The sequence below is a fragment of the Camelus dromedarius genome, chromosome 33 (genome assembly GCF_036321535.1).
Source record: "Camelus dromedarius isolate mCamDro1 chromosome 33, mCamDro1.pat, whole genome shotgun sequence".
Lineage (NCBI taxonomy): Eukaryota > Metazoa > Chordata > Mammalia > Artiodactyla > Camelidae > Camelus > Camelus dromedarius.
Genome location: NC_087468.1, coordinates 11,721,519 through 11,826,423, shown reverse-complemented (window position 1 = coordinate 11,826,423; position 104,905 = coordinate 11,721,519). Strand labels below are relative to the sequence as shown.

Here is a 104,905-nt window from a genome sequence, read left to right as displayed (position 1 = left end):
TGGTGGATACTATTTAGATGAGGAATCGGAGGCACAGAGAGGTTAAATGATTTACCCAAGGTCATACAGCAAGTAGGTGTGACTTGAGTTCCAAGGGTCTGGCTCCACAGGCCTCAATGTTACCTGTCATGTGCCACATCTCATAGGACCGGGGGGGAATAGCCCTGCCAGGTAAGTCCTTCAGACCCACAACACCGACAGATGATACTGAAGGTTCCAAATGTCACACAGGGAGTGTCAGGGAAACCCAGGCAGAAGCCTAACGCACCAGGGAGGGGTGTCTGAAATGAGAGAGCCTGGAGACTCGGAGGCTTCCCTGGGCAGAGCCAAGGCAGTGATCCAGCAGGTGGGGTCGAGGAGGGGATGTCTCAGGAGCTTAGGAGGGCACCAGGGTGGCCCTAAAAGGTGAGGTTACAGCCTGGCTTTCAGCCCCGCTGGGAGTACCTGTTGAACAGTGGCAGCTGTCCAGGTGAGAGATGCTGTGGGTCTAGGCAATGGCAGCTGGACGAAGGGGGTGGGGCATAGACAGGCTGGACTGGGGAGGTGGGATAGACTTGTCCAGGTTTGGGAGAACAGAAAACCCATAGAAGGAAGTGGCAGAGGGCATGGACCCTGAGTCAGCACACATGAGTGGCCTCTCTCAGCCTCAGGGCCCTTGCCTGCAAAGTGGGAATATTCATCCTGCCTCATAGGTTGTTGGGAGGACTCAAGGACTTGGTTCAGGTAAGCCCTGGGACTGAGGAAGGCTGAAGAAGTGCCAGCTGGGGTCAACATCAGGGGAATGAAGGAGGGAAAGGTCTAGAATGATCCTGAAGTCTCTAGCCTGGGCAGATGATGGTTGTTGGCATTGTGTCTATTAATTAACCATGTTCCTGATATTGTCATTAACTTGGATTGATACTTTTGCTCTTCCCCCCAGAACTGAACATTTAATCAGTAATGACACACTTTAAAATAGCCGCACCAAGTTGATGACAAGACTGAAATCATAACGGTGTAACTACAGTTCAGGCTCACAAAACAGAGTCGGGCAGCCATTGAGGATCTGGCCTCAGACACGTCGCTGCACCACTGAGAATTTCAGCTTTCTCTTAACTTGATCAAACCGCAAAACACCAGCCCTTTTTAAAACAATGCTATCTAGAACTCTGTAGTCTCAAGGTTGTCCCCCCCCCCACAGCTGTACAGTCATTACAGACCCAACAATCCTTACTTCTTGCCAGGCTCCAATTATAATTCCTGACCAACAGCTCATGTTACTAACGGTGGCCTTGCAGGTCTTGCCTGTATAAGTTCTCTCCACTTTGCAGTCAGCAGAACACAACTCAAGTGCTTTCTGAATTTGTGTGTACCAGGCTGCAGTTCTAACAGACCCCAAATAAATGCCTCTTTATTTCCATCAGGTCTCCATTTCTGAAATTTTGGTTAACACAGTAAACCAAACTTCAGTCCCTTGGGAAGGAAACTATTTCTGCAAAAACCTTTCAAGCACTAAGGGCCCTGGGAGGGCCCGAGAGGGTCATGGTCATCTGACCAGGCCCTTCAATGCCCTCACTCACCCAGGAATGAGAAGCCAGACCTATGCAACCTCACCTCTCCTGGCCTCTGTCAAGGACAGCAGTGCTGGGGAGGGGCTGGAGACACTACAGATGAGGAACAGGCGGCAGAAGGGGTAGACACTCGCCCAGAGCACCCAGTAGGCTAGTGCTGGAGCTGCCACTCAGCCTCGGGCCCCCGGGTACCCTGTTCTGCCAGCTGCCCCTTGTCTTCCTGCCCCTGCTGCCCTCATTACCATGCTGTACAATAATACATGCCCAGGACATACTCATCTTACAACTGGGAGTTTGCACCTTTGACCACCTTCGCCCAATTCTCCTACTCCCAACCCCCAGCCTCTGGCAACCACAAATCTGATCTTTGTTTCTACAAGATTTTTTTTTTTTTAGATTCCATATAAGTGAGATCCTACAGTATTTGTCTTTCTCTGCGTGACTTACTTCACTTAGCATAAGGCAATCACTATCCCAGAGAGACATCTGCACCCTCATGTTCACCACAGCATTATGTACAGTAGCCAAGACACAGACACAATCTAAGTGTCCACTGGCAGGAACTTGAGAGCATCATGCCTTCCTCTTCTGAGATGCCCCACTGCTTTCTGCCACTGCACTGAGGCAGAACAGAGAGAGGGGTTAAATTAGCAATCTGCACTGAAGACGTGGAAAAGGCTCAAAAACAACCATCCCTGTGAGTGTGGGGGTACAATCCCCTGGCTCTGTGGCCCACCAGCAGACCTGCGGCCTTCAGTTTCTGGGGTAAGAACTGATGACAATCTGGTGAATCACACAGGACAGCGTCCACCAGCAGCTAGTGAGGGGCAGAGCCGTCCCCGAGATCATGCACAAATCACCCAGCAAACTTCATACACTGCTGTATGGATGTCAGAGATAATGGCGACAACAATGATGGTGGTGGTGATGGTGACACTGTTAACATCCACCCGCCCAAACCCTGCCCAGCTGGATGCCACAGCTTCCTGGGAGCTGTCCCCATACCCAGCAGGCTCCTGCTCCCGAGTGCCCTGCTCTCTGCACCCCCAGCCTCTGCTCCCTAAGCCTGCAAGCACCTCCCCCAGCCCCAACTCCCAGGCAGATGCCCTGACCAGTTGCTTCTCTGCAGATGCTCAGCCACACCCACCCCGCACCAGGATCTAGTGAGGCCAGAGGACCAGGGGCTCTAAGCAGCTCCCAAGGCAGAAAGTGGCAGAGGGAGGAGGAAGTGAACTGGCTCCGAGGGCCCTTCCTATGACTTATTCCTGTCACCAGGACAGGAAGAGATGGCCAGCAGGGGAAGTGCAGGTAGACAGACAGCGTATTTCCACTGAACCGTCACTTCCGAAAGCAGGGCAGGGGCCTCCCATCTTGGCCTGTTCCCTGCCTTGAGCAAACAACGACAGGAATGCACCCTGAGACAGCACACCTGGGGAGCTGTCCTTGTAAGCCAGATGCTCAGGCAAGGCTGCCTACCCTTCACCCCACTCACGTGAGTCAGTTCGGGCCCTAGATGCTAACAGGTGAAGAATCTTTTGGGGGGGGGGTCTCCCCACAGGGTTCCCTCTGTGTCCTGGCACAGCCTCAGGCTGCTGTAATGGAAGAGGCAAAGGTTTCTGGCCTCACCAGGCAGGAAGGTGAGGGAGAGGTAACAAGGGGCAGAGAACCCTGCCCAGCGGTCAGTGTCAGGCCCCATCCTGCCCCTCACCACCTGCTCAGCTCTGTTAAACACGAGGTTCCCCAGTGGCCGGCATGCATTCTCAGTAGGACTGTAGATAAGAGCTTCCCATGCTTTCTGTGCTGTCGCCTCACAACGATCCTACCAGGCAGATGTTATTACCATTTCCACTGTGCAGATCCTGAATCACACCCAGCTGAAGCTGCTGCTAAGAGGCTGAGCCAGGCACTGAACCAGGCAGGCTGATCCGGAGCCCAGGCAGGGAAGGAGCCATCCCTGCAGAGGCGTCCCGTAGACCAATGCATCCCCCACATTCCCCTGTGCCCTCGAGCACATGTCTTCTTCACTCCCCCAGCCCCAGGTCTGGCTCCACACAGGTTCTCAGCCGCCCTTGTTCATCTCTGGGGCGTAAAAGGTCTACTTCCCCGCAAGATGCTTGCAATGTAGCAGGAGACCCTGACAATCTGCGAGAGAGGCTCTAATGGTGTTTGGGCACCAGGATCCCACTTTCTGGTCTTGAAACTTTTCTTGCAATGAGAATGTTCCTCCCACTGGGGTGGGGAAACAGATCCACAGGGAATGGACTCCCTCACATCCCAACCCTGAGAAGCAGGAAGAAGCCCCAGATGGATTCAGTGAGCTCTACTACCCACTCTCCCAGAAGTTCCTTCCCAGATAGCTGTGAGAAAGAAGAGACGTGGCTGCAGCAGCCATCAGGGTCTTTGAGATGTAAGGAGGCAGGAAGAGGGGCAGGGGACAAGGACAGCTAAAAGACCTCCTCCTTTCTTGGGCAGATCACACAAGCTGATGTGGGTTTGGCTCACTGGGTGGCCTCACATCTGCACTGGGACCAAGGCCATGTGTAAGATTCTCCCAGGCCACCCGCCAAGACGGTGTACTCCAGGGACCCTTCCCTCTCCCTGGTCAGGAAGAGATGGCTCTCTCTCACTCTGCCCTCCTAACTGGGGTGCTGAGAACACTCCACGGCTCGCAGACTGGTGATGCCACCACCGCCCTCCCTGCCTCCAACCTCAGCAGGGCCTCAGCCAGCAATGGAGGCCCATCCATGACCTGAAAGAAATTTGAAACTCATGCCTCTCCTCAAGACCGTACTGGTCACCCCCTTTAGCACAGCAAGTGACTTCACCTCCTACTTCTAAAAACAAATTTTTTTAAAGAACTAAAAATGTTAAAAAGTAGTAGAAGGAGAAGGAAGAGGAAGTAGCAGTTCAGAGGAACTTTCCCCCGGCCTTGACCTTGCTGGGCGCCTTCCCGCTGCCCTGTCCCTCACAGGCTACAAACCCACCTCTGTCCTCCTGGTCCCTCGGGGCCCTTCCCCCTCCCGGGGCCGGTGCTCAGCGGCCGCCCCTCCGGACAGGACCGACGCCCCCGCTAGCCGCGACAGACCCACACAGAAACAAGCCAGACCAAAACACAGGAATCCAGCAAAAACCCAAATCAACCCAAATCAAGCCAAAGCAACGGCAAAGTCTTCCCTCCACCCCGCTCGGCGCCCCTTCGCAGCCGGACTTCTGAACGAGTCCGCTCCGGGCCCGTTCAGGCCTGACCCGCTTAGCGCACGAAGCTGTCACCGCCCACCCACGGGCCCCCAGGAAAATACGACGGAATCCAGCCAACATGGTAAGGTCTGACCTCTTCTCTTGAGCGCAGTCTAGTTCACTGGCCTCCATGGGGCCGGGCACAGAGGCCTCGCACCTAACGTATCGCCAACACCCGGACTTCGCGCCTTGAGGTGAAGCTGCGACTCATACTCAATCCAAGGTGGCAGCGGAGGGCTGTGTGCAGAGATGCCGCCCCACCCTTCAGTGCGTCGTGCGGTCAGCAACGCGCATGCGCCAGACTCACAGGCCCCGCCCAACTGCCCCGCCCCCCGCAGACCAGAGCCTGTGAAGCGGACCCGCTTTTACTAAAAATTATTTCTCACTTCAGTCATCAAAGAAATAGCAACTCTGGAGTCTTGGATGCAGCAGAGCAATGCTCAAAACACACACACACACACACACACACACACACAACTGGGTGTGTATCAGATATATATTTGAATCTCGTTATCTGCAGTAGTTCAGTTCTATGAAGCCACCACAAACACTGACTTAGTAAATACTGAACCACTGCTCTAGGGTAGTTACAGGACTGTATTTTATAAGTCTATGGTCACATTTCACCAGCTGGCAAATACATAACCTTATTTTATGTGTGTTTCTGTTGAAAGACACCTTCTTACCATCAAAGACCTAGAATTGCCAAAGCGTTACTGAAGAGAAAGAAAGAGGCTGGAGGAATAACTCTCCCAGACTTCAGACAATACTATAGAGCTACAGTCATCAAGACAGCATGGTATTGGTACCAAAACAGACATATAGACCAATGGAACAGAATAGAGAGCCCAGAAATGAACCCACAAACTTTTGGTCAACTCATCTTTGACAAAGGAGGCAAGAATATACATTGGAATAAAGACAGTCTCTTCAGCAAATGGTGTTGGGAAAACTGGACAGCAGCATGTAAAACAATGAAGCTAGAACACTCCCTTACACCATATACAAAAATCAACTCAAAATGGATTAAAGACTTAAACATAAGACAAGATACAATAAACCTCCTAGAGGAAAACATAGGCAAAACATTATCTGACATACATTTCAAAAATTTTCTCGTAGAAGAAATAAAAGCAAGAATAAACAAGTGGGACCTAATGAAACTTACAAGCTTCTGCACAGCAAAGGAAACCAGAAATAAAACAAGAAGAAAACCTATGGAATGGGAGAAAATTTTTGCAAGTGAAACCAACAAAGGCTTGATCTCCAGAATATATAAGCAGCTCATAAGACTCAATAAGAAAAAAGTAAACAACCCAATCCAAAAATGGGCAGAAGACCTAAACAAGCAATTCTCCAAGGAAGACATACAAATGATCAAAAAACACATGAAAAAATGCTCAATATCACTAATTATCAGAGAAATGCAAATCAAAACTACAATGAGGTATCACCTCACACCAGTCAGAATGGCCGTCATTCAAAAATCCACAAATGACAAATGCTGGAGAGGCTGTGGAGAAAGGGGAACCCTCCTACACTGCTGGTGGGAATGCAGTTTGGTGCAGCCACTATGGAAAACAGTGTGGAGATTCCTCAAAAGACTAGGAATAGACTTACCATATGACCCAGGAATCCCACTCCTGGGCTTGTATCCAGAAGGAAATCTACTTCAGGATGACACCTGCACCCCAATGTTCATAGCAGCACTATTTACAATAGCCAAAACATGGAAACAGCCTAAATGTCCATCAACAGGTGACTGGATAAAGAAGAAGTGGTATATTTATACAATGGAATACTACTCAGCCATAAAAACCGACAACATAATGCCATTTGCAGCAACATGGATGCTCCTGGAGAATGTCATTCTAAGTGAAGTAAGCCAGAAAGAGAAAGAAAAATACCATATGAGATCGCTCATATGTGGAATCTAAAAAACAAAAACAAAAACAAACAAACAAACAAAAACAAAGCGTAAATAAAGGACAGAAATAGACTCACAGAGAATACAGACTTGTGGTTACCAGGGGGGAGGAGGGTGGGAAGGGATAGACTGGGATTTCAAAATTGTAGAATAGACTACACTGTATAGCACAGGGAAATATACACAAAATGTTATGATAACTCACAGAGAAAAAAATGTGACAATGAGTGTGTATATGTCCATGAATAACTGAAAAATTGTGCTGAACACTGGAATTTGACACAACATTGTAAAATGATTATAAATCAATAAAAAATGTTTAAAAAAAAAAAAAAAAAGACCAGAAAGAACTGCCTAACAAACTCAGCCAAGATCTGTTGACCAATCTTGCCTCGCTGACTGGTAGAATCCAGAGCAATAATAAATGGTTATTGTTTTAAGCCACAAAAAAAAAAAAAAAAGAAAGACACCTTCTTTAATGCGTTTTGTTGATTAATTAACATTGAGCACATGGCCAACAGCACTATAATTCATTCTTGAATGAAGCTTATCTGACACAGATATTTTCTCTGTAAGACACACTAGCCAGCACTATGCTTAGCACCATTTGAAAAAGAAAAGTTACCAACAAAAAGCACAGAAAACATGGCACTAAACAGACCATGAAAAGGATTCTCGGTTACAGTACAAGGGCTGAAACATGAAGGCAGAGCATCACCTTGTTCAGCCTCGGCCAGAATGTGCACATCAGACAACTCAAGTTCTAAGTATTCTGCACATGTCCACAAATGACCACAGAAGTACCATGAGGACTTCAGGGTTACAAATAAATATTAGCAAGCCAGCAAATTCGCAATACAGAATTACAGTTAAGGAGAAGCAACTGTACAGATTGTCAGAAGAATACATGATCTAAGTTGGATACAAGACCTTTGTCAGGCATATGTACTGTGAATATTTGCTCCCAGTCTGTGGCTTGTCTTTTTGTTTTCTTAATGCTATCTTTTGAAAAGCAGAAGATTTTATATTTATGAGGACTGGTTTACCAATGTTTCTTTTTTATGATTTGTGCTTTTTGTGTTTTTAAGACACATCAGTTTTTGCCTACCCCAAGGCCTTGAAGATTTTTTCCTACATTTTCTTCTTGAAATTTTATTGCTCTAACTTTTATATTTAGGTCTATGATCCATTTTGAATTAACGTTTGTGTGTAGCCTAAAGTAAGGACAAGATTTTTTTCTACCTGAATATCCAAGTTTTCCACCACTACATGCTAAAAAGACTGTCCTTTTCCTCATTGAATTAACTTGGACCCTTGGTCAAAAATCAGTTGACCATATTTGTCAAAAATTGTTTCACCATATATGTGCAGGTCTATTTCTAGATTCTCTTTGGTGTACCATTGATCCATGTGTCTATCCTTTTGTCAGTACCACACTGTTTTGATTATTGTACTTTTATTATAGGTCTTGAAATCAGCTATTATAAGCCTTCTTTTGTCTTCTTTTTCAACATGGTTTTGACTCTTCTAGGTCCTTTGCATCTCCATATAAATTTTCTATCAATTTCAGCAAAAAAAAAAAAAAAAAAAAAAAAAAAGCTTGACAAGTCTATGTTAGGGATTGCATTGAATCTACAGATAAATTTGGTGAAAACTGACATCTTAACAATATTGAGTATTCTAATCTTTATATATGCTATATCTCTCCATTTATTTAATCTTCTTTAACTTCTCACCAATGTTTTTTTCCCTAGATACAGAACTTACACACATTGTTATTCTTCCTTTTTTATGTTATTGCAAATGACATAGTTTTTCATTTTTAAATGTTTGGTGTTACATCTAGAAATATAATAGATTTCTTTACTGAGCCTATATGACTTTGCTAAACTCATTTATGATTTCTGGTAGGTTTTCATAGATTCCTTAGATATTTATACAGATACAATCATACCTGCTGTGAATAAACACATTTTACTTTTTCTTTTTCCATCTTACGCCTTTTATTTCTTTTCTTTGCCTTATGAGCCTGACTGGGGCCTCCAGTACAGAGCTAAATAGTTGTTGTGAGAATAAGTATTCTTGCTTTGTTTCTAATCTTAGAAAGAAAGCATTCGAGCTTTCACTATTAGATATGATGCATCTTGCAGGGTTTTCACACATGGTTTTTACCAGGTTGAGGAAGTTTCCTTCCCTTTCAAATTTTCTAAGAGAGTTAATCCTGAACAGTTGTTGAATTTTGTCGAATTTTATCAAATGCTTTTTCTGCATCTGTTAAGATGATCATATGGGTTTTCTTTATTCTATTAATGTGGTGAATTACATCACTTTATTATTAAACGTTCCCAACTTTGTATTCCTAGGACGAACTCCACTTGGTCATGGTGCATTTTTAATGTTTCCATATAAAAATACATTTTGCTGGATTCAACTTTCTAACATTTGCCAAAGATTTTTGTGTCTTGGCTTATAAGTTTTGCTGGTCTGTAGTATCCTTGTCTTGTAATGTGTTCATCCAGTTCAGGTATGAGAGATATACTGGCCCCATGGAATGAGTTGGGATGTTTTACCTCCTTTTCCATTTTCTGAGTTGTGTAGGAATGAGATTATTTTATTTTTTAAGTGTTTGGTTAAGTTAATCTGGATCTGAAGTGTTGTTTGGGTAATGGCTCATATTTATAATGGGGTGCAAAAGCTGCTCAGAAGTTCTGAGTGCAAGTAGTTAATATCCTAGAGCATCACTGTATGTGGTGATGGGAGGGCTGTGTAGTGAAGGAATTTCCAGTATCACCATCTATTCCAAGAAAACTCTGTCAGCCCTCACCTTCCTGACCTCTCACCTGCATTTGATACCAGTGGGCCTCCCCACTCTGACACTGCTTCCTCCCTGCACTTCAGTGGCCTCACAATGTCCTGGTCTCCCACCTCTTTCTCTGTTTCAGTACCTTCAGTGCTCCATCTGAGGGGTAGGGCATCATGGCGGCCATCCAGGTGGACTCCTTCCCCTGCCTGTTTCAGGCTGACTCAAAGTCTTAGGGGATATCTCAGCATGCCCACTTTGAGTGGAAGGGTTATGTGTTAATGGCCTCAAATGAACGCACCATAAACAAGCCCTCACTACCTAGCTGACCTCATGGCTCTTCCCTAGGTGTGAGCAGGCTATGGATTTGGGGTGACCTGGTGAGTGTCTGATTTACAGGCTCAAATCAGATGTCCTGGCCACTGAAGGTCTCATATAGCTTCCTGCTGAGGGGAGGGCAGACTTTGTCTTGGCCAGGAAGCTAAGGACAGATAAGGCCTGCAGAGACCTCCCCATCGGGAGACTGGGGCTCCATGCTGCCCGAGTTGGGCAGCAACCCAGCCAGCTGGCACCTTGGTCAGGCTGGGGTGAGTAGGGTGGTGTGGGTCCTGGGGCCGTGAGTCTGGCCCAGCCCACTCTCGCCTTTGTCACTGCCTGCTACTACTATACTCCCCCTTCCTCCCCACCCTCCTCAAGTGTCCCTGAAGCTGGGTGTTCACGATGGTTGTCTGCCCCCTAACAGAGCCTCCAGCTAAGGCTCTAAACCAACCAAGTTCCCAAGGCCCCGGCGGGTGTGCACCTAACCACCCCCGCCCCTACTTGGAAGGCCCCACATCACATACACCCAGACAGCTCCTTCTCATTCCTTAAGACCCCAGGCAGCCCCCCCTTACCCTCTCTGAGATCCTGGGGCTTTCTTCCCAGAGGCCATAGAAACCTGATTGGTGACCTCCCCTGATGTTCTAAACTGGGTTTCTTCCTTCCACCACGAATGGATCCTGGATCAAGGAACTTCTACAGCCTTATGAGGGCAGTCTGGCCTTAGGGGCTGGACAAGCACTGGAGTCAGCCTGCCTGCGTGACAACCCCAGCCTCACCTCCTACTAAATTGTCATCTTAAGCAAGTTATTTAATCTAGGGATCTCAGTGCTCAAGGGTTATTAATTTAAATATGTAATGGATTACACTCTGTCTAGTATGTGTTAACTGCTCAATAGATGTCAGCCATTACCATGCTCATTCTAAAAAAATTTTTTTTAAGTCACAGGACATAAATACGAACTTGGTGAAACAAGAAACTTGGTAAGATTGAGAGTCTAAACATGGAAGTAATGAGCAAACTCTCAGGGTGTGTGATCCCCCACTTAGTGCTGAGAAAAAGGCAGGAGTGCACCTACCTGACGCAGGTTACAGCATAGAAACAGCTCATCACGACCACATTTGCTCAGAGCGAGGCACCTTCTGCCCTGTGTCCAGGTCTCACTTGCTGGCAAGTATTGCCTTTTCTGAAAGGATGAGCATCTTAGAAGCAGCGACACTGGGCTGCAGAGAGAAGCTGGCTTCCCCTGACAAGCCACAGGTCCAAGAATGCCCAACTCAGAAGGCTGCAATCCCAGGACCGCCATTTGTCCCCTGCAGCCCACCAGCAACTGCCCTCTCCTCTGTGAACCTGGCTCACATGCTTCCCTCCCTCCTCCAGCAGCACATATGGGGCCTGGGCTGCACTGGTGGGTAGGGCGGCTTTCATATGCAACACTAATGCCCTGGGAACTCATTTCTTCTTTTTGGAAAGCTGAGGCTGGGGGCTGGGGGTACATAGAGTGGTTAAGCAAGTTGACGTCACAGCAAGTCAAAGGACTTTCAAACTGTCCTCCCCAGATCCCGCCTGCTTCCTGCAGCTGCCCCACAACCCTGACTTATTCTTTGGGCTTGTGATAAACCTCACTGTAAATGCAGTGAGATGCGGCTGAAAGAAGTTTGAAAAGCCTGCATGAGAGGAAGAGAGGCAATCAGAATTCTTTCAAGACAGATCTTTGTAGCATAGATCTGGAATTTAACTTGAATCGTGATGCTAGCAGGTGATTATACTCCTGGGAATCCACACCTAGCACTTCAAATTAGAATGGTTTACCTATATAGCAGACAAGCATTTCCAACTGCAAAATACTTCTTTGCGAAGACAGATGGGTTTCTACTAGAATCATCCATGTCTACAGTGTAGCAGGTACCACCTCTTTCAATAAACAGAACAGGGACTATTTCGGGAGCTCTGCCTGCCCCCTAGTGGTTGTAACTATAACTTCTTAACAGTTTTAACCTGGTTTAACAGAGGGCACATGTTTAAAGTGCACACTTTGGAAATTTTTGACATTGTATCCACTGTGAAACCATCACCACAATCAAGATAATAAACATATCTATTACTCTCAAAAGTTCCTTATGCTCCTCTGTCACCCTCCCTCCCACCCCTCTCCACCCTCTCTTACCCCCAGGAAACCACTGATCTGCATCCCATTACTATAGATTAGTTTGCCCTCTCTAGATTTTTATATAAATGGAATCATACAATATGTACTCACTTTTGGCTAGTTTCTTTCACCCAACATAGTTATTTTGAGATTCAGCCATGTTGGGTGTGTATCAACAGTTCGTTCCTTCTTATTGCTGAGCAGTAATACTTACATGGATATACTCCACTTTGTGTGTGCATTCACCTGGTGAGATACATACGCATGACTTCCAGTTTCTGCCTGTTAGAAATATAGCTACTATGAACGTTTATACGTGAGTCTTGGTAAGGGCAGATGCTTTTGTTGCTCTGGAATATATATCAAGAATGGAATGGCCAGGTTACGCAGTAAATGTATCTTTAACATTTACAAAACTGTTAAGTTATTTCCAAAGTGGGTGTGCCATTTTATATTACCACTAGCAATGTGTGAGAGTTTCAGTTGTCCCATATCTGCACCAACATTGATACAAGAATTTTTAATTTTGGATATTCTAATTGGGGCATAGCATTCTCTCTTAGTAGTTTTAATTTGTATTTCCCTAAAGATTGATAAATATCTTTTTATGATTACTTGCGGTTGTAATATCTTCTTTGGTGAGGTGTCTGTTCAGGTATTTTGCCCATTTTTGAGGGAATTTTTCAACAGTAGACTTGCCCTGCAAGGAATATTAAAAGAAGCTGTTCAGAAAGAAGGAAAATGACAGAGGCCAGAATCTCAGATCTACATAAAGAAGGAAGAGCATTCAGGAAGGAATAAGTGAAGAAAAAAAATTAAAACATTTCTTCTTAGTTATCTAATATATAAGAGTTTATTCAAATTAAAAACAGTCACAATGTATTGGATGATTATAGGTTATGTAAAAGTGAAAAGAATGTTAGCAAGGGAGGAGAGGGAGGAATTGGAAATACTTTATTATTATAAGGTACTTGCACCATGTAGGTACTTGTACTATGTACTTGTAAGGTACTTGTACCATGTACTTGTACCGTGAAATGGTACAATGTTATCTGAAAGTGGACTTGGATTAAATAAATGTATATTGGAAACTCTAGGGCAACCAGTAAAAAAATGTGTAAAGAAGTATAACTGATATCCTGGGAAAGAAGAGAAAATAATATAAAATCATATAAAATGTTCAATAAAACAACAACAACAACAACAACAAAAAACAGAACGAAGCTGAAGACAAAAATAGGAACGAAAAAACAAGGGCAATGAGAAAGGATCTGGGAAGATGCCCCTGTAGGAAGCACCAGGAATCTGTCTGCCACACAGACAATTGCACTCACAGAACCTGTCTGATGTAACTGTCTTGAAATTATGGAGTCTGCTGAAGGTTTCCAACTTCCGGGGAGGGATGGATGGTAAAATGTGGTTAATTTTGGTCAATTTCAGCACTTAGTAGAGTAGCGGCTACACACCGCTGCACTCAGCCACCTGGCAGGTAGCCCTGCAAGTGTTCCTGGAGCAGTCTGCACTCGGGTTGCTGAAGGCAGGGCAAGCAAAAAGAACCCTGTCCTCTATATATCAAGGATCTCTGCTCTGATCACTGACTACTGCCTCTGATCCAAGAGGTGCAGACAAAAAGGCAGGTGGCTATTGTTGTTGCACCTCTTCAATTGTTGCAAGCCCTTCCACCTCCAGCTAAGTGACATTAAAAGGACTTAAAGGGATAATGCTCTTTTCCTCTTAATTTTTCTATTTTCCCTTTTTGAGAGCCAGACATTAAAAAGCAGGAGATCTATAAGCACCTGAATACACAAGGAACATTATAAAATGACCGTGCATGACCAGGGAAAGGCAGACTGAGAAAAGACCTGAGAAGACCTTAAGTTTATGTCTCAGCAGATTCTTGACATAAAAATAGACAAACAAAAAATTAATTAATTAATTAAAAAATTTTAAAACATCAAACCCCAGGGAAGGAGAAGTTGTAATATTATTAGATTAAGATATCCAGTTTTAAATTTGTCCCTGAGAAAGACCTGATGGAAGATCTCCTAGACAAAGACTTTAAAACAACTGTCTTAAAGCAGCTCAAAGGTCTAAAAGAAGATGTGAACAAAGTGGAAAAAAAAATGTAGGAACAAAATAGAAATATCAATAAAGATACAGAAACACTTAAAATTAAACAAAATTTTTTTGGCTAGATTACAATAATTAAAATGGTAAATTTTTACTAGAGGGATTAAAAGATAGATTCAAGCAGATAGAAGAGAAAAAATTAGTGAACTTGAAGATATGACAATAGAAATTTTTGAGTCTGAAGAACAGAAAGAAGAGACTGAAGCTAATAAATCTAAGGGACCTGTGGGATGTCATCAAGCAGATCAATATACACATTGTGGGAGTCCCAGAAAAAGAGAAAGAGAAAGGGGAAAAAGACTTGAAGAAATAATGGCTGAAAACTTGAAAATTTGATAAAAGGTATGAATATACATCTAAAAGATAAACCCCAAAATGCAATGAACTCAAAGGGATCCACACCAAGACACATTATTGTCAAATTTTCAAAACATGCAAAAAAAAGAGACAATCTTGAAAGAAGCAAGAAGTGAATCATCACATGCAAAGGATCCTCACTATGACTATCAACAGACCTCATCTGAAAATTTGACTAGACCCTATGTTAGGCCACAAATTGCCTCCCAGATTTTACAAGGTAGCTGCTATAAAAAGTATCTTCTGCAACCACAACAAGAGGATGTTAGAAACAAAAGGGAAACTGGAAAATTCACAAATTTGTGAAAACTAAACAACACACTTTTAAACAATCAATAAATCAAAAAATAATCACAAAGGGAATTTAAAAATACAGAGAAATGAACATTAGAACACACTATAAAAAATGATGGGTGCAGTGAAAGCTGTCCGAAGGGAGAAATTTATAGCTATAATACTTACAGTACAAATTCAGAAAGATCTTGAATTAACAGCCTTACTTTACAACTTAAGAAATTAGAAAAAAATAACAAACTAAACTTCAAGTTAGCAGAGGGAAAGGAAAAATAAAGACTAGAGCAGAAATAAATGAAAAGAGAACAGAAAACAATGGAGGAAAATCAATGAAACTAGAAGTTGGTTCTTGGAAAAGATCAACAAAATTGACAAATCTATAGCTAGATGGACTAAAAAGAAAAAGAGAGAGAGACAGAAAAAAGACCCAAATTCCTAAAATCAGAAATAGGGACATTACTTCAACTGTACATGTATAAATAGGATTATGAGAAAGTACTATGAACAATTGTACATCAGCAAATTGGATAATCTACATGAAATGGACAAATTCCTAGACACACAAAACCCACCAAGACTAAGTAGCAAAGAACTAGAACATCTCAATAATCTGTTACTAGTAAGGAGATTAAATCAGTATCAAAAATATCTCTGCAAAGAAAACCTGATGGCTTCACTGGTGAATTACAGGAAATATTTAAGGAAGAACTAATGCCAATTCCTCTCAAAATTTCCAGAAAAAAAAAAATTAAAGAGGAGGGAACACTGCCAATCCCATTCTATGGAGCCAGCAGTACCTTGATATCAAAGCTAGACAAAGCCACTACAAGAAAACCATAGACTCATATCCCCTATGAACACTGATGCAAGAATCTTCAACAGAACACTAGCAAACAGAATTCAGTAGCATATTAAAAGGATTATACACCATGAACAAGTGGGGTTTCTCCCTGGAATGCAAGAATGTTTCAACATATGAAAATCGATCAATGTAATATGCCACATCAACAGAATGAAGGAGCAGAAAGACCATACAATCATCTTAATTGATGCAGAAAAGCATTTGACAAAATTCAATAGCTTTTCATAATAAAAGCACTCAACAGTCTAGAAGTAGAAGGAAACTAACTCAATATAATAAAAGCCATGTGTGACGAACCCAAAGTGAATGTCATACTCAAGGGTGAAATCCTCCAAGATCAGGAACAAGGCAAGATGCCCACGTTAACCACTTCTATTCAACACAGTACTGGACGTTCTAGCCAGAGCATTTAGGTAAGAAATAGAAGTAAAAAGCATTCAAATTGGAAAGGAAGACGTAAAATAATCTCTATTTGTAGGCAATGTGATCTTACAGGCAGAAAAACTGTTAGAGCTCCTACATGAATTCAGCAAAGAAGTAGGATAAAAGTCAACAAGCAAAGCTCATTTGCATTTCTATACATGAACAATGAACAATCTGAAAAGGAAATCATAGAAACAATTCCATTTACAATAACACCAAAAAGAATAAAATACTTAGAAATTAACTTAAACAAGGAAGTGAAAACAGTATATAACGAAAACTATAAACATTGCTGAAAGAAATTAAATAAGACATAAATAAATGTATAAACATATTCTATGTTCATGGATCGAGACTTGATAATATAAAAAGATTAACATTACTCAAAGTGATTTAGAAATTCCATGCAATTCTTATCAAAATCCCAAACATATTTTTCACGGATATAGAAAACCTATCCTTGACACAACATTGTGAAATGACTATAACTCAATAAAAAAAATGTTAAAAAGAAAGAAAGAAAACCTATCCTAAGGTTAATATAGATTATCAAGGGACCCCAAATAGTCAACACAATCTTGAAAAAAAAAAGAATAAAAATGAAGTACTCACACTTTCTGATTTCAAAACTTACTACAAACCTACAATAATCAAAGCAATGTGATACTTTACAAAAACAAAAACATACAGACCAATGGGATAGCATACAGAGCCCAGAATTTGAAAACATGGGGCTCACTGACCCTGTGCACGCCAGCTGGGCTGGCTTCTGGTTAACGATGGGGGCAGTGCTCTCTCATGCCCGTCCTAGGCCATCCAAGGAGACCATGTTGGCCTGGGCCCTCCCCACTCCAGCCCTGCCTCCAGTAGTCAGAGCACTTCCTGAACTTGGGGCTTTAGGGGTCAAGTTTATTTAATGTAAATAACATAGTGTGGCTAATTTGTTTTGCCAAGTAAAAACCAAAAGTAACTGCTGGTCACTACTATTTTATAAAAGAAAGGATATTTTTACAGCAAAAATACTAGGAAGGATATAATCTCATTTGCTGTTCTAATGATAAAACTGGATGGCATAAGTTCTTTCTTGGGATGACGAGTTTCTAACTTAAATGTGCCTCAGTTTTCCCATCTCACAAATGGATCACCGCCACACTCAGAGCGATGCTGTGAGGATTAACTGAATTCGTATTTGCAAAGGGCCCCTGGTGCCCCAGCACAGCCTCTTTGTCTGGCCCTTCCTGGGCACAGGCTCCCCTGGTCTGACGCTCACCTCTTCTCTCCCTCCCTCTGCAGGTGTTTGGGGGTCTCGTGTGGATCCTGATCTCTTCCTCTCTGGTGCCCATCCCCCTGGTCCAGGGCTGGGTGATGTTCGTGTCTGTGTTCTGCTTCGTAACCACCACTCTCCTGCTCTTTCTCTATGTGATCGGTGCACACGGCAGTGGGACTTTCTGGATCACCCTGGTGAGTCCCAGCCCTGGGGGTCTGAGAGGGGGTGGGTAGTATTGGGCCCTCTCCCCTGGGAGACTGGCTTTTCCTGCGCTGGGTGGGGTGCCCTGTGGATGTCTCCTACCCATCCTCCAAGGCCTTGAGCTCTGAGCTGTCCACAGCAGCCCAGGGCTCCCCGCAGCAGGCGGTCAGTGGAGGTAAAGGCAGAGGTTGACTGTCGCTGCCTAATTCTCTGACAGCTGGTCTCCCTTCTCTTGTGTGACTGCCTCTTTCCTAGACCAGCAGCCCAACAAGCCTCCCTGTACCTCCTGCACCTGCCAGGCGCCCACTGGCATCTCCCACCACCCAGGAGAGTTCGTTTCCATCTCAGGAGAAGGAGGGCAGGGTCCTGGGGACTGGCCCTGGCTGCCGAGTGTGAGACCATGCTCACTGCCCAGCTCCCAGTCACGGCCTTCTAGAGCAGGGTCACCAGAGAGGGACTTGGCCAGGGGAGAGGGATGGCCTGTGATCTCTCTTCTGCATGAATTCTGCCTTGAGACCCATGAAGGAGGTAAACTTACACGGGGACCACCTGCCTTTACCTCCCGTGAAAGGAGAGGGGCCTTTGGCCAGGCCTCTTACTCTCAAAAGGCCTCCAATCTAGACTTGGAAACCACGTCCAAATCACTACTCAGAGATCCATTCTCATCCTTTTTGCTTTTAAACATGCCTGGAGCCCCAGTCCCCTGCTCATCCAACCTCTCAACATGAACAAGAACTAAATAAAACAAAACAACACAACAATGGAAACGGCCCAGTCCTCTCACTCTGCACTGGCCACCAAGGCCATATCTGACCTGGGGACTATGACTACAGATGACACTTCTCATGGCCACCAAGGCCACATCCGACCTGGGGAACGTGACCACAGATGACACTTCTCAGGTCCAGATCAATTTCTACCAATCCCAAGAGGCCCCTCCCTGACCCCTTTCTTGATCCCACCTCAAGGGAAAGCAGGGTCCCTCCTCCATCAAAGTCCTTACTCTGGCTCCCAAACCAGTGAGAGAAAACTCAGCTGCATGGCCCTGGGTAATCAGTCTCTGTGAGGACAGGGTGGGGTTTGGGGAAGGGGAGCTGTCAAGGGAAGCAGCAGAAATGACTGAGGGACCTGGCTGATGCCAGGTGGGGACAGGTGGGCTGGACAGACCCTCCTGGGACCACAGCTGCCCACATCTTCACATCTGGGCGCCCCATCGCTCTGATGGCCCTTCTGACCCTGCAGGACGCAGCTTACCACTGTGTGGCCTCCCTGTTTTACTTCGGTGCCTCCGTCCTGGAAGCTTTTGCCACCATCCAGATGCAAGACGGCTTCAGGTACAAACAGTACCATGAAAACATCTCTGCCGTGGTGAGTCCACAGTCAACCTGCCATGTTCACGGCTCCCACCACCCATTGACAGACAGGCTGAGCCAAAGGCTGCCCAGGCCCTCCCTGTTTTTTAATACTTCACTGATGTTTGAATAAAGTACACCTTCCCCCTCATTTCTGAAGGAAAAAAGCCCCAGAGAAGGGAAACGATGTGCCGCAGGTTCCCTGAGCCATCGGTCAGTGCTGCACTGCCCAGGCCTGGGCTGGCTGGGGGTCCGTGCCTGGGTGGGCTTCGGGGAAGGCAGATGTGTCGGGAGGCATGACCACACACACCTGGCACTGTCTGAGCTCCCTGTGAACAATCTTATTTACCCATCAGAGCAGCCCGAGGATGGAGGTGCTGTTATTATACCCATTTCACAGATGGAGAAGCAGGGCTCAAAGAGCGTACACACCTTGTCTCAAGGTCACAAAGAATTGGTGGGCCCTGCTGTCCAGGACCGGTGCTCTGTCACCACACTCCTAGCACCAGTTTGAGCAGAGAGTATGGCAACTTGGGTTCCCAGCTCTCCCCAGTCTTCCAAGAAAGCGTACAGTCAGGGCCACAGGAGTGCTGAGCCCAAGGACAGAAAGTTGAGTGGCCAGTGTCTCCCAGGCGCTCACTCTGAGGGTGGGGCTGTGGGGAGGCCCTTCCAGGTGCAACGTGTCCAGACCCCCAGTTGTGGGGATTTGCTGTTGGGATCAGGCTGTCCTCTTTCCTGTCATTGCCCAACGCTGTCTCCTGCCTGACAGGAGGAGGGGCTGGAGCTCACTCACCCATTCCTTGTGCAAGTCCCTTGTGCCCTCTGAGCCTTGGCTTACTCATCTATAAAATAGGGTGGTGACTCCTGTTGTTTCCCTGGAGGACTAGAGAGCTAGTAAACCACTTCCCCCGCAGGCTTCCCAGTGAGCAGTGGGTGGAACAGGGGCTGAGCCTCCTCCACTCCATCAGTAGAGCAGGTGGGGGTGAGGCTGTGTGTGACTGGGGGCACCTTGCCTGCCGGTCTCTGAGCTCTGATGTCCTCCAACTGCAGGGCCAGATCCATTAGTGAGCTGTGAGGTCACGGCCTAATTTTCTTCTTGACGAAATGGACCAGAATAACAGAGAATAAGAGAATGTGTTGTTTCATAGAACTCTCTTCCAGAGTTGTACATGTGTGGCTATGTCCCTGGATGCTAACTCATGGTGTCGGAAGTTTTTCTAACCATGGATGTTATTTTAAAAATAAGAAAATGTTGTGGGAAATGCACTCGCAGATTTCTAGCAATCCACCTATTTATTATACAAACGCTGAGGTCAAATATCTTGACATATCATGAGATGCCAGCTCCAGGTGCCAGAGCTGTGCCACCTCCACCCCTTTTTGGAAAGGGCAGAGCAGAGGCTGAGGGAAAGCCCACAGGCTGGGTGGTGTTGAGGTCTGGGAAGGGGTTTAGCGAGGCTGCCCTTCCTGCTTCCGTTGGCGGGGTCTCAGGAGAGGTCTTCAAAGCCTGTCTGCTGGCCCCATGACAGCATCCCCTGCCTCGGTAAAGCAACACACTCCCCTTAAGCTCCCAACTTACTCCCCAGTTCCATATGTTACGGAAATGACAGGCCAGCCAAGAAACAAGCACCACTCGGAGGGTTCGAGTACTCAGATTTATTACGCCGGCGGGCTCAGAGGGGCTTCTGCTCCTAAGCCCTGAGCACCTCCAAGACGTGCGCATGAGGTTTTATAGGGTTAAGTACAAGTTTGGGGTATTCGGCCAATAGGCACGCAATAGCATTAGCAACATCATTATCACAAAAGTAGAGGCAGTGAGGCAGCAAACCAACATTTCAAGGCCTGATATGTCTCTTTGAAAATCCAGCTGGCTAGCAAAAACATGAACAGGGAATCAGCAAACAGACACTTATTAACTTAGATTTACGAGTTAGCCCAGCAGAACTCAGATCAGTAATCCGACACTTGTTACACTTAGATTTGTGACTTAGCTTGTTAGCCCAGCTGGGCTTTTCCTTCACAATTCAGGTCCCTGGCTCTCAGTGTCCCCAGTGTGCCATTTCTTGATCTCCCTTGGAAAACAAGTCTCTGATTCCTGTCCCTGTGGGGACTTCTGAGCTGCTTCTGCCCAGTGTTCTCACAGGGTCTGGAGGCCCCCAGATTGCTTCCTCCTGGTGGGGAGAGGTGTCTTCTGGGGCCTTCTCACTCATGTGTGATTGCTCCCTTCAGACAGTGTCTTTGAGTTCCCAGATGAGTTCTCTTACTTTGGTTATTCAGTAACTCGGCTTACTCATCGCCTCTGGCCATGAGGGTGAGGGTTCGCCCAGGTGTGGAGGCAGGGCGAGAGCAGGCATGGTAATGGCTGGTTTTTATGGGCATTTTCAATAGTCATGGGAGCGTAGCCAGCCTGACGCTGTGCTTGGGTTGGAAACTCTCGACCCCACACCCAAGGTCACAAGCCAGGTGCAGGTATCTGCCTGGGGGCAGGCAGCCTTCAGAGACCAGCCACCCGGAGCAGGGTGATAGGATAGGTGGTGCCCAGCGAACATGGCAGGTCAGGGCCTGGGCAGGGCACAGAGTGACCGTTTCCACATTTCCAGGGCCTCTGTTCCCAGCAGCTTTCTCTGTAAGCCTCCTCATATTTGCAAAAGCTCAAAATCCCTCCTCTCAGTCCCAGTCCCTCACTTCCTGTGGCTCCCTGGCCCAATACTTGTGAAATTCTGGTGGGGGTTTGAGAATGTTTAGCCAGCATGGAGACCTTAACCAGAAGCAGCAAACCCTTTTTGCCGAGGCTGCTGGGATCACAGCTGGTGGACTCTGGTCTTACTGGTGTTCAGGAGGGAAGTTTTCCATGAAAAGCAATGGATACTCACCTTCAACTATCATTTGAGGAGACTCTAAGGGTCCTCATTTCCAGCAGGCTGGCAGATGTGTGACGGCCAATACTGGACCTTGTACACCAAGTCCCGCGGGTCGTTACATCCCCTGGAGACTGTGCTGAGAGCATTCAGGGCCACACCTGGGCTCTGCAGGAAAGGATGACTCCGTGAGCAATGGGAAGCAGTGGTGGTCCGCACACTTCAGGGCTGTCAGCCAGGAGCACCATGCAAGTGGCCACCCTGCTGTGGGCGGCCCACGCCTTTCCCTCTCCCCATGCATGCCCATTAATGGCCATTTGTCTTGGTTTCAGGTGTTCTTATTCCTAATCACTCTGGTGTATATTGTCCATGCAGTGTTTTCTTTAAAAAGACGGAAGTCTTCCCAAAGCAGCTGAAGAACTTTAGCTGAAACCCCAGAGGATGTTAACTGATCAGCCCATCTTCCAGCGTAACATTTCAAATGCAGAAATGCTCTCAGTGGTCAGAAAATAAAACAAAACAAAGCAAGCAACTCTCTGTTTCTGTGGGTTTTGTGTTGACTCTCCCAGATACTCTCATCTCAGAGTAGGGGCTTGCTACTTTGAACAACCAAATATTGAGCAGTCTTTCTAGGGTCATTTCCTGTTTGAAAGAGGACAATAGCAGTGGAAAATGGGGACTGTGATCTGCAAGACCACGAAACAAGGTTCCCCTGCTGACCCCCGGGCCGGACCTTGAGAACTGTTGATTGGAATTGTTCGTGGGCTTTTTGGTACCCGTAGTGTGGCGTGTTTACACATTCACGGAGGGACATTCTACGTCTTCATGGATGTTCTATGTCTTCATGGATATTTTATATATTCACGATATTCTACCAGTCGTGGGGAATAAAACTTGCCCAATGATTATTTCCAGATGTCCACAGTGGGAGATGATAAACGTTTGAAATAGTTTATAAAGTGCCTTTATATTTAATACTTCCTTGGGGTTTTTTGGGGGGGGTCTTTAATTCCCCAGTATCGGGAACACCATTATTTCAGCTTTCTTTCTGAGGAATTCTTGCTTTAGACTGAACATCTCAAGGCAGCATCAAGGGCAGTTCAGAGGACAGCTGCGTGTGCTGCCGGTGCATCTCAGAGAGTCCGGGACGGGGTATCTTATCCTCCCCGGCTACCAGGGAAACCAGACAGCCTCATCCTTTCTGGAAACTCACCAAGTACCAGCCTGGGGTCCCCCTCTTTTTCCTACAGGACAAAGGGGTCTTGCTTAATTATAGTCTTTAAGCCAAAAAAAAACAGGTGTTTCCTTGGATGACTCCATAGGAGAGAATGGGGACCAGGCTACATACAGTGTGAGAGGAAGCACAGTGACAAGTGATTAAGGACCACGTTTCAGGTATGAGTCATCTGGGATGGAAGGAGAGGGTGACTAGGAAGGAGGGCACTCAGTTAGGAATCCTGAAAGCCCAGCTCCTGTTAATGATGCTTTTTGATTTCTTCACTCAAAGATGTTAATAAATTCCAGAGCTGGGACACCTGAAGAGGTACCTCAAAAACTGGTCAGCTCCCAGTGTGGAGGAGTACTGGCAGAGGATGGATGACCCCTTGCTAGGGGCATGCAGAGCAAAGATTCAAGCCTCAAGCAGAAGTTTAATGACTTGACATCTTACTCCTCTTCCTGTTTGGGGAATCTGTGACTAAATTGGGTCTCAGTGGTAACTTCAGGAGGCCCTTTGTTATCTTAAGGTAATTGTACACTAAAAGGCCACTTTTAGTGAGTCTACTTAAATTTTAAGTTAAAATGCTATAGTAAATCATTTTTACTATAATGATTAACTATAGGAAATAGTAAGGAGGAAAAGGTTTGATTGAGGCTTAATCCTGAAAAATTAAAATATGGGTTAAGAAATGATAGGAAGTTTCTTGCCTGTTTAACAAAATTCATATCTTTACTCATCTTGTAACTGGGAGTTTGCACCTTTGACCACCTTCACCCAATTCTCCTACTCCCAACCCCCAGCCTCTGGCAACCACAAATCTGATCTCTGTTTCTACAAGATTTTTTTTTTTTTAGATTCCGTATGAGTGACATCCTACAGTATTTGTCTTTCTCTGCGTGACTTACTTCACTTAGCATAAGGCAATCACTATCCCAGAGAGACATCTGCACCCTCATGTTCACCACAGCATTATGTACAGTAGCCAAGACACAGACACAATCTAAGTGTCCACTGGCAGGAACTTGAGAGCATCATGCCTTCCTCTTCTGAGATGCCCCACTGCTTTCTGCCACTGCACTGAGGCAGAACAGAGAGAGGGGTTAAATTAGCAATCTGCACTGAAGACGTGGAAAAGGCTCAAAAACAACCATCCCTGTGAGTGTGGGGGTACAATCCCCTGGCTCTGTGGCCCACCAGCAGACCTGCGGCCTTCAGTTTCTGGGGTAAGAACTGATGACAATCCGGTGAATCACACAGGACAGCGTCCACCAGCAGCTAGTGAGGGGCAGAGCCGTCCCCGAGATCATGCACAAATCACCCAGCAAACTTCATACACTGCTGTATGGATGTCAGAGATAATGGCGACAACAATGATGGTGGTGGTGATGGTGACACTGTTAACATCCACCCGCCCAAACCCTGCCCAGCTGGATGCCACAGCTTTCTGGGAGCTGTCCCCATACCCAGCAGGCTCCTGCTCCCGAGTGCCCTGCTCTCTGCACCCCCAGCCTCTGCTCCCTAAGCCTGCAAGCATCTCCCCCAGCCCCAACTCCCAGGCAGATGCCCTGACCAGTTGCTTCTCTGCAGATGCTCGGCCACACCCACCCCGCACCAGGATCTAGTGAGGCCAGAGGACCAGGGGCTCTAAGCAGCTCCCAAGGCAGAAAGTGGCAGAGGGAGGAGGAAGTGAACTGGCTCCAAGGGCCCCTGCTATGACTTATTCCTGTCACCAGGACAGGAAGAGATGGCCAGCAGGGGAAGTGCAGGTAGACAGACAGCATATTTCCACTGAACCTTCACTTCTGAAAGCAGGGCAGGGGCCTCCCATCTCGGCCTGTGCCCTGCCTTGAGTAAACAATGACAGGAATGCACCCTGAGACAGCACACCTGGGGAGCTGTCCTTGTAAGCCAGATGCTCAGGCAGGGTTGCCTGCCCTTCACCCTACTCACTTAAGGCAGGCTGTTTTCTGGCCCCAGGTGCTAACAGGTGAAGCATCCTTGACCCTTTTGGGGGTATCTCCGCAGGATTCCCTCCATGCCTTGGCTGTATGTTATTTTTGATTAGGTCAGATTATAAACCCTGTCTCCCTAATTCATTTGGTTTTTGCTAGTTTAAATGAATATTTAAAATAGTTTTGAGCTAACGTATGTATGCAAAGTTTGTATTATGGTGACTTGTACATATGGTGTGTTCAATAAATTAAATCTCTAACTGTTTATTGTTAGTAAGTGAAGAAATTTAATATTGGCCTTTCCTTAAAAAAAAAAAAAAGTGACATTGCAAGGTGTGAGGGGTTGAGTCTCTCCTCGGTGCCGGACAGCACCGGATGCCAGGCTGCGCGGGCCAGAGGGAGGCCTAGGTGGCGGCTCTCTTTAAACCTGACCACACAGAGCGCTTCATCCCCTGTGCAGCCTTCACGTCTTCCCAGTCCAGTTTGATGTCTGGAACATCCTCTTCTGGCTCCGGGTCCTTTCTCAAGGCCCCGTGGGGGGACGCAACCACGATGGGCAGGGGGCCACACTCCTCCCGGAATTCTACCACGTGGAGACTCTTCTTATCAGCCAGCTGTTGGTGGGTTTCCTGGGCAAGACCAAATTGAGAACACCAGGTTGGGGCTCCGTCTGTAATTGAAAGAGCAGGAACTTCCTGCTGCTAGACTATGGTGTGGGCAGGAAGCATATCGGCTCCACTCCCCACCTCCAGCGGGGACGAAGGAAGGGCCTTGGCCTCTGGTCTCTTGCCTTCGAAACCCTCCTAATCATGTGCCATGCGGTGCTCAAAACTGATCCTGGGGGGGTGGAGGTATAGCTCGTTGGTAGAGCGCATGCTTAACATGCATGAGGTCCTGGGTTCAGCCCCCAGTACCTCCTCTGAAAAAAACCAAACCCTGAACCTGAATTTCATCATGCCCCGGCTCTAGCTACCAGTATACAGGACATGCAGGGAGAGAAGGTGTTAAGGGCCCACAGACATTTAGCATTAGATGGGGAAACCACAGGACAGACAACCTGGTTTCTTCAACAACAACAAAAATGCAAGGAAAAAAGAGAAGAGGGGAAATACAGATGAAAAGTGACTTACGAAACACAACAAAGATTTAAAATGTATTGATCTTTTTTGCAATCTGATTCAAACCAATTGTGTAAAAACTTTTTTTTTAATCTGACAAATGGATACACTTCTATGAACACTGACTAGACGTTAGATCCTGAGTTACTGTTAATTTTTTAGGTGTGACAGTAGTACTGTCAGATACCTTTTAATCCTTATCTTTTAGAGAAACATACTAAAATATTCATGGGTGAAATAAATTGATGTCTCAGATTTGGTTCAAAATGACTGGGGTTGGGTGGGGTGGTAGAGAGAAGCAAAACTGGCTGGGATCTGCTAACTGTTGACACTGGGTAAGAGAACCATGGGGCTTCGTTATAGAAGGGAGCCACAGAAGTCTGGAAACAGGCACATGAATTCAGTAGCTGCTGTATTGATACTACATTGACATACCTAAAATATGAGATTATATTCAATCTCATGTTTCCAGACCTTATGTCCACCTTGTACTAGTCTCTCTAATTCTATTCATGTTTGAAATTAGAAGACAGAAGAGCTGATTCATTAAAAAAATATAAAATAAAATAATTTAAACTAGAGTGTCTTATAATTGATGGCACATTGCTTATACTGCTGGCATTTTTAATTTTTTCTTTTTGAGTGGCACAATGCAACTTTTTATAGCTGATAGCATTTTAGAAGAGATGATACATGGTCACTATAGCAGAAGATTCAAAATACTAACATCAAACAAAAATATCACATAGGACCTATCTAAAACAAATATCTGTTACAGCAATTAAACCTCTAACAATAAGTTTAAAATTAGAAGTGCTTTTGAAGGATATTTTATTTATTATTGTATTATTCAATTATTTTATTTTGGTGGTGGGGAGGTAATTAGGTTTATTTATTTTTAGAGGAGGTGCTGGGGATTGAAGCCAGGACCTCACGCACGCTAAGCATGCGCTCTACCACTTGAGCTATACCCTCCCCTTGAAGGATATTTTAGATAGTACTAACACAGACAGACAGACACACACACACACACACACACACACACACACACACGCACACGCACATAAAGCTGTTCAAAAAAAAATCTTTTAAGCAAAGCTTTATTTTCAACTAATTTTCCTATTTTAAACAGTGAGAGCTACAATTATTCATGGATCACTTTACTCAGAAACAGCCACTGCATTCTGTCAAGGAGCCTGTCAAAGTCCTCAGCAAGTGGAGGTCAATGAATGTCTCTTGAATCTGGTTGTCTTCCTGCCCATCCAGCTCTAAGGTTCACCGTCCCTTCAAGGGACAGGCCATCCCCGCTGAGCTGGTAGGAGGGCAGCCCAGGAGGGGGTGGCCCATGCACTCACAGCCCTTCCTCCCTGCCGCTGGAGTGAAGGTGAGCTTAGCCCAGCCGGAGTGGGCAAGTGGGCGGCAACCCAGAGCTCCCAAGAAAGAACCTGGGATATTAATGTTCATAGTTCCCACTAACTCAGGTGTCCCTCTGAACTACCTGTGCAGGTGATGCGAAAACTATGACTTAAGACTGCTCTGGAGGGGAGGTGCCCTAGGGGCTTCACCCCAGTTTCAACTGGAAGGATGAAATTAGGAAATAGACCTTCTCTTTTCACTTTACATTTTTATGCTGTTGTAGCTTTAGAATAAGCAGGTGTTCTTTTTATAACAGAACAGACTGTAATTACTGGCTTTTAAAAATACTTAATTTTGAAACTTCAAATCACCCATGGAGTATTTTTTTGAAAGTTAATTCTCGTGAACTAACTCCTCAGTTGGATTAACTAACCTGATGCAGCCACAGACAACAAAGAATGCCCCGCGCTCAGGCGGCCTGAGAGCAACTCCAGGCCGGCCCGGGGCGTGGTGGTCTCAAAGCACACAACTGAAATACAGACTAGTCCTTCTGTTTCAGAGCCCAGGGAAGAGTTACCTGGCGGGAGAGCCCGTGGAAGAGGCCTCGGGTAAGGTTGAGCATGTTGATGGAGCCAGAGACCTTGGCGTACATGTCTTTGATGCCAATGAGCCGGCACATGGTGATGATGGCCCGGTGGCAGTGGAGGCCGTAGCCTAGAAAGGGAAAAACTTTAAACACCTGCTCTTCACCTGCAATGCAGGCGGCGTCACCTGCTGGCTTCGCACCTTTTCTGGCTCTGGGTATGGGAGACCCCATAATTCACGTTATGGCTTCACCACTTCCCAGCTGGGTGACCCTTCACAACGTACTTCCATGCTGATGCTTATTTAAATGAGATGTTGTAAGGATTAAAGAAATAATATATTTAATTTTCTTGAACGTATGGGCAAAAAAGCAGGGTTGTTAAGATTAACCAAGATGCCTGAAGATTCTTGGTGCCCCACACCCGTGTTAACTAAGGATCGAGGGACACATCTGTCCTCTCCCTCCTTGACTGCTCAGTTGCACCGAGCAGACATTCACTTCCTCCTTCTGGAAAAACTCTTTTGGCTTTGGTAATACACTCTGTCTTGGATTTTCTCCTAGCTTCCAGCCCGTCCTCTTCACCCTCTTGCTGGCCTCTAAATCTCAGGTGGTTTCCCTCCAGCCACTCGCCCTCATGTCTACCCGTAATCCCTTCTGCAGGAAGAGCCTTAAAAACAGAAACCACTCACTTCCACTGTTCCCCGAATTAAGATAATTAAGTGCAGTTGACCCTTGAACAATGCAGAGGTTAGAGGCACTGACCCTCTGCAGAGAGGAAAACATGAGTATAACTTATAGTCGGTCCTCCCTAACCTCAGTTTCCCTATTTCCAAGGATCTGCATATGTGGATTCAACCAACCACACTGTACAGCACTGTAGTAGGATTTACTGAAAAAAAAAAATCTGAGTATAAGTGGACCCACACAATTCAAACCTGTGTTGTTCAGGGGTCGACAGTAATAAAGAACTCCATGGCCTACAAAGCCTTCCACGACCTGACACCTCGCAGACCCATCCAGAGACACCACCCTCCTCGTGCTGGCTTTCCCGCCACAAGGACTTTGCACTTGGTGTTCCCCTCAGCCTGCTCTCCCTGCATGACCCCATCTTACCTTCAAGGTCTGACTCAAATACGTCCTCCTCAAAGAGACCTTTGAGCACACTACTGAAGGTGGCCCCCTTCCTCACTCCCCTGGCCTCCCCTGCAACCCAGCATCCTGCCTGCTGCTTTCAGACACTTAGCAGAACCTGCTTATCCGATGTTTGCCCTCCGTAGAACGTGGGCTCCAGGAAGCAGGACGTTGTCTGCTTACTGCTGTGTCCCCAGGGCCTAGCTCAGCCCCTGGCAAATGCAGGTGGGAGTGATGCAGAGGAAAAGCCCCAAGTTTAGACTCCAACATTTCGATAAGCCAGGCAGGAAACTCAGTACACACCCCCCTGCTTTAAGGTGACACATCTATAGAAGCTAAATATTTCCTGGCTTCTGATTTTTCAACGTAATTTAATATATGCGTGGAAAAACCATATTTGGATACAAGTACATATCTAGATAAAGTGCTGTCACCTGGAACTGTCCCCTCTACTTGAAAGAGCCAATTAATTGTGGACTCTGTAACTAAGGCAGATCTTATGAGAACTGGGGACTCTGACAGCAGCAAGAGACAGGTAATAACGAGGTGGTTTGTTCTTCCACACACACAGAACGTGGGTCCATGTGTGAACAAATGCGTGCATGCATACACGTTTACAGGTGCACACACTGGAGAGAGGTGCACACGCAAGGGGTACACAGCAGACTTGGAAGGGCCTGGGACACAGACTCCACTGCCACTGCTCTCTGGGTGACCCTGAGCAAGATCCTCTCCTCTCTGCAACACCTACTTATCCGAGCTGGCGGTGAGAACCTGAGGGAACGTGTGCACACTGCACAGCACAGGACTACACGAGATGCTCCGTGAATGGCAGCTACTGTTTTGCACATACACAAAAATCCATACACTAGTGGTCACAGTCCTGCAGTCATTATTTGACTGAACTGTGACGACTTCCAGGCAAGGACTGTGTCAAAAAAAATGCTTGTTATAATAAAAGTTAAATTACTAAATGTGTGTGTGTATTATTTACGAAATGCTTTGCTGTGCTGTGTGAGGAATTAAATACCGTCCTGCAGCCAAGTAGACATGTGCTGTGGTTAAATATCCTTGGGAACGCTGCATTCTCTACCGCCCTCTGGAAGATTCACATTGCAGTGTGTATTAAAGCCTGTGGCGTTCACAAAGACACACAAACATCTTTTTTACTTCCCTTAACCCAGTTTTCCCACTTGGCACCCCTTTCGATATAACACCTATTAACAGCTCCTCACAGAAACAGTGATGTCTACAATGTCTCATACTGTCTATTGTAGCTTCAGAATCAGAAGACTCAACCCCAATGCGCTAGTAATGAGCTAAAACCTGAAAAATATAGCCTTGGTTAGAGGATGGGGAAGATAAAAAAGGTAACTTCTGCCATGAATTAGAATTGTAGCCGCCTTTCAAAAATCATTCAGACAAAAATAATGTGTCTAAAGTAACACATCCAATAAAAACATGACACAAGCTATAAATGCAACCCATTAAATTTTCTCAGAGATGCATTTCTAAAGTTTTTTTAAAAAGAGGTAAAATTAACTTGAGTAGTATATTTTATTAACCTAGTATGTTCAAAACTTCATCATTTCAACATGTAATCAATACAGTAGTATTAGTGAGATATTCCTTATTCTTTTTTTTTTTTTTTTTTTTGCACTACATCTTTGAGATGTGGCGTGGATCTGACACTTACAGTGGCTCTCAGAAGCCACATTTCAAAGCTCAATAGCTTCACTGGCTGTAGCTACCACGTGGGACAGCAACAGGTCTAAACCTGAATGAATGTTCAACCCAACACTTTTCCTAATGATAAACAGTTTTCATCTGGCATGTGAATGATTAACTGTGACATTAAAGTGGAAGGCAAGTTCTGGTGCACTAATATGACTGTACTATATTTGATTTTTTTTTTCTTAATTAATTTTCTTGTCCTAGCTCTAGCAAAGTTGTGTGAGAAGCTTCGACATGGAAAGTTTAAATTCTGTGTAATGTTTTTTCTTCTGATTCAGACTTTTAAAGTCTACCTAGAGTTAGATGAAATCATTTTTACTACAGAACCACAGGTGAGACACAAATCACAATGTTCAGGAATTCTATACCTCGAGTCCACTGGGCCCACGGCTCAGCTCCCTCCCTGAACTCCTCCCACCTGCCTGCTCTCCCACAAGACAAGACGAAGGCCTATCTCTGGACCCTCAGAGCTGAGGGTGGCACCAGGTTCACAGAAGACATTCAATAAATACTCCATGATGACAACAAATAAGCAGAACTGAATCAGCTATAAGAAAAGAACCACCTAGCAGCAGTAATGAATTCTCTAGGGGTAACTAACGTTCCCACTACAAACCGAACGACGCACTCAGTTGCGTTTCCTGTTCATAACGTGCTCTTCCCACCTACGATTACCCCTGGAACGTGTCTGTGCTCATGGCAGCCTGGGTAGGTTGACTACTTTTTATTTCCCTGAAAGCCTCAGTCTTCTTAAATCTAACTTAGGCCTTTCCATTTTGGTGTTTTCAAAATGAGTTCAGGTAAAGGTGAGCAAAAATAGAGGACAGGATGAAACTTTCTCTGCTTTATCTTCAACAAAAATTAGAAGAAATTTTTTAGTTACCTCTGGGTTGTTTCTTCATCTTGATATGAGTCCTTTTAAATCTTAAAGAAATATCATGGTATACTGGAGGGTAAAAACATAAACATAAGAAGATTAAGGATGCAGCCTTAATGTCCCTGCAGATATCACAAAGCAACTAAGACTGCCCTAAGCAGCCACCACAAGTTGGCCAAGGATAAGTAACAAACCCCGACTTCACTCATTACTAACCTTCTCAGGAGAGAAAGTTTGTTTCCACATTTTATATATTTACATGTAAGAATGTAGTAACAAGCAGAGAAACACAAAAACACCTATAGAGGTAAACTGCCACACATAGTGAAACAAGCACAACCCTGCAAATTTTAAATGAAAAAATTAACACTCACTTGTATGGTCTTCATATCGCTCTATGTAATGCAAATACTGAACTGCTCTGTTTTTTGCCTGAAAGAAAGCAGGAAAGCATTTTTCTTAAATTGATCGTTAGAATTTACATTTTCTCAGGGATTAAAAAAATCTTTTATAAAATGTTTTATTATGGAAAATTTCAAATTTACACAAAAATTTCAGTATATACTTCTAACAGCTGAGAATTTAATTTTTTAAAAATCCAGAAGCATAATTACACCCAAAATTAGTAATAACAATCATTCCTTAGTATCTTTTAACACTCTGTCAATGTTCAAACTTTGCCCACTGTCTCATAATTTTGGTAAGCAATCACAAGTCCAATAGAAATGATCCAAGAGAAGACAGGTACTTCTAAACCTGCTTTTTATGAGATAAGTAACCTTTGACAACAAGCCTCAGATGGTTCATATTCTTATTTTTTGTGGTTCCCATGGTGTCTAGCACAACTTACTGATATTTTACTGTTAACAAAGGCAAAATGTACATACTTTTCTGAAAGCGTCTATCCGTTCAGTGGCTTTCCCAATGGCAAAACCTTTAAAAGAAAAAGCAAAAATACGAAAGCAGGCATAAATTCGGCACAAAATGTCTTTCATCACATTTCAAGTTTCAGCTCCTACAACATTTCACAGCAATTCATCTTTCTTCTGCCCACAGAAAAACTGCTATCGAGAACGAATGACAAAGTATGACCGAGATTTGCTTTTCTGTGTTGGGGCACTTTGGAAACATTACATTTGAACATACATATGAAATCCAAGGTTAGATACATAACATTATCTTTTATAAATTTCTAGATAAAACTAAATGTACTCAATAATAAAAAATAATAACCACACCAAATTAATAAGGTGAACAGTTTTAAAGGGTTTTTTTTCTGAAAATAGATTTAAAATAACCAGAAAGGTTGGGGAAAAACATACATTGCTATAGAGTAAAACCATGATTTCACTCAAACTTTCAAATTTAACTCAGATTTAAATTAACCAGGAAGTAAAAACAGTGATTCGTGAGCTTGTAAATGCTTAACCCTGTGAAATGAGATTTATCACAAGTTAATGGAAATGAAAATTCTGCCATTGATACACTTGTAAAACTACAGCAAATGGCACGTACAAGCAGCTCACTGTTTTTGTAAGTAGTAAAAATGTGGGAAAAACATAAATTTCAGCAATAGTGAAAAAGTTACAACAATTATATTTATCCATACAATGGAACACAACCTAATCAACACAAAAAAATGAGGGGGAATTTGTTTTCACTAGTATATAAACCTCTGGCTATAATACTAAGCAAGAAAAGCAAGATATAAAATTATGTATATAATATGATCCTTTTGTATAATTAAAAAAATATATATATTGTCATATATATGAACACAGAATTTCTGGAAAGATACAAAAGTAACTGTTAAGAGTAGCTTCCTTTGTGGGGGAGGGTATAGCTCAGGGGCAGAGTGTGTGCTTAGCATGCACAAGGTCCTGGGTTCAATCCCCAGGACCTCCATTAAAATAAATGGATAAATAACAAATAAGCCTAATTACCTGCCCCCTCCACAAAAGAGTAGTTTCCTTTGGCAACATACAACTATATATATTAGTTGTTTATAAAGTGTCAGTAAGGATTTAAATAAGCAGTTTTCCAGTTTTCTTTCCCTTCCACATTCATGTATTCATTTCAAAAACAGATCACTATGGAAACTTCACAGAAAAGTGTAAAGAAGGAAATTTAAATGACTGGCAAACAGACTACTTAAACATTTTTAACCTTTTCAGTGTATATCCTTCCAACCCTTCCAGTCTTTTCTTTGCATATAATCATACCTTTTTTTTTAAAAACATTGGAATTATTTCTTTTATAAGGGCTTTTTGTTTGTTTGTTTGTTTGTTTGTTTGTTTGCTTGTTTGACTTACCATTATTTTGTAAGTAATTTTCCATCATTCTCTAACGGCTACAGATATTACAATGTATGGCAATTCTCCTTTTGTGACTATGCCCCTATTGTTGAACATTTAGTGGTTTTTTTCTCCCCTAATCTTTCTCTATTACACATAATACAATAGTGTCTTGAGCCTTTTAAAAGAGCCACTGTCCTCACAGGAAAAGGTGGATGTAGGAAGATCTTTCTTTTCCCTCTAAGGGATTACGGGGTTTTACCACAGGGTCTGTGAGCCCAAACCACTAAAAGATTTCATCAGTAGAAAAAGTCTGAGTACCACGGACTCCACAGCTGAGCCCAGGCGCTGCGTGTCCTCCACCTCCACCACCAGCCCCTCACACATCATCGCCCCCCACTCACCTGCAACTCCCCTGCCATTCCCCACAGCGACCAGGACACGGACTGACTTCTTCCTTCCCTCTTTTGCTGTCATGTTGAAGACACTTCTCACCTAAAAGACAAAATGTTTCATAAATATCACACCTTAAGAAAATTCTGAAGGAGGGAACCGGAATGACCTCCTCACACACACACAGGCACAGGTAGTAAACAGGCAAATTATCCTCTGATTCCACAAGCGTGAACAGCAAACTGTCTCCAAAGGAAAACTCTAACTGGATTGTTCCTTCATGAGTAAAAAGGAAATAAGACATTCTCTTCTTATGTCACAGGGTTGTTAGAAAGTTTGAGCGAGGTAACTGTGAACTCAATGCACCCTGTTTTAATGACTGTACCACAAGAAAGAAAAAAAAGTTGCTGATTAAACTGGAAAAAAAAGACTTTGACATAGTTTATAACTAATTAATTATAAGACACTTCAATATCAGACATGTTTATGAAAAAATGTGCATCTTAGAAATGATAAAATGCAGTGTACAGAAATAGCAGGGCTGGATCTCTAGGCTAAGGTTTAGGCTCAACTGAGAATAGAAAATCTGGAAAATACCTGCTTATGAACTACAAGAAAACCTGCTTTGTGTGTGTGTATGTGTGTGTGTGTGTGTATTTATAAATTTACCAAGAACTATGAAACTCTTAACAAAACTACTTACATGGCAGCCCCTTAACCAGAAAATGAGGTTAAAGAAAAGGGAGCCGACTCCTGTGGCTAATCTTATAGGAAATCACCTAAGAATTCTTCAAAGGGATTAACTTCCAAAGGGTATAAACTGAGACTCAAAGACATAAAATACTTGTAAGCATATTTTAAACTCGGTAATGCAATTGATATTAAAGAAACAATATACACATTCAGTCACAAACTCAATAAATGATGATTCCATATGGCATTTAACACTAAGAATGCAGCACTAGCTCAAAGGGAAGCTGACCATTTTAGGAAATCTGCCGATTCTGTTATCAGCAATACCTGAAGTTGCCTTGTCATGAGACCTCACTTGGTGGTCCCTCCAAACTGAAGCACTCATAAGAGCCAATATCAAATAATCAAAATTTCATTGTTTCCTTACCCAAATCAGCTCTGCAGCTCAGAAAAAAGTCACGCGCCATAGGCTTTTCCTCACTGATCCTCTTGCCCTGTCCCCACTCCACCCACCCCAATTTCTCCAAAGGTTTAACTGGGTATTTAATTCAGCATGCCTACCTCAAGTATCCTGGTATCAAAATCATCATATGTTTCTGCAGGGAGAAAAGAAACAGGTATACAGATGAATGTGTCCATACAATTAGTTTATGAAAGCATTTTTTAAACACAGGCACCATCAACAACTTCATTTTTTTAATTTTTAAGTCAGACAGGAAACGACTTTTAAGTAAGAATCTCAGATCTTTTGGTGCCACTCCCAAGGCCACGCCCTGGTCCTCCATCATCACCAGAAACCGTTCCACCACTAAATTCACACACTTGGCCACCATCTTCCTGACTGCATCCTCCTACCCCTCCAGCTCTCGCTCAGTGACTCAAAGGTGATGGTTCTTGGAGCTCCGCAGCATCTCCAGACTCTTGACCACTGTTCCCCTTCCCTATCACCCGCTCTGGTTTTCCAGCTTCTCCCATTCAGTTGAGACACCACAATCCAACACTGCCACCAGGTCTTGCGAATGTCCTCAGCTCCCTCCCCTTTTCCCGTCTCCACCACACTATCCAGGACAGAATCAGTGCAGCTGTCTGGCCACACCTGAACTGCTGGAGAGAGTCAGAGCATAGTACGCCACACTTGGGCCACTAAAATCTCATGGTCTCCAACTCAGTCAAGTCCGCTCTGCTGCCTGATGGCCTTTTATGTCCTTTTCAGTTAGGTCTCTCTCCACTCACCACAGCAGCCATTTCAAACACTGTGTTCTCTTACTTTTATTAACGTTTCACTATAGAAAATTAACTAGCATAGACAAAAATAGAACAGCAAAGTGAGAGCTTATGTACCATTAGCCGTCAGCTTCAACAATGATCAGCTCTACCCAGTTATTCCATTCCACTGGGTAACTGTGAGCCAGTCGCAGATCCCCACCTTTTCATCAACATATTCTGGCGGCCACTCTCACCAGTGCCCTCATCTCCTGCTCACAGATAACTAACTGAAGTTTCCAGAAAGACAGCAACACACCCCTGCCCCACACACACTTCCACTACCCACCGGATAGGCTCACCCGACTCTGCCCCCGACCTTTCTTCTGTCACAAGTTCATCCAATTATCTACACTCTGGATCTGGGCCCTTACTTGGGACTTAAGTTTATGTGTTTTTTTTCTCTCCCTCTTGTGTCTTCATTTTCCCAACTGACACATTCTGCTCAGTCTTAAGCATGCTGGCTTGAGTGTCTCTGTCTCAACCTCCCCTCTCCTCTTTAAGCCAAACTTAAGAAAGCTGCCAAACTCTTGTCTATCTCATCGTCTCCTAGTCACTGATGAGAGTGAATGTTTCAGGTGATTTTTACTTCTTTACATTCTCAAGAAGTGGGGGGATGGCTCTGTTTTCTAACTTGGTCTGACAAATATTATCAATTTTTATTTCACGTGTACTTTCACGAGGCTTACTGACAACTACCTGGTTTATCTTCTGTTATTAAAATAGCACTCCCAAGCCATGCTGTTCCACAGGTATCCCACGGCCAGTTGTGTTTGGGAAACTGCATCCTACAGGTGACTTGTAGAGATCCAAAATGCACACCACCGTGTTTAAAGACTCTGAGAAGTCACACAACAAAGACGCCTGAACATGGTGCTTTGCATCCTGTTTGTGGAGTACTTCTTTGTTACAGGCTTCTAGTATTCCATAAAAGGTGGGTAATAATGTGAAGTTACTTTAATGATGCTCAAATCCTTTTTTGGAAAAAGGCAATCTAAACAGACAAGTAAATAAAATCATACTAAAGAATCCCAGAAATAGGGATACCCTCTCTGTCACAATGGTAAGCAAAATGAGGATTCTGTTACCTCCATTGGGACCAGGGTCAGGGGGGCCAAGACTGATGCCTCCCCATGAGTTTCCACTCCATCCTCGCTCCCGTTTAACCTTCATCTTCCTCTTCCGGTCCCATTCTTCTCTCTGCTGGATCATCTCCTGCTCTACCTTCTCCTGCTCTTCCTTGCTTCTTTGGGTAATGGTCTGCACAGTTCCATCTTTCATAAGAGGGACATTCAGACCAGGCCATAGGAAGCCACGACGCCCTGAAGATTTAAAAACATACATAAATAAGACTTTTTTAAAAGCATTCATTTCTTGAGTATTAAAATGCCGGGCAATGGGTATACAGATAATGGTATCACTGGTGGGAGCTTAAACTAACATAATCACTTTACAGGCCACTTGGCATTGTCTATTAGAATTTCACATGTACCCACCCTAACACCTAGTAATTCCACTTCACAGTATTGCCTAGAAACCCATTTCCATACAGGTGTGAGGCATCTGTGTGCTTGGACAAGGGTGTTCACTAAAGTGTTATTTATAAAGGAAAAAAATGGAAACAATCTAAACGTCCAGCAATAGTGGAAGAGTTAAATGAACTATGGCACAGCCAACCTATGAAAGATTCTGCACTAAACTCAAAGAATGAGGTAGCTCTACAGGGTCTTATATGGAACAATTCCCAAGACCTATTATTAAGTGAAAGAAGCAAATTAAAGACAATATGCACCATATAATTTAATTTTTTTTTAAAGAAAGTATACATTCCTTTTAGGGTATTTATGCATATAAAAGCATTAGAAAATGTCACACGGGAACACACCAAAATGAGATGAGTGGTTTCCTTAGGGGAGGCGACTGGGATTGGAGGAAACACAAAGGCATCAAGGGTGACTTGAGGCTTCTCTGTAGTCTTTGAATTTTTTTTAACTGACAAAGTATACATACGTGATTGTTATAGTTTTTTTAAATGTTAAAAAATGAGATACAAGGTAAGTCACAGAGAAGAACATCTAATTGAGGAAATGTCGATTCAGATATACTATACTATTTTAATTCTTCAAAAAAGACAAGTATAAACAATCATGTGTTCCAGGAGTCAGCAAAGTGAAGCCCATGGTCTAATCCAGCCCATGATTTATTTTTGTAAATAAAGTTTTATTGGAACACGGCTGTGGCCATTCGGTTATGTACTGTCTATGACTGTTCCTGTGCTACAACAGCAGTTCAATAGTGGTAACAGAGACCACGCGGCTCACAAAGCTGAAAATGTTTACTACTTGGCCCTTTTTAATGCTTTATATCTATTTATGAGTGCTTTGTATCCTATTTTTCAGTTTGCCAATTCTCCAGTTATTCCGTTACCTACCACTGAATCATAAGTTCTTTGAGGGCAGGGACTTTCCAGCAGATGCCACAAGGGCACTTCAGATACTGAATGAATAACTAATGAATGAATCCCTTTCTATGGGATTTTTCTTCCCCTGAATCATGGGGCAATAAGCCATTTGGTTGGATTCTAAAAATCCAGATCCTAGTGCTCTTCATGAGAAATGTTTTGATGCTTCTAGTTTGTAAAACATCTATAAAATTTGGAGGAAAAAAAATCTTAGAAAGCACATTAGCTGTTTTTATAAATAAGTTTACCTTCACCGATGATCTGACCCCTGTTCAAATCCTTTCTTCTCTTCTTCTTAGTTCTTTTGCCTCTTCCTTTTCTTGCTCCGGCTCCGCTCTCTGCTAAAGCACCTTTCCACAGCTCATCGGCTGTCACTGTAATGAAATAGGTTTTTAAAGAAAAATTTCAAGCAATGATCTATGGTCCTCTGTTGAATTAAAAATGCCAGAAGAAGCCAGGTTCACTTGCATCATTATGGCAATGAAAGCAAAATTAAAACATTCTTGGCACATATCACATGACTGCCCAAGACAAGGTGATTCTACTCCTCTCCTGGACTATGGACTTCCCCCACAAAAGACACTAACATTTAAATCCCAGTTACTTCCCAGTCGATTTGTCTCCCACTTTATCAGCTATGTTACAGGTCTCTTTCCTGCCCTCTTGCCTCTGTTATAACTATTAAGATCATCAATAATTAGTCTTCCTAAGTACCAATCTCTTAGCCCAAAGAATCAACACTTCAGTTTGAACCCACAAATCTTAATAATTTAGATGGCTTGCTCTATTCTGCAAATTCCCTAAACATCTCTGTATATCCTTCAAAATGAGATGCCCAAATTCACCTTCAACTCTAATTATAAAGTCTAACCAATATTTGGGAAAGAATGAGTATGGAGGGATCTGATAGTTAATACTTGCAAGTGCATATATGTTATTTCTTAAATCACAGTTGTCTTTTATTTTATGTATAAACCCTGACACTGCTGATTTATCTATCAATTTCTAGGATCCCCAAATCTTTTTATAATATACATTTCAATCAGTATTTTCCCCTTTATACTTGTGGACTATTCAGATTCTTTACTTTTGAACCCTTCTGAATTTTACTGGTGTAGCTACATTTATTAGATTGATTGATTTTATTATAGTTTAGCCTTTATTAGATTGAAATTGTCCTCACAAGGACTTCCAGCCTTTCACAGTATCACTAATTGATTTTATGACCATAGATTCTGTTCCATTACCAATTTATTTAATAAAGAATCAGAGCCATACAAATGTTGTACTAGTCAAAACTCTATGTCTATATGCCTGGAATACTAGACATGTTCTGGAAGTCAAATGGGTATCTTCAATCTCCTTCTCTTATGAGCCCTGAGGGTTTGAAAATTCTACCTGCTTGCTTCCTGAAAGGCCTTACCTTGATCCTTTGGGTAGACAGCATGAAAAGGGAAAATGTTCTGGATTTTACATATTTTTTAATGCTTTGTATCTATATAGTGTCCTATTTTTCAGAAGACCCACATATTATTAGAGCTGATCTTTATAACTGAAGCTCAGCAGAGTAAGCAACCTTCCCCATCACATGCTGCTTTGTGTATCCCTGATCAGAGCAAAGGGTTAAGCTCAAACTTTAGATTGACACTGACTCATTTAAAAGAATCACAAGCTTAAAATAAAACTACCAACCTCAAACTAAACTCTCACTGAAGATTGATTTTCTTTCTTAACTGCTTAAAAATGATGGTCTATAATCTATAAATGCCATCAAAAACCTGAAAGTTCACAGTGAAAGCACTTTTAATGGGGGCATAAGGAAGTCAATCAATTACAGTGTTTCTTCACTTAGAATAAGAGAATCACTCATTAAGACTAAAAGGAATTCAATTTTAAAAGGAACGTGATGTTGAGACAAAGATGTAAAAGACTAAAGAGTTTAGTTCATTTTTAATACATTATAAGAGGACAATAAAAAATCTAACTACATTTAAAGATAGCAATTCATATGTCAATTTTTGAATGCCATTCTGCTATTAAAAATGGTTTTAATTTTTTTCCAGATTATAACAGAATTTTTTTTAATCTGGAAAATATAGACAGTATAAAGAATATTAAAAAAAAATCCCACTACCACTGTTAGATCAGAATGTACATTCTATCTTTTTCTTTATTCATGCATGCATACAAAAGTATATTTATATTTTGTTTTAAAAATTGAATTATATATGTATAATTTTGTATCTTTTTTACTTAATATATTACATTGTAAGCCTTATCTTACATTCTTAAATATTATTCATAAACATAATTTTTAATGACTGTAAGTTGAATTAAGTTGTTTTGACAGAGGTTTTACCTCTTTAACATCAGGACATAGTGATCTAAGATTCTAATTAACCTAACATGCTATTTAGAATAGATTTACTATTATTTTAACTTTTATTTCATTTTCTGGAAGGGCATAGGTAGTTTAATACATATACCTGTTAATTACCATAGTTATGTAAAATGAAGTTCATGTTTACACACAAACACACACACACACAATCCACTGTTGCACCCAATCTGATACACTGAGCTCTCTCTCTAAAGCATGCTAAGTAACACTGCTTGCTAACTTGGATCAAAGGGATTTAAATGTGGACCCTCTATGGCAGAGGGACAGATTTACAAGTATGATGTTAAGTAGTCTTAAGAAGTCTTAATAAGTTTTGAAAAGTTACGTTTTTTTAATTTCTTGGAGGAGATTTAGAAAATCAAAGACTATTTCCTGGTGAAATAGCAAAAACTAGCCCTATGCTAGTTTTAACTGAGTTCACCCCCCTTGACTTGGGAGCAATAAACTCATAAAGGTACAGAGTCCCATGACTGAGGAAGAACGCAGGCTAATGGAGAGTCAGCGGAAGATGTGGGACAACAGTGGAGGGACCAGGGTCTCAGTGGGTAAGGGGTATCTCCAGAAAAAGAAGAGTTAGAAAAAAGGCCTTTCAGGGCAGGGAAAAGACTATTTTTTAAAAAGCCTGTAAGTTTGATATACCCCCACTAAAGCACATTGGGACTAGGGGCTCCGAGGAAGAGGGTAATGGCTCCAACTCCACCCACCTCTCTTCTCTTTGCACCAAAATCTACAGATACAAGTAAGCCTGTATTGCTTGCAATCCTCCATCATCAGGTCATTCTGCATTCTGCATTGCTGCACAAATGATCTAGTTACTACAATTCTTCCAGATTTAAGTGATCTGTACCCACACAATGAAATACTCCACAGTTATAACGCTGCACTAGAGAAGCCCGTGTACTGACACGGGAAAATGTACAGCACACTGCTGCGTGAAAAAAAGTGGCAAATCCAAGATTTCAGGGTAATAGGATTACAGGTGATTCTTTTTCTTTTTGAATGATATATAATCCTAATTTCCCTTAATTTTCCTAATCCTGAATTGTGGATTCAATCTCCATTTTTTTATAAATTTCAGTTCAGATTGGACTCTTGCAAATACTATTTCAAGTAGCAGTAGTGTTAGCAAAACAGCATCTACTTAAAATTAACTTTTCCTGATTAGTCCTATCTCCTCAACTAAAGTGCAACTGAAAACAGACGTCAAGTATATTCTTGGTGTGAATCTAAATCAGCAGGGATTTGGGCCACAATTCAATACTCTTTAGACCTCAGGTGCCCCAAATAAGGGGTTTAAATTAAACCAACACTCCCGAAAGTATATATAGTACAAATACGACTGATAGCATGTGAGATGATTCTAGGAGGTGCACAAAGGAACATTTTTATTTTAATAGGATAGGCACACCTCGGGGATTTTGTAGGTTTGGTTCCAGACCACTGCAACAGAGCGAACATCACAATAAAGTGAGTCACACAAAGTTTTTTGGTTCCCCAGTACATACAAAAGTTATGCTTAGTATGTTCATGTATAACTGAAAAATTGTGCTCTACACTGGAAATTGACACATTGTAAACTGACTATAACTCAATTAAAAAAATTACACCATATGGTAATCTTCAGTGTGCAACAGCATTATGTCTAAAAAACAATGTACATACACCTTAATTAAAAAATAATTTATTACTAAAAAATGCTAACCTTCAGTAAGTCATAGTGGTAACACCAAAGATCACTGATCACAGATCACCATATCAAATACGATAATAGTGAGAAAGGTTGAAATGTTGCCAGAGTTATCAAAATGTGGCAGAGACACAAGGTGAGCAAACACAGTTGGAAAAAATGGTGCAGATAGCTTTGCTTGGCACATGGTGGCCACAAACCTTAAATTTGTAAAAAAATGTAGTATTCACAAAATGCAACAAAGCAAAGTGCAATAAAATGAGATAGGCCTATACATCACACACTAATCTCTGAAGTGTTAATTCATTCAAGGAGGAAAAAGAAAAAGAAGAAAAATTAAGGTGCAAAAAAACTAAGATACACCTTCTATTTCCCTGTTTCATGAAATGGGAAGTTTGTGACCAGTCTACGTACATTTAGTGAAGAAACTGTAGGATCTATACTGTTGGCCCATCAAGTTACTGGGAGAAGAAATGCAGCATTGGGTCTGTAACGCACGGGTCAAGCTGGTAAAATGACAGTTGTTTCTGGTTCCTGGAGATGGCAAATGGCCTGAAGGGAGATGGAATAAAACTTTTGTTAGAGGCTCCATGCCTGTGGAGAAACACTGCCAGCATCAAATAATTAACTGTTACTAATAAAAATAAGTCACTAAAATTCTGAACTTTAAAGAATCCTATTTTGAGGACAGTCTTTCTTTAAAAAATAAAACAGAACTTTTGTAGGCTGGCTCAGATGACACAGTGAAGTCTCTCTGGACCTATTAGCTCATTTAGTAAATTACTCAATTAGAAGTAAATAGAAAATACTGGTTTTTCATTTTAAATAAATTCACGTCTTCAATACTCATTCCAAATCCCATAAGCATAAGCTGGACACATTTTAGCTTTCCTTGTAACCTCCTCAATCTTCAACAAATATCAAATGCACATGAATTTATTCTTGCACCTAAGAACTGCAATTTTTGATGCATTTCAAGAGTGTAAAAATAACTACCATCAGATTTAGAATTCTTTTTTTTTCGCAAAAGACCAAAATACTACTCATAGCTAATAAAGTAGTTAGCCTAAAAAGGTCCACTTACCAAAAGTAGAAAGATACCAACTTAAGAGACCAGAAATAATCTTTTTTAATGTACTGTTACTACAAATGAGTTTGCTTAAACTGTGTTGTGCTTTTTAAAACAGGAGATGGCAGCCGCTTCTGCTTAAATCACATTCTGAAGTTCAGTTACAGATGATCATCCACCAGGATCAGTTACCAATTTTACTCTGATCCTTTGACTCCTTATTAATTTCAGACCATGAAGTTTTCGTCTCAGTAGAATAGCTATGGAGTCCACAGAGGGCCAAGCCCAGGAAGCCCCCTTGGGTGGACTTCTTCAAAGACACAGAGTCGGCCCTTGAAGGTTTAACAACAGTGTTTAATAGTTTTTATCATAAAGAATTTCTTCCTTCTAATTGAAATCTCTTCTGTTAAATCAAACTGGTTAATCAGAGATGCGTTTCAGAGAGTTTAGAAAAATCACTGCTATGTTTCTGACCAAACTGTTGTAGCCTTTAGAAAAATATGGCAATAGGTACAAAGAAAACGAAGCCATTCTTTTTAAAAGAACAAGCAATTATTATTAATGCTTATTAATTATTAATGTGGAAAAAGAAACTGTTGTAGGAGAAAGGAAATGCAATGACAGAATACAGTTGACCCTTAAACAATGCAGGGGTGAGGGGCACTGACCCCCCTGCCCTCCAGCAGTTGAAAACCTCAATGGGGTAGTACTGTAGCACATATTTATTGAAAAAAATTCATGTATAAGTGGGCCCGGGCAGCTCAAACTTGTACTGGTCAAGGGTCAACTGTGCTACCTAGCTCAGATGTGAAGAATACATACAGAACCTTAATAATGAAAATACAGCCTACAGCTTTACTCAAAACTGTGCTTACTACTGTGTTCAGAAAAAGCAGGCGTGGAGGTGTAAGAGTTAAATCTTCAATTATTGTAACAATGTTAACAGAGAGAACAATATACACTCTATGTTTAGAAATATAACCATAAAAATGCAAAAAAAAAGCGTCACTGGAAGATGAAAAGGTGTAGGAAAAGGAACTGGTTTTAAGATCTAAACCTTTTAATATTCTTTGGAAGTACAATATTTTAAAACAGCTATCTTCAAAGTAGGGACTACCATGCCCATTTTATAGATGAGGAAACTGAGGGTCTGAGGGGGTGTCATTTGTTCATGGTTCCAAAGGCAGAAAGTGGAGGAGCCAAGAACTGTGCCGTCACTCCACCAGTCAGCACGCTCCCCTGACCCCCAGGGCCTTCTGCAGGGCATCCACTCAGCCAAGAATGCTCCTCTCTGGCCTTCCTCCCGGAAGCCTCTAGGCCCCACATCAGCTCAGTCTGGGGACACTGCCTGGCTCACAGTAAAGGGCAGAGTAAGTAGTTTATGACCGAATAAATCACCCAAACGACAAATGAACAAGTACAGGGAAAAGCCAGGGCCACCTGACCCCTCTGCTGGACCACTCAAGCAAGGTATGAAGGCATCCGGACAGCAGGGTTAACAAGATGAAAAGAGTAAGACTAAAAGTAAAGCCCAGCACAGAGAGGCCCAGAAACTCAAGGATACAAACAGAATTCAATTCTGCCCTAAGCAGAGACCACATGGAAAAGGCAGGATTTAACTGGCCAAATGCACAACATGGACTCAGCAAGCATTGGCTTCCTCTCTTTCTGGAGAGTGACTGAAGAGAGGGCTCTGCACTGCGTCAGGTAGGAGCAAAGATCCTCTACAAAGACAGTGTTTCGGCAAGGCATCATAGTATCCAAGACAGCTCAGAACCCAGTCCCACCATTACCAGCTGTGTGACCTGGAGCAAGTCACTTAGTGTCTCAGACTCACTTCACCATCTGTAAAATGGGAACAATAACTCCCTCATAAAAACCGGGGAGGATTAACCAAGATAACATACTACTGACCTGACATGCAATAATTACTCAATAAATCACAGCTATTATTTTTTAAAGTCTTGAAATATAACAACTATAACTATTAAAAATTTGAAGAATACTCCTTAGACCTTATGTATTTCTATTATAAACAATTTACTTTATTCATTTACATTTTTAAAAACTACATAAAGTTCTCTAACATTGGATCTTATAAGGAAAGGAAGTTAGATAAATAACTCTCACCAGTGCTGGGAATAGTCTTCCATGCCAAAATGGAAGCTGTTGGAAAGGTGTTTAGGTAAAGATGCCTGGACCATAAATGACCTGTAAATTAAAAAAAAATTTTAAGATACATTTCTACATGACAAGGAACATTGTTAACACCTAAAGAATAGCAATATCTATAGAATAAAAGAACCAAGACAAGAACACGAGTAATTTCTGGGGTCCATGACCGCTTGCCCACGTAGATGATGTTGCATCACATCTTCTCCTTCACACTCTCTCTGACCAGTTACCAAGCCCTATGGATTCTCCTTAAAAATCGATTCATCTGTAGCTGCACACTCTCCCAGTCTCACTGCGCCCCTTTGTTCAGGCACTGTCCCTCAGCCACATGGTGACAGTCTCCTAACAGGTCTTGCTGCTTCCAGTCTCTCTCCCTCTAATTCACGTCTGCTGTCAGGAAGGCCTTTCTACAAGAGGTCTGGTCACCTCACAGCCCTGATACAACATTCTTTGGCTCCCTACTGTCTGCAGAACAAAGTCAGAACACCTCAGCACAGCGTACAGGGCTGCGATTTGGCCCCAACCTTCCACATCAGCCTCATCGCCACCACCCTCCCTCCACCTCCCCCGGCCACAGCAGACTTGCAGTCAAGTCTTGAACGCACTCTGCTCTTGAATGCGTTTGTGTGTCTCTGACAGGTTCTCCTGGTTTGCCTGACACATAACCTCCTGGTGAGGGCTCCCTGATTCCTACAGTGATCCCTTAGCACTCTGCACCCCTCTCTCCTCTGGAGACCTGTAGCACCAGGTTGTAACAGTCCCATGTACCACTTCACACATGACACTGCTACAGAACAGGCTCTGAATGCATTCACCAGCAATTGATTTTTGAAAAGGATGACAAGAAAAATCACTGGGGAAAGAATAATCTTTTCAACAAACGGTGCTGGAACAACTGAGTATCCACGTGTAAAAGAACGAAGTTGGAGCCCTACTTATACTATACAGACAAATTAACTCAAAATGGTTCAAAGGCCTAAACAGTAAAGACTATAAAATCTTCAGAACATAAGGGCAAACAATCCTGACCTGGGATTTGACAACGGTTTCTTGGATATGACACTAAAAGCATAAGCAAAAAAACCCAACAACAACAACAAAAATCAGATAAATCAGACTTCATCCAAATTTAAAACTTTTGTGTTTCAAAGGACACTATCAACAAAGCGAAAAAACAACACATTGGAAGAAAACTTCTGCAAAGCATTTATCTGACAAGGGTTGTATCCAGAATATATAAAGAACTCTTATGATTCACTAATAAAAAGACAAGCCAATTTAAAAATGGGTAAAGCAGGGAATAGACATTTCTCTAAAGAACATGTAGAAATGGCCAATAAACATTAAAAGAGACATTCATTAGCTATCAGGGAAATGCATATAAAGCCACAAATTGATACCACTTCACATCCACTGTTATGACTATAATCAAAAAGATGGATAATAACAAGTGTTGACAAGGATGTGGAGAAATAAGAATCCTCACGCTGGTGGGAATGCAAAAAGGCGCGTTAGCAAACGATTTAGCAGTTTCTCAAAAAGTGAAACACGGACTTCCCATTTGATCCAGCAACCCCACTTCCATGTATACACAAAAGAAATGAAAAAATATATATACGCAAAACGCTGCACACAAATATTTATAGCAACATTAGACATTAGCCAAAAGATAGAAACAACTCAGATGCTCATCAACTGATGGATAAACAAAATGTGGTATATACATGTAACAGACTATTATTCAGCCATAAAAGGGAATTAAATACTGATACATGCTACAACATGGACGAATCTGGAAAACATTATGCTAAGTGAAAAAAGCCAGTCACAAAAGATCACATATTACATGATTCCATTTATATGAAATATCCAGAACATGGAACCTACAGAGATAAAAAGTAGATTAGTGGATGTCCAGGGATGGAAGCAACGGGGATCTGAGGGGATGATAGCTAAAGCGTACAAGGTTTCTTTTGGGGGTGATGAAGATATTCTAAAATTGATTGTGGTGATGGTTGCACAGCTCTGGAAGTACACTAAAAGCCACTGAATTGTACACTTTAAGAAGATGAATTGTATGGCATGTAAATTACATCCCAATAAAGCTGCTACCAAAAAAAAAAGTTTATAAACTAGAAAAAGAAAAAAGAAACAGGCTCTGGAGCTAGGTGGTGTGGGTGCAAAAACCAGACATCCTCCCAATCTAACTTTGAACAAGTTTCTCAGCCTTAATGTTGTGCACCTTAATTCCCTCAGCTGTAAAATGGGACTAATAAAGGCATCTATCTCATAAAGGCATTGTGAAGATGAAGTAAGGAAAAATGCAGAAAGAGTTTAAGATAGTCCCTAGCACAAATAAGAGGTCATGAAAGAAAGCTACAAATACTAGCTGCCCTTTCAATGGGGCTTTGAAAAAGAAGGTGATCACAACAGAACAAAAGTAAACAATGTTCAGGTCAGATTTTCTGACAATGATTTCAAGTCAAGTTTCCCAACAAAATGAGTTACAAAAAAATTGTTTTTCGATTTTTGTAGATCTTTGTACTTCAGAAATACGAATTCTAGATTGTGGGTTTACAATAAAACAGCGAATAGAGACGATCAAAACGATCATGAAGTGGTTCCTAGAGGTAAACATTGTGCTGGAAGATAGCAAGCATATTGCCCCTCCTCGGGCTGCAAACAAGGGGTGGGGGAGGGCAATAACATCAAAATTTCTGACATTCCAAACATCCTTCTTTCAAATAAAAGGCACTGATCAGCCCGGAATCTAAAATAACTGACACTAATCTTATTGGACTCAAGCTGGAGGACAGCTTTTTTGCCTTTTCGAGCTTCGCTGGCTGTCATCTACCTCGAACCCCGTATCAACATCACCTAATGAGCCTGCGGGTTGCGCCCGCGGGGAAGGCGATGCTTGCTTGCCACTTCCCTGCCCCTCTTAGCCGAGCACGCACGGGCCGTCTGGCGAACTGGAGGGGGCCTGGGACCACGTCCAGTCCACCTGCACTTTACAGACATCGGCCCTGAGACCCAGAGAGGGCGCTGACGCACGCAAGGTCACACAGCGGGTCCAAGCAAGACCGGAGCCGAGCGTGAGGGGCCAAGGACCGCGGCTTCTCGCTTCTGACCGCCGAGGCGTCTGCAGCCCCCGGGCGAGCCCTCGGCTCTCGCCCCGCTCAGAGCCCCTGCTCCCAGCGTCCCGGATCTCACCCGCCGACGCGCCATACAGCCCAGGGAGGAATCCCGCGGCGCGCAGCGCCGCCGCCATGGTGGAGCCCCAGGAGCGCCTCCGTCCGGGCAGCCTTCCCACCGCCTGCCGCAGCTGCTCCTCGTCCAAGGCCGGCCTCAGTCGGCGGCTGAATTCCCGAGGACAGGGGAGCCGTGCAGCTGCGCAGTCCGGGGTGAGGGACTGTCCGGACGGGCAACAGGGTGGGATGAGCCCGGCGCAGCCGCGGACAGCCCCGCGGGGGTCCTCGCGTTAGGACCCAGGGGCGGGGCTTGGGCTATTGTGGGCGTGGCTAGCTCCCCGGGGTCTCTCCAGAGTCGCCGCGGGACCCGCCAGGTCTTCTGGGCGTGTGAGAGCGGGTCGGTGACAGCCTCCGTTCTCTGGGCCGAACTGCTGCTGCGGACTCGTCCCAACCAGAAGGATGAGGTACAGACAAGTCCGGAGAGGGTCTAAGTGAAGGTCGAAGTAGGGAATAAGGCAGACAGGAGAATGAAGAAGCTGTGCGTACCCAACTCCAGTAAAGCTCTGGGTGGCAGTTTTGGCAGAAGGTTTGAGGGCAGTGAAGACAACTCCATATCCAGAAAGTCTGCTCCAGGGAGAGCAAGGTGCTGCTCCTTCCATGAGAGAACTGGCCTGGTGTAATCAGTCTGCAACCAGAGAGCTGACTGATTCTCAGGGAGTAGTGACGTTTTGGGGCCTCAGGGTTGGTCTCTGCTGTTAGCATATTGGGCACTTAGCAGTGGCTGTAGCCACATTGGCCCTGATGAGTGGAAGTCATGTTGTTGAGCCCAAACAGAAGCTTCATCCAAGATGCTTTGTTCATGAGTCCATTTGGCTGGGGAGGGAGGCCCACTGACATCCACAGGATAGTTGTTCTGTCCACCTCATTAAAACCGTCCTCTGTGGAGGTCACCCTTTGGCACACATTGATAAGGGACGTAATTATCTTAACATTCTGTGCCAAACTAGAGAAGTCTGTCCACACACCTCATCCCCAGACCTCCTTGAATTTTCTAATCATGTTCCTTTCAAGTACCTGATCCTCCAGCCAATCCACTAGCCTCAGCCCGTGAAAAAGTATAGATCTGTACTTCTGATCAGACAAAATGAATGACCAGCTGCACTGCTCAAAGTTCTGCCCACTGAGAGGGTTTCCCTTACCACTGCCCCTCAGAGCCTTCCCAAAGTAGGATATTCTACAACTGTCCCTTTTCAGGTGGTGCGTGCATACCATGCAGAACCCAAGAGTTTCCTTCTCCAGGCAACTAGTCATAGGGAACTTACAGTGAAGCTGTAGGTGGGAGTTGAAGAAGGAAGGTAATGTTGCAAGAGTAGAGGCCACAGTCATGAGGAAATCACTTGTGTCTTCAGGATCTGCTTGAGCCCAACTTCATATATACCGGGTCCATTTGATGAAGGAGTGCTGCTGTGTGCCCAGCTTTATGGCTTGGTGGGTCAGACAGCAGCCAGTTCATGATGGAAGCTCAGGTCAGAAGGGAACTTTCTGGCCCATGGTCAAGCATCTAGGTTCTGGTTTGTTTGTTTTTTCTAACTTTTTATTTTGAAATAAATATAGATTCATAGGAAGCTGCAAAAATAGCACAGAGAGGTCCCACGCACCCTTCATGCAGTTTTTCCGAATGGTAACATCTTATACAGTCATTTCCTCGGAATCTACAGGGCATTTGTTCCAGGACCTGCTGCAGATACCAGAATCCGTGGGTGCTCAAGTCCCATAGTCAGCCCTCCGATTCGTGGTTCCGCATTCATGGATTTAACCATTTGCGTATCTTGTAGTACAGCAATATTTTTTTTAATTTGCATGTAAGTGGATCCATGCAGTCCAAACCCATGTTGTTCAAGGGTCAACTCTGTAACTATAATACAGTATGAAAACCAGGTACACATTGGTACAATCCACAGAGTTTATTTCAATTTTATCAGTTTACATGGATTGGTGTGTGTGTGTGTGTGTGTGTGTGTGTGTGTGTATGTATGCGTATGCGTAGTTCTATACAATTTTTATCACGTGTAGATTCCTGTAACCACCACAGTCACGATATAGAACTATCATCGGAAAGATCCCTTGTGCTTTCTCTTTAGAGTGACATTTGTCCCTCTTTTGTCTTCCCCCACCATTCCTAATCCTTGGCAACCACTCATATGTTCTCCATCTCTACAATTGTGTCATTTTGAGAAGTTAGACAAGTGGAATTAGTTATATGACCTTTGAAGATTGGCTTTTTTCACTCAGCATAATACCCTTGATGTCCATCTAAGTTGTTGAATGCATCAATAGTTTATTCCTTTTTGTTTAACCAATCATCATTGTAGGATATTTAGTTTGTCTCCAGTGTTTGACTGTTTCAACAAAGCTGCTATGAACATTCATGTACATTTTTTGACATTTAAAAATTTTTTGTGATAAAAAATGCATAAAATTTACCATCTTAACCATTTTTAATCCAGAGGCATTGAGTACAGTCATATTTTTGTGCAACCATCACCACCATCCACCTCCAGAACTCTTTTTATCTTGCAAAGCTGAGACTCCATACCTGTTAAATGACAACTCCCAAGTCCTTTCTCTGTCCAGTCTCTAGCAACCACCATTCTATTTTCTGTCTCTATGAATCTGATTAAGTGTCTTATATAAGTGGAATCCTACAGTGTTTGCCCTTTGTGACTGGCTTATTTCACTTAGCATAATATCCTCTAGGTTCATCCATGTGTAGCATGTGTCAGAATTTCCTTCCTTTCTTAAGGCTGGATAATATTCCATTGTGTGTGTGCGTGCGTGTGTGTGTGTGTATACATATATATACATATATATATATATGTATGTGCATATATATACATATGTATACACACACACACAAACATATACATACTGTATTTTGTTTATCTCTCCATCTGCCAATGGACAGTTGGGTTTCTTCTGCCTTTTGGCTATTGTATATAATACTGCTTGAACATGGGGGTACAAATAGCTTTTCAAGTCCCCGTTTTCAGTACTTAACGATATACCCATCACGGTCATGTTTTTGTGTGGGCGTAAGCTTTCGTTTCTCTGGGATGAATGCCAGGCAGTGAGATTGCTAGATTGAATGGTACATGTATGTTTAGTTTTTTGAGAAACAGCCAAACTCTTTTTCATAGTGGCCATATCATTTTATAATTCCCACCAGCAATACGGAGAGATCTAGTTTCTCTGTAATCTCACTAGCATTTAGAATTGTCACTTTAAAAACTTTTTAAAAAGCTGTTTTAATAGTTGTGCAGTTTTTATTTGTGCATGGTTTTAATTTACATTTCCCTAAGAGCTAATGATGTTGAACTTCTGTTCATGTGCTTGTTTGCCATCTGTATGTCCTCCTTGGTAAAATGTTTGCTTACTCTCTAGTTGGATTGTTTGGTTCCTTTTACCATTGAGTTTTGAGAGTTATTTGTATATTCTCGATGTGAGTACATTTTGAAGTAAGTTCTCTGCAGATATTTTCTCCCAGTCTGTAGCTTGTCTGTTTGGGGGGGAAGGTAATGAGTTTTATGTATTTATTTATTTTAATAGAGGTATTGGGGATTGAACCCAGGACCTCCTGCATGCTAAGCATGTGCTCTACGACTGGGCTATACCCTCCCCCTGTAGCGTGTCTTCTCATTCTTTTAACAGGGTCTTTCACCAAGTAAAACGTTTCAATTTTGATGAAGTCCAATTTATCAGTTTTTTTCCTTTTATGGATCATGTATGGAAATATTAATTGATTATTGTATATTTGATCTGATTGTATCCTAAACTTTGCTGAACTCATTTATTCCAATAGGTTTTTGTTGTATTTCTTAGGATTTTTAATGTACCAGATCACTGTCATCTGTGAAAAGAGATCGTTTCACACTTCCAGACAGCTAATTAACATTCTTTGATACTCTGTTTCTCTCTCTCTTATGTTTCTGTTCACTACTGCAGCATCCTGAACCCTGCCCTACTCCTGTTCCCAACAAAAAGAGAACATCATGCTTTTCTTACTTTAGTTAGGAAACTCTGTGCCTTGTGCAGATTTACTAGAGACTCCAAATAAGAATTCTGGAGCAGGGGGAGGGTGTAGCTCAGTGGTAGAGTGTGTGCTTAGCATGCACGAGGTCCTAGGTTCAATCCGCAATACCTCCATTGAAAAATAATAAAAAATAAATAAATAAGCCTACTTACTTCCCCTCAAAAGTAAATAAGTTACTAAAAAAAAAGAATTCTGAATATTTTTTGTTGATGAATCATATCTCAAAAGTAAAACTGAAGGTTATCAAGTAGGATAGTGTCACTAATTTAAGTTCTCTCTGGAATATAGTCCTTCACGTGAGTTACAATCAGCCCCGATGGCAGCACTTACTGTGTATAGTTTGTCCACCAGCCAAAGACCAGAGAATGAGCATATACACAGATGAGATGAGTACATGACTTGAGATGCTTTAAAACAAAGAAGGTTCCCTAACCTCCCCCAGAACCCCCATCAGACATGGACTACAAGCTGAAGAACTTATGCATTCACTCCTGTTTCCTAGAGAGGTGGTTATTGTAAGGGCCGAGGCTCATGTGAAGGTGAACGGAAATGCCCTAGCAGATTATGCCAAACAAGCTGCCTTAACCAAGGGGAGGTAACTAAACCCTCAAAGGGTAAATCTCTGGAGGAATTCAAAGAGGGCATTATAGAATATCAATGTTTAGACCCTGATTCTGTAAAACAAGAATGTTTAAAAAATGTAACCTTCGATGCTCAGATCATCACCGGTGCTCCCAAGATGGCCACTTGGTGGCGCCAGATGATTTTAGATGGATATCAGCTAAATTTTCCATAAACTACCCATTGTGATACAGACAAATTGCTTCCTATCTTAAATTAACAGCGGTAAATAAATTTTAAAAAGAAAACTTTTTAACCAGTTACTTTCAGGTCATGTGTCACCTGTAAACATAACCTTATATTCACAGTCTGTTACTAGTTTGAATTTTCCCATGTTTGATAAGGGAGGAGGTGTGATGAAAGCCCACTCCTTCTCTTGACATTAACAGAGCTTCTGTTTGGTGTGTCCTGTGTGATGTTGAACGAGATGTGTCCTCCAATCAAAAGTCTCCCACACACTGTATGCACAGAGGATCTCTTTCTAATACATATTCTCTGAGGTTTAGTGGTGTGTGTGCTCCAGCTTAAAGCCTTCCTACGTTGGCTGAATTCATAGGGATTTTTTTCCAGCATGACTTTTCTGATGTTTAATAAGGGACGCGGTGTGAGCAAAGGCTCTTCCACATTCGTTACATTTGTAGGGCTTCTCTCCGGTATGAAATCTATAGTGTTGAGTGAGAGATGAACTCTGGCTGAAGGCTCTCCCACATCGATTACATTTGTAGGGTTTCTCTCCAGTGTGAAATCTGTAATGTACAATGAGAGAGGAGCTCTGGCTGAAGGTTCTCCCACATTCCCTGCATTCATAGGGCTTTTCTCCAGTATGTGTTCTCTGATGTTTAATCAGGGATGAAGTATGACCAAAGGCCCTGCCACATTCGTTACATTTGTAGGGTTTCTCTCCAGTGTGAAATCTGTAGTGTAGAACAAGAGATGAACTCTGGCTGAAGGCTCTCCCACATTCGCTGCATTCATAGGGCTTTTCTCCAGTGTGCGTCCTCTGATGTTTAATAAGGGACGAAATATGACCAAAGGCCCTTCCACATTCATTGCATTCATAGGGCTTTTCTCCAGTGTGACATCTCTGATGGCGCCTCAGTTCCGATTGGAAATGGAATAGCTTCCCACATTCATTACATTTGCAAGATTTCTTCCCTGGGTGGGTTCTCTGAGAGTCATTTCTCCCTGAAGTCTGTCTGAACTCTGTATCACATTTATGGGGTCCTTCTCCCGTGGGAACACAGTGTTGGTTAACAAGGACTGATCTTAGGCCTAAACTTGTCCCAAATTCACTCCATTCATGATCTCTCCAAAGGGTGGCAGATTTGTGAGTAAGTGACGTTTCTTTCAGATGTCTCTCCTGTTTTGGGGGGTGCATCTCTAACTGGTCTTCACAACCACAAGCTGCTCCCAGTCTGGAACACCAGAGTTCATCTCTAATGTGTTTTCCCACTGATGCTATCTGGAGTAATTCTTTGGAAATTCCTTGACTTAGCATTGATTCCTTGGCTTGAGGCCTTCTCTCCCAGTCTGAAAAAAAGAAAACAAAAACAAAAGATAGTCTAGTATTAACATGTTCCATGTACCAAGAGGAAGGAAAGTCCTATAATAGATGTAAGATAATTAAGCTTTAAAATAGTATCTAAAAGAGGTGTACCATTCCTTTCAAGAATGGCGTGTGTTTGAAGAACATTTCAAAGGTGTCATGAGTAAGATAAGCAGCTGACTAGAGATTAGGAAAACCTGAGACAACAGTGTTTGGATTCCAGTATGCAAGATAAATCCAAAGACTGTAAAGACGAGGAGGGTAGGAAGATGCCCTCTGCAAATTCTTCCTCAACACTCCAGTCCCCACCACACATTATTATGTATTATACACACACACACGTAACATGCATGATAGGACCATAGATTGTCGTGGTAGGCAGAATAATTATCCCCCAAAGATGCCCACGCCCTAATCCCAGGAACTTATCAGTGTTACTTTATATGGCAAAAGGGACTTCGTAAATGTGATTAAGGGAACAAACCTTGAGATGGGGAGATTATCCTGGATTAGTCAGGTGGGCCCGGTCTAATCACATGAATCCTTAAAATCAGAGAACACTTCCTGGCTGAGTCAGAGAGATGTGGTATGAGGACTCGACCCACCATTTCTGGCCTTGAAGGTGGAGGAAGGGCACCACGGGCCAGGGAAGGTGGCAGTTTCTAGAAGCTGGGAACACCCATCAGCTTACAGCCAGCAAGAACACAGGGAGCTCAGTTTTACAACTGCAAGGAGTTGGTTCTACCACAACTCAGATGAACCGGGCAGATTCTCCCCTAGACACTCCAGAAAGGAACCTGGCCTTGCTGCCACCTTTGCTGTAACCACGTGAGACCCATGCTGGACTTCTGGCCTATGGACTATGAGATGATAAACTTGTATTGCTTGAAGCGGCTAAGTCTGTGACAATTGTTTCAGCAACGATAGACAGCTAAGACAATAACAGTGACACTTCTGAAGAGGGAAGTGACTGGCAGTGCCTAACCAGGGCTCTCAGAGGCAGGATTCTGAGTCAGTACATCTTGTGTGGCTCCGGGGGATCTGAATGTTTAACAAGCTCCCCGAGAGATTCTGAAACACAGCCGTGTTTGTGGACCACTGTAAACAGACAGGGGCTGATCATGAGACTAGATCCAGACGTCAGACCCTTAATCTCATTCTGGAAGGAAACAAGATAAAGTACTAATGTAGAGGAGACCAGCGTCCTCCCTCTTGGTCCTCTCCTCCAGGTTCCTATGATGAGGCCCAGCCAGAGCTCTAGGGTTTGAGTCCTGCTTTCTGGAGCTTTGGCTCTGGCCTGAGGCTATGATTCTGCCTCAGAGATGGACACTGGCACAGACTGTCACCACCTCCTCCAGTATCCTTGGGCTTCACATGGTAGGAGAGCTTTGTGTCCAGAATTCTGCCCCAAAAGTGGAGCCTATGAGGTATGCTTAAGTCACCTAGGAATAAATGGCCTCAGAGAGATGCCATCCACAGCAAGGAGTGTCTAGAACCTCCTCTGTTGCAGCTTGAAGTGTCCTCACCTTGATCTTCCTGACATCGTCTGTCAGGATGTCCTTGCCAGTAACCCTTTAACTTCTGGGCTACTTAATTGTTCTGTTTGATCTCTTGCTAACTCCCTTAGCCCTGCTGACATAGGACTGCCAGGCACTTACATCTGTTAATCCTTAAATTTCATCCAGCACTGACCATGTGACTTCCAGTGATGATGCAGGGCCCTGAGAGTCCAGAAGGGTGGACAGAGGTGGGTCACAAGGGAAAGATAAATGCTAGAGAAGACAATGAACATCTCTTCTTTCCACACCAGAAATAATTTTAAAAAGTGTCCAAATATTCAAAATACTGGAGTTGAGGGCCCCTGACAAGTGAATTCTCCTTCTCAAAGAAGAGCCCCCGACCAAGGGTTCAGGGCAACCTCCCTCTCACGGTTGGGCGTTACTATGTGTGATGCTGCTTTGCTCTTCCTCACTCACCTGGGTGGGCCCCTGTTGAGACTTCTCTTTCCATCATACAAGGCTCTTCCCCTTTCTCCAACTGGCAGATCACATGTGGTTTGGACACTGGAAACCCTGATGGTAGAGAATGAAGAAGATCGTATTTGAGGCCAAGGCTTTGGCCCTTGGTCTCGAGGGTGGAGAAATGTTGTGGACAGCCTCCGAAGGACAGGCCCTGTGAAATATCGGGAGTAAAATCATGAAACTTCTTATTCTGATTTCATACAGAGCAGGACATTTCCTAGGAATGAGAAGCAGAAATACTGTATCTCTGGGGGCCCAAACAGACTATAAATGATTCTAGAACCCCAGGGCAAAAATCAGCCAACAGGCTCAGGCACCCCTAGCTTTTAAATACCAAGGAAAAAAAGATGGCCTGATGGGCAGGCTTTGGGCTTTGGGGGAGTGGAGCTCACCCAGGGAGGCCAGGTTCCTGAAGTTCTCCAGCATTACCTCCCGGTACAGGTCCTTCTGAGCAGCGTCCAGCTGCCCCCACTCCCACCAGGTGAATTCCACAGCCACATCCTCAAATGTCATCAGGTCCTGAAATACAGAAGACACTCTTGCACCCTTAGGAAGCACACTTACGGCCCTCGGGAGAACAGCAGATGGGTGTCTGAGTAGAACCACAGGATGTACCAGAAGGGATGCTAAGAGTTTCTAGCTATCACAGTGCCCACCCCCGCTCTCTGCCCACATTCTGGGTTTATCATCTCAAAAACATTTTAAGCTGCTCCAGGGATTGTATCATCCTTCCTACTTGGTATCTCACCCATGCCCACATACATCAACATCAAGCTGCTTAGGAATAAAATCAGGATCTCAGAAGAATCAAGCCTACAGAGACATTCTGCTTAGGTGGGGGAGACAAATCCAATCCATTTCCTCAGTTTTCAAGAGGTTTTACTCCCAATTTAGTTGCATTTAATTGGAATCCAGTGGAGGTGCTGCAATTGCTCCTCTTCCCTCCACTTTGAGATGGCACATGTCCCCAGAGTGAAGATGTGGGGCCAAACCCCAGCTTGCATGTAATGTGGACAAGAAACAAACCTTTATTGGTATAAATCACCAATTTGCTGTTAGCACAGCATAATTAGTCTAAACGGACTCATTAAAAAAAATGGTGTGCAAAGTGGGGTTCTGCCTTTAAAAAAAAAAAAAAAGCCTAAAACACATGACACTGGCTTCAGGGCCAGGCAGTGAGGAAACTTATCGGCAAGGTGGCAGCCCATATAATTTGGTGGTGAACCGTGTGGTAAAACTTTTGTCTGCAATAACCTGACAGAGGAAAAGATGTAAGCATGAGCTTGTGATGTTATGGAGAGGAAGGGAAACATAGCAACAGTAGTGAGTTGGTTGTTACTGGCTGCATTTGACAAAGTATGTCAAGAAAAAAAAATGAGCTCAGGAGTTTGTGGGTTTGCAAAATAAAAATCGAAGGCAAAAGAAAATGTCCAGAAATTCCAGGACTTGCAGGGTTGGAGATTTAACCAATTCTCATTGCCAGTTGGTCAAAGACAAAATGGAGAAGGCTTCTGCATGCCAAAGGATGACTGAAACTCAGCCTAGTGGCAAGGACCAAACCATGGGTGTGACTGTCTCACAACATTTTGTTGAAACCTCTGAATAATTTGAGATGGCTCCCAAGAAATCCTTTCAGTGGGACCAAATTTCTCAGAGTGGCTCAAAATATGGTTTTCCCAAGGAGACCCCCAAAAGCTCCAGAATTAAGTCTAAAAAGAAGGGCATATTTTAAAAAGAACTGTGGGAAAAGCTATTGACACATGGAGAGTCACACTGAATGTCCATGACTTGAAACAACCCTTGGGCCATTAACCTACTTGGGCAGGACGAAAGAGCTGCTTAGCTCTCAAAAGAGCTTATTCTCCAATATCATCTTCATATGTGACCAAGGGGGATACTGCAAAAGGAAGGAGCTTCTGGAGAACAGAGCCAAGAGCCCAGGAGAACACTGGACTGGAGAGCTGTACCCAGGGAGCAGAACCAGCCTGTAAGCAAAAGACTTCCCCACTCCCAAGGCCAGGGTCCTCACTGAATTTTGTAACTGTTATGGACCTGGCGCTGCTGGGTTCCTCCCACCCTTCCCCTTTCGGAATAGGGATGTTCACTGCGGTGACCCTGCCCCACTCTTCCGTTGTATGTGGGGAATATGGACTTAGGCAACTTGTCCTTCTTAATTCATAGGTCTCCGTATCCAGACCTGATGTCCCCAGTATCACACCATCTAGGACTTTGATCCTGATGCTCTGATTGGATGGGGCTTTGGGGTTCTGTCTCCTGGGGAGAGATTCTGTGTGCAGGAGGGAGGGAAGTGAACATCTGTGAGTAAGAAAACAGCCAGTGGTAGACTGGCAGAGCAGTTATTCGTTCAGTATATTCACTGCCCCTCCCTCTGGGCCCCTCACTGTGGGAGACTTATCTCCCCACCTCATTGACACTAGGCTTGGCCACATGACCCGCTCTGGCCAATGGGTTGTGAGCAGAAGCTTGGAGTGCCATCTGCACCTTCCCCCTGCCACAAGAATGATGTATTCCAGAGGAGGGTTTGCTCCTTCAGCCTGAATCCCAAAGTGAAGAGGGTGTAGAGCAGAGCCACAGCCAGCGCACTACTGAGAGGTGACACAGAAGAAATACACTTCATTACTGTGAGCCACTGAGATCTGGGGCTGTTGTTACCACAGCATAACCAGACGGAGGTCTCACATAAACCTCTGAATGGTGTACATCAAGGCCAAACAGGGGTAAGCTCTATTTATTACTCTACTAATTACTTGAGAGAATTCTTTATTGGTGAGGGTTTCCCCTGTTGGCTTGAAAATTAAATATAAATGTCTATCATCAAGCTAGAATCCCACTAAATTCTCCCTCCACATCTAGAGTCAGCACCATTAACCCCTTCATCCCCATCACAGTGGAAGCTGACAAGGACTAAGAAACTCCATTTGCCAGAAAACTCCAACAACCACATGAGATCATTGTATTATTGAGTGGTTAAGATTCTGGAGCCAGACAACCTAGACCTGAAGTTGGCTTCCCCCTTACTACCTAGATAACCACAGACACGCTACTTTATCTCTTTGTGCCTTGGTCTCCTCAGTTTACCTCTGTGCCTCAGGTGCCATTCTTCAAAACAGGAATGTTTCACAGATGAAATTAATTACTATAAATAAATTGTGTGGACTAGTTCCTGGTACCTGTTTGGTCTCAGCAAATGACAGCTATTATTATTTTCATCATTATCATTAACATGATTATCATCCTCATTTTGCAGTTGGCAAAACCAGTGCATTGAGAATTTAGGTGACTGGTCGAAGGTCACACAGCCAGAAGCAGTAAAGTCTGTTGCCACACTAATCCAGGAAGATGACATTTGAACAGGGACCCAGCCTCAAATGGCCTCCTCACCTGTCCATCCCCTCCAACCCTTCTTGCCCCCTCTTCTCTACGAGCCTTCCCCAACCTCTCCAGCACAGGCTGATTCTCCTTTTCCCAAACTGTGATGGAAAGGTCTGCTTGTGCCACTATCTGCCATCAAACCATCCTTACTGTGACTGGGGCTGCATCCTGGGTGGGGTCCTCTCCCCTCTGTGGCTGAGACACTCCTTCAGGGCCAGGGTGCTCTCTCATTACTTCGTTCTCACCACAGTGCCCCTTACAGAAATAAACCAAAGGATCTGAGTGAGGGCACACTGCGCAGAGAGGAGAGGGCCCTGGGCAAGGGGCGAGGAGCCAGCAAAAACCTTGATGGGCGCAGTGCCCTGCAGAGCCAGAAACGGCAAACAAGGAGGCTCCAGAGAAAAGGAGGCAAAAATATCCATCATTCAGGCATTTGAGGAAAAATTAAGAGAACCCCAACTCACCTGGGGCCTGGCTTTCAGGAGTAAACTGGCTGTTCCCTTTTCTCCTGTGTATCCCTCTGGAGGAAGAGCAGGGTCCTGAGAAGGGAGAACTAGGAAGGTAAAAGGAGCCATGAGGAAGGCTAACCCTCATGGGGTTTACAGCTCCCAGACTCCCCACGTCAGCGTGTCACCTCCATGGTTCTGGGGACAATACTGGGCCAAAGGGAGCTGAGGGGCAGGGCAGAGGCTGCCCTTGTACAGCTGCATAAGGTCCCCACCTGCCTATAGGCCACAGCAAGCTGCAGCGAGCTGAAGTGTGATCACAGTCTGGCCACTCCATTTGAGAGTTATTTACTGGGTCGCCAATATGTAGGTCCTCTAGGCCTTTTGAAAATATAAACATGGAGAGGAGCTTCAAGGAACTTTAAATGCACACTGAGGGTATAAGACAGGTTAACAATACAAAATAAGGCCCAGGACAAGGCCACGTAGGGTTATAGGCCTTAATGGAAGAAGTTACACCTCTCCGCTTATCCTTGGGAACCCCGCTCAGAGGCCAGCTCTTCCTGAAAAGCTGCCCTCGGTGTTCTCAAGCACCATCAGGTCTCTGCAGTGTATTTTGAGAGCCCCTCTATTATAGAGCTTTGTATCATACTGTTTCTAAAGCCTTCAAACAAAAAACTAACCTTAACCATGCCAAAGAAGTGGTTAAGGCCACCAACTACAACATCAAAAGCAGAGGCAGGCAGGCAGCATAGTATAGCACAGGTCAGCACTTCTCAAACTTTAATGTGCGTATGGATTCCTGAGGATCTTGCTAAACAGACTGGTTCAGTGGATGCGAGGTAGAGCCTGAGAGTCTGCATTTCTTAAGAGCTTCCAGGTGATGCCTGTGCTGCTGGTCTACAGACCAGAAGGCATACAGGAAAAGAGGCGGTAGAAGTCCCAGAGATTTGGCCCACTTCTGCCATTGGCCAGTTCTCTGACCTTGAGCATGTGCACTGAAGAATGAAAAGTCAAATTAAAATGCCCACTTGGTGAAGGACAGGAGATTCTAAAGAAAGGAATGGCTTAAAACCTCCTGGGTCACTTGGATTGTGCTGTCCCCAACAGGAGTGGGAGGGGGTTGGTCACAGAAGAGGCCCACCGTGTGCACTGCTGATCTTGTACACAGCTGAGCTGGAAGAACATTATCACTTAATGAAGTGATAAAGGAAATGGGTGGCAAGGCTCCAAATGGAGCCACTGTCCTCTGGTCCCTGGCCAAGGGCCACTCTTTCATAGGTTTGTTTGCCTTCTCCCTGTCACAGCAGGAAGAGACCCCCTCCTGCTCTCCTCTCTCTCCTTTGGCCTCTGGGACAGGTGTCCCCTCCACCTTCATCATGGTCTCTGGGTGCTGGGACCTCGTGCTCCTGAGCCTGAAAGGTTAGACACCACCACAGGGAGGGCGGTTGCAGATCCTGCCCCTTATCCATCCCCTTCCTAGGGTCCTCCTCCTACGAGGCTCGGTACTAACTCCCCAAGACGGCTTCTGGCCCGCGGCACCCTCGAGAGCCAAACCTGATGCTGTGGAGCCCATAGCTGGGGCTCAGGGACGATGTCCTTTGACCAGGTTCAAGTCTCTATCCTTTGGTCGCAGCTCTGCAGTCCTCCCGGGGTTCAGGGAGAAGGAAGCAAGCTGGGTGACACGGGGCATTCCCACTCCGCGCGACGATGCCCAGCGGACCCGCAGGGCCCAAAGCAGAGCTGTCAGACCCGGACCTGCCTCCCGGCGCGGGGCGCGGCTGGTGGGAGCGGTGCTCTTCCACACCCCTCACAAGCCCTGCCGCCGCCCACTGGCTCCGCTCCGCCGCCCTCCTCCCCGGGACCAGGATCTGGAACCCAGATCCCACGCAGACCAGCAGCAGACACGGCCACAGGCACACCAGCGACCTCGGTGCCGCGCGCCCCTCCAACGCCCTGAGACAACAGGGACTCCGGGGAGACCCTCACAGGGAACGGACCGGCCCTGCAACTCTGCGCCCAGCTCCAAGCCTTCACAGCCCCTCGGAGGCAGGCAGACGGAGGGACACTCTCCACTCTGTCCCGTGTGTGCCGGGGGTCTCTGAACCCGCAAAGATCCAAGCGATGCCCCCGCCCCAGCCCGGCCGCCAGAGACCCGTCCTGAGCCTGCGCAGACGACTTCCGCGCGGGGGTCGCTGGAACCAGTGTCCCGGGCGGGTCGGAGGGGTGGGACGAGCGGCGCCTGCCACCTGGTGGCTTGGCGGGTCTTGGGGCGCTTGGGCGTAACGCTCCCGAGTCTGTCGGGAGGGTACGTCTATACAGTTATAGAAAACCTCTTCTAGCTTTCTCAGCCATAGTTCATTACTTGCTCTGTTGAACCCCCATAGTGTCTTGGAAGTGACATAATTAAAGAACGTATGGCTTTGTGTTGTAATTTCCAATTCTGATTTTCCCATTGGACTGTGAGTTCATTTGGGGTAATAACTGTCTTATTTATATTTGTGACAATGCCTTGCCTATGGTAGGCAACTTAGGTATTTTGGGTGCAAGTGTAGACTAGTTCCTGACGTAGTACTTAATCGCATTCTTTGTGTAATCTCAAATCTCCCTTGGAGCTCTAGTTTAATGGTTCTTTGCCTTGGTTGCCCTTTAGGATCACCTGCAGATTTTTTCAATCTCACTCCTTAGAGAGGCCCCCGGGTATCAATGTCAAAGCTCTTCAGGTGATTCCGGCGTGCAGCCAAGGCTGAGAATCCCTGCAATGTCTCCAAAGAGGGCCCTTCTGGTAGCACCAAGGAAGGCAGGTTGGGGTGCGCTCAAAATGCCGGGAGTTGGGCTGGCTGCCCAAGTAAATACTCATGTATCCTGGGTTCTTCTCTTCTTTCGGCACAAAAATGTGCACGTACCCACCCTCAAGCCCAGCCCCGTCCTCAGAATCAAACTGCGTGTGTCCTGCCCAAATTTTACAACCAAATTCTTTGAAGTGAACAAGCTGAAGCAGAAACAAGCCACCTTCCGGAGCCAGAAAACTGGAGTAGTTGTCTTCCCGGAGTGAAAACTACGAGTAAGGACGGGGTCCCATGGCTGAGAGAGATACATTTCCTTCGAACTGTCCTCCCACCGGAGGACTGGAGGGACGTGACGTCACATACAGACAGCACTTCAGGGTGGCCACAAGCATCCCAGGCGTCCACGGCGATTCCCTCTCCCCACTCAAGCTACCACACCGGCGTATCGCATCCAGTTTAGCGACGCCAACCCCTTTCTCCGAAGGGCACGCGTGCACAGGACCTTAGACGTCATATTAAAGCGCGCCAACCGCTGGGACTTCTGGGAAATGGAGTCTGCGAAGGCCGAGCATTGGTTGGAAGCGGGGACGTCAGAACCCTCTGCGCAGGCGCACTGCTTTCCTGACCTGAAGAGGCGCCGTCTTCCTGGGTCCTGAACACCCTGTACTGGAGGTGAGGGCTGTGGGTGTGTGTCTTCCAGGAGCCAAGTGAGCGCAGCGGCCGAGAGAAGGGGACACTGAGAACCTGGGGGAGGTGCTATGGGAGTAGAACAGATGACGCAGGCAGAGCCAGCCTGCAGAATGTGTGTGTGTGTGGCGACGTCCCGCCTCGGACAGGTGAGGACGGAAAGACGTTCCCCCACCCCGTGTGTGCCTGTGTTCCGTGGGGTGTGGGCACTGTTAGCAGTGGTCTTTCGGCCTGCGCCCACTATGTGTCAGATCCCAACTTTCAGGTTGGAAGTTTGGAGCCTTCCTCCGCGTCTCCTGTACCTTCTTCTCATAATGGGTGCCTAATAAATGTGAGTGAAATTGACACTAAATCTCGGTGCCGCCTACTCCAATCCCTCCCTGTTTCCCAGAAAGCGCCTCAGATTGTCTCTTTTAGCTCCCTGCTCTAAGGCCTCCGTACGAGTGATCAAGGGGCTTCATGGAGGAGGTGGGGTTTCATGTGAAAACAATACGAAAGCAGTAGCTAAGCGTTAGGCAGACTTGAGAGGAAAATGATTTTTATGAGTGAAGTGTCAAGGAATAGTGAGAGACTAGGGTGGAGAAAAGTACCCTGGGATCAGAGCATAGAGGATCAGGACACGACACGGTCAGCAGGGTGGATTGTATGGGACTGATCGGGGACTAACAGGAGTAAAACTTTTGGTAGAGTTATTCTGGGGGTCACATCCAGGACTAGAGAGGGGAAGGGACTAGTGCAGGGAGCCACTTAGGAGTGCTTGGTAGTGGTAGGTCCTGAAGCAAGCTGTTGTAAACCTGAATTATGTTGGTGGCAGTGTTAGGGAAGGATACAAATGACACTGCAAAACAAGAGTCGAAAGGACCTGGTGACTAACTAAATCTGGGAGGAAAGAGAGCTAGGTAAGAGTTTGAATTTTGGTCACCTGGGACAATAACAGAACATCTGATAGAAATGTAAAAGGGAGATGAGTTGATGTGGGGAACTGAGTAGCAGAAGATGGTTTTAAGGTGCTGACAGAATGCCTAATTCAGAATTCTTAGTCATTTGGAAATGCCGGATGAGTTTGGAAGAGAGATTGGAACTAGACTGAGGAGCCATTTCTGTAGAGGCCAGAAATGGAGCGCCAGGTATGGATGGATTTTCTGAGGGATATCACGTACTCTCACAGTCTGAGCCTTGGGCAGCACCCATGTTTCCAGGGCAAGAGTCGGGGAAAGAGTCCCAGCGAGATGCAGTTTCAGTGGGAGGAAGAAAGTCAGGCTAGTGTAGTGTCATAGCAGCTACAGTACCCATTCGAAAGAGCCGAAACTTCACAACAGTCAAAAAGCTGCAGAGAAATAAGTAGAAAAAGATATTGGAATTAGAGGTCAGAAATACATTGGCAGTTTTCAGTTATGCAGTTCCAGGTATGTGAGAGGTAACAAGAGCACAGTAATGGTTTTGAGGTGAGTAAGTGGTGATGATGTGCAGTCAGTAGGTAGGTAGGACTCATCCAAGAAGCTTGATCATGAAAGGAAAACCTAAATGAGAATTGTTTTGCCAGAGAGAGGCCACAGGATTCTGTGAAGATAGCTTCACATGGAGGAGGAATGTATCTGTTTGAGGATATGGGAACGACCTACTGGAGAGATGGGAGATGCTGGAGAAAGAAAGACTGGGTAATGCAGGGAGCAGATTCTAAGAGGGAACAACAGTGGACAAGGAAGTAGGACACAGATGTAGGACACTGAGGGAAAGTCCTGGAGACAGGTATTTCGGTTTTGTTGACCTCACAGCCCTGCTGCCTAGCACAGAACACAGAATATTGGTTCAATGGGGGATGAATGGGTTGGTGCTGGGCAGTAGAAAGGAAAGGAGCTTTCATTTATTGAACAGACTAAGATAAATGCTTTACACTAATTGTCTCATTTACTATTCATAACTGCACAGTGAAGTGGTTATTAAACAACGGGGCGGTCAACTGTTAGCTTAAGTAACTCCCCCAAGCCTTCACCATCAATCACGGAGGCCCGGGAGTGCTTTCTACTACACAGTCCTTCCTCACTTGGAACTCAATCTTGCGAAGCTTTGAGGTAGTAAAAGACAGCGTTCTGCTGAAATTGAATGGGAGCCATGGAGGTTTGGAATAGCTGTGTAGCTAAGATGGGAATAGTAAAAGCTTTCTAGGCAAAGCACTAAAATAAGAATTTGAAGAGCGTTTTCCCCAGAAATACTCTGAGACCCAGGAATAGGAGAAGGGAAAACAAAAGTGGAGGTGACCCTTTGCTGGGAGTGATTCCGTGTGAATTTGATGGATTTGAGGAGTCTTGAGTACCACTAAAAGCCTGCTGAAGCGTCTCATGGTGGCATCTAAACCTGATGGGGAATGAAGTTGGTCTGGCAGGGAGCCCATTGACAGTGAGCATCTTGGTTGCTTAATGGCTGGGAAGCTTTTATGCTCACCTCCATTTGTAATTTGTTTAATACTCAAGGTATTAAACTCATAATCTAATAACTGAAACTTTGAAAATTGTCTTTAAGCTTCAAACATTGAGCAGTTTTGACTACAATTTCAGATGTAGTTCAACTGATTTGTTCAAAAAGCTCTAACACTTTAGAAAAACATATGCAAATACTTTGATTCCAGTATTATGGCTACACTTACATTTAAACCTACTCTAAAACAACGACAGCACAGTGTAATTAATATTTTCATTATTTCTATCTTTCTAGGGTTATAACAAGATTTTTAGCTAATGTTAACACTTAACTTAGCACATTATTCTAAATGCCTTACACATATTATGCTATTTAAGCAACACAATAACTGTATGAGATAGCTACTTTCATTATCCCAATTTTACAGATGGGCAAACTGAGAGGTTATGAAACTTGCCTAAGGTCACACAGGAAGGAATAGGCAGAGCCAGACTTTGATTTCAGGCAGTCTGCCAGAGCCTATGCTCCTATACTGTCCTGTATCTCTAAGTACTAGTTTTGGCATCTATGTAGGACCTAAGGGTAATATTTTGAGACCCTCTTGAGGATGGAAGACCAACAAGGATAATGCATACTGTCAGGGTGATGGAGTATATAGCTCAGTGGTAGAATGTGTGCTTAGCATGCATGAGGTCCTGGGTTCCATCCCCAGTGCCTCCTCCAACAACAACAACAAAATATATACTGTCTTAGAGGACATAACTTGCAGGCTTCAGTTGCCAACTGATGTTACATACTTGTTTCCACGTACACGTGTATCACTTTCTGCCTCCAAGCAACATGTAAAACCCCAATCTCCTCCTCAGGTTGAGATACTTTTTATAGTTATACCAAACTTGTTTTTCCAGCAAGATTTTTGGTGGGTTTTTTTGTTTGTTTGTTTTGTTTTTGCCTTTCATGTAGGTTTTAGTTTAACTGATGTTCATCCTCAAGGTAATATTCTTTTAAAGTTTGCTTGGCCAGTGTTAACCCATTGTCTAGTAAATATATATTGATCTAGTCTTTCGGCACTTTTGAAAACGTAACTGTACCTTATTAGTATCTTATAATTAATAAGGCCAGCTGGAGGGCTCATCTCCTAAGGGAGGAAGGATTAAGTCTGCAGTTACCTTGCCTCTTGAGAATCTGAGGTTGGTTCATTATGAGGAGCCCATGTTCTGTCTACCTGGGCGCTTTGCTAATTAGTCCTTCCTATTTGGGGTATAGCGTTCCTGCTTCTGGGGTTACTTGGCTTATCCTCTTTGCCTAGTTTTCTTTTTTCATGCTCATATGAATGGATACAAGTGTATATCTCGAGGGTACATCTGTATTTTATGAATGGTCATACAATTAATAGAAAAAAAAACAAAATTACTTAACTGAAGGCTTAAACATTGCCTTCTTTGTATTACAACCATTTAAAAATACTTCATATTAGCTTTTCTATTTTGACTATAAAACACATAGTTTTTTCAAAATTCAAGTGATTTCATTTGGCAATAATAATTTGTACAACTTGGCCAGCGGGAGCCAGAGTCACCTGGTTTTTAACTGTCCAGCGATGTGGGAGCAGCTCAAATTCTAAATGTCCAAAACTGCACTTCTTAGGTTTCCCTCCAGACCTACTTTTCTGTTGCTCATCTCCATGGATGGTACCATTACTGACACATCAGGGCCTGGGAGTCATCCTTGCCTCTCCCATCCCATCCCATCTCCATTTCCAGTCGGCCTGTTGTCTCTTCTTAATAGTTCAACAGTGGATTCCCTTCTCCTGTTAAGTTGTAACCGCCTCCTCACTGGTCTACTCACTTCTTCTAATCCCGTTCTGCCACAGCTGCCCGGAGTGGTGTGGCCACCTGTGTCGGGGTGCCGGAGATCACCCTTTGTTCAGGGATGTGCTAGAAGAACTCAGGACTCATCCTCTAGTTGTCCTCTTGACTAAGATGATGACAGCAGTCTTGCAAGGTTACACAGGCAGATCGTCAGGGGGAAAGACAGGCGGAGTCTGGAGGAATTTCTGTGAAGTCCACCTCATGCTCTCTCCCATGAGGGCCACACAGAGCACATCCTCCTTTGGCAAAGAAAATACAGCGACATGTGTGATGTGTCAGCCCAAGGAAGCTCATTAGACTCAGAGCCCAAGTGTTTCAGCAGCAGGCCGTCTGCCCAACACATACCAAAATTCCAGGCCCTCTAGCAGCACGGCAGGTGTTTAGCATAAACCATATTGTTTGCACAAATAGCTTAGGCATAGTGGCCCACTCCTATCTCTAAGAGGGCTAAGGGTGGGCCAATAGGAAGCCCTCTCAAAACTGAAGTTGCCAGACCCCAGCCAAAGGCCAACCTTACAGGTCAACGCTCCTAAGAAACAGTCAGGTCTGCGGTAAGTTTCTGTACACCATCTTTCCTTCCTTCCTGGTCTTTTTCCTGTACACCAGCGTAAACACATACTCTTGTAAAACTAAAAAATCAGAATATAAGGAATTGTAAGAAATAAAATAAAAATCACTTGTAATGCCACTAACATTTTAATATATATTCTTCCAGTCTTTTTTCTGTACATGTGTGCACACTCAAATATGTAATTTTAAAAGCGTGCATTCTTCACTGAGTAGTGTATGAATTTCTTTGGGTTTTTTTTTCCCTTTAGATTTCTTTTTTTAAACAGAACATTACGAAGTTGAAGTTTCCTAGCTATCCCTCCCCCACCCTATTCCCCTCCCTCCCCAGAGGTACAATTTGATGTTTATTGGCCCATACAGGTTTTTGTAGATATGGTTTACCTGTTTTTAAATTTCATGTAACTATTGCACAGAAAGTCATTCTATAACTTTCTTATTTTTTGCTCAGTAATTATATTTTTGAAATTTATATGACTAACATGAGGCTCTAGTTCATTCATCTTAGTTAATATTTATGCACACACATACAAAGTCACAGTTAATCCTATTGGTGAACATGTAAGTCGTTTCCATTTATCAGGAGTGATCTTCCCCTCAGCGATTTGTGGTGCCACTTCAGTCGTATTTCAAGCTCCCTACATGCTTGGATGTGTTTGGGGATTTTCTAGCATACCTTGGTCTGTTACCTTTTCATAAAAATAAGTCATTATGGCATAGAGGTTAAAAACTGCTAGGCAGACCTGGATTCAAATTCTGCCTCAGCTTCTTAAAAAGCCTAAGTTTCCTAACCTGTAAAACAGTACCTAGCTTACTGATCCATGAGGAGGGCCTTAAAGTATGCTTGTAAAGAGTACTTAGCACAGTGCCTGGTAAGTAGCAAAAGTTCAATAAATGCTAATTATTATTAAAATGATATTAAGCATCATATTATATCATAAAATAGTATTTCTAATATGATTATGCTATCATATTAATATGCTATCATATTAATGTGATCATATGCTATTAATATGCTATCATATTAATGTAATAATATCAGTGGTATTCCATTCTGTGTATGGACTGGACCATAAATTATTTAATCAAATCTCCTATTTTAGAAACTTAGGCTATTTCAAATCTTACAATGTATTGTGAGAATTAAACAAGATGATACATGTAGAGTCATTAAGAGGTCACCTCACATAACACTTTATAAAGGTCAGTATTAACAATGATTATTAAAAAGCTCTACGTGTGTTCTTTCTTTTATCCTTAGGGAAAACTCCAAGGAGGGAATTGCTGGGTCTAAGGGTACGTGTTTAAAGGCCTTTGATGGACATTGCAGTGATCTTTCTAAAACACAAATCTGGTAGTGACCCTTCTATGCTTAAATCCTTCTGTGATCCCCGTGCCACTGGGAATAGGACCGTGTGGAGCTGGCCTTGATCTAGCTGGGCCCTGCCTGCCTCTTCTCTCGTCTCTCCCCACAGCACTGCTCACAACCTAGACGTCACCATTCTAAACTCACTACAGTTGTTCATCCTTTCCCTGGCTAGACCTGCCTCCTTGTTTTTGGAAAACTGGATGTTTTTCATCAAGTTCCACTAGAATGTTCCACTGCCTCCCCCAAATCAAAACTTATCTTAAGTCCCGCTTCTGCCAAGAAACTTGCAGTGTTCCTCCGTCCATTCCGCCTGGGTAGACAAGCCTCTGGTGTGCTCTCCTGGTTTGCTGTGCACATGCATCTCTTTAGAGCACGTATCCATCCTGTTATAAGATATTAACTTGATTTCTTGTTTGTTCTATGTGGTATCTTATAAGCTTTTGGAAGACAAGGGTGGTGTCAATTTTTTTTGCTTTGGTATAAATAGCTGGTGCTGAATAAATGTTGGTTGGGTAGAGGGATGAATGAATAACAAAGTTCAGTGAATACAGTCCCTTGACTGCAGCACAGTGGACAATGAGCCACAGACACACTTTTTCCTCCTTCTCAGGACCACACAGTCTCCACACCCTACTCATGAATCCCCAAGATGCTTGATTTAACTGTGTCTTATTTAGACTCTTAATTGTGAAAAACTGAGATGTACTCAGTTAACTCAAGTAAAGGGAATTTAGTGATAAAGATTCACACAAAGGCTAAGAGGGTTACAGTCTTAAGGAAATCTAAGAATAAGTAAGGTTGGTCTACATGTAAATTGTGGTTCTGGGTGGTACTAGGTGAACTGGGGCCTCAGGGCCAGGAATCCCTGGGTGTCGGCTTCAGCGCTTCACCACCACATGCCTGCCTGTTTAGTCTGTTCCATCCTGTTTTTGCATCGTGCCTCTCACGTCCTCCCAGGCTCTGCTTCCTGGTAGCTCGGGCTCCCCTGACCCATGTGGCTACTTCTGTATCCCTGTGCCCTCTTCATACCCTTTCAGCTCATCACTAGTTGTCCTGACATTTCTTAGTTCACAGTCCTGAGGATGGACGGATGTCATCTTTTCAAACCAGGTCGCATGTTAGTCCACTGCTCAGCCTGTGCATTGCCCATCTGTGGCCTTACCAGTGTGGCTCCAGGAGTATGACGCAGGGTCACGTGGAATAAGTCATGGCTGCCCAAGGGCTGCTCCTTTCGCACAGGGTATTGCTGTGAATGGGCCAGTTTTCCCTTGAAGACGCTGTGGGTATTTACTTGACATGACTTAGCTGTATAGTCATTTATAAAATTACTTACGCTTTTTGTCTAGTAATCATTCCGAACAATATTGAGTGTAAATTTATAAAGACGGTGTGATCCTTAATATGTCCTTGACTGCCAGGAATAGATGTTTGCCTCTGGGATGACAGCAGAACAAGCGCCACCCTGTGTTCTCAGCAGTGGTACCCACGGCCTTTGGCTCTAATGCCGGCGTGGAGCCGGCTTGCTCTTGGCCTTGCTTTTCTTTGCCTTCCCTTTTTATAGGGTGTTGAGAATGAGGGTGGGTACATAATTCACTGGCGTGTGGAAAATTTCTTGCTTCATGGGTCACAAAACTACAAAACAAGACTGGTCTCCCTCATACCCTCTTTCTCCCCCACAGCTTTGCCTCATTGGGACTCGGCTCCTCTCCATGAGGAGGGCGCACACGAGGGAATGGCTGCTGTGTCTCCGACCGCCAGGTGCCAGGTGAGGGAGAATTTCATGTTCCTGAAATACTCTCGTAGTCTCCAGAATGTAACCACTTTTCTTTCTCTATCCTGGAGCTACTTTGATCAAACCCAGCCAGGTGGGGGAGAGACTCCATAGGTAGTGCGTCCTTCCCGTTTGACTGGTGCTGTGTTTTAGTGACCTTTTCTTGCCTTGGACATGTGCCCACTAGTCTGCCACCAGGCACACAGCCCCTGTAGCCTTCACTCCAAGTGATTTGTCTAAAAACCAATGGTACGGGTCTGAGTGGAAGGTTTGGGGAACAGCGGGCTGCTTCTAGTCCTGACTTCCCTTTAGTACCTCCATGTATGGACTGAAAGTAGGCCCCCACATTGCAGGGAGGATGGGTTAGGCGGGGAATGTGACACGTGCTGTAAAGCGCCTCAGTGAGGCTGAAGGAGTCCTGAAGAGTTTTGTGTGGGCAGAGACACGCAGTCACCCCATTCCCGCCCAAGGGCAGAGAGTCCTGAAGTCCACACTCTGGTTTAGAACTTCTGCAGACACGCAGGAGACTCAGCGGGGTTTTAGGATTGGAGGTCAAGATGCAGTCTTGCAGAATCACAGAACATAAGAGTGATCTTAAAGATGATCTAATCAACGCCATTATTTGAAGGATTTGTAAAAAGAAAAAAAAGACAATTGATGAAATTTAACTAAGATTATAGATTAGATAATAGTATATCAGTGCTATCCTGATTTTTTCAGTTACACTGTGATTATGCAAGAGAATTTCCATGTTTTTACAAAATATAAACTGAAACATTTTTGAGTAAAGAGACCTCATGTTTGCAAGTTACTCAAGAATTTCAGGAAAAAGATAGGTGAATGTGTAGACACCAAGAAAGATAAAGCCAGTGTGGAAAACATTAACATCTGGGGAAGCTGGGGAAAGGGTACACGGGAGGTCTTCGTTCTGTTCTTACAAGTTCTCTGTAAGTCTGGCGGAAGAGCCCCTGATGCTCAGAGGCCCGGCTGCGAAGACAGTGTGGAATTGTGACCAAGAACATCACGCCTCGGGGGATGTTTGCACTTTCCCCAGATGCTTCAAAGCCCTACTTTGTCAGAACCATTTTCTTTCCACTCTCTCTGCATCCTCCAGGCTCTTGTCATTCTGACAGTTTGGTCTGGTCCATGTAGAGAGAAGGGTTATGAATAAGGGAGAATGTGATTGTGTTTCCAGGACCCGGTGACATTCGAGGACGTGGCTGTGGTTTTCACAGATGAAGAGTGGAGGCGTCTGGTCCCTATTCAGAGAGACCTGTACAAGGAGGTGATGCTGGAGAACTATAAGAGCGTTGTCTCGTTGGGTAAGGAGCACTTCCCACACGGAGCAGACTCTGTATTGTGTTGATGTGGGGTTGGGAGGCTAATAAATTGACACCTCTTCTCCCACCTGAGTCTGAACCCCTGAGAGACAAGATAGGAGAGCAGAAGGATATGGCTTCAGTGGGTTTCTTAGTCCTGAACCCTGACTTGGAACAGGCTGGCTTCTGATCTGTAAGCAGGCTAGACAGCCGCAGGCTCCCTCGCTGCAACACGGAGGGCTGGGGCGATGGAGCGGAGCATGAGAGCCTGCTGCTGGGAGCTGCTCTCCAGGGGGAGAGGAGGCTGAGTCACACACGCCCGGTTCTTCCCCAGCTCGGCAGTAACTTACTCAGCTCCACCCAGAGCTCTGAGGGGCGGAGATGGGTGTGAGGAGCCATCTCGACGGGGGAAAATTTCTCCTCAGAGAAGCAGAGGAGGGGGAAAGGAGTGTTTCCCTTTAAAAAGAGGACAGTGTGGGGGTGGGATTATAAGGCTGTGCCTCAGAGAAGGTCACTAGAAATGTGTTTGATTTTGATTATTTGTCTTAAGGACAGTCTCAGAGAGATGCCCATGGAAGGCACTTCACAATTGTAGAGACTTGTGTGACAAAAGGAAAATTAAGAGCTTCTGCTGATGGGGTATTCAGGAGGAGTAAAGTTGGGCTCCTGCGAGTAATGAGAACCTCTCAGAAACTTCCAGAATGAGAGGCTGAGAGTGTGCAGATTCAGAACAGACTTAAAATCAGCAGCAGGTGTCAGTGAAAGGATTCACACTGCAGATTTCATGGAAGGCAGGTCAAAAAAGCAAGCATAACACCCCTGGATTAGCTCAAACAGGTCAAACATGGAAATAGAATGTTCATGGGGCATTAGGGGGACTGCTGAGGCTGTGTCACAGATTTTGGCGGGATAAAATACAGAGAAAAATAGAATTCCCAAGGTCAGAGAGAGGAAGCCATGGGGAGGTGATGGCAGTGGCCGTTTTGTGAGCAGGGTGTCAGCCTACAGCTGGATGGGTGATCCTTGGGCCCAATAAGAAAGTATCCCTATTTCCTAAGTCAAGGGTCCCAATGCAACGGAATTTTAGGCCTCAAGACTATTTCCAGAAGGAGATCTATTTTTTAACCAAAAATGAACAGATTTGCTTCTAGAAATTTGTCCTAAGGAAATAATAAGATTAGCAGCCCGTGGTGTACACAAATACTCACCATCACATTGTTAGCAGCAAAGCATTGAAAACAGTCTGAAATTCTGTCAGCAGGAGATTAAATAAACTGTTGTTTCATACAATGTAACGTCATGTAGCCATTAAAATGGTGCAGTAGATGTGCTAATTAAAATAAAATATTTTAAATGTATTATCATGTGAAAAAAATCAAGTTTAAAATTCAGCATCATTTCATTTTACTTGTTTGTTTTTTATTTCTTTTAATTGAGAGTCTTCTGCCCAAAATGATCTTTTACATGTAAAAGTGACTGGAGTGACTTGTATTATATATAGTGAATCGTAGTGGATTTAGGATGTCAAAATAAATCAAATATGAATGATTTTAGGTGGGGTAGCCTTAGTCATTTTCCAAATAATGCTCTCCAGTAGTTTTTTTTTTTTATTTTGAAATTTTGAGATATAATTGTCATTATCCAGTTTTTAACAAAATGTATCTCCAGGTATCTTTCAGTATCAAAGTGAATAGAAAGAAAGAAAGAAAAAAATGAATGCAAAGTACAAAAGGTGATTTTTCTTTTTCCTTGTATATGCCCCTAGTTTTCTTATAATGAACATGATCCTCTTGTTTAAGTGAAACCATAATACTAAAGGATAAGCAAACAGAAATGGGCACCTTCATTACACATTTTTACACAAGGTGATCTTTTTTCATTCTCACCTTCCCTGAGATGAGGACTCTTCCCTGCAGTCCTACCAGTGCTAAAGCTAGGAACATCTCGTTCACTTCCTGGGGAAGAAGAAACACATTAATTCAGACAGATTCCATCAACTCTCTGACCGGACGCTGCTTGTTCCTTTTTAGAACTTCAGTCTTGATCTCCATTCAGAGGTTCCTGCATTCCTTACATTACTTTGTGCTCTGTGTTCCTGATGTGCGCTTTCTGCCTGCTGCGCCTTCTCTCTGAAAGACTCAGAAGCTGGGATTAGCTTTGGGATAGTTGTGTGCATTCATCACCTGCGACCACCTGGCTTGTCTTTTTCTCCATGAGCAGGACTTCCAGTGCCTGGACCTGATGTGATTTTCCAGTTGAAGAGAGGGGATGCGCCTTGGATCATGGAGCTTCATGGATCTGAGGGGACAGAGTGTGCAGAGAATGTCTGTCTAGGTAATTGAGTATGAACGGGGCAGGGCAGAGTTTGTTTTGTGGTGGTTATTTAGGTGTGAGTGGGAGGAAGTATTGGGTACTACTTTTTTCTCAAATTCAAATCTTTATTGTTTATTCTTTATCATCCACCAACTTTCTTTTTTTTCCCTCTGCATCTTAAAGTATTGTTCACCTTTATTCACCGAATGTTCACATTCTCAGACCTGTCACGTTGCCCATTCACACAGTGATACTCCTGTTCCTCACCATCCCTTCCATGTAGCCGGCTCTCCTACGGCACTTGGCCACGCTCCCAATAGAAATTCTCCCCTTTTCTGAGATTTCCACCATCAGTTCTATTCCCTGCTGTCAGTTCAGTCCCAAGTCTTGATTTCTCCCTAGAGTATAAGACTATTTGTGGGAGCAGGCGATGCAGCAACTGTACATTACTTTTCAGATTTATCACAATATCTCTTCTTTCTGCTGTAACGTTTCTTAGCCCAGAAAAGAAACTGCACCTGTGTTTTCTGTCCATTCCAGACTGGGAGACTAAGCCTGAGATTCAAGGTCCTTCAGAAGTAGAAAAATCAGAAGGAACATTGAGCGAAAAGCTTGGAAGAAAAGGTCCTCTGTGTCCTAAATTGGAATTTCATGCCCTGGAGGGTGGGTTGGAAACAGAGAAGGAAAGCCCTGCAGCGGAGGCCTGCAAGAAGTCCCTTTCCCGGGAGGAAGGCTTGCGGCACCGGTCAGCCCCTCCCAGGAAAACTCTCACTAAAGAGCGGGACCAGGAATGCAGTGACTGCGGGAAGACCTTTTTTGACCACTCCTCCCTTATCCGCCACCAGAGGACTCACACTGGAGAGAAGCCCTATGACTGTCCTGAGTGCGGGAAAGCCTTCAGTCACAGGAGCAGTCTCAGTAGGCACCTGATGTCGCACACTGGGGAGAGCCCCTATGAGTGCAGTGCCTGTGGGAAAGCCTTTTTCGACCGTTCATCCCTAACTGTACATCAGCGAATTCATACTGGGGAGAAGCCCTTTAAATGCAATGAGTGTGGGAAAGCCTTCTTTGATCGTTCATCCCTCACTCGACACCAGAGAATTCATACTGGAGAAAGTCCTTACGAATGTAATCAGTGTGGGAAAGCCTTCAGCCAGAAAAGCATTCTTACTCGACATCAGCTCATCCATACGGGCAGGAAGCCTTATGAATGTAACGAGTGTGGGAAAGCCTTCTATGGTGTCTCCTCATTGAACAGACATCAGAAAGCTCACGCCGGAGAACCCCGCTATCAGTGCAGTGAGTGCGGGAAAGCTTTCTTTGACCGCTCCTCCCTTACACAGCATCAGAAGATTCACACTGGAGACAAGCCATATGAATGCAGTGAATGCGGGAAAGCCTTTAGCCAGAGGTGCCGGCTTACACGACACCAGCGAGTTCACACAGGAGAGAAGCCCTTTGAATGCAGTGTGTGTGGGAAAGTTTTCAGTTCTAAATCATCAGTTATTCAACACCAGCGGCGTTATGCCAAACAGGGAATAGACTGAGTTGGGCAAAAACTTTAGTCACAGGACCTCCATGAAAACTTAAGATGGGGGTTCCCCAGCTTAGACAAACCCATCGCCTGATCATTCTGTGTGTTCTGGCTGCTGCTTTCCTTTCCTGCCTCTGCTGCCACAGTGTTTGAATGAACACCCTCTGCCCACTGTGTGATAGAGCTGACGTGGGATGGATGCCAGAAATTCGGATGTGACTTTAAAGAGTCAACACTTGGCAGAAGTTTGTCAGACAACAGGGATCGCCATTAGGAGGCCATCTTCAGACACACCTCTTGTCTGAGGCCCCAGGTCTCACTGCACTTTAAATAACTGGAGGCTACAACAGGTGGGGAAAGGCAGCCTTGTGCCAGAACAGTACTGTTGTTTCTGAAACAGTTCTTTTTTTTGTAGCTGTTCGTCCCTCTCCCTTGGAGCTTTTTTTGGGTACTGACCTCATTCTGTTGTTTCCCAGCTTCTAGATCTCCCAATACTGCCACCACCACTAGCTAGCACTTACTGAGTGCTTATTATGGGACAAGCACTCAGCTGAGAGTGTTGTAAGGAGTAGATTATTTGGTCCTCTCACCAACCCTCTCATAAGTACTGTCACTACTCACATTTTACAGGTGAGCAAACTGAAGTCTGGAGGGGTTAAGTAACTTGCCTCAGGTGACAGCTAGTCAAAAGTGAAGCCAGGTCTTGAATACAGGTCTCCCTTCAAAGTCTATTCTCTGTACCATTTTATGCTATAATGTTTATAATTTATATACAGGTACTATCTCCTCACCCAGACTGTAAGCACTTGGAGGTGTGACTTGGATGTCTTTGTGTCTCATACAGTGCCTTGCAAATAACAGGTGCTCAATAAACATTTAACTGAAGTAATGACTTTCTGACTTACCAAGTTCTATTTAAAACACCTCTTAGATTCACATCCTTTTTCTTGAGTTTTCACAGTCTGGCCTGTACCTTTATCACCTCAGGGTCCTGTTACTGCAGGAGTCACTCCCTGTTTCAGATTCTTTCCTCTTCATTTTTGAGGAGGTGTGTGTTAAGCTATGGTGCAGTAACAAGTAAGCCCCAAATAAACAAAGATTCATTTCTCATGTAGAATCTGATGTGAGTCAGTCTGTCTTGCCTCATCCTTATCATTTAGAACATGTTGCCTCCAGGGTCATCATGGGAGAGAAATCTGGAGGAGATTTTAGGATATTTTTAAGGGCCATCACTTCTGTTTATATCTCATACACCAGACCCCAGCACCAAGAGGCTAGGAAAGTAAACAGGCACCTCAATATTTGGTTAACATCAGCAGCCTCTGTCACAGTTACATTTTGCATATTACTGTTAGACCAGTCTTTTCAAATGGCCCCCTTCCTGCCCATCATTGCTTTACTCAAGACCTAAAGGAGCTCCCTGTTTAATGAAAGTGTCCCTGAATATTTGTCTGCCTTGACATGGTCCTGCATTGCTGAACTTGAAGTCCCAACTTCCCAAACCCTCTGTACCCTGGGCCCAGCCATGTATTTTTATTTTGTTGAAGATCAGGCACCAGGCAACTTTGACTCTAGGCATCTGCATTCCTTTTCTATTGGCTTAAGGTGATGCCCAGAAGAGGACTTGATTCTGAAAGGCTGTCTGGAACTTAGCTCTCCCTGCATGAATCCAGGTGGACCAAAATGCATTTCTCCCTGGGAGTTAAAAGTCTGATTCAAGAAACTGGATTGCCAAACAGATCCTCAGCATACAAACAACCCTATTGATCAGTCTTTCTTAGAGCAGATGAGCAGCAGGGAAGACTTTTCACATGTGGACTTTCAAAGCAACTTGAGGAAAAACACAGTGCAGAATCTATCATAGTGGATAATATCTGCTATTATTTAATAATTTCAAGTAGAAAATAAAAGGAACTATTGACAAACTTTCGGCTGATGATTGTCTCTGAGAGTTCTGAATCTTATTTATTGCCTTGTTAAAAGTAAATTGAAGGTCAAATATTTCCCTAAGATACTTTGCTATTGTCAGCAAGCTGAGGCTCGAATGAATTTAGAATTCTAATGGACTTTTGAGTAAAGTGATAATCGAAACAGAGTGGGGACATAAATTCATCAATTCTCCATTTGTTCTCTTTTAAAATTTGGTGATGTTGAAGAGCATTTTTAAAAGGGTGAAATACTGTTCCATCTTCTAAAAATTCTGAGGAAAGGGTCATTTTACCTTTTAATTGATACCTCTCAATTCAGCATGGATTAATGGAGACCTTAAATTTTGAGGTTTTAGCTTCACCAAATGGCCATTGGTAGGATCAAATCTTGGAGTCAGAAGTTAGTTAAACTGGAAGCATGTCAGCATTCTTAAGGTTTAAGGCCAAGAATATCTGAGGCAGTGCAGCCAAGGTGTTCCATGTGAGCGTAGAGAATGAATTAATTTGAATATATTGAGCTTGAGATGCTTGTGAACTATCCAAACATGTATGGATGTTCTGTAGACAGACAAACCGAAAACAGTGATTTCAGATATAAAGGTGATATCTGAAACCACGTGAATGGAAGGAAATTGCTCATGAAGAAGGTGTAGTGTAGGAAGAGACTAGGGTCTTGGGGAACACCAAGATTTAAAGGGGTATGAAGAGAGGAAGAGCCATGAAAGCAGAGTGAACAGAACAGGATGGAGAGGCAAGAGAAACACCAAGTGAGTGCGATGTCACAGAATTTAAAAGACTCAAGAAAGGGAATAGTCAAAAAGCATTTAATGTTGCCCAAAAAGCATTCAATATTGCCAAGTGGTGAAAAAGGACAGAGTCTACTGGCGCTTGTCGGTAACTTGGATGGTGGCACCAAAGTCATACTGGAATGAACTTAGTTAAGGAATGAATGGGAAGTGGAAGGTAAAAATAGCAAGTGTCCACAATGCTGAGTAGTTTGGCTTCGATAACGAGAGAGGGAGAATGGCAGTTGGAGGGGGATGTGAGACTAAGGGAAGAATTCTTTAAAAATGTTAGAGATGTGAACAGTTATCAGGATTCTTTAAGTATAGGTAACAAAATACTTCCCCAGCTTGCTAAAGTTTAAGAGGGCTTTATTGACAGTTACGATTGCAACGCCCAGGTTTATTGTTTCAATTAGAGAGGGCAGAAAGAACGGACGTGAAAAAAGGCAAAGTTGTAGATTTGATTACGGGCAAGCATGAAAATTCTCCCTGATGCTTCTTCCTCACGTGAGGGAGAAGATTAGCAGGTGCCTGAGGAGAACAGAAAAGGTTTAAAAATATCCTTCTGGAGAACTGGATAGAAAGCTGCCTAGGAAACAGAGCTAACCGCGGTAGGGCAGCGAGTCCAGCGAGGGCAGGCAAACAGGGCTATGAGGCTGCTTTGGCTCTTTAATCGTAGGCTTTCCTCCATTTTTACTATTAAGTGAGGAGGTTTCACCTTTTAAATGATTCACTGGAATACCCCGTGGGTACCTAGGGGGCGGGGCGTCTGCGGTGGGCGTGGCCTTGGTGTCTCCCCTTACCCTCGAGGCCTTCTGGGAATCGTAGTTTTCAGGGCGCGTGTTGCGCAGGCGCTTTGAGGTCTTTGAGCCTTACGGGGCCGCAGCGAGCAGGTTGGCCCCCAAGGTGAGGGTTTAGGATTGGGTGTGGTAGGAGAGGCTGCTGGGGGAGGGACGTGTTGAGGAAGGGGAGGGGAGGTAGGGAAGGATGCTTAGCGCCACCGCGTGAGGGCGGAACCGAAATGAGGTAGTGTTGAACTCTCCTTGGCTGCTGCTCCCCGGGCTAACCTTGAACTAGTCCGCTGCGCGCTGGGGAGGAGGCGCCAGCTGCGAGCCCAGCACCACTCAGGGTGAAGACGTGGCTGAGAGTGAAATGAGATCAGGATAGCCTGGCCTCCAGCGTGTTAGATGACGTGCTTTGGGGTGCGCAGGCCGCGCTCGGCTGTGCTCATCCCCGGGGTGGGATGGCGCGTTTCCTCCCCTAGCCTTCCTGACCGAAGCTCGCTGTGCCGCCCTTCCGCAGCTAACCCGACCTAGGGCCTCGGGACACCTGGATTGAACCGATTCTGCTGAATCCTGCTGATCCATCTTTCCCGGAAAGCACCTCAGATTGCTCATTTCTCTGGGTTCCCTGGGCCTGGTCCAGGGTTTCAACGCCTTCCACCTGGCCTGTTGCAGCTGCACAAAGACGCTCCCTCTTCTAAGCTTCAGTTCCGCTTTCCAACACCAACCAGACTTTCTTGCAAAACTTGGTATTTCAACTAGTCCGCAAATATTTCTTGAGTACCAGATATGTGGAAGTAGCTTTCCTGGAATGAGGAAAGCAAGATTTGGCTCCCAAGATTCATCATCGACTTGCAAAGATAAAACAAAAACACAAATAACTATAGTATCAGATAGTATATATTAGGCGATTGAGGCAGAATCTGAGAGTTCAAGGAAGATAACGACCCTGACTCTTTACTTCATGATGTGGATTCATTTGGTAGAGGATTGGAAATGAGATTCTTAAGACTGATGCCCACCTTTTGGTTCTGTGAGCCATGTTGCATGCTGTGTTCTTCTGTGTATCCCCAGGACCTCAAAAGAACTCTTAAGAAGAGAGATCTTGGTAGCAGAACATGAACAATGAAGCTTCAAGTGAGGGAACTGGGAGGTTTTGCTACCTGCCTTAGGTCCCTGGGTTGCAACTTAAAGGAACCCAGCTCAAAGTAGTATCAGGGGGATTCATTTCGAGGATACTTGTGGGTCTCGGAACCCAAGGAGAAGACTGCAGGTGTGCCTGTAAACTTGAACCAGGGGCCAGAAGAAATTCAGGACCTTCTTGTAACCCTTTGCTTCTACTTATATATATACTGATGTTTGATATTTTCTTGTTACTGCTGACTGGCTTTTCCTGCTCTCAGATGGCATGGCAAAATGTGGCTGTTGAGGGCTCCTAAGTTTTCTTGCCCTCAAGTGGAACTTCATGAGAAGAGACTGACCTCTTCTTTTTTGTGTAATTTCTTTTTTTTTTTTTTTAAATCGAAGTATAGTCAGTTTACAATGTTATGTCAGTTTCTGGTGTACAGCATAATGTTTCAGTCATACATGTACATACATATGTTCCTTTTCATAGTTTTCACTAAAGGTTACTACAAGATATTGAATATAGTTTCCTGTGTTATACAGTAGAAACTTGTTTATCTATTTTATATATAGTGGTTAGTATCTGCAAATCTCAAACTCTCGATTTATTCCTTCCTACCCCCATTCTCTCCTGGTAACCATAAGTTTGTTTTCTGTGTCTGTGAGAGACTGACCTCTTCTTGGTTCTATTTCCAAAATTCCAGGAGGAGGACTGTAATTGGGTCAGATGCCAATCAGCTTTGTCCAGAAAGTGGAGTCATTTTTTATTAATGTGCAGTTGTGGGAAGAGATTTCCTTGGAAAGTGTGATGTGCTGTTGGCAGAGCTCAAGAGACAGAATAATAGCTGCCTGTCACTCACCTTGAAATACTGCTCCTAGGACAGCTACTTTCTCTAGAGCAGTAGGTCTGGCCTGGCTGTCATCCCTGTCTCTGCCAACTCTGACACAAAGTTGTGGCATATTCATAATATCCATCCCCTGGGAAAGAGTGAGTTTACTTCCAGGTTTGCTTCACTTTTAGAAGGGTATTGGGAGTCAGGGCTGTCTCACACCTAACTGTTAAGTAGAGATTTTCAGCCTGGGTCACACAGCTGCAAAATGGGGTTGTTCTTTATGTTTCCTTGTCTAGTTCTGCCATCTCTGGTCCCAGCCTTTTCCAAGAGAACACCGATGAGGAGAGAATGGCAGCTGTGCCCCTAACAGCCGCACGGCAGGTGAATTGGACTGACTTCAATCTGAAGCTTCCCTGCCAGCCAGACAGTGAATGCCTTGGAGACGGGCCCCATCTGGTGGAAGATGGCCTCCGCAGAGAATACTCACAAGTACCCTGTCTGGCTCCGGATTCTCTCCTTCCTCACCACACAGCCCAGCTGCAGGGACCTTCCTTGTGAGTGGCCCTTCATAAAGCCTTGGCGACCGGCCCCCTCGTGAGTTTGTAATGGTTGGGGAGTGGAGGGTTGAGGCAGCTCTGTCCTGAGCAATGTGCCTGGTGGTTCAGGGGGTGCTTAAAATTTCATGAGAATGTAAACACCCTGAATCCTCTGGTCTGGACAGGATGTAACTTCCTTTTAAAGAAATGCTGTATCTTTGAACCCATTTCTCCAGTTTCAGTTCTTCAGAGGATCCTGTTACAAATTCACCCATCATGGGTCTTCCCTTGGCTTGAGAACCAGTTGCTCACACTGAAATCTCATGGGTCCATAAATGTTAGAGCTGGAAGGGACTTAAAAAATTATTTGATTTAACTCTGTCATTTTATAGTTTAAAAAATTGAGGCTATGTAACAGTGCCCCTGAAATTTGGAGGCTCTGTCATGAATATGATGACATGAGGCCATAACCAAGAGTTTCAGGACTTAGATCACAGACCTGTACCTCTTTCTTCAAATACCTGGTCCCCTTGACATCATCAAAACCATTTCTTTTCCATTCCATTTCTCTTCCAGTGCTGTATGTAGTCTTTCCTCCTCCTCGGTGACACATAAAAGAAGACCCATAAGTGAGGGAGAATATGTTTGTCTTTTCAGAAGTCGATCAAGTTTAAGGATGTGGCTATGAAGTTCTCAAGGGATGAGTGAAAGCAGTTGGCTCCTACTCAAAGGGCCCTTTACAGGAAAGTGATGCTGGAGAACTATCACGGTTTTGTTTCTTTGGGTGAGCAGGACTTTCCTTAGTGACTCAGAACCTGCGCGCGCGCGTGTGTGTGTGTGTGTGTGTTTGTGTGTGTGTGTTGAAAGAGTGTGGCTCTTCCTTTCTGCCTGAGGCAAAATTGTACATCTTTGGACAGATCCCCAGAAAGGGTAAAGAATAGTTTGTGAGTTTATAGGCTTTTTGTTGTTTGTTTGTGTTTAACTAGTGATGCATTAGTACAGGGATTTGGTTGATGCCTCAAGGAGCTGCTTTGAAAATATATTGCTGAGCAAAGAAGGAGTGAAATCCTATCTCCTCACCAGGAGGTAAAGAACAGGTTCCTGTTGATGTCAAAACTCATTCAAGGCGAGAGGGTATAGCTCAAGTGGTAGAGCACATGTGTAGCATGCACAAGGTCCTGGGTTCAATCCCCAGTACCTCCTCCAAATATAAATAAGTAAATAAACCTAATTAACTGCCCTTCATAAAACAAACAAACAAAGAAGTAAAATGGAAAACTGATTCAAAAGACCTTGAAATATAGTCATGAAGAACAACAGTGAAGGAGAGGTAGCGTATAGAGAGCACACAGAATCCTGTAGGAAGGGGAACCACCAGACAGTTTTTAAAACAACAAAGGAAGGCTGAGATAATGCCAGGGCTCTCTAGACCACAGCAACGGACCAAGAACAGCAAGAAGAACAGGACATTTGAACAGCATTAAGGGAGGCTGCCGAGTCCAAGCAGCCAAGTCCAGAAATTTCTAAGGCCAGGGGCCAGAAAGTGCAGCAAAATGTCCAAAGATGTGGCTGTCATGTCAGTGAAGCCTCATTGTGCAGCCTGAGGGGCACCCCGGGGCCAAGAGGAAATGGCCCTTTTAATCTGCATAAAGTCTATAGGATAAGGGAAGACTAGACTGAGATCCTAGCTTTAAGTAAAAAGTTGTATTATGCAAAACTGAAAATGTGTACCCTCTCTTCTGGGAATCATCCTAAGGGGGAATAAAGTCAGATAAATGTTCATCTCAGTTTTGCTTAAAATTGTGAAAAAAGAAAAAACAATATACATACTTCGTAATAGGCATTTAGAGAAATGAATTACTGTACATCCATAATGGGCTACAGTGTAATATGGGCCTTGACAGTGCTGGTTTTTATAGAGTTTGAAAGCTGGGAATGACACATTGTTAAATGATAAAAGCAGGATACAAAATCATCAGAACTTAGTACATTTCTAAATATATCTATATGCACAGAAAAAGTCTGGAAGAATGTGCACCAAAACGTTACCCCTCATTGTCTTTGACTGCTAGGCTCGCAGGTGACTGTTCCTTTTCTCTTTTTTGTATGTCTCTATTGTCTACAATGAATATGGAGTATTTTAAAATATTTTTTAAATGACAAAAAAGATGAAGAAACACATTTTTTAAGTGCATAGAGTGATTGACAACAAATTTAGTGTGGTGGTTACCTCATGAGAGGAAGGGAGCAGGATGAGGGAGGGGCTTCAAACTTAGTGTTAATGTGTATCTCCTAAGTTAGCTGGTGGGTTCTTAGGTGTTTGTTTTAGTCTTTATGCCTTCTGTTTGTCTTAAATATTTAATAATGCATTAAAAACTAAATATAGAAAATCAAAGCTCTATCCACGTCACTACTTAAAATTTTTAAAAGCCATCTGCATAGTTCCCTTTTCCTCCCTAGAGGGCAAGGAGCTGTTATTAAACCCTGAGACAGCTAGGAATTTCCATCCCAAACGGCCATTTCTCCTTTTGTTCTTTGTGAGCAGGACTTCTAGTTCCTAAACCTGCTGTGATTTTCCAGTTGAAGAGAGGTGAAGAGCCGTAGAAACTTGATTTTTAGGAAGCTGAAGAGAGAGGAGGCCCAGGGGGTGCCACTGTAGGTACGTGTGAACCGGGCAGGTGGGACTTTGCCAGATGGTTCACTGAGAGTCCGCTCCCTGAGGTCTCGCAGGCCCGTGGAGAGGGTCCCTACCATACCAGGCCTTTGCCTGGAAAGCCTGTCCCCCAGATAGACACATGGCTTTCTCGTCACCTTTCTCAAGTTCTTGCTCAAATGTCCCACATTCTCAGTCGGGCCTGCCCTGAGCACCCTAATAAGTAAAACTGAACTCCGCCCATCCTTTTCTGCTCCCTGGCCCCTCACTCCCCAGCTCTCTTCCCAGCTCCATCTTCCTAACATACTATATCTTTACTTCTTTATTTTATTTTTGTCTGTCCACGCCTACTCTCCAATTAAAATGTAAACTCCACGAGAGACCTTTGTTTTATGCTTTTCACTGTCTCCCCAGCGTCTGGAACAGTACCTGGTACATAGCACACACTCGGATATTTATCAGAGGAATGACTCAGTGGCGCTGTGCATAGCAAGGCCCTTTGCCTTGGTTTTTCTTGGGGGAGCTGGTTGAGACCTATCTTTATTTCAACTCTGCTAACATTTTCTTATCTTTCCTGCTTGTCCTGTAGCGAATCTCCCTCCTCTTCCTCTAAAACACCGTCCAGCCATCCTGGACAGCTCACTTTCTCAGGTGGTAGCCTCCCTCCCTGCTTATCCTCTGCCATTTACCCTCATGGACATGTAACAAACTGCCCAGCCATTTCTCTGCTTCTTTGTGTCTCTCCTGTTGTTCTGCGTGTGTATCTCTTCCTGAAATGCTCCTCTCTTGGCTGTTCACGTGGTTAACTTGTCTTTTAGATCTCAGCTTAAATGTCACTTCTAGATGACCATTTTTTTAAATTTAAAAAAATGTGTTTTTCTTTGGAGGGGGGAGGTAATTAGGTTTTATTTATTTAAGTGGAAGCACTGGGGATTGAACCCAGGCATGCACTCTACCACTTGAGCTACCCCTCCACCCCTAGATGTTCTTACGGGTCCTTTCAAGGAAGCCCCCACTCCAACTCCTAATCATTATTTCCTTCACTGTGCTTATCACCATCTGTTATATTTTGTTTGCTTTATTTATTCTTTGTCTTCTTTCTAGTAGAATATAAGCATCATGATGGCGGGGACCATGGCTGTCCTGTTTATTAGAATCCCAGTGACTTTTATTGTCACTTAGGCACCTAGTGAATATCTATGAACGAATAACTGAAACTTGTTTAGTGGGCTAACCCACCTTTCATTTTTAGTCTTTTTTCTTTTGCCATTTTTCAGCCTCTCTGTGATGTTTTTCTTTTGAGGAGCTACCAATAAACCAGACAGTATTTTTTATTCGTTCTTTTCTTAACATATACAATGTTTTCTTTTTCCCTGGCACTAACCCAGTTATATCTCTGTTTTCTATTTGTCTCAGACCAGAAGGCTAGACTTGAGAGCCAGGACTCAACTCAAAGGCAGGATGTTTCTAAAAGAGTAACAATAGGAAATCTGAGTACTCTGAGCAGCAGTGTGCCCAATTATATCTCTCTGCCTCTCTTGCAGTGAAGTATGGCTAATCAAGCCAATGAAATACTGATGTATCAGTTATCAGGCCAATGATATATTGATATAATTGGAATTCGTTGGCTAGGACTTCTGGAAGGGCACCATAAGAGAGGTACACCCAGGCCGATAACTGTCCTATCACGGTGGTGCGGGCTCACAGGCTCTGGAAGGGAAGTGGAGCCAATGGCTGAGGGTATGAGCAGAGGCCCAGAGGTAATGACCAGGCACAAGACTCACACTTGAATTACTCCTTTTGCCAGTTTACTCCAAGCCTGATTTCCTGTCTGCCTTCCTCTCTGGCTCCCTGAGACCTTTACCACCTCTCTCTTCTGTTGAATCTCAAACCTCCGTTTGCCGCCCAAACCCTTCCTTTTCTTTCCAGTTTTTCCCTCTTCCATGGTGATTAATGGATTCCTCATTTACCTCTCTTAACATCAGTTTTCACATCAAAGTTAATGGCCTTTGATGGCACTGTAGCATCCTGAGGAAGGCAGGGATGCTTTCCTGGCAGGATGTTGTGGCAAACACAAAGACAGACTAGAAGGAAGCAGAGGCTCTCACTAAATTTAGGAAAAACTCAAGGACAGTCTATCCTTATGAGATAATGGGGACTCAACTGTGGGTTTTTATCCCAAGGTATTCCAACTACACTCTACTGCTTTACGACACCAATTTATGTGTTTGGGCCACCTGCTAGTGTCCATTCTAAAGCTGGGCCTATGCAAATAAAAACAGGGTTATGAATGAAGTCCAAGTTTTCTAAAAGATCACAAATGAAGTCAAGAAAAGCAATGAAGGCCATATTAGTTTCAGACACTTATACCTTCTCTGCAAGTACAGAGGATATTGATTCAGTTATTGATCATCTAAGTACCCTGGGGACACTCCTTGCCCTGTGGAGCTTTATCTCTGGGTGTATGTGTGTTGGGAGACACCCAATAAACAAAAGTAATAACCGTATGTTAGAAAGAAAGAAGCACTATGGAATAATGAAGAAGTGTGGTCAGAGAAGGCTTCACTGGGAAGTTGAACAAAAGCTTGGAGGAGGTGAGAGAGCAGGCGTGTGGACGTCTGGGGAAGGATACCCAGGCAGGTGAGCAAGCACAAAAATTCCATAGTGGAAGCATGCTTCACCTAAAGAGTGACGAAGATGCCAGTGTGGCTTCAGCAGAACAAATGAGGGGAAAGTAGTAGGAGATGAGATCAGAGGGCTAGAGTGTGTGGATTATGAAGATTTTGAGGGGCTTTGTGGGCCAATGGAGAGACTTTGGCTTTTGTTCTGAGATAGGGGTACAGTTGTGTTGAGAATAGAATGAGAAGTGAGACCAGTCAGCAGGCAATGGGCCGCGGAGACGCAGTAGAGGGGAAGCGACCGGGTGGGGGTGAGCATCCTTTGGGATGCAGGCGCCTCCCCTCCGAGGGAGCACAGCAGACAGAGAGGAATCCGGGTGGGTCGGGGCGCCGCGCTCTGCCAGCTACAGTTGCCCAGGGTGAATTTCCTGGTAAGACTGGGTTTGGCGCGGCCAAGCATGTCTTCCGGGGCTGGAGCCCAGAGTAGGCACCGAGGAAGGCGCAGCCCTTTGGGTGTCCAGTAAGAAGCTCTCTGAGGGGCCGACCTCTCCGGAAGACCAGCACCGCCGCGCGCCGTTGCGGAGACACTTCCGGGAGCAGAAGGCCGCCTGACCCGTGCCCCGCGGGGTCCTCTGGGAAGCGGCGTCCTGTGACGCGACCGCGCCCGCGCCCCGCGGAGGATTCTGGGAGCTGTAGTTCAGTCGCGAGCTCGGAGCGGCGCGACTCGGCCCGGCAGGCTCCTAGATGCCTTTGTCGCCGGCAGGGCTTCCTCTGTGTCGTTCGTGAGGTCGAGCCTGGGGTCGAGGAGGGCTGAGCGCGTGTCCTTCTGAGTCTGAGTAGCTGGAAGGAGGGCGGGGGTGGGGGGGTCCTGGGTCGGGGAGCGAGGCTGCCCTGAGAGGGTAGCACTCGCGTTCAGGGCCTCTGGGTGGACCCGAGCGGTGGACCCCCGGGCCCCTCGCGCGTTCACCGCGCCCTTCTCCCGCCGCAGTCGTCGCCTGTGCCGGCGGGGAGGGAGTCGTTATGGAGACTGGGGGCAAAGGTGAGAATTTCGGAGGGATGCGGCCCCTGCTGGAGACAAAAAAGGAGAAAGGCTGCCCTCTGGCTGGGGCAGGCTCAGGAAGGACGAGCATCACGTCTTCTCTGGGAGAGAGCCCTTTCCTACCAGTTGGTCTCACGTTGCGGTTTAAGGGGAGCCCGCTACCTGCATTGCCCTGCTGGGCTTTGGAATGATGCCTCCCTTGCCCCCTAAATCAACAGGTCTGACAATTTGGTTTTTCATAATGATTTTCTTTTGTTCTCACAGGAACCCCATAAGACAATTATGGGGGAAGCGGACTACCGAATAGGCCCATTTGGCGGATGGGGAAAGTGAGGATTCGGGAATTCACAGGATTTGTTTAGAGTCCTGCATTTCCCCCCCACAAGACCCATTGCTTTTCTGAACAAGCCAATGTTGAATCTGAAAAGCCAGTGTCAAAAAGAATTTAACCAAGTCTTTCATCCTGTGAGCCTGGAATAGAACAGGAGTGACCCACTGAGGCATAATTTGACCCATGGGGGCTTTGAGATTATTCTGACTGTCACTCAGCAGATGAGAGATAGAAATACGTATTTAATTTAAGTGTCCAGGATCTCGTAGCAGAGTTCTACTGGAGTTTAAGGGCGGAGTAGGAGGAACCTGAGGCAGCCATCCATGATCACAATTGTCTTGATTCAGAGATATTTTGGGATTGTCCCTTGGTTCCCTGTGTTGACTCTTAAGTGACAAGTCACTATGTATGGCAGTTTCTGTGAGTTTACTGCAAGTAAGAGTAATCACAGTGGCTCCTGTTTCCACTTATAGGGTCACTTTCTGAGGACCTTCAGAAAAGTGACCTTCCCCATGCTGGAAACCCAAAAGAAAAGGGCCTCACCACTGTGCTGCTGACCCCTGCATCCCAGGTGGGTTTACTTTTCTTCTGTTTTTCTGTTCTCGGAACATGAATACGGTTTCTTGTATTGTTATGGGTTTGCTCAACCTTGATTCCTAGACCTCTGACTTCAGCCCGATAAAATGATGAGTGGTGAACCTGACAGTAATTGCTCCTCACTTATGCAGACCTTTCCCTCCTAGCATTGGTTCTCAATCCACTTAGTGCTAGATGCACACTTACCAGCCCTTCAGTACTGTAATTGACCTCCTGGTGAGATGCAAAGGAATATAAGCCAGTTGGCTCTCCCTTGTAAAGTTTACTGAGGAGATAAGATACAGATAAGTAAAATAGTTAAATGGCAAGAAGAAACGTATGTATTTTTTAAATACAGAAATCACTGGTATAGACAAGTCATAAAAAGCCCTAGAAGAGTTTTTCCATCCTCTAGAGTATTTGGAGGGGAAAATGCTGGGTTAAAAGCTGCACTTTGAAAACCAAGAGAGAGTAGGTAGTTGGAAAATAAATACAGGAATGTTCTAAGAGAAAAAACAACTTTGCAAAAAAGTCTCCAAGTGATGAGAGAGTCGGAGGTCTTCAGGGGGAATGGGTGCCACTGTGGAGTGAGCTGGAGTGTGATGAGGGAAACGTAGGTGTGTTGTAGCCAGACCATGGAAAAATCCACACGGGGTCTTATTCCAAAGGCACATAAGGCCCCATGAAAGTTTTTAGAGGCCCAGCAAGACGAATCATGCCCTGACTGATTGACGAGAGAAGGTTAGTCACGATGATTCTGTAGGACTGGCCTAGGACACTGGGAGGTTGGCAGACCCCGTGGCAAAGGCACTGGGAGTGCTCGTCAACCTCAGGCCTGCCTGACAGCACACAGGTACCGACAATCCACGTAAAACGCTGGGAGAAAACAAGTTCCAATTCTGATCTAAATTTGTAGATCCCTTTCAAAGGGCATACGGGAGAGAAGGTCAGTGGCATCTGCTGGACAGCGTGTGACTGGTCTGCCTGTGCCCTCCAGCCCCAGCGCACACACTGAGCAGCAGCTCCGTGAATGGGTTTGATTGCTGAGGTTTTTCTCAGAACTACAGTCTGAAAGGAACTGCTGGATAATCTGTTACTGCTGCACTGTTTGTTAAAAAAAAAAAAAAAAAAAGGAGACTACAAATTATATTGCTTGTGTTGAAACTCCTGAGGCATGTGGCCTTAAGGGACCATAACTTAAATAAAAGGGGTAGTAATTTCATACTTCAAGTATTAGACAAAGTTAAATTATTTTGAGTAGAGGATTTTCAAAGTAGGTAGTTCTTTTATTTTATTAAGTGGATTATTTTACCTTTTGTTTTTGGAGGATATATATCATATATATATACACATATATATCGTATACCATATATATGTGTGTGTGTGTGTGTATATATATGATATATATTAAATACTTGAATGCAGAATATAAACAAAATTAACCGTTATATGTAAATACATCTTTGGGGGGCTATGGCAAAAGTCGGGGTTCAAAGAGCCATGGCTGGTTCATTTACTGGCATACCAGGGACTCGTCTGTTTTAATATGTCTCCATTAAATTGAAGTTGTATAGAAAAAAATTTTTTATAAATTTAGAAAAATGATTAGATGTTAATCAGCAGTAAACAGATTCAGCTATAGATTCAAAGGAGCATTACCCACTCTACTTACTCCCTCTGTCTACATTTTAGTGCACAGTCTAAATTTTGTGCCTGTCATTCAGATCAGGGTTAGGCCAAAGGAAACACTCCTGCAGTGTTTTCAATGTTCTGTACACTTATGCTTCCCTCCCACCTCTGTTCCCATGAACACTTTTATAGAGCATTCCATGTAAACTTGTTTCTGCCAATTCTTATTCAAGTATTCCTTACTTCATTTGTGTCTTTGACAAATATTTACAATGTTCCAGCTCTGAACCAACAACTAGGGCTGCTTCACTGAGTAAAATTAGACCTGGCCTCTGCTCTCTCTGGAGGTTAACGTCTAATGGGGCAGACCAACGTTAATCACGAAGTCCCCTCAAAGTGTGGGTAACCCGAGAGAAGGGAAGGAACATGGTGCTACAGTCCAGAGGGTCAGGGAAAGCTTCCCTGAGGAGGTAGCACCTGAGCTGAGATCTGAAGTGTGATTAAAACAGCTGAAAGGACGGGGCAAGCGGAGAACATTCAGGAACAGAAAGTAGCACATGTGAAGGGGCAGAAGGGAGCATGGCACACATTCCAAGCAGCTGAAAGACAGTTACCAGCTGGAGCACAGAGAATGCAGGAGGAGTAGTGTTCAGTGGGGTAGAGAGTAGGTGGGGGGTGGGTCAGACCAATCAGGGCCATTATGAAAAATGGCAAGAACACTGGGAACTTTCATAGTAATTGGGCTTGAAATGCTGTTTTACAAATCAATCTATATACTGTGACATGCATAGCAAACTTCCTAATTTTTAATATACATTAGACTGATTTTATTCACGAAGGAAAACTAGAGAGAGAAGTAATTCGTATTTTCCTAGGCAACTTTGTACTTACTAGAGGCCACGCCCAGATCCAGAGCAGAGAATGGTCCTGGGAGAAAATACTTAGTGCAGAGAAGGATTTCTTGAACCCCTTATATTTTAAAACCATACCACAAAGAAAATACTTAATTCATAATTATATTTTCTCTACTTTCCCGTGTCTAAAGAGTAAGGATTTCTATAGTTCTATAACTTGTCAATGCGTAAACTAGTAACTTGGTATTTGCAGATTTACACTGAAGTTTTCCTTCCCACAGCAGATTACACGCGGTTCTGATGCGTGGAGGTAAGGAGCATCTGAGGCTACAAATGCGCCAGAGGGTCTTAGTGTTGGAAGGGAAGTTAGAGGTCGTTTTGTCTAACCTTCCTGCCTTTCCTGTCTTCCTTCTCTTGTGCCGACAGTTTGAGTCCATCCCAGCACCTTCCGGAAGGAGGTCCCTGGGTGAGCACTGATGTGTTTCGTTTTTCAGGAGTCCTTGATGATCAGGGATATGGCTGAGGCTCTCACCCAGTGGGGGCAGCTGAACCCTCCTCAGGGAGATGTGCCTGAGAAGCATAGGAATCTGGTCTTGCTGGGTAAGGATGGCTCCCCGCCCCCTGTGAATTTACCCAGTGTGGTACCTTTGCTTCCTCAGTTCCTAGGAGCCCTGAGGTGCTTAGATTCAAAGATTTTTAATCCCTGTGTAAGGTCTGAGAACAGGCAATTTCTGCTCTTCTTGTTTCTAAATATAGGTTTAACACTCCTGGAGTTAGAAATGGACACCTTTTTAAAATTGAATTTGCCAAGGTCATAGCATCCTTCTTCCCTACTCCCTGACCAAGGATGTTGAGACAAAGTTCTAGTGGAAGCACCTCTTAATAAATGGGTGCTTATTTTAATAGGGAGAGGAAAAAAAAAGTGATTCAATTGTTCTGAACTCAAATGGACCCCATATCAGTCTTCCTACCTTCTTCAGAGAAATTCAGAACCAACCTCTCTCTCTTACACTGTCTTCCCCAGCAACCAAGGAGCTGACACTGGACCCTTTACCAGACTCCTTTATCTTTCCCCATGAACAGGGCTGCCAATTTCCAAGCCTGATGTAATCTCTCAGTTGGAGTGTGGGGAGGAGCTGGAGAGAGAAGTCTCAAAAGCAGCTAGTCCAGGTGAGTGATTGTTGGAAACAGTGAACATAAAACCCAGATGGTCCATGGAAGAGCATCTTTGAAATGCTTGATTTTGCTAGACCCCTGGAAGGGTTGAAGTGAACTGGAGATCTGTTATAAAGTCATAATGTTATTTTTTAGAAAGTAAATACTTTCTACCCTTTCAGACTAATTCTTTTTCCCAAATAAGGTGAAATAAAATCAACATTTAACGTTTGTTAGTAATTTGCCTGGGTGCAAGGCTCTAAACCAGGCTTTTTCATATATGTTATTTTATCTTGGCAGGATAGTGTGACTTTTTGTCTCAGACCAATGACTGTGAATTCATTTCTGAGTCTTTACTTCCCTTCCTCTCTGTCTAAGCAGAGGCAGCATAGCATAGTGGTTAAGAATGTAGACTTTGCAATCATTCTTAGGTTCAAAAGCCAATCTCAACTACTTACTAACTCTGTGACCTTCAGCAGGTGAGTTAGCCTTCCTATGGCTCACATTCCCCAGCTGTGAAATGCTATCATTATAGCGCTTACCTCATAGGGTTGTTGTGAGGATAAAATGATATAATCCGAGAGAAATGCTTAGAACAGTACCTGGCTATCTGGTAAGCAAAGGAGAGCTAATGATGAAGTCCTGCTAACTTTTCTTTCAGAAAATGTCATGGATTTGAGCCTGTCACTTCTGTCCAACTGGATACTGCACTAGACTACAAGCTAATTTTACTTTCTTTAGTCTTATCCTCGTCCACTTAAGACAGCGTAACACTGCCGGATTCCCCACAGTGAGCTGTTCACTGGGCCAGTTCTGTGTTTCTCTGTCTTCAGGACCTTTGTCGGTATACCTGCCCCTGCCTAGTCATTTTACCTTCTCTGTCCATCTTGAACCCTTAACACCGGGTAGGCAAGGCTCTGACTATCTTCCACTAAGCATATGTTCTCTGCAAATGTTTGAGGCTTCCCCTTAGCTAAAAGTCCATTTGCCTTTAATCTATTTCTACCTATTTGTCCTGGAAATCCCAGCCGCTTCTGATTATGATAAACATTGTATTGTCTTGATCTATTTCATGGAGAGTCATGGTGGGAATAGATATTAATGACCATTTAAGCCTGGAATATTTAAACACTTCTAGCAGTACAGTTTCTTCCCCAAATCTTACCAGGAAGCCTAGAATTCAGGGGCAGGTGTCCTGACAAGTTGGGGACCAATCTGAGCATGTGGGGATTTGACCTTCCCCTGCCCACACACTACTCATTTTTTTTTTTAACTTGGCTCTGTTTTACTGTTTCTAATTTGTTGAGTATGAATAGATCAGAGATTGTCAGTTGCTTTTTAATTACTAATTGAATTTGTAAATCTGGACCACCTCGAATGCTAGCTTCTAGGATTTGTGTCTCACTTGGGGACAGTGGAACCAACAGAGATTTTGATGTAAGAGGTATGGTTTTAAAAGGTTGGTCTGTTAGCAGTGATTGGGACATAGTGGAACAGGAGTGGATTGGTGGCAAGATCGGCTAATGATGGTCATTGTCAAGGCATGAAGAGGTGAGACTCTGGTGAGGTGGTGACACTGGGCGATCCCTGGGAGACCCGTCACTGATCCCAGTCCTGTCTCCACCAGACCCTCCTGTTTCTTATCCGTTAGTCTCTTTATGTGCATTATTTTGTTTGTTCGTTTCATTATTTCCCTACCACAGCAGTCATTTTCCTCTCGGTGTAGGAAACGATACATTGGAGTTGTGTTTCTTTCAGACTGGGAGGCAAGACCAGAAAGCAAGGCGCTCACTCCAGAGCAGGACAGTTCTGAAGAAGACTCAGCCCCTGGGGTGTTAACTGAAAGATTTCCAAAGGAAGGTTCCAGTGAAGGTGAGGATTCTTTAGAGAGTCAGCAAGAAAACCACGAGAAACTCTTAATACAAGAGGTTGCCCCTCAGAAGAAACCTGGGGAGAGAAGTTACCTGTGTGATGGATTTGGAAGAAATTTCAGTCGGAGGTCATTACTTGTTCCACAGCAAGGGGAGAGACTACATCGTTGTGATTCATTTAAAAAGAACTTGAAACAGAATTCAGATCTAACGAGGCATGAGAAAATTTGTGCAGGGAAGAAACCCTGGAAGTGTAATGAGTGCGAGAAGGCCTTTAGCTACTACTCAGCTTTTGTCTTGCATCAGAGGATTCACACAGGAGAAAAACCCTATGAATGTAATGAATGTGGTAAAGCCTTTAGCCAGAGCATACACCTCACCCTACACCAGAGAATTCACACGGGAGAGAAACCTTACAAATGTCACGAATGTGGGAAAGCCTTCAGTCACCGCTCAGCCCTTATTCGGCATCATATAATCCACACTGGGGAGAAACCCTATGAATGCAATGAATGTGGGAAGGCCTTTAATCAGAGTTCGTACCTCACTCAGCACCAGCGAATTCATACAGGAGAGAAACCTTATGAGTGTAATGAATGTGGGAAGGCCTTCAGCCAAAGCACGTTCCTTACCCAGCATCAGGTCATTCACACTGGAGAGAAACCCTATAAGTGTAACGAATGCGGGAAAGCGTTCAGTGATCGTTCAGGCCTTATTCAGCACCAGAGAACTCACACTGGAGAGAGGCCTTATGAGTGTCACGAATGTGGGAAAGCGTTTGGTTACTGTTCAGCCCTGACTCAGCACCAGAGGACTCACACTGGGGAGAAACCCTACAAATGCAGTGATTGTGCCAAAGCCTTCAGTGACCGCTCAGCCCTCATTCGTCATCAGAGGACACACACTGGAGAGAAACCTTACAAGTGTAAAGACTGTGGAAAAGCTTTCAGCCAGAGCTCGTCACTTACAAAGCATCAGAAAACTCACACTGGAGAAAAACCCTACAAGTGTAAGGAATGCGGGAGAGCTTTCAGCCAGAGTTCGTCCCTTTCTCAACATCAGAAAACTCACGCTAGAGGGAAGAGCAAGGAGTATGGGAAAGTCTTTAGTGACCATTCAGCCTTCAGCTAGCAAAACGGAATTTATACTGCATAAAGACCATGTAAATCTAGTACATTCCGAACATATTGATTGAACAATGACTATCCACGCTGTGAGGGCGAGAAAGGAATTTAAGACTGTAACAAAAAAAGATATCAATTGATAAGTCACTGTTGATATGGGACATAGCTTTCCTAGAGTGTGAAAGAATGGTTTTACATTTTTTTTTAATGTCCTAATAGAGGACACTGTGGATTTCCCTGGGGAGAAGGGAAAATTATTTCCAACACCCTAATGTGTATGTAAACTGCACAGTCCCTGGGATGGAAATAGGATATGCCACAATAGAGGAATCTTAGCTGGGCTGGGTGATCTCAGAATGTTAATGGGCTAAAAACTTAAAGGGATAAATGGTTCTTTTAGGGAAGATGCCCGGGTAGAAATAAGAGGTTGACGATTCACAGTGAGTTTATCCAGGGGCGAGAGTAGTGGCAGAAGGGAAGTTGTCTTTAGTCTTAAATACAAGAGCACTTAGGAGGTAGATGGAAAGGGTAGAGAAAAAGAGCTGGGGAAATGAACTCAAGAAATGTGGATAAAGATAACTACCCATATGAATACAACCAGGGAAAATACGTCAAGACTTGTTGGTCAGTTGCAGTGTTTCCACCTTGAAGCCAAGGAATGTTGGCCTAGCAGCCCACTTCTGCACTTCTGGTCTTTCAGACCTTACTTTTTGAGAAGTCATGTACTGAGAATCACATTAACTCCAGGGGTCAAGACCGAAGGCCTAGACAGGGCGACCACAGAAAGGACCTCTGATGTTTTCAACCTGCTTTAAGCTGAGAATGTGCTTATTGACAAAGCTTTAGCTCAGTTGTGTGTCATTTGGACCTTAGACTTTTTCATGCCATCACTGAATTTAGTTGTAGAGCTGAACTGACACAGCGTATTAGATTGTGAAAAACGTGAAAAGACTTTGGCATCCTTACTTTTCACCAGTTTACTCTTGGATAGAGGGAGGTGATATCGTTAAACATAATTTGTTTTTCCCTGAAACTTCGAAGGTTATTTTTGCAAACATTTTTGACTACTGTGTTTTTAGTTTTTACAAGTTTGACTGTGATGTCTTAGTGTGCATTTCTTTGAGTTTATCCTGTTTTCCCAGCTTCTTGAATCTTTTAAATTTATGTCTTTTGCCAAATTGGGGGGATTCTTGGCCACAATTTCTTTGAATACATTTTGAGCCCCCACCCCCCTCTCCTTCCTGAACACCAGATTTCACCGGATTTCACAGATGTTAGTCTGTTGACTGTAGTCTCCTGGGTTATTGAGGGCCTGTTTATTTATTTTTCAGTGTATTTTTCTCTTAGTCTGCTTGGGTTTCCCTAACAAAATACCATAGATTGTGTGATTCAAACAACAGAAACTAATTTCTTACAGTTCTGGAGGCTAGAAGTCCAAGATCAAGGTGTCGACTTTGATCTCTGGTGAGGGCTCTCTTCCTGGCTTGCAGATGGCTGCTTTCTTGCCGTGTCCTCACATGGCCTTTCCTTGCTGCATGCGTGTGAAAAGAGAAAGCTGTCTCTCCCCCTCTTCTTATGAAGAAGAAGGAGATTCCTATCCAGTTAGGAATCCAGCCTATGACCTCACTGAACCTTAATTAACTCCAAAAAACTCTACCTCCAAATTCAGCCTCCCTGGAAGTTAGCACTTCAACATATGAATTTTGGTGGAATACAATTTAGTGTTTAGCCCCTGGCCCCCCAAAATTTGTGTTCTCATGTGCAAAATACATTCACTCCATCCCAACAACCCCCAAAGTCTTAACTCATTCCAGCATCAGCTCTATAGTCCAAAGTCTCATCTAAACATCACATAACTCAGATATGAGTGAGACTCGAAGATTCTCCTGAGGCAAAATGCTTGTCCATCTGTGAACCTGTGAAACCAGACGTGTCATGTGCTTCTAAAAGGGGACAGTGTAGAATAGACATTCTCATTCCAAAGGGAAGAAATAGGGAAGAAGGAAGGGGTGATGGGTCCCAAGCGAGCCCAAAACCTGGCAAGGCAAACTGCATGAGGTCTTAAGGTTCTTTGGCTTGATGCCCCACCTTCCAGACCCACTGGTGCAGCAGACCCGCCAAGAAGGCTCCACTGGGCAGCCCTGCCTCCAAACTGGTTGGAAGCTGTCTGGCCTGTTGAAACTGAGATGATGCCCCCATCCTTTGCAATCAAAGGCAGGCTAAAGATCTTCGAACTGACTTCAGAGTCATTCTTCCTTTTCTTGAAGCTGAATGAGCTCCCCTGTCTGGCCCTGCAGGGGCTAAGAAGTCCAGCAGTCTTCCTTCATTTGTCTGGTTTTTCTGTCCCCTTTAGTCCCAGCTGGTGGTGCTTCTGCTGGTGAAGTCCCATTTCTATTCCTGGCTTCTGCTGAGAACAGCTGCTTAAATCTGAGACACACCCTGATCTCTTGATCAAAATGAATCAAAATCAGCCACACCCTCAGTGTTCTCTCCAGAACAAGCTTTTTCATGTTTTGCAATGTGGATAGAATTTTCTAAATCTCCAAGTTCTAGTTCCTCTTTGTTTAGTAGTTCCTTCCTCAATTTATCTCTCGCCTCTCGAGTTTTGCTCTAAGCAGTTAGGAGGACCCAAGCTGTGCCCTCAGTACTTTGCCTGGAACTCTGCTGGGTATCCAGTTTCACTGCTTGCAGGTTCTGCCTTCCACCGAACACTGGAACACAGTTGAGCCACCTTCTTTGCTGCTTTACAACAAGCATCCCCTTTCTTCAGTTTCCAATAATGTGTTCTTCATTTCCATCTGAGACCTCACCAGAATGCCTTTTAATATCCATATTTCTAGTACATACTTCAAAACTTCCAACCTCTAAGCATTACCCAGTTCCAAAGCTGCTTCCACATTTTTAGCTATTTGTTAGAACAGCATCACACTTTCAGGTACCAAAATCTGTCTTAATCTGTTTGGATTCTAAGACGAAATACAGGCAAACCTTGTTTTATTGCACTTCAATTTATTGTGCTTTGTAGGTATTGTGCGTCTGTGTTTTAACAAATTCAAGGTTTGTGGCAACCCTGTGTTGAGTAATTCTATTGGTGCCATTTTTCCCACAGCATTTGCTCACTTCATGTCTCTGTGTCATATTTTGGTAACTCTCTCAATATTTCAAACTTTTTCATTATTATTTTATTTGTTATGGAGATCTGTGATCAGTGACCACTACAACTCGCTAAAGGTTAGCATCTTTTAGCAATAAAGTATTTTTAAATTAAGGTATATATGTTGTTTTTTAGACATAATACCATTGCACACTTAAGAGACTACAGTATAGTGTAAAGATAACTTTTCTACCCACTGGGAAACCAGAAAATGTATGTGACTCGTTGCGCTATTCGATTTATTGTGGTTGTCTGGAACTGAAGCTGCAGTATCTCCGAGGTGTGCCTATACCGCAGACTGGGTGGCTTAAAAACAGAAATGTAATTCTCACAGTTCTGGAGGCTGGGAAGGTGCAGCCAAGCTGGTTGCAGCCAAGCTGGTTTCTGGTAAGAGCTCTCTTCCCAGCTTTCAGAGGGCCGCCTTCTTGCTGTGTCCTCAAAGCCTCTCGGGACATGGGTATAGAGAGAGAATTCTCTCTTCCTCTGCTTAGAAGTCTACCAATCTTATCCGATTAAGACCCTATACTTACAACCTCATTTAACCTGATTACTCCTAAAAGCCCTACCTCTGAATTCAGTTACATTGGGGTTAGGACTTCAGCATACGAATTTGGGGGACAGTTCAGTTCACAGCGATTTTCTCTTTGTTCCGATTGGGTATTTTCTGTTGTTCTGTCTTGAAGTTCACTGATTCCTCTGTCCCTTCCGTTCTGCTGTTTGAGCCCATTACTGGGTTTTATTTCAGTTATTGTGGTTTTCGATGGCATTGGATTCTCTGTGTATTCTGTTCCTCTGCTGAGACTTTCTGTTATTTTTAAAATGTGTATCATGCATGTTTGTAATTGCTCAGTGGGGCTTTGTTCTCATGACGGTTTTAAAAGTCCTTGTCAGGTGATTCTTACACCCGCGCCATGTCAGTGTTGGCATCTGTGAATCATCTTCTCTCACTCAGGTGCAGATTTTCCTGGTTCTTGGTGTGATGAGGGATTTTCAGTTGAAATCTAGACATTTTGCATATTATGAGGCTCTGAATTCTGCCAGGAGCTTCTGTTTGGGCAGGATTCCTCTGACACTGCTCTGACAGAGAAAGGGTTGGAGGGACACTCCCTCATCACTACAAGCCGGTGTTGGAAGTCCAGGTCCATCATTGGCCTCTACTGACATGTGGGACAGGGGTCCTCAGTACTGCTGGGCTGGGGTGGGGAGTCCCTGCTCCCCATGTGGCCTCCGCTGACACCACACCGGTAAGGAAGGGGAGCAATGTCTTGTCCCTGAGTGGGGTAGGAAGCCTCGCCTCCCTACATGGTCCCCAGTGATGCTGCCGGAATGGGATGTGGGGAGGGATTGGCTTTGAAAATCCCCCACTTGACCTTCTCTGACCCCACCAGGGGTGTGGGACATCAAAGAGCCTTGTTACAGCCCAGTGAGGATGGACATTTAGGCTCCCAACTTGGCCTTTGGTGGTGTGGATAAGACCACAGTGTTTTCCCATGGCCTTTGGTTGAAGTACGGTCATTACTGTCTAAAAATTTTCTGTCTTACTAGGCTATTCTTTACCTAGTCCTTTGGCAAGAAAGAGCAGACTTTCCTTGGGCTTTTTGTTGGTGGTGTTTCTGGATTACCTGCTCGGTCTAAGACAAATGAGGCAAAAGGAAATCCAAGGAATCAGTGCAGCATCGTGCTTCAGGTCCCAAGGTCCCCAGTCAGCCTGTATTCTCTCCATCTTTTAGAATCTTCTCATGTTGTTTTCTAAAGCGTGTCCAGGGTTTTTAGCTGTACGAAGAGAAATAGGGAAAGTCACTGCGCCGCCTTTCCCATCCTCCCATCTGACACTGAAATGGTGGGTCAAGTTGTGTCGGAAGTTTGTGGCTTACACAGGTCATTTGTAACCAGGTAGGTACCCAGAGGGATGCTCACTGTTCCCCGGAGATACGTTGCCAAGTTGGTGGGTAGAAACTACCAGGCTGCAAGCTTCATCTAGCTTTGAAGGAACTGTAGTTTTATGTTTTTTATTATTTTTTAACATTTTTTATTGATTTATAATCATTTTACAATGTTGTGTCAAATTCCAGTGTAGAGTACAATTTTTCAATTATACATGAACATATATATATATTAATTGTCACATTCCTTTCTCTGTGAGCTACCATAAGATCTTGTGTATATTTCCCTGTGCTGTACAGTATAATCTTGTTTATCTGTTCTACAATTTTGAAATCCCATCTATCCCTTCCCACCCCCCACCCCCTTGGCAACCACAAGTCTGTATTCTATGTCTATGAGTCTATTTCTGTTCTGTATTTATGCTTTGTTTGTTTGTTTCTTAGATTCCACATATGAGCGATCTCATGTGGTATTTTTCTTTCCCTTTCTGGCTTACTTCACTTAGAATGACATTCTCCAGGAGCATCCATGTTGCTGCAAATGGCGTTATGTTGTCGGTTTTTATGGCTGAATAGTATTCCATTGTATAAATATACCACATCTTCTTTATCCAGTCACCTGTTGATGGACATTTAGGCTGTTTCCATGTCTTGGGTATTGTAAATAATGCTGCTATGAACATTTGGGTGCAGGTGTCATCCTGAAGTAGGGTTCCTTCTGGATATAAGCCCAGGAGTGGGATTCCTGGATCGTATGGTAAATTTATTCCTAGTCTTTTGAGGACTCTCCATCCTGTTTTCCACAGTGGCTGCACCAAACTACATTCCCACCAGCAGTGTAGGAGGGTTCCCTTTTCTCCACACCCTCTCCAGCATTTGTCATTTGTGGACTTTTGAATGATGGCCATTCTGACTGGTGTGAGGTGATACCTCATTGTAGTTTTGATTTGCATTTCTCTGATAATTAGTGATATTGAGCATTTTTTCATGTGTCTATTGATCATTTGTATGTCTTCCTTGGAGAATTGCTTGTTTAGGTCTTCTTCCCATTTTTGGATTGGGTTGTTTATTTTCTTCTTATTGAGTCGTATGAGCTGGAACTGTAGTTTTTAAACTGAGGAAACACCAGTATTTAACTGTAGGCTACACATTTGAGAAAGAAGCCTAGATATGACTAAGAATATAAACTATGGGGTTAAACGTGGTCATTTGTATCTTTTTCCCAAGAGCATGTGAGTATCACGGGAGAATTAGATTCAGAATTTCGGTTGGGTTTTTTCCTATTATGTATTACCTATATGTATATATCTGTTCATTTTAATTTTGGGTTTTTTGTTTGTTTGTTTGGGGAGGGGAGGTAATTAGGTTTATTTATTTGTTTTAATGGAGGTACTGGGGATTGAACCCAGGACATTGTGCAGGCTAAGCTTGGGCTCTACCACTGAGCTATATGCTCGCCCATTTAATTTGATATATAACACAGAATATCATAAAGGGCCAACAAAATAAAGAGGGAAAGTAATTGGGATTTGGGACAAATCACTTCATCCTTTTAAGTCTGTTTCCTCATTTATATATATATTTTAAAGGTAATGCCCACTTGAGAGTAGCCAGACAAGGTAGATAACAGATGCAAAGTGATTTGTAAGCTGTCAAGTGCTTATCACTATTGGAAGATTCATGGAAGGCTGCTAGTGAAGGTGGAGACAAAGACACATTTCTCCGACCCACACCTTATTTCCACCTCAAGATTTCAGTGCAGCTACAAAACGACCAACGATCTCTTACCTGCTAGGACTCTGGCCTGAGGAAGCTCATTTAAAAAAAAAAAAAAAAGACTAAATGGTAAAAATAAATGAGTGTGATGGCCAATTTTATGTATTAATTTGGCAGGGCTACCAGATAGCTGGGAAAACATTGTGTCTGTGCTCTTTGAAGAAATTAGCAT

The 104,905-nt window shown here is 44.0% G+C and overlaps 4 protein-coding genes, 2 long non-coding RNA genes and 1 other non-coding gene across 11 annotated transcripts; 5 read left to right on the top strand and 2 right to left on the bottom strand.

Moving 5' to 3' along the window:
* Positions 1-16,821: 16,821 nt before the first annotated feature.
* LOC116149548 (uncharacterized) lies at positions 16,822-20,018 on the top strand. The gene is made up of 2 exons (XR_010378804.1): positions 16,822-17,509; positions 18,759-20,018. It is a non-coding gene; the product is annotated as an uncharacterized LOC116149548 (transcript).
* Positions 20,019-25,145: 5,127 nt separating this feature from the next.
* MRPS5 (mitochondrial ribosomal protein S5) lies at positions 25,146-49,505 on the bottom strand. Its single transcript, XM_010984712.3, has 12 exons — positions 49,349-49,505; positions 46,091-46,171; positions 43,306-43,443; positions 39,052-39,177; positions 37,431-37,664; positions 35,641-35,675; positions 34,398-34,488; positions 32,587-32,633; positions 32,074-32,131; positions 31,706-31,768; positions 27,949-28,085; positions 25,146-25,526 (listed from the first exon to the last, which is right to left on the bottom strand). The coding sequence occupies exons 1-12, from the start codon at positions 49,404-49,406 to the stop codon at positions 25,302-25,304; spliced, it is 1,293 nt and encodes a 430-aa protein (XP_010983014.1). The 5' UTR covers positions 49,407-49,505; the 3' UTR covers positions 25,146-25,301.
* A 156-nt stretch (positions 49,506-49,661) lies between these two features.
* LOC135319858 (uncharacterized) lies at positions 49,662-51,280 on the top strand. Its single transcript, XR_010378802.1, has 2 exons — positions 49,662-49,790; positions 51,045-51,280. It is a non-coding gene; the product is annotated as an uncharacterized LOC135319858 (long non-coding RNA).
* A 3,166-nt stretch (positions 51,281-54,446) lies between these two features.
* ZNF514 (zinc finger protein 514) lies at positions 54,447-63,837 on the bottom strand. Its single transcript, XM_010984699.3, has 4 exons — positions 61,462-63,837; positions 57,997-58,123; positions 57,560-57,655; positions 54,447-55,567 (listed from the first exon to the last, which is right to left on the bottom strand). The coding sequence occupies exons 1-4, from the start codon at positions 61,570-61,572 to the stop codon at positions 54,588-54,590; spliced, it is 1,314 nt and encodes a 437-aa protein (XP_010983001.2). The 5' UTR covers positions 61,573-63,837; the 3' UTR covers positions 54,447-54,587.
* A 585-nt stretch (positions 63,838-64,422) lies between these two features.
* ZNF2 (zinc finger protein 2) lies at positions 64,423-80,006 on the top strand. Of its 2 annotated transcripts, none has more exons than XM_031441221.2 (5): positions 64,423-64,904; positions 72,824-72,909; positions 74,111-74,237; positions 76,455-76,568; positions 77,088-80,006. In XM_031441221.2, the coding sequence occupies exons 2-5, from the start codon at positions 72,877-72,879 to the stop codon at positions 78,092-78,094; spliced, it is 1,281 nt and encodes a 426-aa protein (XP_031297081.1). In that variant the 5' UTR covers positions 64,423-64,904; positions 72,824-72,876; the 3' UTR covers positions 78,095-80,006. The 2 variants fall into 2 exon arrangements, with proteins under 2 accessions (XP_031297081.1, XP_064337980.1); XM_064481910.1 differs by lacking the exon at positions 64,423-64,904 and adding an exon at positions 71,052-71,071.
* A 1,628-nt stretch (positions 80,007-81,634) lies between these two features.
* Positions 81,635-84,293, top strand: LOC116149547 (uncharacterized). Of its 2 annotated transcripts, XR_004133144.2 has the most exons (3): positions 81,635-81,700; positions 82,097-83,071; positions 83,831-84,293. It is a non-coding gene; the product is annotated as an uncharacterized LOC116149547 (long non-coding RNA). The 2 variants fall into 2 exon arrangements; XR_010378801.1 differs by lacking the exon at positions 82,097-83,071 and having other exon boundaries at positions 81,637-81,700.
* Positions 84,294-90,041: 5,748 nt separating this feature from the next.
* ZNF892 (zinc finger protein 892) lies at positions 90,042-101,188 on the top strand. Of its 3 annotated transcripts, none has more exons than XM_064481909.1 (5): positions 90,042-90,380; positions 91,185-91,282; positions 94,265-94,370; positions 94,854-94,940; positions 96,684-101,188. In XM_064481909.1, the coding sequence occupies exons 1-5, from the start codon at positions 90,362-90,364 to the stop codon at positions 97,925-97,927; spliced, it is 1,554 nt and encodes a 517-aa protein (XP_064337979.1). In that variant the 5' UTR covers positions 90,042-90,361; the 3' UTR covers positions 97,928-101,188. The 3 variants fall into 3 exon arrangements, with proteins under 3 accessions (XP_064337979.1, XP_064337978.1, XP_031297079.1); XM_064481908.1 differs by having other exon boundaries at positions 90,042-90,598; XM_031441219.2 differs by having other exon boundaries at positions 90,051-90,128.
* The last annotated feature ends 3,717 nt before the right edge of the window (positions 101,189-104,905 follow it).

Coding starts and splice junctions, on each gene's coding strand:
- MRPS5 (XM_010984712.3), bottom strand. CDS start 49,406: ATGGCGGCGGCGCTGCGCGCCGCGGGATTCCTCCCTGGGCTGTATGGC. Junction 46,172..49,348: donor GCTGTATGGCGCGTCGGCGG/GTGAGATCCGGG, acceptor TTTAATTTACAG/GTCATTTATGGTCCAGGCAT. Junction 25,527..27,948: donor TCCACGGGCTCTCCCGCCAG/GTAACTCTTCCC, acceptor GGTCTTGCCCAG/GAAACCCACCAACAGCTGGC.
- ZNF514 (XM_010984699.3), bottom strand. CDS start 61,572: ATGGCTCCTTTTACCTTCCTAGTTCTCCCTTCTCAGGACCCTGCTCTT. Junction 58,124..61,461: donor TCCTGAAAGCCAGGCCCCAG/GTGAGTTGGGGT, acceptor TCTGTATTTCAG/GACCTGATGACATTTGAGGA. Junction 55,568..57,559: donor CTCAACAGGGGCCCACCCAG/GTGAGTGAGGAA, acceptor TCTTTTTTTCAG/ACTGGGAGAGAAGGCCTCAA.
- ZNF2 (XM_031441221.2), top strand. CDS start 72,877: ATGGCTGCTGTGTCTCCGACCGCCAGGTGCCAG. Junction 72,910..74,110: donor CTCCGACCGCCAGGTGCCAG/GTGAGGGAGAAT, acceptor TTGTGTTTCCAG/GACCCGGTGACATTCGAGGA. Junction 76,569..77,087: donor TGCAGAGAATGTCTGTCTAG/GTAATTGAGTAT, acceptor TGTCCATTCCAG/ACTGGGAGACTAAGCCTGAG.
- ZNF892 (XM_064481908.1), top strand. CDS start 90,568: ATGATGCCTCCCTTGCCCCCTAAATCAACAG. Junction 90,599..91,184: donor CTTGCCCCCTAAATCAACAG/GTCTGACAATTT, acceptor TTCCACTTATAG/GGTCACTTTCTGAGGACCTT. Junction 94,941..96,683: donor CTCAAAAGCAGCTAGTCCAG/GTGAGTGATTGT, acceptor TGTTTCTTTCAG/ACTGGGAGGCAAGACCAGAA.